This window comes from Martes martes, assembly GCF_963455335.1.
Source record: "Martes martes genome assembly, chromosome: 7".
Lineage (NCBI taxonomy): Eukaryota > Metazoa > Chordata > Mammalia > Carnivora > Mustelidae > Martes > Martes martes.
The window spans coordinates 134,838,277-134,960,829 of record NC_137894.1 but is presented as its reverse complement, the minus strand read 5'-3'; the positions used below and the strand labels follow the sequence as shown (position 1 = coordinate 134,960,829).

The 122,553-nt window shown below is 39.3% G+C and overlaps 1 protein-coding gene across 2 annotated transcripts; it reads right to left on the bottom strand.

Moving 5' to 3' along the window:
• Positions 1-14,517: 14,517 nt before the first annotated feature.
• Positions 14,518-118,164, bottom strand: PPP4R4 (protein phosphatase 4 regulatory subunit 4). 2 transcript variants are annotated; one of them, XM_080809207.1, is made up of 25 exons: positions 117,924-118,164; positions 116,452-116,525; positions 81,415-81,517; positions 62,720-62,867; positions 62,146-62,219; positions 60,606-60,712; positions 59,701-59,808; positions 52,178-52,299; positions 50,440-50,562; positions 49,207-49,376; positions 48,755-48,874; positions 46,155-46,232; positions 45,205-45,288; positions 44,426-44,608; positions 39,604-39,709; positions 37,445-37,592; positions 34,176-34,320; positions 31,584-31,625; positions 31,414-31,488; positions 25,334-25,403; positions 24,825-24,911; positions 24,436-24,529; positions 23,089-23,159; positions 18,001-18,145; positions 14,518-15,627 (listed from the first exon to the last, which is right to left on the bottom strand). In XM_080809207.1, exons 1-25 carry the CDS (start codon positions 118,041-118,043, stop codon positions 15,603-15,605), a joined length of 2,622 nt encoding a protein of 873 aa, XP_080665333.1. In that variant the 5' UTR covers positions 118,044-118,164; the 3' UTR covers positions 14,518-15,602. The 2 variants fall into 2 exon arrangements, with proteins under 2 accessions (XP_080665333.1, XP_080665334.1); XM_080809208.1 differs by lacking the exons at positions 81,415-81,517; positions 116,452-116,525; positions 117,924-118,164 and adding an exon at positions 66,260-66,311.
• Between the last annotated feature and the right edge of the window lie 4,389 nt (positions 118,165-122,553).

Here is a 122,553-nt window from a genome sequence, read left to right as displayed (position 1 = left end):
GAAGTGCTAGGGGGGAATGTGGTGACAGCTTCAAAAAAGAGAAAGGAAGAAACAAAACAATCCTTCAAAAATGAAGGCAAAATGAAGGTTCTTCTCCAGACAAACAAAAGCTGAGGAAGTTCGTCACCTTCCCTAAAGACAATTTTTAAGGCTGGAACGAGATGATTCTAAGGGGAAATTTGGACCCACACAAAAGAGTGAAGAGTCCCGGAAAGGGTATATATGCGAACAAAGAGAAGACGTTGTTTTAAAAAAATCTTTAAAATATAATTAACTGTCTAAAGCAAAACTACTGATGGGTTTGTTGCTTCAAGCTCAAGGGCTTCCTTTATCCCGGCTCTGCAAAAACTCGGTCTGGACATGAGGTTAAGCTTTGTCAGTAGAGGGCGCTAGAGAAACATTGCCAGGGGAAGAGGCTTACCTTCTTCATTTGGGGCAAAAAACATTAATTGAGATAAAGAATTGGATGGATAGGTGGATGGATAGATAGATAGATAGATAGATAGATCGATCATTGTATATGGAAGGTATAAACAGACCTGAATCCTAAAACCATCATCTTGCTTAATAAGAAAACACTAAATGCATTCCCACTAAGGTCAGGACTAAGACAGGGCTGCATTATATTCTGCACCATTTCACATTGTCCTGGGATTATTAGGCCATGGAGTTAAACAAGAGAAAGCAGAGGGGTGGAATAGGGAAAAAATGAAATACAACACTCCTTGCAGACGGCCTATAATCCACCTGCAGAACCCTAGCAAATTAATGATAAAACAAACTCATGTGACAAAAGAATTCAGCAAGACTGAATATATACAAATATATTTGTATATATGAGCCTTCATATATACAAATCACGACCAGTTCAATAATAGAGGAGAAAACCCAGTAGCACCCCCCTGCCCCCAAAAATACAACACTTAGAAATAAACAAGAAATATGCAAAATCTACATTGAGAAAATTATGACAGGACTCCTTAAAGATGCAAAATTAGACTTGAACAAATGGAAAGATACGCCTTCTTACATAAGATGCCTCAGCATCACTGGGCTATCTGTCTTCTCTGGGTTCATTTAACAATTTGATGGTATTCCAATAAAAATACTAGCAAATATTTTTTTCCTCTGTAGACAGACAAGATGATCCTGAAGTCCATATAGAAAGATAAAGATAAAGAGCCAGGAAAACACTGACAAGGAAAAGATGGGTGGGGCTGGGGAGGAGAGGGGACCAGCCTGAGTAGATATTAAAGCAAACCACACAGATCCTCTAATTAATTCTGCGGCACTGGAACATAAATCCACGGGAGGTCCAGTGACACAGGTTCAGGAGACTGGAAATAGACACCAGTACACATGGAAATTTAATATTCAAAAAAGAAAGACTTTTAAATAAATGGTATTGGGACAACTCGATAGTCTTTGGGGAGGGGGAGATACAGAAGACCCGTTCTTCATACCATACATAAGAATAAACTAAGAATCAGAGATTTATGTGAGAAAAAAAAAAAAAGAAGCTATAGGAGTACAAAAAGAGGGGCACCTGGGTGGCTCAGTCATCAAGCGTCTGCCTTTGGCTCCAGTCATGATCCCAGGGTCCTGGGATCAAACCGTGCATTAGGCTCCCTGCTCTGCGGGAAGCCTGCTTCTCCCTCTCCCACTCCCCCTGCTTGTGTTCCCACTCTCACTATCTCTCTCTCTCTGTCAAATAAATAAAATATCTTTTTTTTTTAAAAGAGGAGTACAAGTAGAAAGCACCAGTTAATTCGTCTACAATGTGGGCATAGAAGGTTTTCTGCCCCTGACTCATAGTCCAGATGAAATTAAAGATTGGCTAGTTTGACTACATAAGAAGTATTTTTTTTAATCGTCTGCTCAAAAACTCATAGGCAAAGTCAACAGAAATGAAAACGGGAGAGACTATATTTGCAAGGCCCATCACTGACAAAGAGCCGCTCTTTCTCATCTGTGCTGCTGGAATATATGAAAACACATTCAACTTCATTTCTAATTTTAAAAAATGCAAATTAAAACCTCGCAGCAGTGCCATTCCCTGCCTGTCGGATTGGGCAAGCTGTGAGAGCTTCCCAGCGCACTGTGCTGATGGTGGGGAGACCATGGGGCACGCAGCGCCCTCTGTGCTGTAGGACATTGGCGATATATAACTTACTTGCTTCCTACAACTGATGCACACACGGGGAGGCTTCAGAACAGAAATAAATTGTTTTCACAGTTTCGGAGGGCCGGAGTGGGAGCGTAAGGTGTCAGCGGGGATTTTCCCGCAGGAGGCTGTCATACAGTCCATCCTGGGCCTGTCTCCTAGCTCAGGGGGCTGCTGGGGGTCCCTGGCGTCCCAGAGCTTCCAGACACGTGTCCTTGTCCCCACCTGTCTTCACAGGTCTTCCTTCCCCAGGCCTTTCTCTTGTAAGGATAGTTTGTCACTGCCGTTAGGTCCTTGATCCAGAAGGATCTTAAGACCCTTACCTTGGGGTGCCTGGGTGGCTCAGTGGGTTGGGGCCTCTGCCTTCTGCTCGGGTCAGGATACCGGGGTCCTGGGATCGGGCCCCGCGTCGGGCTCTCTGCTCGGCGGGGAGCCTGCTTTCCCCTGTCTCTCTCTGCCTACTTGTGATCTCTGCCTGTCAAATAAATAAATAAAATATTAAAAAAAAAAAAAAGACCCTTGCCTTATTTCCATCTGCAAAGACGCTCTTGAGAAATAAGGTCACAATCCAGTCACCTAGAGTTAGGACGTGGACAGAGATTTTCAGGGACCATGATTCAACCCAACACATCTAACAAAAATACAGATACATTGACTTTGGGTCCAGAAATTCTAGGAATTTAACCTAAAGACAAGCCTCTTCAAAATGTCAACATGATGACACGCACAAGAAGAGCTGAAGAACCATCCCAGATCCAAGGAGACCAAGGCGATGTGCCACCAAATGCAACAGATAGCCCAGGGCGGGTTCCTAAAGAGCAAACAGAAACACAACAGAAAGACCTTCGTGGGGCAGTTGGCAACATTAGAGCACCATCATAGCTTCAGGCATTGTAACAATATTACATTTTTTGGATTTGATCCTTTGTTACCATTTATGTAAGAGAATGTTCCTAATTCTCCAGGATACCTAATCATTTCAAATGGTTCAGAATAAGACAAGGGGTGGCGGGGTGGGGGTGGGGGGCGCCTGCACACACAGAGAGAATTGTCAAACACGTGGAAAAGGTTTAAAAATTAGTGACTCCGGGTAAGGGGTTATAGAAGTTCTTTGTAGCTATTCCTGCAATTTTACTTCAAGTTTGAAATCACTTAAAGGTTTTAAAGGGGCACTTGGGTGACTCAGTTGGTTAAGTTCTGCCTTCAGCTCGGGGTCCTGGGATCGAGACCCACATCGGGCTGACGGGGAGTCTGCTTCTCTCTCTCCCTCTGCCCTTCTCCTCTGCTCATGCTCTCGCTCTCAAATAAATACATAAAATCTTTTTTTTTTTTTTAAAAAGGTTTTAAGTTAAAACCGGAAATTAATAAGTAACGACCAGCAGCATAAAAGGAAAAGAGGGAAAGGCTATAAACCAGACAGATTACAGTTAAGAACAGGTGTGTGCATGCAGACACGCTGTGGATGTGCGTGTGTGCACGTGTGTACGCGTGTGCGGGTGCGGGAGGGGTGGAGAGGGGCCGGATGCGTGGTGAGCACCTTAGAAGTGTTCCACTTTTCAAGCAGTCGCCCTCCCGACTGACCTAAAGGCTCTTTCCTCCTCCAGCCCAGGGTCCAGCCTACGCCCCTGTGTCCTGGGTGCTGAAGGCTGGACCGGAAACCTCGTGGAGGGATGGGGACCCTCCTGCCACCCTGGGAAGGCGGCCTGTGAGGTTGTGAGTCTGCATCTCAGCTAGGTGAGCTCCCTCAACATTTTTGGTAACCAGGCGACCATCCCTTCCCATCACCGCTCCCACCGAGACCCTTGCACATAGCCCCTGGACTCCTGGACAGGCTGTCTGTCCATGCCCCTGTCTCAGGCAGGGCCGGGAGTCCTGCTGACAGCAGCCCCCATTGGTCATGCCAGGCCCTGGGCTGAGTGCCTGGCACAGACATCCGGTTACTCTCAGGGCTGAGCAGCGTGGGCTCCCAGCGTCTGCCTGCCTTCCTGGCCCAGGAGAGGGGGCCCGGGCACAGGCGGGGGCAGCTGTTCTCCTAGGCACCGGGTGGAGGAGGAAGCCGAGGTTGGGAAGCCTTGTCTTCTCTATGTCGTGCCACCCACCCACCGAAGCTCAGCTCTTGATCCCATGCACACAGAGAAAACTCACAGCGGCCTCTCCCATTTCCTCCTCTGTAAAGTGCACATCTGGGGGCCGCATTACCTCTGATGTTCCCTCTGGCCCCAGCGTCACACAACGACAATCATTCATTCGCGCGTCTGGCCAGACCCCAGGCTTGTTATCCGCACTACACCATGCACTACAGGTAGGCAGCAGTAATAGCTCAGCCACGGGAGCCCATTTTATAGATGGGAAAACCGAGGTAGAGTGAGGTTGGGGAAGTAGTTCAGGGTTCACAGCTGGGACGAGCCCACGGGACGGTGGTCACACTGAGTGTGGCCTGCTGGGGGCAGCGCAGGACTCATGTCCTTGCCAAAGGCACAGAGCTTCTGAGCCACACTTCCTGAGGGCCAGCTCCTTGCTGGTTGTGGGTGCTGCTGGAACAGTCATAGAGCAGAGGCTCCATTCTGGCCCTTCCATGGCTGTGGGGTGGGGGTGGGGGAGAAGAGAGCACAGAGAGGCTGAGCTGCATTCCCCAGTGAATATAGTGGGGGAGCCAGGGGTGGCTGACGGAAGCCCTCACAGGCTTTCCAATACATTCTGCCGCCTTCCCTTGGAAAGAGCCATTCTGAAATCCTGGCAGGAGCCTCACAGAAGGTCAGGTGCCATACGGTGACTTCTACGGGGCTCTGAAGCCCTCCAGGAACACCATGCTCTGGTGTTCAGCCTGCTGGTTCCTCTCGAACATTTGGCAAAACTGAACAAGCCCCCTCCGCCACCCCTACCCCCCCCCCTGCCGCCCGGTCTGCAGGAAGGAACTCCTCCTCCGTGGGCTCCAGGACAACGCAGAGGGGAAGGCCATGGCTCGCTCCCGCACTGAGCCTAGAAGCCCAACTGCAGCCCTCCCCTTGACCTCATCGGGTAGCACTTTTCAACTGAGCAGGGGCTGCTCCAGAGGAACACTCTGGAAATATGTTGGGGCACTGAGGTTTTCACAGAGATTTGAGGAAATGCAGTTGGCATTCAGTGCATGAGGGTCAGACATGCCAGACATAGTGCAGCGCCCAGGACCGTCCCTCACAAAGAAGCGACCCGGTCCCATGTGACAGCTGTCCCACCGCACATCCGGATAGGGGAAGACCCCGTCCAACAGTCGTCAGAGTCCAGACCTTCACCGTCCCGCGGATGTTTGACTTCACATGAAAACACACATTTCCCCCAAGGTTTCCACTCCCACCGACACTCCTGTGAAGACAACTACGATGTACATCAGAGGAAGATTTGCATTTTGTTTCTGGGAACTTTACCAAGCATGATTCACGTTGCAGGAAACCTTATGGCTGCGATCGGCGGGGTAGATCTCTGCCCCCGCCCCCCACGGGGCTCCCAGCCCTGGGTTGGGGGGCCAGGGGGCCACCATGGCCTTCCTGCACACGAGGTACTCAGCCCCTGGAGCAAGTCTGCCCCACGAGGCGCTGGATCCTTCCAGCGCCACAACGGGGGTGGAGAGGCAGGAGCTCTCACGGTAGAATTCCAGCCCCATTCCGGGGTGGAGAAGCAGCTGGGGAACACGGGGAGCCTGTCTCTCCGTCTTTGATTCTGCAGAAACACCACCTCCAGGGGGGATGTTAATCAGCAACAGTCCCTTGGGGAGCATCCTTTGGAAGAGCAAATATTTGCTGCAAACCCTGACCTTTCCTGTCTTTTCTCTAAGTGACAGACCTTCCCAGGCACCAGGGGGCCGCTGGCTGGTAAGAGCCAGGGGATTAAAGGAGACCTTCAGAGGATCCAACCAGCGAGGTATGGGGGACAGATGTCCTTGTGGGCTCTGGGTGGTTTCCAAGGTGAGAGGGCGAGCCCTCAGCCCCAGACTGGATGGGAAAGGAGTAGCTTCAACGTGTGTTCTAGGCCCAGGGCCCTTCCTTGCAGGACGGTGGCCAGAGGAAGAGGCTTCCAAGACTTGAGACTTCATGCCCGCAACACTCACTGTGCAAACCACACTCACGTCCCTGGCTTTCTTCTCTGGGACCCTGCTGCCCAGGGGGCTAGCCTGCCCCTCCTCCAGGACAGGGGGCAGGGCTGCTACTCCACACACGGCTGGGGAGCAGCAGGGGAGCAGTTGATTTCTTCCCTCTCGGATTTTATTTAGGTTGATGCATCCTTGCCTCGCTTGAAGGTCCCCCGGGTGCCCGGAGATAGGAGGGACCCCCGCGGACGTTCTGTTCTGTTCAGCAGATGGACACAGGCTGTTGGGGTTACATGCAACTGTCCCATAAGCAGCATGCAGGGATGCCCCTGTATCCCGGGATGGCCACTCCAGGCTGGAGGAGGAGTGTCAAGGAAAGACTTAGCGATCGGATCGGGTGATGTCTGCTGGGTGTGACGGGATCGTTTCCTGATGACTGTCACCAAGAGAAGTGACTCAGAATTCAGGAGCAGCCTGCCATGGGGTGATGTATTCATTTACAAAGTAGAGTCGAATACTGTCCTATACAGAAGGCGCAAGCCTGGCGTAGGTCTGGCACACCGCCACAGGTCCTTACCCTGCGCTTACGACACAAGAGTGACCCGCCGAACACAGACTGCCATTTAGAATCGCGCAGGCTTCCCCACACACACACATTTAGGAAGCACGACAGAAGCATTTCACCCAGTAAGGGGGTGATCTTGTGGCTGCAGGAGGAGTGGGGCCCTGAGTTCTAGAGGTCTAGGTTAGCATCAGCAAAGAGCCATGTGCCGAGCCCCAGGGCTCACTGCTGTTTTCAGTCCTGCACGGACGTGGGCACAGTCCCCTGCATCAGGGAGGACAGGCCTGGGAACTTCTCTCGGGCACATTTTCTCCAGGTGGTCTGGTTCAAAATGAAGGTCTCTGCCGATGGGAGCTGCAGCCTTCCGTCTCCCTAGGGCACTGGGGGTTCCCAGAAGACAGCGAGGGTGCTGTTAGCTGTGGGGATGGCCAGGTGGAACCGCCAGGCCCACAGGTGTTTATTCGGAGAGGAACCATGTGGGTGCTCCAGGGCCCGGGGAGCATGCACGGGAGTGCAGAGAGGTGGGAGGTGGAGACAGCTAGGGATGGGGAGTATGGGGTTTGGAGACACACTTCCCTTGCTGGAAGGCCAACTCCACCCGGATGTGTGACATCCACAGGGCGTGGTGAGAGCCAGGGCCTGGTTCACAGGCGCTGTGAGGTTCAGCTGCAAGCATCCCAAGGGAGCTTGGTCCCGACCTGCTGTGGCCAAAGGGAGAGTCACCTGTTTTTGTCCTGGGCTGCCCGGGGAACAGTGGAGGCAGGGGCTGCGTGAAACTGGGCCCAGGCTGGGTGGAATGCTGGAGGAGGGGGGCGGGGCGGGGGGAGGAATTCTGATCACAACAAGGCTCGGGCAGGTTGCTCTCCAGCCCAAGGTTCAAGGGCAATGAACGAAGTGGATAAACCCAAGTTTGAACCTCCCCACTCCCTGGTTCTGCTGGAACACTCACCCCGTTGGGCTGGACCCAGACCTCACCCTCATTAATCCCCACGGCTTCTGGGAGGCAGTGGGAGAAGTGGGGAAAGCTGGAGGCCCCTGAGATGCCCCCAGCCTGGCTGGGGACCTGAACCAGAGATTTTGCTAAGGAAATAATGCCGCTCCCAGGGTGAGCAAACGCGACCCCCTGCTGGCTCCGGGCAGAACTGCACCGGCAGAACTGAACATTGGGCCTTAAATACAATCTGTGCCCTCTTTTCGCCAGAGGAGGACTTGGGGGCTGAAGGGAGGGGTGCACGGGGTCTCCCTCGCTGCCCCATGGAGGCCATGCTGAGTCTCCTGCTTCCCGGCCTCCTGGCTGAGATGCGGCTGGTGCCGGGCTCAGCCCCAGGTCCCCAGTTCCCAGAGGCCCAGGCAGTGTTGGAGGCTCCACAGACCTGCCACCCCACCCCCTGGGGCCGCCAACAAGACTGGCCAGGGAGTGGGAGCTCAGGCAGTGGTGGAGGGGGCCAAAGCCTGGCTCACGGACAGAGGGCAGCAGCTCTCCAAGGAGACCTCTAACCGGATCGGTCTGCGGCACCAGGTCTCCCCACCGCATGGCCGGGGACGGGGTCTTCTCCCTGAGGCTGGGGGCCAGAGGGCTGACTGGGGCCCAGCTGGAGCACAAACCCCTCCTGCAGGCCGGGGGAGCCGGACCCCTCAGGGGAGTCTCACCTTCCTCCCCGAGGATCATGATGTCAAACAGACCGAACTCAGGGTATCCAAGAGGCACTTCCGTACAAGTGCATGACTGAATTTTCTCAACGCCTCACAGGCCTTTATGTTGACAAAGAGACAGGGTGGGGGGGGGGTGCGGATAAAATTCCCAAACTTTTTGAGATTAATTCCAACAGCGAGTTCATTCCTGTGGCTTACATCTTGCTCCGAGATGCCTTGACGCAATGCCGTGGTGCTCTCTCTGTCTGGCTCCTCCTGTCCTCTGTCCCGCCGGCATCTGGCTAATGTCAGATGATTGTCTCTGCACAAGCTTTGTTTCATGAACAGAATGCAACATGCGTGAAACTGCACAGTGCACCGGGCACAGCGCTGGACAAGTTGTCCTTTGCCGCCTCTGCCCTGGGGACCCCACCCTTCCAGCACCTTCCCGGCACCTGCACCCCACCCTCCCCTGACATTCGGACGCGGTGCATCTATTCGTCCTTGGAAAGAAGCGGGCCTAGCCTCTGAGGTTTAGGATTGTATCTTTGCTCCTTCTCTGCTTTTGTGACTGGGCGCAAGTGACAAGGTCGCAGGTCCTCGGATTCTTAGTATAGAACAAAGGGTCACCCCCCCCACACACACACACACACACTCTGGCAATGAAAGCGAAGCTCGGAGAGATTAGCCTGACTCAGGCCAGTGATCAGCGGCAGAGCCCAAACTCAAACCCAGGGTCCCGACACTCTTCTTTCCGTCCCAACTCCCAAGGGGCCAGGGGGTGGGGGAGGGGCTGGACTCTCGTGGGCAGGGCAGCAGCAAAGCCTCGTGTGACCTTTTTAGTGTGCCGAGTCTATAGGTTTTGTCTACATTTTGCCATTCTGTGTACTTGTCCTGCAGAAACATGGAAGATTCCTTCCCAAAGTTCCAGCCAGACCAGAAGTAGGAAATGTGCGAGCTGCTTGAGGGATGGAAATCAGAAGAATCTTCTCACCCCAGGCTGACCTCCTTGAGCTCTCAGTTACTTCAAGAAACCTGAAAGTCCCCAAGGTTAAGTCAAGATCCTTCAGCAGGGCCCAATCCCTAAGTATCAAATGTGACCGAAAGCAGCAAATACTTTTGCAAACCATTTAACATCGATAAAATACCACGCTGTCGTCGAAAAGTTGTAGAAAATCAGATTTAAAATGCCAAAAAAAAATATAGGACTCAGGTTGGATGTTTTAATAATTTTGAGCTACTTTATTAAAACACTTCACTCATTTAATTCCTCGTATGTGGATTTCTCCCTCTTCCCTCCCAACGCTCAAGACTTGACCCCACAATGGAACTGGGCCACAGAGTCATTAAAATTGCATGAAATGATGCCACTTTCAAGATGAAAGGATCCCCCCCGAGGTCATGCGGCCCAATTTCCCACCCCTCATGGGAGTCCCTTCTGGAATATTCCTACAGAACAGCCCCCTCACTCTCAGTCCACAAATGGCTGAAATTCTTTCTGTTCTACACGGCCCCTCCCTGTGATTCCTCCCTAATGACCCAGACTCAGACTCTTTGGCCATAGTTCTGCATCTGGAGCTCCTAAGGGCAACGTTAGTTGTCTTCCACATGGAATCCCTCAGACAATCCATTTTCTCAGGGGAAGCGCTGCTGGTGTGGAGGGAAGCGGTGGTCTACTGTCCAGAGCCGTCCTGTGCATCCCGGGGAGCTGGTGAGCATGCCCAGCCTCTCTGTTCTCGGAGGCCAGCAACAGCCCCCCACCATTGCTACAATCAAGACGCTCCGACACTTCTAAATGGCGACGACATCTGACCGCGGTCTTGGCCTTATGGAGTCTGATTCCTGTTTTCCCCGTGCGACTGCATTTCCCAGAGCTGAGGGATGTTTAAAAAAGGCCCCCACAGAGGCAGGACCCAGTGGGGTCACCAGGGCCTGCCTCCGGGCTTTACCCGCTCAGGGAAAGTCAGGAAGAGAAACATGACCAACCCGCACAGCGGCACCTGAAAGAATTTCTGCTGTAAACACGTTTAAAAAATGAAGAAATGTGCTGTTTTACTGTCTAAATTGCAAACCATGAAATGATCTCTCCCCTCCCCCCCGTTTACTCTGGAAATTTGCACTCCACGAATTGAGAGGATTTCCAGGTGTCGGGACACAGATGTTCCCACGATCTTCACTTATAAAAAAATTATGTTGGTACATCATTTGCCTCGCATGCGGGTTCTGGACAAGAGGCTGTCCCCAGCACGACAGGCATCCGGGGACCAGGGAGACTCCAGGGACCCGAGGTACTGCCTCAGAGCAGTACGAGGGACCGAGGAACTTCTACAGAAGAGTAACCCAGCCCCTGTCCCCACTGTGCCTGCCCAAAGGAAGGTCAAAGTATTCAGGGGTCCCAAGCGGTGTGAAAACCTCATGGGGGGTGGGGGGAGCATCAGATCGTTCAAGAATCATTAGGACAAAGCCCATGCTTGCTAATTATCTGATTTGAGGCGTGTGTGCTCGAACTGGCTGGTGGAGTCCCCTGGGTCCACACCCGCAATGTGGTCTGGGGCCCTCTGGTCTGGTTTTGGGCCCCTAAGGCAGTCCCTTGTACAACCTCAGGTCGTTCCTCTCAGCACAGATGAGCCTGTACCACGAAATCTTGGGAAGGGGGGAATGGCCCCACGGGTAGGACCACAGCAAAACATGGCAAGGGACTCAGTTAATTCCCTCCTCACCACTGCCCTACAAATGGTCTTGCACCTTATTTCATTTTGATGAAAGCTGATGAAAAAAGAACTGAGGCAGTGACGGGAACCCTGAGGGAAATTATTGTTTATTCCAGGCCTCCCGTCACCCAAGTGGGCCAGACATTTCACTTCATGATCTATAAAGAAACCTCTAGAACGCTTCTATTTCTGGACAGTGTGGGGACTCCAGCTCTCCTCTGATTTAAGACATGGGGAAGTACTTAGTGCTCCAGCCGAGGCGGAGTCTGGCGGCCTGGGGTGGCAGAAGAAGAGAGTGTCCCCCTTGTCCTCTGCTGGTCTGAGCCATTCTCAGACAAACCCAACTATTAAATCCAGTTATGTTAAGGAGAGGTCTTACCATCTGTCTGGTATTCTAAGCCTGTCTCTCTGAGCCTTTGTTATTGGCTCAGGACTAGCTCAGTAGATACCTTTCCCTTTGTCTGTTACTCACGTATCTGACTTTAAAAAAAAAAAAATGGTAGACCAGAACTCTATTTCTAGACGAAGCCTTTGGGAGGAAGACACATTCTTCAAGTCATGGGCTTCGCTCTCTTTACTTTCCTCTGGAGCAAAGGAAGTGTTTTATTTTCATCTATTACAGAACCATTTCTTGCTGACTAAAATAAGAAAACAGCTGTAGGCAGTCCTGACCACGGCCCCAGCCTCGGGGCAGCCCTCGCTACCTCGTGGTGGGGCCAATCCTTTGACAGAGGCTTTAACTGAGCCTCAGATCAAGCTCAGTACCTTCCTTTCACACAGGAAAGAACCGGGGGACACAGACCAGGTCATGGGTCGTGAGGATGTGCACAGGCCCCAGGCAAAAATCTCATCTCGGAGAAAGAACACTTGCCCAAGGTCACCCCACATGGTGTAGCATGGCAGCCAGCGGACTGTCTCTCCTGACCCCAGCCCCCTGGCCCATTTCACTCTTTCTCCCTTCTATCTAAAACACTGATCTAAATACACAGGCACCATGCAGTTCTCTCTGTTACCACTCTGCTTAAACAGAACATAAGCATGGGCTTCGTCCCAAAGTTAAAAGGAAAATAGCAAATACCTCCAAAATTTTCTTAGTCATTTTCTGTTATAGAGACAAGAAAATATTTCAGGAGTTAATTCTGAGAAGCATGGACAGAGCTAGCTAATTAGGTGTGTCAAATATGTTGACTAAAGGCCTAACTGGATTTCTGTCTATTTGCTATGCAATGTTTAAATATACCTAAAATGAATTTATTAGTCATCTTGATTAAGAATATAAATCAGAGTAATGTGAAACATACTTAAGGTAGTACTATTAAGCAGCAGTCTAAAGGCTGACATTTCGTCATCCTAAAATCTGCACATTACCTCCTTCCTGAATTCCTTCCACGAGTACTGGTTGATAGCTGATAAGGACCCAGCAATGCTAGGACCTAGAACGAGGCAAACCGACCTTCTTAATTGACTTGTTAGTATTCCATCAGTCAAGTGTGTTTGTGGAAAAACAGTGGAAAGAGAAATAAAAGAGAGTTCAAATTATCCACCTTTGTAAGAGATGAAATCTAGAAAAGAAAGTCTATGAGAACATAATATCCTCTGAAATAAATATGGCCAAACCCACCTATAAAAAGTTACATAGTTATTGAAGGACTCCTAGAACGTTCAGATCGAACTTGCCCCTCCCCTCCCCTTTCCTCCCCATGTACACACAAAACAAGGACAGCACATACAATTATATCTAACCCATTGCCCTGGGAGCCAGAAAATGGCCATATTCCCTGCTTTAAAAAAAACTTTAAAAAAAAATTAATCCCCCCACATATGCTTGAAGAAGTTCCTAAAACACTAGGTTTCAGCTTTTCCAAGTATCTGTGTGGTTAAAAAAAAAAAAAAGGAGACTAATGAAAACTGTAATAGGTCTTACCCCCAAAAATTCAAAGTTTCAACCGAGGGGGGAATGTGAACATGGCAACAGTCTTCACTATATTTAAGCGTCAAGTTTAACAACTGTTTGGACACAGACACAGACACTCACCCACACTCACACACTGTCACACACGCTGTCACAACTGAGAACAGACTACAGGGTTGATGCAGTCATCTCATCTTCCCTGCAAAACTCCTACTCAGGCTGCAGAGTCTGGTCTGCTTCAGTCTGAGTGTCTCACAGACACGCCCTCTTCGCTGGGTTAATAGAGCCGTCCTTCCAGAATAAGATGTCTGAACTTAGGAAATCAAATAATGGAAATGACCTTGGAATGCGTTATGAGGTTATGTCACAAAGGCTCCGTAAGCTCCTCTCTAGTAAGTACAATCCTTTTTGGCCCAGTCTCCATTTCTACCAGTGAAACAGAGTTCTGCTGGGTCTGTTATTTCACTTGTAATGTGAACTGTGATAGTCTAGAACCTGTCCTTAAAAATGCAAGTTTCCATAATGAACAAGAAGATAAAGGAGCCAGCCAGCCCTCTGCAGTGACAGATGTCACACAACTAGTCTGAAGGATCTATTTGGGAAGTTGTTACACGGAGAACTTTTACTGAGAGTATCAGTCTTGCCGCTGGTGTAAATTGAGATAAACGCGGATATCCATAACTGCCACCAATTTGTTTTTTACTGTTTTTATAGATCTGTCCATGGAGGTATAATCTTAGCAAATAGGTCAACCGTTTTAGAAATCATGCTCTGTGGGGAAAAAAAGAAAACTCCCAAAAGCAATGTTGATTAGTCATCTTAATTGACAGTTTGGTAAGTAGGAACAAGACTGCAGCTGCTGCCTTGCGTGTAATCCTGAACTCTACGCGCCACAGTGACAAAGCACTTGACTCTTCTCCCGCGCGCGATGGAAAACGAAGCCCCTAACTCTGCTATTGTTATTATTAGTTATTACTGAACAAATAAACTGAAATTCTCCATTTTATTTAAAGCAACAGAGTCAATGCTGAGTATGAAGCAAAGTGCTGGCTGTGCCATTATACACCACACATCGTCCCTCCTCATCAGACACTCAGTTCCACGTGACTGGTGCTGACAGTTACATGAAATCCACAAAGAATACTGAATTCACTGAGCCCATATTGTCCAGTCTCTCAAATCTACCCAAGTTTTAACTACTCACAAAATGAGTAGTTCAACAATTCCATTTCTTGTCCTTAAATGAAAAATTCCAAGAATCACTAAAAATAGCCCAGAAGAGGCCATATGAAAGGAAAAGGGGAAACAAAATGTCTTGGACAAGTCTCCAGCTGAGTAGCTGTCCCCTGAATAATTTATAGTTGATATTGGTGTGCTTCTCGTTCATTACTTAAAAATGAACTGTCTTACTCTTTACCTGTAGAATAAAAGCTGCAGGAAAGTATTTAAAACTTTTTTCACAAACACTGGTATCTCATTAACCTATGTTTTATTTTGAGTAAATTCATTATTCATTATTTCACATTATAAAAAGTAACCACACACGCATATGCATTCACAAGTTAGATCATCTTTATCATACATCAATATATTTTAAAAAACAAATATTTTCTAATATCAATATAGTTATATGCTGATTGCATTTTGAAATAGAGAAGCTGACAATAGCTTCATACAGTATATCTCAAGAACCGACATTTTAAAATTAAGAATTGTATATGTTCCACAGGCAAATTTGGATGGAAATATTAGCATTAGTACAAATAAATGCTGTTGACATAGCTTAAGCATGATAGCTTGGAATAACAGCTGATTCAAACTAGATTCATCATTTTAAATTAAGTAAGGACAAATACAATCTGAAATGTAAACAAAGTATTTATAAAATAAATTCTTCTAGGAAATGAAATCATCAATCTATTATTTTTAAGGTAGTTGTAGCTAAAAGTTATCAGAAATCTTGGTAGAATTTTCATTGCCAAATTGAAATTTCAGAATGTCCAGTTACAACGTTGTCACCACAATCGTAAGACTGATAAAATTGCGGACAGCTGTTCATCTCCTTTGCAGTGTGACTTTTCAGTTGGGCTTGGAGATGTGCGAGAAGATGCAATGTCTTTCTACTCCCCAGGCCCTTTCGAGTGATTGGCGAAAGCAATTTCAGTTGATTTGGACTTTCATGTAATTTTTGAGAGCTAAAACTCTAGAACAGTTAAATCGATGGTTTCCTGCACTGGTGAATGCAGACTGGTCTCTTCTGCAGCAGGGCTAAAAGCGTTTAACTAAGTTGGTTTTTGTTGCACTTCACTATGACATTAGAATTCTGTAACCACATTATTACTCAAGAAATACATAGTATACCTCCTAGGGAATCTAATTTCAAATATGGAAAGTTTATCAACATCAGCTGCCATTATGTGTCTCTCTTTCATTCATTAACCAAAAAAAAAAAAAAAGAAAGAAGAAAAGAAAAGAAAAAAGCCCATTGCTTTAGCTTTTGTCCATCAATCACATTATCTCCGGTTGTCTTTGTTTTGCTTCCTCATCAAGCAGATGATTTAAGGATTGGATTTTCTCGATTTTCTTTGTCAAGAAAGAAAGGAGGGAGGGAGAGAAGGAGGAAAGGAGAGAGAGAGAAAAGAAAAAACAAACCATGAAAATTTTATCTGTTTAATGCTCACAAATTAAATAAGTAATAAAATCTACTTTAAATAAACGGAATATTATGAGGATTCCGATTACGTGAAAAGAAAATCACACACTAACGATGACTTGGAACTCTTTAATCACCAAACCCTACATACATCTAACATAGCATTCACTTCAGTTCATATGACTTTTCCCACTTTTTTGTGTGTAATGACAACAGAAATGAACACAGGCCAAAAATATCAAGAGGGCCGTGATTGCCTTCCTGTACCTCCTTTAAGACACCGGTACTTCCAAATACCAGAAGGCTCATCTCTAGGACACTGAGAAGCTGGAGAATGTATTGCGTGCAATTTTTTGGAGAAGCAACATTGAAGTAATACTTCCTGAGATCACTTCATATGCTTATTTTAAGGAAAACGGAGAGATTTTCGTTTGGATATGGCACGTCACCGAATCTTGCCTAATACTTTACAGAAACTAGACCAACATAGGAATCAATCAAGCTTTTCCAGGCATGCGGCTGTGTGCTTTCAGGAGCAAGCCCAGACTAGAACCACAGCATATGGAAACAGAGTTGTGAACTCGATAGCCAGCGTCCTGATAAAAAAAACAGCTGTAATACCAACATTTCTTCTCCTTCAGAATATTCAGAAAAGAAAAAAAAAAAATGATGTGATTTTTTAGAGTGTTTCTAGATTCATTTTTTTAAACTCTCAGTTATATGTAATTGATTATATAATTCTATGGATATAATTATATGTTATATAAAAGATAGATCCTGAGCCAGAGAAAATTGAGTCTATAAAAAAGAAAAATGTGCTCAGCAAAGAAAGAACAGATGAAGATAGTAATCTGAAATACAGGAGTATTTGTCTAAATACTAGGTTTCAGCCATCTCTACTTTAAAATGTTCCTATGACATTTAGAAAAATAAGAGAAAGAACTACATTATGGTGTTATTAAATATGTTCTTCGATTGAAGAATTCTGGGCAAACTTTTGAGAGGAAGAGGGCGGAGGGATGACAGGAAAGCCCCTTGAGGGAGGAACCCTCCCTCTCGCTGCCCAGATGGGCTCCATGAGGCCCAGACGCCCACCAGACTATACAGAGCACTTCACTGCCTGCCCTCGACCAGGGCACAAGGCACCAACTCCAGCTCCAAGTTTGCTATAGACCATTACCCCGCCTGCCCTCGAGCCCCAGGACTTTGAAATGGAACTTCAAAGCATGGTCATCTGAGCAACAATCGTAAGGGCAAAGAACATTCTCTGCAAATAAAAGTACCCTTTGTATTAATGCGCCTCATCTAGAGTATCCATATCACCTTTTATATTTGCTATTGCCTTGTGCTATTATAGTGTCCTTGAGCTCCATTCAGTAAACTTCTAAGTTTTAAATGAATTTGGAATACATCTATATCTATATATAACAAAGGCCAATTAAAATTTAGAAGAAATTATGATATAGTTCAGTTCCTTGAAGGGACTAAAGCTGGCAGTTTCTGCAAAAAAGATGCATTTGAGAAATTTCATGAGAAAATCCTCATGAATTCAGTGAAATATGTTTAAAGGGAACCCGAGTCCTATTTAAACTCCATTCTGATCAGAAGTTTCAGGTGTCTTGTCAGAAAGCACAAACCTGTCGCTACGGTTTGGGCTTCCTGGCCGATCAGTTCCCCCTCGATACGACCTCTCACCACGGAGGTTTGTAGACTCTACCCTGCTAAGTGTTCCAACCACAAGCACCAAAGGCTTCAACAGTTCAAACAGGATATAAATAGCGCCCGAAAAGGAACCATGAGGGAAAAGCAGAACAGCGGCCCTTTATAACCACAAGGTGAAAGCGTGAGTACGGTCTGCAGAAATCTCCAGTTTGCTGGGCCCACAGCCCTGGGCTACAGGCTTCGGGAGTGTCTCCCCAGGGGCATTAGCTGTAGCCCTGTCTCTGAGCACTGGGTAAGGACACACCTCGTACGCGAGCTGGATACAACTGTACCCAGTGTCTTCTCAGAGATAAATGCCCTGAATGCAAACGCTTCACAGGAAAACAATGGATCTCTGGTACAAACGGAAGCCATTTCAAGTTTCTTGTTGATTCCCTAGAGTTCCAGGGTCTTGGTCACATCCCTATCATCTCACATAAAGTAGCTGACATAACAGAGGCACAGGTGAAAATAATTCCTTTTAATTTATACCTTTTCCTCATTACGGACATTGTCTCTTCCTTGGAAAGTATTTAAGTGAGACGGAGAGTGCCTGAGAAAAGAGTAGGATGATCCCCCTGGCCCATCACTGCATTACTTACAAGGTAGCCTTTCGTGGTTGCGTGTCTTTACTTCCACTGCTCTTTGGATCAACAGAGTTCCCTGTCCGGGAGGTGCTCGGTAGGGAAGGACTGGGAGAAAAGGAGGTCGGGGTGCTACTGGCATTGCGAGTGCGGAATGAGTCATCTGAAAGGAATTCAACTACAGTCAGACATGCTGAAAGTGAAAGATGGTAACTTAAGAGAAGGTTAATGATAGCTTTTTTCCTTTAAAATCCATTTTAAATAATAAACAATAAACTGCACAAATCTAAAGTCTGACATATGTATACAACCATTAAGCCATCACCACCATCAAGAGTGAACACACCCACCCCTCCCTCCTGCACCCTGGCGACCCCTCCCCCACACTCCAGGCAATCTACCTCCGGTCACTAGAAATTAGTTCACATTTTCTAGAATATTACGTGAATGGAATCACACGGTACGTCTGTCTTCTTTCACTCAGCATAAGTATTTTGGGATGCATACTTGTTGTGTATATCAGTACTTCATTCCCCTTTATTGCTGACTGATATGCCATTGTACGGATATGCCAAAATTCGTTTCTATATTCTCCTGTTGATAGACACTGGGATTGTTTCCAGTTTTTGACGGTAACAAAGAAGGCTGCTATGAACAATTGTGTACAAGTCTGTGTATGAATATGTTTTAATTTATTGTAAATAAAAGCCTAGGAGTGAAATTCCTAGACCACATAGTAGGAATATATTTAACCTCATAAGAAACTGCCAAATTGTTGTTCAAAGTGGTTGTACCATTTCGCACTTCCACGAGCAATGAATAAACGTTCTGGAGACTTGCTCTGTGTCTTTACACACACGGGACAGTGTTGACTAGTTAGTTCTAAAGGTTTCTTTGATGTACCCTGAATGTAAGTCCTTTTTCAGATATACGTAATATGGTTATTTTCTTACAATCTGTTTTATTTTTTCATGCTTTATTTCAAAAAGCAGTTTTAAATTTTGATAAAGTCCAATATGTTAACTTTTTCTTTTATGGTTTAGAGAAAAATCTTTGTCTATTCCAAAATCACAAAGACATCTTTCTGTGATGTTTTCTTCATAAATGTCATAGTTTTAGCTCTTATGCTTCGGTTTATCATGCATGTTGAGATAATTTCATATGTAGTGTGTGATAAGGATTGAGGTTCAATTTGTTTTTTTTTTTAAATATAGATACCCAAAGGACACAAACTTAGTGATTTGAGGGGCACGTGCACCCCAATATTTATAGCAGCAATGCCCACAACAGCCAAAACATGGGAAGAGCCCAGATGTCCATCGACAGAAGAATGGATAAGGAAGATGTGGTATATAGATTAGATATAGATATAGATATAGATATATAGATACAGAATATTACTCAGCCATTAAAAAGAAGGAAATCTTGCCATTTGCAATGACATGTATGGAACTAGAGGGTATTATGTGATGTAAAATATGTCAGTCAGAGAAAGACAACTATCATATGATTTCACTCATATGTGGAATTTAACAAACAAAACAAATGAACATAAGGGAAGGGAAGGAAAAATAAAATTAGATGAAAATTGAGAGGGAGACAAACCCTAAGAGATACTGAAGTCCAGGAAAAAAACTGAGGGTTGCTGAAGGGGAGACTGGTAAGGAGAAGAGATCATCGGTGATGGCATTAAGGAGGGCACTTGATGTAATGAGCACTGGGTGTTATATGCAACTGAGGAATCACTAAATTCTACCTCTGAAACTAATTAAAAAAAAAACAAACAGATATCCAATTGTTCCAGCATCATTTTTGGAAAATATTAACCAATTATTATTGATTCATGTTGGAGCTTTTGTGGGAACTCAACTGCCTATGTGTGACAGTGTAGACACTCCATCTTGACTACTGGAGCTTTCTAGCAAGTGTTGAAATGAGGCAGTTCGAGCTCTCTAAATTTGGTTTTCTTTTGCAAAATGGTTTTGGCTTTCCGCAGTTCTGTGCATTTCCATTTAGATTTTGGAATCAGCTTATACATTTCTATAGAAAGACTACTGGAATTTTGATGAGGATTGCATCTCTGGATCAATTTAAAAGGAACTGACATCATAACAATGTTAAGTTTTTCCATTCACAAGCATAATATCTCTATTTATTTAGGTCTTAATTTCATTCAGCAATGTTTTGAATTTTTTAGTGTATATAGAATATACATTTTGTTAAACTTATCCCTGAAGACTCAGTTTTTTAAGTTACTAAAAATGTTATTTTTAAAAATAGTCTTTATTTTGTAAAATTTAGAGTTACAGAAAAATTGAGAAGATAATTTCCAATCACCGCCTTAACTCAGTTTCCTCTCCTAACACTTCACTCTAGTATGCTACACTTATTAAAGGGAATGAACCAGTAATGAGACATTATATTACTATTAACTAAAATCCATAGCGCATTCAGATTTCCTTAGTTTTTGCCTACTGTCTGCTTCCGTCTCAGGATCTCATTCAGCATACAACATTACCTTCACTTGTCAGCTCTCCTGAGCCTTCCCTTGTTTCTTGTGACCTTACCAGCTTTGAGAGGTACTAGCCAAATGTTTTCTGGGAGGCCTCTCAATTAGAATTTAGTGGATGCTCCTCTTAGTATTAGACTAAGGTTGTAGGTTTGAAGAAGGATGACAGAGGTAAAGTGCCATTTTCATCACATCATACCAAGGGTTCAAACTATGATATATTTTATGACATTTAATGTATTTTATCCTAGTTTCATGACAGGTCACTAGAAATAGGATTGCCTGAGTCAAAGACTACTTCTTAAAACTAGGATTCTTGAACAACTTTACCAAACTGGTTTCCCAAAAGGGTCCCATGGAGTTTCATACCCACTGACAACGGATACATTGCAGTTTGTGTCCCTGAATCCTCACTGCCATTCTCTTTCTATCTCCCCCACACAGCCTTGGATGAATGTCGGAATCAAGGACAGGCAAAAGTCGCCAAACGGTTAACGATGGGTTCATGTTGAGTAAAAAGTACTCAATTTGACCTTCCAAGTGATAACTCTGACCTTTCATTTCAGCTTTATTTACCCTGCTCTTTCACACTCAACTCCGTGCTCCAGCCAAACTGGCCTCCTGCTCCTTCCTCAAGACACTGACCCTCTTCTTTATGACCAGTACTCTGAATAGGATATTGTTCCACACCCTTCTCTGCCCATCAGAAATCCCAGCATACCTTTGGCTTCATCCCAAATGACATAAACACCTTGGAGCCTGCCTTAAGTCCCAAAGTAAGTACAATCTCTTCTCTATGTGAACATCTCATACTTTTGTTAAGAAACGTTTTGCTCCCTTTTTCTCTTTGTAGATGTGTACTTGTGTGTGACTTCTTCCTCAGTCCGTACTTCATTAAGCAATCCATAACAAACTAGAAGAGGTTCCAATCAAGCAATACTCCCTCTCCCCCAAAATAATATTGAACCCTTAAGACAGAATATTTTCTGAATATTTTAATATTTACCCTTATAAAAGATTTACCCTTATAAAATACATGATTTAAGACTCTGGATGTCAAGTTTTCGGATCCGTAGATCACATACACACTCTTGACTCTCAAGGTGACTTAAGAACCAGCAAAGTAAAAACTGAAGAAATCAGTGCACATCATTCAAACTTGTAAAAAAAAAAAAACCACTCTGAATCAATATTCTTAATGACTGAAGCAAAGAAATTCCTTGGCAAAAATTGTTACAAGTTCATGAATAAATGTGCTCCTTTGAAGTCATCTCTAAGAGGCCAGATTGGATCCATGCAAGTCTGAAGAACCACTCAGGGACAGCAACAATCACCGGCACCACTGAGCTCCAAGCTGAGCTAATTCAAACTGACTTTCCATGTATATTTATAATTCTTAAAGACACTCTGTATTATAAAGTTCATCAACCCTGAATGTTCCCTTAGTGTCTCCTAAAGAATTCACTGATTTGCTATGATAAAAGTAATCAATAGTTTTATTATGTATAGCCCTCACTTCAAGAATTATTGATAACTTTAATTCAAAAACTTCCTGTTACCAAATGTGTTCAGGTTTCTTAAGCTATTCGTAGTCTATCTTGTAGAACCACTTTATGTACAGCATGTGAATGTCGATGCTTTAATATTAGAAAGGTCTTTGTGATCTGGCAAATGAAAACATACTGCTCACAGAACAGCCCACGGGTGCGTATCTACTCTTCATGAGAGTAAGAACACAGCAAGAGGTAAGAGGAAGTCAGAATACTCAAAACATAGTCTGAAAAGGAAATGTGACCAAACTTTAACAAATTTCAGACCTTTGAGTAGATTTGCTGTTCTTTACACTAAAAACTGACCATAGATCAATACTATAATTTTTAGGCAATATTCTAAGGCAAAAATTTAAAAATAGACTTAAAGCCACTAGCAACTTTAAGCAATGTGTTTTCCCTTATTCATAGTATAATTCTGTGTTCTGTTATATAAGCCAGAGGTCAGCAAACTACTAGTCTGTGAACCAAGTCTTGCCTTGCCTGCTGCCTGCTTTTGTAAATAAAATGTTACTGGGGCATAACCACACCTATTCGTTATGTACTATCTATGGCTTTTTGCTCAACAGCAGAGTTGAATAATTGTGACAGAAACCGATTTGACCAAAAAAGCTGAAAATATTTACTACCTGGCCCTTTACAGGAAAAGCTTGCTGAACCCTGGTAAAAACATTCAAATATATAATATTGTAAATGTTTGGTTGCGTATGATCCACATGAAGCCCTACTATTTTTAACTTCCTTAAAAATTATGGCAAAACCTTTTTATCTGTGTCCCAGGAGGCCCTTGGCCTATGGAAGAACCTACCCTATCATTGTCCCTTCTCTCTTTCAAAAGCACTGAACGCTGACTCTTGGCTGTGAAAACAATATGGCATAGTCAAGTATTTTTTCAGTTGCTAGGGAAAAGTTTAATTATCTGGGCATTTGATAAAGATGTAAGGTTAGGGAAAACTCTGTATCTAGAAATAAAGAAGTAGGTCATTTAAAGAAAATAACATTTCACTATATGTAGCAATTTTTGGAAGAGCTCAGATTTCTACTTACCAGTCAGAGAAATCACAGAAGTCTTCCCTAACCCTGAGACAGAAGGCGTGTATCCTGCTGTAGAACTTTTACTAGAAAAGAACGTGATTTAGTTTAAAATACAAGTATATGCTTCTTTCACTCCAGTCATTAGGCCCTTGGTCTTTTCTAATCTTTTTTAATGCTTTCCGCTACTTCCGATGAAGCCCATTTGCTACTTAGAGTTCTCATTTATTGTTTACATCCCATGCCTCCCAACAATTCCTTTGTCTTTAAATTAAAAGCATTTTCTCAAACTTAAAGTTTTTCTCTTGATACTCAGCTAAGACAGAGAATATGGATAAGTTTCCCTGGAAATAACTTGTGTTCAGTTCTAATCTGTTTTGCCCATCTCACAATCACCCTGTTGACTAGGAACTCCAGACAGGTCTACTGAGAATGTCCACAAACATAGCTGAAAATCTAGAGTAAGCTATCTTTAACAAAAGAAAACCATATTCTTCCCATGCCATGTTATTTTTGTCAATAAATACTTTTAAAGACAATTATGTTTACTTAAAATTAGTTTTGTTGATTGGTATACAGCTATTATATGTTACATATGTACAACACTTATAACAAATTGTGGTCACTGAATTTATGCTGATTCTCTCCTAACTTTACCTGTTCATAATTCAGTCAGTGGGGCCAAAGGGGAAACCAGACATTCATCTATTGTAAGAACTGTTGTGATCACTTTACCATAGAAACATGCCAGTGGCTTCTCCATAGAAAGAAACAGTATCCACAGCATGTGGCTGGATGTCCACGTCCACCAAGGGGAGGGGACATGTCCACAACCCACTTAGCGGTTGGGTGGCACATGAAATAGAGTACCACCTCCCTCATAAAACAGTACACGGATCCCGTGATGTCACCATATAGCACCACGGTGATAATTTTTCTAGAATGCCACAATACCCATTCTTTTTTTTTTTTTTTTTTAAGATTTTATTTGTTTGTCAGAGAGAGAGAGAGAGCACAAGCAGGCAGAGTGGCAGGCAGAGTCAGGGAGAGTAGCAGGCTCCCCGCTGAGCAAGGAGCCCAATGTGGGACTTGATCCCAGAACCCTGGATCATGACCTGAGCTGAAGGCAGCTGCCACCTAACCAATTGAGCCACCCAGGCGTCCCCACAATATCTATTCTTACACAAATTGGTAGACTATAGTTTTTTTCATAGAGAATTTTACAGAAGAAAACTTCCAATTTTACTGACCTATACAAAACCTCAAATTAATCTTGATTTTATACAATGTAAATATTTCACATCAACAAAGACGTATAACTATAAAAACTGAGTAAAAACATAAAAAGCTGACAGATCATACCTAGGACACTTGTCTAAGTTGCCATACTTTGCATGAAAAGCTTGATTATTAAAAGACTGGCTTCGAATCAGTTTGGATTTCTTGACTTCTTTGCCTGGAATGATAAGCAGAAGGAAAATGCAGCTGCTCAGTGCATCTTCAGCTGCGCCAACCCCATCCCCTCGCCAGCCCCCTACCGCACTTTCATTAGGCACAAATGTGTCCAGCTTCCTTTCCTTAGTCGGAGCTAACTGGAGTATCTCTTGCCCCTACTGCCCATCAAGAACTCCCAAAATAATGAATGATAAGAGGTAAAAGGCATTTTAGAATTTCATCTCATGGAGTGACTTTCCCTGTAATTAATTTTTAGAAAAGGGAGACAGGAGACATAAAAAAAAGTTGCTTCTTACTTGTTGATGGGGTGCTTGTTCCAGAAGGTCCAGGAACAGAAATAGGGATGTTCTTGGGCAGAGTTGTTGGTGTCTTAGTGTCTCTACCTAAAACAAACTCTGTTTTAAATTCTGTCATTTCCTCTGAGCTCTGAGTTTCCATAAACATGGACAACATGAGTCACTGTCCCTAGCTAAGCAGCATGCTCTTTCCCGAACAGTCTTACTTTATATATTTACATATTTCAAACTTAGCTATCAGTGACCAATCTCACAATCTTATTGCTGTTATCAGACTTTAAGTTTTCCTTTGAAGAATCCGAAGGTCCACACTGACTCGCACAATTTATTCATGTATTCCTATGTCGGTACCAAACGAAGCAGCCAATTTTTAAAAACAACTTTTAGGAAATGAAAGAAAGAAAAGCAATTTCCCACATCAAATCTGAAAATCAGCATGAGCTTTCAGAGTGGCAGGATGCAACATTAATTGTATGACTTAGTGGTGAAGACACAAGGAAACCACTTACGTTTCTTTTCAAAGGTTTTATCACTCATGGGCCTCCCATCATTCTGTTGCTTCTCTTTCTCTAATTGTTCCTATTATGAAAACAGTATGTTAGCATTAAAGGTAAGCACAAATAGATTCAGAAAACTATTCTAATGAGAAATTATTCTAAGCTTTACAGATGCAAATACAGTTCACAAAAATGCCTTGAAAAAGAATTATTTTCTCCAAATTACTGTCAAAAGAAGTCAAGGTTCTTTCAGATTTGTGTTCTTTTATTATCTACAGACTTATAGATAGTAGGACTCTTGGGCATCTGTCAGGCTAAAACAATGAGTGTAGTGTCATTGTTGTCATGAGCTTTTATATTCTAGAAGACATCTGCTAATTCTCACCAGCAAAATATTAGTCATATTTTAGTAACATTTTTCTTTAAAAGGACTGAGAGAAAAGGAAATGGCCTTTTGGATATTTTTAAATGTTTCATTGAAGTATAACATACATAAAGTATATAAATTGTAAGTGCATAGCTCAATGAATTTTCCCAAAATGAACACACCTATATAACCAGCTTTCAGATCCAGAAACAAAATGTTACCAGAAGTCAAAGGAGTCCTTTATCCCAACGAACTGAACAAGTAGGCAAGAAAATCAATAAACATACCAAGTTCTGAGCAAACTTAGCTTAACTGACACACATAAAACACTACACTCAGGGTGCCTGCCTGGCTCAGTCAGTAGAGCATACAACTCTTGATCACGAGTTCAAGCCCCACATTTGTTGTGGAGCCTACTTAAAATTTAAAAACAAACAAAAAAAAAAACACTACATTTGACAACTGGAGAACACACATTCTTTTTAGTTGCACATATAAAGAAAAACGGAGAAAATAGGTAACACATTAAAAAAAAATTCCATTGGTCTGCATAAAAAAAGAACCAAATGGAATCTCTAACACTGAAAATAAAACATGTAAAACTGAAAAACAAAATGTCATTAAGTGGACTCACAAGTAGTTTTATCTATTTTGTCTACTTTTCCCTCTATTATCTTGATCATGTTGTCTTAAAAGTCCTTGTCTGCTAACTCTAATACCAGTATCATCTCCAGGTCTTTTTCTATCACCTGATTTTTGTCTTGGGTTTAGGTCATTAAGTCCTAAACATTTTTAGAGCCTGCTTATGCTCTATAACCTCTATCCTGAACTTCAGTCTTTGTCTCAGAAGGCTGCTAAAACCAATGTGATTGCTTTTCAAAAGATTTCCACTTAAGTGTTCAATCTCACAGTACAATCTTCACAGAGAGATAGAACATATAAAGAAGAAATAAATGGGAATTTGAGAACCGAAAAATACACAGTGGGAATAAAAACAATGAATAAGCCCAGAAGCTGAAATGGGGAGGACAGGAAAGAGTCACTGACATTGAAAACAGATCAATAGAAATTATTCACTCTGAGTTAACAAAGTTTAGGGGGAAAAAAAAACAACCTCACAGACCTATGGGCAATATCAAAAGATTTTACATGTGTAATTGAAGACCCAGAGGTAGAAGAGTGAACATATATTTATTTTTTAAATGATCTATTTATTTTAAAGAGAGAGCATGTGCACACATGCGTGCATGTGCAAGTAGGGGGAGGGGCAAAGGGAAAGACTCTTCAAGCAGACTCCCCACTGCACCTGGAGCCTGATGCAGGCCTCGGTCGCACGATGCTGAAATTATGACCTGAACTGAAATCAAGAGTTGGATGCTCAGTCAACTGAGCCACCCAAGCATCCTGAGGAGTTAACACAAATTTAAATAAATTATGGCTCAAACCTTCCCAAATTTGGGAAATAATACACATTTACAGATTCAGGAAGCTAAGCAAATCCAAAAACAGATAAATTTGAAGTCAATTATGCCTATACACATCAAAAGCTAAAAACAAGGATAAAAGAAAAAAAATCTTCAAAGTAGCCAGAGAAAAGCAACATTACACACAGAACGATAATTTGAATGAGAGCTAATATTTTATCAGATGTTCTGGAGACCAGAACACAACTACAAAGTACAGTAAGAGAAAGGTTGTCAACCCAGAATTCTCTGAAAATATCCTTCAGGGATAAAGGCAGATAACACTGTATTTCAGATTAGGGAAAACTAAGAAAATATGTCACAAAATACTATACCCCAAGAACAACTAAAGACAGTTCTTCAGGCTGAAGGAGGGGAAAAAAAACGAAACAGAGGGAAGTTTGGATCCTAAGCAATGAATAAGAGTACTAGAAATGGTAAAAATAAGAAACACAGAAGTTCACTCTCTTAAATTCTTCAAAGGTACATATCTCACAACTTAGAGCAAAGTTTTGAATCAGTTGTCATGAGACAATTGGTGGGGTTTTCAATACAGATATAATTCACATAAAACTTTTAACATAAAGAAAGGGAAGAAAAGATCTGCGTCATTTTTAAAGGAAGTGATACAACATTAATCATAGGTAGACTTTGAAAGGTTAAGTAAATTGTAACCTCTAGAGAAACCACCAAAAACAATTCTGAAACAGAGAGAGAAAGAAAAAAAGGGGAAAGAGAGAAAGAACACCAGCCACTAAGATAAGAATAAAACAGGGGTTTTATCACCATGGATCTGACATTAGAAGAATATAAGAGTATAAACAACTTTATAGTAACAAATTTGACAGCTCAGATGACATAGAGAATTTTGGGTGGGAAGCAACTTACCAAATTTATAAAAGAAAAAATAGAAAATCTGAACAGTTTTATATCTATTAAAGTAGTTGAATCAATTACCAAAATCCGTTCTAAAATGGACACTCTGGGCCTCGACTGTTTCACTAGTGAATTCTATCAAACGCTCAAGGAAAAAATAAAACCAATATTATACAAACTCCATCAGAAAATAGAGGGAGTGGTAATATTACACATTTCATTTTATAAGGCCAGAGTAACTCTAATACCAAATTTTAAAGACTCCAAAATGAAAAAAAAGGAAATTATAGACCAGTTTCATTATAAATATAGATGAATATTAAAAATTAGCCAAGAATCCAGCAAAAGAGAAAAGGATAAAATATCATCACCAGGTAGAGTTTATTCCTAAAATAGAAGATTGATTTAAGCATTGAAAAAAATCAACATAATTCAATGTTTTAACAGGATGAAGTAGAAAAAATAAACATCATTTCTAAATATGCAGAAAGAGCATTTGACAAAATTCAATAACCATTCATTAAAAACTCTCAGCAGACTAGGAATAGGAGGGAATTCTCACAATTTGATAAAGGGCACCCACATAAAACTTCTTTGTAAATATCATATTTAATGGTGAAAAATTGAGCTTTTCCCCCTAAAATCAGTAAAATGACAAGAATGATGCCTTCATCACTTTTACTGAACTGCAAGTTTTTTAAAGATTTTTATTTATTTATTTGACACAGAGAGAAAGAGAGAGAGATATCACAAGTAGGCAGAGAGGCAGGCAGAGAGAGAGGGGGAAGCAGGCTCCCTGCTGAGCAGAGAGCCCAATACAGGGCTCAATCCCAGGACCCTAGGATCATGACCTGAGCTAAAGGCAGAGGCTTAAGCCACTGAGCCACCCAGGCGCCCCTGGAAGTTTTTTATTATACTGGAAGTCCTAGACCTTGCAACTAGACATTAGAAATAAAAGGCATAGGGAACCTGGGTGGCTCAGTGGGTTAAAGCCTCTGCTTTCGGCTCAGGTCATGATCCCAGGGTCCTGGGATCGAGCCCCGCATCGGGCTCTCTGCTCGGCGGGGAGCCTGCTTCCTCCTCTCTCTCTGCCTGCCTCTCTGCCTACTTGTGATCTCTGTCTGTCAAATAAATAAATAAATAATCTTAAAAAAAAAAAAGAAATAAAAGGCATAAACACTGAATAGGAAGAAATAATCTTGCTATACTTAAAGAGGATGTAATGACTCACGTAGAAAATCTTATTAAATCTAAGAAACAACTCTAGAACAAATACAAGACTAAGATACAAAAATCAACAGTAATTGACAGCAGCAACAAAATTCTAGAAAGTAAAATTAAAAATTATAATTCCATTTATAATAATTCCAAAAACATCATATACCTAGAAATAAATATAACAAAATACTTCCTAAACTGTACACTTAACACTACCAAAAATCATGTAGAAAAAAGTAAAGAAGATTAAATAAATGGAGTGGTAGACAATGTTCATGGACTAGAAAATTCATTGTTCAGATGGCAATTACCTAAATTGATCTATGGATCAATCCTAATTAACACACAACCTAATAAAAATTCCAGCAAATTTTTATGTAAATGGACAACTGGTTCTAAACTTTATATCAAAATGAAAAAAGATCGGCCAAAGCAATTTTAAAAAGAACAAAGTTGAAAAACTTAACTGACATGATTTCAAGAATTACCATTATGTTACAGTGATAAAAGACAGTTTGGAATTGCCAAAAAGATAAACATACAAATCAGTGGAACAGAATAGGGAGTCAAAAAATAAACACATACATATATGGACAATTTTTTTTTAAGGTGCTAAAGCAATTCAATAAGAGAAGTTTTCAACAAATGATGCTAGAATAATAGAATATTTAGATAGAAAAAAATATATAAAACTATTTGAAATGGATTACAGACCCAACTGTAAAACCTAAAACTAAAATTTCTAGAAGAAAACATAGGAAAAAGTCTTTGTAATTTTGGGATAGACATAGGATTCTTGTAACAAACAAGCACAAACAGTAAGAGAAAATACTGATGAGTCAGACCTCATCAAAATTAAAAAGTGCTCTTCAAAAGGCACCATTAAGTGAAAGATAAGCCACAAACTCCAAGAAAATACTCATAAAATGGATATCTGAAAAAGTAGTAGTATTCAGAGTATATAAAAACCCTTATATACCAAAAATTGGAGAAAAACCACCCACTTTAAAATCTAAAAAGAGAGACTCCTGGGTGGTTCAGTCTGTTAAACATCCTGCCTTGGGCTCAGGTCATGATCCCAGGCTCGGGCTATCTGTTCAGTGGGAAGCCTGCTTCTCCCTCTCTCCTCTGCTCGTGTGCTCTCTCTTGCTATCTCTCTGTCTCTAATAAATAAATAAAACCATTTTCATAATAAAAAAATTAATAAAAATCTGAAAACAGACTTCATCAAATAAGAGATAAGGATGACCAATAAACAAACAAAAAGGTGTTCAATATCATTAGGCATCAGGGATATGCAATTTGAAAGTCCAATGAGACACGACTACATACCCATCCTATCAAGCTGAAAGGAGATGAGGTAACTGAAGCCCTTCACCATAGCCAATGGACATGTCAAATGGCCCAGTTTTTGTTTGTTTTTAAGTCAAGCATGCCCCACCATATCACCCAGCTCTTCCATTCCTGGGTACTCCCTCCCCCCCGCCAAAAATGAAAATATACGCCTCTCCAAAGACTTCTTCATAAATGGTCACAGCAGCTTTATTTCTAACATTCCCAAACTAGAAGTTACCTAAGTGCTTATTAAGGGGTGGGTAAGCAAACTGTGGTATGTCTGTAATAGGGGCTACTACTCAGAAATAAAAAGGAACGACTCTCGATATATACAACAGCATGGATGAATGTCAAAACAATTATGACAGTGGAAAGAAGCATGAGCAGAAAATATTATATATGAATAAATTTATACAAATTCTAGTTGCAAGCTAATTTATTGTGACAGAAACTAGATTAGCGGTCTTTGGGGACTGGGGTAGAAGATATGGGTTACAAAGGGGCATGGGGAAACTTCTGAAGGATTGGAAATGGCTGGCATTTTGATTGTGGCAATGGGTTCATAGATTATCCATAAGTTAAAATTCATCAAAATGAACACTTTAAATATACAGTTAATTGTATGCCATTTATATGCTTTTTTAGGGGCTCTCAAATGTAGTTTTCCTTCTAGTTCATAAAAGAGATTTCAAAGGGTCAGGACTCTTCTTTAGTCATTTAGGAAGAAAAACAGCAGTGTGAAATTGAAGGAAAATGCTAATAAGTAACTCATAACAAAGCCCAGCTAATACTGATCAGAAGAATGTGTGTGTGTGTACGTGAAAATAACGTACCATTTCCATAAGAAGTAGTTCTTCTCTTTCTTTCTCTTGATCCAACAAATCTTTTTCATAAAACTTTTTCTGAAACTAAGTTTAAAGTTTAAAATGAAATTATGAGACATTATGTGAGTTTCTGCCGATTTTAAAATATTCTTTCAGCATAAGAAAAGGTGTGTGCTTACCGCATCCATGGACATTTCCATTCTGTCCAGCTCTAACACGGTCTGTAAGCGAAGTGGTAAAAATTATTCAGCAGAAATTAAATTAAATCAACCAATCATTTCTCAAAAAGACTCCTCCTCCAGAGGGAGGTTCAAAGAGGAGACTTCTCTACTCTGCGGGAGGCTTAATTAGAAAATCTCTGAAGTTCTTCCCAATTTTACACTGCATTGTGCTCGCTTTGGCAGCACATATACCAATTTTACACTGCATTTTTAACCAGCCTCCGAAGGCCAGGATCCGTTTAGACTTGTAAAAGACTTTGACCTTGAGAAGAGCAAGTCTCCAAGTGAACACACAAGTCTCACTGTGAACACACTAAACACACGCAAACTAACAAACTTCTAATAACTCCCAGGGCCACTTCCCTCTGAATTTTCAGAAACACAAGATAATTTTTGAGTTTTTTTTTTTTTAAAGATTTTTTATTTATTTATTTGACAGACAGAGATCACAAGTAGGCAGAGAGGCAAGCAGAGAGGGAGGAAGGGAAGCAGGCTCCCTGCTGAGCAGAGAGCCCGATGCGGGGCTCGATCCCAGGACCCTGGGATCATGACCTGAGCTGAAGGCAGAGGCTTTAACCCACTGAGCCACCCAGGCGCCCCAATTTTTGAGTTTTTTAAAAAGTTTAACTAACTATATATGAAGCAAACTCTCATTTGGCTTTAAATCCTTAGTTCCTTCCCGCAGAAACTTTTGACCATTATGACATTGTAGCCATTAAGAAAGACTTTGCCCTAAAAGTATTTCTTGATTTAGTATTTCTCCTTCGGAACACATTAGTCTGAAACAAACTGTTCCAATCAAACAATGATCCATCTAACTGAGGATTCTGACTCTGACAGAGGGACAGTACTGCTCTCCAGGAGTAACTCTGACAGCTCAAATAAAGTACATTTATATATTCCTACGCCCAAAGCTAGCCATTGCAAATGTAATATTTATGTGAAGCATTATTTTTATGCTGTAATTTGTGAAAATATTACAATTTATGCCAGGGAATGTCCCCTTTAAATACAATTACTTCTCATCTTAAAAAATTGACTGGCATAAAGCCATACCATTTTTATTCCAAAGCTTTGTATGGCTTCCTCAGAGGTTCCCATGCTAAGATTCCAGTTTGATAAATATTATTCTATAGAATTTTCATGGGATTGATTGACTTCCTCATGTGACATATACCTAAAGAGCTCTAGTCCAGAATAACCCATTGTAGATTAATAGTCCACTAATTTTATCATTTTTGTGCCTACTTACGGGGTTAGTTTGTATTATCTTTTAATAAATTAATAAAGTTAATTGAATTAATAAAGTTAATTTTATTAAAATTTATTTTATTTTTATTAAATTTTATTTAATTTTAGTTAATAAAATTAATAAAGTTAATAAATTCTTTCAAAAAAGTAACTCACCCTCTTATGTTTATTATATTGAAAGTTAACTCTATTGCCTAAATTTTGTTATTAAAAGCAAAGTTTTGTTATTAAATGGTTATTAAATGGTATTAAATGGTATGGACAGAAATATCTGATGTAAACAAATACATGTAATGCATTTTATTTACATATATTTATAAACATTTATCAGACTCTGGGTATTTCTGGTTAGTTTAGTTGATAAAAGAGGAATTCACATTTCTGTAAAACAAAGAGTACACTAATACTAAGTCATCAAATCATTTTATTAAGAAGTTTCTCGTGTGACATCTGGCAATGATCTCTAGAAACAAAAGAAAAAAATCAAAAGATCCTTTTTTTCTCATCATCGATGCTAAGTTAAAGACATTAATAAATTAATTCCTCTCAGTACAAATCAGAAAGCTCAAGTTCATGTTCAGATTCATAAAAATAACCACTTTGATTTAATCTTATAATAATATCAGTTACACATTCAGCAAAAAGTTTTTGAAGACTATAAAATATTTTCAGGTTTGACTTCCCCAACCCAAATTTTTACTGCTTTAGCTTCTAACATCCCAAGCAATTCACTTGAGATCCCATGCTAAAACAAAGCAACAAAAACCCCATAAGACATGATGATACATTACTGGAAAAGGAATGTCCTCAGGGTAAGAGATCTCTATTCCGGCCCCAGCTCTGCCACTTGCTAATATAATCTCAAGCAGACATTTACTATCTCCAGACCTAGAGCTTTTGTAAATCAAACAGATCATGAGGGCCCTCCCAGGGCTAAATTTCTATGAAGTGTGAATTTTCCAATTTTACCAACACAATTTTCCTGGATTATAATCCCTTATAAATCAAGTCCGGTGGATGCAGCATTTGGTTGACCAGTACTTACTAAGAACCTCACGTGTTCCAAGCTCTCTTTCATGGCGCACGTATCACTAGCAACAGAAGTTGAATGTCTGAGTTCCCTTTGGAAGGAACTTGACCGGCTGTGGCACACATCAGCCCACCCAGTCACTAATACTACTCGAGCAACGATGTAAGTATTTCGACATATTGCTATCCTGCCAAGCTAAAACAGGGAAGCTAAGACGGACACTCTCTTCATGCCAGACATGCAGACATGGTGGTAAGAAGGATACTTACTCTTTTGACAATAGCCAGGACGTCCTTATCTTTTTCTTGGCAGAGGAGTTTCCGCACACACATTTCTAACTGCTGAAGTAGGTGCTTATCTGCAGGGATCTTCAGGGTAGATTTCACTTTGGGCAACAAGCAGCAAAGTTTCATTCTATAATAAATTAAATAGTACCTGCTTTTGAATGCATTTAATAACTAAGAGTAAGAGTAACATGAAATTGAAAGAAAGTTCAAACTCTGGAAAGCGTGGGAGTCTGTTTCTCACGTAGCACATGGTTATGAGTGCCTGGGATGAGCCAAGCAGGCATTATTCTGGGTGCAGAGATACAACAGTGAATAAAACCAACAAATCCTCTGCTCTCGTGGAGCTTACACTATAGTACGGGGTAGGGAAAAAAGAACAAGGAATTGAGTTAAATGTCCATCGGACAGTGCTAAGTGCTATGGAGAAAAAGAAACCAGGGAAGGATGAGGGAGGACCAGAGAAGGGGCATTACAATTCTAAAACACGTTTCAGTGACGGTTTCAATGAAAAGATATTATTCAAGCAGAGACTCAAAGAAAATGAGGAAATGAGTAACGTGAACATCTGGAGAGCTTTACAGGCAGGGGCCTGCAGTTTGTACGAAAGCCCGAGACGGGGCGCTTGCCTTGGGTGTCACCCCAAATTGGCCCAAACTGGCAAGAGGACGCCAGCTGGTTCAGGACCCTGTAGGCCACTGCATGGAGCCTGGCTTTTCCTTTGAGCACCACAAGAAGCCACAGAGAATTTCGCACAGAGGAGTGAAGTGATCTGACTTAACATGCTGGGAGTGATCTGAGAACCGGGGCTGAGTGAGAGGAGATGGTAGGTGGCCAGCGACACAGAGAAACAACAGGGAGGCTCTAGCGGTAACTCGGGCAGGGGATGGTGGCCGCCTGAACTGGAGTAGTAGCAGTCAGGTGGCGAGAAGCGGTTGGACAGTGTATCTGCAAGCAGCAGGACGTGCTGAGGGACTGCAGGTGGGGGTGGCAGAAAGGAGGTAAGCTTGGACCTGAGCCGGAGGCAAGACGCAGTGGTCGTTTGCTTGAATGGAGACCACTGCAGAAAGAGCAAGGGCGGGTGTGAGTGCGGGAGACGGGGATTTACTTTCGGACAGACTGAGTCTGAGGTGCTCGTGGAACATGCCAAGGAAATGCTCCGTGGGCAGCTAGCTCAACGTGGCTCCTGTCCAGGATGGACGTCCATGCCGGAGACGTAGCCTCAGGGATCTTCAGCACACAAATGACGGGCAAGCCATGAGACTGAATGGATCGCTGAGGCCGTATGTGCACTTTGAGAAGAAAAGGAAAAAGGACAGAGTCTAGGCACCATCCCAGTCTACACCACATGCATAAGGAAGCAACACAGAGACTGAAGAATGCCAGAGAGGGGAGAGGGGAGGGGGGGGAGGAGAATGCCAGGGAAGGACAGAAGAGGCAGTGCAGAAAATGCTCTGCTTTGCTAAGCTACTACTCTACCGCTCTGCCAGGGCTGGTCTTAGAGAGGGATGCTGGGCGGCTATCTATGTTTTGGCTGCTGTATTCATTCGTTCATCTGAGTACTCTCCAGATATTATTTTTTTACTCCTATGCCAAACCCGAGACAACCAAGTCCCATTCCTAGAGTTTCCAGGACGTGCTGTCAGCTAAGCTTACAGTGAAGGATCTTTCATACACAGTAAGATTTGCTTTTTATTCAAGCAAAAGGGTGAAAGAGGCTCTTCCTGCAGAATTTTCAGCTCCGTCCAGAACAAAAATGGTCTCAAACTCATTCAGAGCTCACCACGGATCCTGGTGATGCTTTCTCCAAATTAAGAGGCCCCAGTTGCCCCAAAGAGAATTTTTTGCATTTCTGGCCAAGAGGAAGACTCCTCTGAATGCCAGTAGTAGTCTTTCCAGCCTCCATACCATCTAAACTCAGTGAATTCAAATTTTAAACATTCACTTATGGAAAAACAAAACAAAAACAAAAGACTATGCATACTTCATTCCTCATAACTCAAGGTCTGGAAAACCTACTATATTCAACAGAAGGTACAGAAGCCACAAGGGTGGTTATCTCTGTGAGAATCCTGGGCGCATGAGACTACAAAGATTTTAAGATTAGGTATCTCATCTTTCCGGTAATCTAAATTCTTTATGTACATTATCTCGGTATTTATCCATCAGAACAGCCTATGAATTGGGTAACTAAGGAAATTAGTGCACAGAGAGATTCTGTAACTTGCCCAGAGACACACAACTAGTATGAAGCTGGAAATCAACTCAGGCGGTGTGGCTTCCAGAGGCCCTCCTCCTAACAGCATGATCCCGCCTCTCTGCCTGTGATGGCTTTCCTTCTATCTACACATCTCTATAGAGTTGGACAAACGCTTCTGTATCCAAGATCCAGTTAGGATATGGTGTTGCTGGACCCATTCGTTGGGCTGGCAGCTGCCTGGGCAGAAGAGTGGAAACAGACAAACTGCTATGCAATGATCTCTTACCCCCCAAAACCAACCAACATTCATGGAATCATGTTCAATTAATCTTCATTTGGCTTTTGAATTGGCAGGTTGCTTTCTCTTGGAGTTAATGCTATGCTTTTAAGTCATATTCACCTGAGTAGAGATGATGTCATTTCCTTTCAAGTACTTTTTGTCAACTGCTTGGTAAGTGAGAATTCATTACCCTGGGAGCTGCTTTACTAGAGTCCTAACTTTACTTTGCAAAATGTTAACAATGTAGTTGGATTCATTAGAGATTTAACACAGATAAGATGCACAAAATACTGCAGCCAATGCAGTGGCATTTTCTGTATCTTCTTACACTAAAATATAAAACAAAAACTAATCGCTTGATTGCCGCCCCTAAAAATGGACAGAACTTCACCAAGCCAACTTTGAGTTGTTTTTCCTTTAGTCTTAGATGATCCATAAATTAAGAATAGCTACTCAACCTTCTCCTGATGCCAATATGTGTATCCAAGTGGCAGGAGAAGCCTGCCAGTCTGGCTTTGACTCCTGCCCTCTCGACCCAATAAACAGAAGACCTGGGACACTGTGAAAAAAAGATTATGCTTCCAAGTCCTACTGAGGCTCATCAGTTAGGATTACTAGGAATTTCAGAGTAAGTATTATTTATTTACTTGTTTTTTTTTCAATTGACTATGAAAAAGAATTTGCATGTTTGTTATAGTACATAAGCAGATATATTATAGTAGATAAATTTAAAAGTACAATTTTTTCAAGTATTTCCTTGGACTGGTACCATACCTCACATTTGCCACAGGATCATGTGTCAGTTCAATAGCAGGTAGAAAGAAATATTTACAGAAAAATGATTTGGAGAAGATTTCTATAATAAATTCACATGTATCCAAAAATCGAAGTCTGTTCCAATAACTTTTTCCTTGGCCCAGTTCTAGAAACAACAGTAACAAAAAAGAGAAGTTTAATTTTTCCTACAGGAAATTCTATGTGACAAAATCAAACACACAAAATCCATGACAAGTTTCTTTGTATCCACAATTTGTTTCGAAAATACAAGAAGAGAAAAAAATCATATTATACACTCCAGATTAGGAGACTCCCAAAATAATGACATCTTAAAAACCAGAAAAAGGTCATTTTTAAGTATTGAATATATATACTATTTTTGATCACCCACTATGTGCTGAATACTTTACATGTATTATCACATTTAATCCTGAAAAGCAAGCCAATAGGATAAGCATAGATTTATCCAACTGAGAGGAGATTTTCAGAGGTTAAAGTCACAGAGCTTGTAGGTGCAGGATTGTAACTCAAATGCAAGTTTGTGTAATTTCAAACTTTGAAGTTATATTTGATCAATCAAATCAACTGCTTTCTTTGTCTCATTTCCATAAGAATCCTATGAAGTGGTTAAAGTCATATGTAAACACTGTATTACTGACAATAATTCAGGTTAACATGTAAAGGATTATTTTCTCTCTTATCACACAAATGTTCAAAAGCAAAATTCTTACGATTTAAAACCAAACAGAATGTCCTTACAAAATAAAACTGATTCTAATTGTGAGGTCCTACCACTGAAAAATGAAAATTAAATTAAAACAGAGTAAAAAAGAGAAAGATTAAAGTATACTGAGCATCAGGGCACCTGGGTGGCTCAGTGGGTTAAAGCCTCTGCTTTTGGCTCAGGTCATGGTCTCAGGGTCCTGGAATTGAACCCCACCTCGGGCTCTCTGCTCAGCGGGGAGCCTGCTTCCCCCTTCTCTCTCTCTGCCTGCCTCTCTGGCTACTTGTGATCGCGCTCTCTCTCTCTGTCAAATAAATAAATACAAAATCTTAAAAAAAAAAAAAAGTACACTGAACATAATTTTTCTTAAATGGAATTTTATATACTCTAATTTTTTGAAGAGTCGTGATCCATACTTAAAAAGGTAAACTCCGGGGGCACCTGGGTGGCTCAGTGAGTTAAAGCCTCTGCCTTCGGCTCAGGTCATGATCTCAGGGTCCTGGGATCGAGCCCCACATCAGGCTCTCTGCTTAGCAGGGGGCCTGCTTCCTCCTCTCTCTCTGCCTGCCTCTCTGCCTACTCGTGATCTCTGTCAAATAAATAAATAAAATCTTTCAAAAAAAAAAAAAAAGGTAAACTCCAGTAACTGGAAAATCCCATTACTCCCCTATGCTGGATAACAGAGTTTAAGAAAACCATTAAGACATTATGTCAAAGCAAGTATACAGTAATTAAAAAGGATATATATGTGTGTGCCACTATTTCTAGAATTAACAGTTCAACTAGAGGTTTATATCTTGATTTTAGCCCTTAGTAAATTAAAATAAACTTGCATTTGTTAATTGACTTAATCTTTGAAGACATTATGAACCACCTAAGCTTACCAGATACACATTTATAGATACTATCAACTCTGCTCAAGGAAACAAACCAAAACCCCCTTCATTCTGTTAATATTTTAAAATAAAAACATAAAATAAATTACTTCATTCATGGATATTCTACTCATATTTTAGTTCCAAATGCTATTTATGAGGGTAGAAACTAGACTCTCAACATAATTATTTTAATTATTTTAATAATTAATAATTATTTAATAAATTTAAATAATTTTAATTAAACTATTTAAATATTTTGATATTAATATTAATAATATTTTAAATAATTATTTAATTAATTATTTTAACTTCTCAAGTGTAGAAACTCACTAAAGTAGGCCGAGACTAGTTATTACTTCATTCATCATAGACTGATCCTGTCATGTAGATTTCTAAAACCAAAAAAAATTAACCTACAAAACTCAAACACAAACACACTCTGGATATTTATCAATATCAGCCTAACTATTCCTGGCAAAATGATAAAGCCAGACAGAGCTAACTAAGGCCAGTTTACTTTCTGTTTTTCAAAATGAGAGGCAATGATTACTTACGTTCAATTAATTTTTGAATGACCTCATGTCTCTGTTCTTGTTTACGATTATAACGTAGAAAAACGCATAGAGTCCGTGAAGCTGCCTTTTGGACAGGTAAGACATTCTTGAAGAAATAGGTAGTAAGAAAGACAATTAAATCAATCAAACAGCGTAATTTCGCTTCACAAATCAATTTTCAGTTCTGGCTAAAAGCAAGAGCAGTGATGTCTGCCTCTCAAATCACTGTGGAAAGTTTCTTCATAATTTCATGTTAATATCACTCAGGCAAATCAGCTAAAGTATCACATTACAAAGTTAATGCAGTTTGGCACGGTCATTTCCAAATCATCCACATCTGATTTATATTTGACTTTCTTTCTCTGCTACTTCAGCTTACATGACATTCTCTGCAAATGTATCTCAGGCAGCCATTCTCTTAGCCTTTCCCTGGCCTTGTCATTCATTTATTCAACAAATATTTGCAAGAACATGCCCTGTGTCAGATACATCACCAAAAATGTGCCACTTCTAAAACAGAAATCTAGAGATCCCATGACCAGCTGTACTGAAAAGTCCTTCCGGCTTGCTTCTGCCTCTTCAGCCTCAGTGTCATTCACTGAGATCCCTGGACCATCCCACAGATAAAGCTTAGAATCCAAAGGACACCATGTCAGTAACTCTTACTAGTGTTCTGTACTCCTTTGTCTTTTGAATTTCTGTCACACCACTGGGTACAACTGATTAATTTAAGTGAACTCAATCATCTATCTTTACTGGGTTTGGGTTCAAATTATGTATTAGAGAAAAATCCCTCAGGCAGATATACTATGTCCAGTATAAAATTCACGTTCACCATCTTGGCTTACATAGAAATACTGTAATATTTAATTCTTGAAGATGCAGGTATTATAATGGGGATCCTTGGAATTCGAGTAAAATAAAACTTTACGTTGCTGGGAGTGTGATGCCTGCTACCTCCTCTTGTGTTTTATACGCTGTTGTGTGGTGTTTTTAATGTGTTAAATGTAAAAGGAGAATATTCATTATGAATTAGAACAGAAAGTTTAAGAAATGTACATAAACAGAAGCATCACTAGAATTTTAAAAAATGTATTTTAGGTAAATGAATTAAATAAAAACACGTCACTCTTTTCTTCCATTCTGTGAATACTAATGGAATTTTGAATGCATAAATACTTTAGTCATAAAAAAATATGTATATTTTGTACCTCACAGTATAACATGAGTTATCTTTTGGGCCAGAAATCAAAGATAAATGTATCAAAAACATCTAAGGGGCAGCCTGAGTAAGCTGTGACAACTGGAGCACACTAAGAATGACTACAGTTGATTAAAACCATATTTAATACTAGAGAATGAGCCTGAAAGAGAGAACAAAAGCAAAAGAAAACTCAGCGGTCTCCACTGGAAGTGGCTCCTGCACCAACTCCTAGCTCTGAAAATTGATCATCGGAGGAAAAACCTAAGGATCACATGAGGAAATAGATTTCAGCATCATCAAATTACCCACGTGGACGAAGTAAAGCATCTCTTCATAGAAGAATGCATGAAAAATGTAGAAGGGATCGAATTTTTTAAAATCACTCTTCTGCAAGTTCTAATGAAAACAGATTCAGGAAGGGTCATCAGTGGATGCCAACCCTAATGGGTGTGAGGTTGATGAGAAACTGGTGTCCAGAGGGTTCCAAGGGTCAGCTCGCAATGACAGTGCCCCTTGCAAGGGAGAAGACATAATTCTGCCATGGGCTAAGAGAGTTGTCACCACCTGGACAAGCACTCCGAGCTCACTTAGAGAGGAACACGTGTCCTCTGCTCCGATGATGATACGAGATGATGTGAGATAAAATACAAAGAGCATTTATGAAGCACACTTGCCAAAAAATGTTTAAATCTAAAACTCAGCAAGCCCTTAGATCTAAATTTCTGTTTACAAGAAATACTGAGAATAGATGAACAAGCTAACACCATGAAGTAGCAATGTGACAGATACAGAACGGGAATATTCTACAGGATGACAAAGTCTCTTCCACAATTCAAGGTCGTGAAAAAGTGGGGAAAGGGAGAAAAGGGAGTCTGTCCTGAATTAAAAGACAATTAAGAGTTGTAACAGCCAAAGGCAATGTAAAGATCCTAACTGGATTCTATATGGAATATAGGAACACATAAAATATGGTTGGGAACAATGTAACCTCTATGGATGTGAACTTACCCTGAAGAATAACCATCCATTTTGTAAAATGCAATGATTCTATTGTGATTATACAGGAGGATGTCCTCTCTTAGAGATGAACATTGAAATGTTTAGGGATAAATTATAATGATATCTGTAATTTAAAATTCCTCAGCACAATGAAATAGAAAACACGAATACGGCAAAATGTTAATAATTGTTCCGTCTAGCTGGGTTCTACAGGAGGGTTCATCATAGTCTTTTCTCTGCCTATCTGTATCTTTAAATTTTTTTCACAAGAAACGCAGAAAAAAGAAGTTAATGTCATTCCTCAAAACCTTCCAAAGATTTTCCTTGTTTCAGAGACCACAAGCTAGACTCCACATCCTGGTCCTCAAAGTGTGCTGCCCAGGCACCCCACTCCCCGCCACTTGTCACCCCAGCTTCCTGGCGCCTCACACAACCACACTACTCCCTTTGCCCTTGTCCTTCAACCACATGGTAACTCCTTTACTTTGTTCAAGCCTCTGCATGAAGCGTACTTGATCAGAGAGGGCTTTTCCCTGACCCCTGTCTCCACAATAGCACCCCACTCCCCTCTGTCATGCTCCTCACTCTCTACCCAGCTTTGCTGTTCCTCACTGTACTTTTCAACCCTGACGTACTATGTACGTATGTTGCTTGACGACAGCCGGTCTCCCAATAGCATCTCAGGTTGCGTGATAAGACGTCCTTTGTCTCTTTGTTCACTGTTGTATCCTGGTACCCAGAATACACTGCTTGGCACATAGTAAGCACTCAATAAATTTTGCTGAATGAATGAATGGGTATTATGATCATTAGGTATGGAATTAAAAATATAAATCTTTTCTCCAGAGAGAACTGAAGCAGAATAATGTATCCCTTTGATCATGGAAAATGTGCTATAATAATCATGTATCTCCTTTTAACTGGGGAATTACTGCCTTGTAAAAGAAAAGAGTAAAACAAATCTCTTAGGCTTACAGGTACTTTGTTCACATTTTTGTGATAAATCATTTCTCTTTCTTGAGAAGTGAAATTAAAAATACAGAATAACTATGTGTTCTTAGCTTTGTAAACACAGCATACCTACTAAATCATCAGGCTGAGATAAATAATTAAGATCAAACGTCACAGCACCTACTGGCATCTGTGAATATATTCACTCCTCATGTGGGATTATGTATCCTGTCACCACCCTTTAGAACACAAGCTCCCTTAAGAGCAGGAGTCCGTCTGTCTTATCCGATCCTATATCCCTAACTCCTGAAACAGTGCCTGACACATAGCAGGCACTCAAACAGATTATTTCTGAATAAAATAATTCATCAATTCTGCGCAATTTTATGTGAAATTTCCTATGTGGCACACTCACAGTGTCCTCTGATAAGGAGTCATTGATGTCAAAATCATTTCTTAAGACTGTTACAGCTATAATGTGACCTTCATGCTCTAGGCTATGCTTTGATGAATGAAATTAACCTGTAGAAGTGTTAGTTCATGAAATGTATCCTTATTTTTTTACTTACAGTATAAATGATACCAATAATGTTATTTTGTTTTTCTTCTTAATCTTTGAAGCTAAGCCTGATTTTGGTTTCCTGAAATGACTATTTGATTTCATTATCTCCCTTTCATTGAGAACAATGAGAATATAAAGCACTTTTTCAACAGTTTCTAAAATACACATGTTATATGGAACTTTTTCATACCTCAGAATTGGTAGGAAGACATATTAAATGCACAGTGAACTGTGAGCTAAATAAGCCTCTGAAATTGTTGTGTAAAAGGTAGACAACTTACTCTCTAGAGGATTTGAGTACAAACCTTTTCCTTTTTCCCGCCCTGCTTTTGACTCTAATTTTAGGGATATCCACAGTAGGCTATCATGTTTTTAATATAAGCTTTAACTGTTACACAGCCACTTTTTAGAGATCCTTTAAAAGAAAAGGCAACTCCACTAAGATTTAGGGACTTACAGGATGTCTTGGCAACATGGCATAGTTGAGGTAGGTAGGCTCTGAAGCCAGGACACATAAAATGTGGATGTGAGAGCACAAGGGACTCCGCAGTCGAGATCAGACTCCTGCCAACCTGCCTTTTGAGAACTATATCAAGTTTGAAGTGAGTCGATTCACACTCTCCTTGGCAACATACGGAAAAAGCTAAGTAAAGCTACCTCCTGTTCATTCTTCAATCCAGCTATGTAGGCAATGTTCAAACACAAGCATTAGTGAAGAAGCAGAGGGAAATCTGAGTCTCTCCCTTGGGGACCTGGGAATAAAACATCCTTCCAGGACCAAATGGAATCAACAGAGTTTGTTGTACTGTTCTGAGAATGGGAAGAATCTGGTAATTCCAAAATCAGGTGTGAGTTCAAAAGAATTAGATAAAAGGGGGGCGCCTGGGCGGCTCAGTGGGTTAAGCCCCTGCCTTCCGCTCAGGTCATGATCCCAGGGTCGTGATCCCAGAGCCCCGCATCGGGCTCTCTGCTCAGCAGGGAACCTGCTTCCTCCTCTCTCTCTGCCTGCCTCTCTGTCTACTTGTGATCTCTGTCAAATAAATAAATAAAATCTTTAAAAAAAAAAAAAAGAAGAAGAAGAATTAGATAAAAGGTACTGCGCTCACATTTGTCATCATGATTGTGAACATTCTTTGTAAGAAACGATAATAAATCTGATCACTTGATATGATGTGTGGCAGACAGGCATATTTCTGTAGTAGCTTCTCATGAGTTCTCCATTTCAAGGAGGCTGCTGCTCGCTGCTCAGCAGCTGTGAGGGCTGGGATCAAGTCAGGCAGAGACGATAACTGAAAAAAAGCACATCAGAAGATTGATGATAATAAATCAATTGCAGCATTCAGTCGAACTACCCAGTCTTATAATACACTGGGGAGAGGAATATTCTCACTCACTTCAGAACCTAAGAGGATCTTAGCTGTCGCAGGGAGATAATTATCTGGCAAAATCAAATACATTTTTAAAAAATCCGTAAGTAAAATTTATGGTTACTGAAAACAAAATTTTGAAATAGAGAATGAGACTCAATCCTTCTAACCTAAGTACAATGTGTTCTATTTCACTGTTGGAAAATTTTGGCTTTCTACATTCCTACTGTTCTGTCCTCACCAGATGCTATGCTTGGAATAATAATTAATACTAATAAAAACTGAAAATATGAATGTAAACTCCAAGGACAATAAATAAGAATCATGGTAATGGAATTGTAGGGGAAATTCAAGCTGTTGAAGTTTCCACAGATATTTACTAATAAGCACCTGCCATTATGGGGCAAGCACTACTTTAAATGTTTTCCACACATTCTCTCATTGATTCCCCACAACAACTCTGTAGAGTAAGATCATATTTAAAACATTCAGCAACTTCTCTGATACATGGGATTTACCTTATTTTCTTGAACACTGCTTTCTCCACCAGTAGACATAAGTTCAAGGATTTCTGGAAGATGATCTATAAGAGCATCTAGTACCTTTTAATAGAAACATCGATTACTGTTATGGCAACTACTAGTTTTCTAATCTTGTATTAGTCTCATATGTCCATTTCTGTGTAGAAACAGTATTATTTATCAAACAAAATTTAGGGACTTTCTATTTTCCTACATTGCCATCTTCTTGCTGGAATGTTTGAGAAACATAATCAACTGCCCTGATCGAAACTACCTTTTTGAAAAGAGATTAGTGTATCTGCCCCTTGATCTAGATCTAAGGCAGCTACATCTATACAACCAATATGCTGAAAACTGCCTCTCAACTTTTACAAAGCAATTTAAGTCAGGTAACACCCACAGCAACGTGCAAATATTGGTGAGTTGAGCTTTGGCAAGCTAGTAGTCATTTGGGTGAATAGGATACACTAAATGCATCATCAAAACAAAGAATTTCAGTTTCCCCAAGTACACTCCCCAAATAATACTGACAGAAAAAAAGATACAAAATGTGATATAAAACAGGACTGCAATTATGTAAAATACAAACATTTTCATAGCAAAAAAAATAAAAAAGAAAAACTTAAAAATATAACAAAACAGAAACAGTGACTGGAACTTTTTTCTGTCCATTTTTGGTATGTCCTAAATTTTTCTTAATAAACAAATATACACTATTTTAAAACCTAGTTTTTTTTTTTAATATCTCAACTTCCAGTTTATGATACAATGGCACCTTGTCTTGACGCTTTTGGGGCTAGTCAGCTGAATGAATTCATGCAATTCTGAAGAAGTTTGGGGGGGAACAGGCATTAATAATATTCAGATTAACATAATTATGATAATTATAATAATTAACATAAAATTAACATAAATGAAGTAAAAACCAAATAGTAAGAAGATATTACCTCCAGTGATTCATCTTGTAATAATGTTATTAGTTCTTTATGAATTAAATATACTCCAGAATTTAGAAGTTTAGATACCTGAAATGGAGCAATAAAGTCTCTCAGATTTAAAACTATTAGACATCTAAAGGATATAATAATAATTTTACAAAATGCACCCCTTTTAGATACTTCTTCTAAAACAAAACTAGGTTACAATATAAATGTAAAAGTTAAATTTCTAGAAAAATTAATTGCATAGAAAACCAGCTCTTTTAGTCTGCTTTATAACACTCTGGAGTGTGGAGACAACAGGGTGGGAAAGCCAGTGCCCACCAGGGTGTAGAAAGTACGGGACGGATTCATCAGAGTCATAATTTTCGGAGGCACAAGCAATAAGTCCATGGACACCTCTAGCTCATATTTTAAAGTCTTAATAGCAACCAACAGGGTCTGACAGGACATTGTGGGCATATGAGCTTTCATCCTGGTTCAGCGTCTCCTGAAGAAGACAAGCACTGCAGAAGGTCGGTGTGACACAGGGATAGAGGGGACTCCAGAGCAAGCAAGACACTGAAGATATTTCCCATCAGAGACTTTAATTAGCACCAGAGGAGTTGGAAGGGTCTAATCTAGCTTCCCTGTGAACAAATTTGTTTTTCTTCCTCCAGGCAAACTCAGAACCCCCAATGGTAATTTACCAGTTTCTACTTCATCTTTTTTTTTTTTCCTTTTCTTTTTTGGGTTTGGTGTTTTGTTTGTTTGTTTGTGTTTATATATTGGGCTTCTGGGTAAGATTTTATTTGGTGGGGGGGAAGGGTCCTGGATAAAGAAAATGTTTTTAAAAATTTTGCTCTACAGTGTTGTTTCTGACTTGTTCAAAATACTTTCAAAATAATGTATTTCTGAAAAACAAGAATAAAGTTAGGACATGCTAAAATAACGACCAGAATTTAACAATAACACTGTGAAAAAAACTGTAAATCTACCAGTGGATTCTCACTACTCAGAAGGATAAACCTAGACTAACAAGCTTTTTATGGAGTAACAGCAATAATCTACCTACAAAGTACAACTGAGAGAACACGGCAATTAGCCATCCAGCAAAGAGCTAGATTAATGATCCAAACTTCTACCAGTGAAGTATTTTTATGGACACATTTCAAGATGTTTATTTATAGGGTGTTAACATATTACATCCACTATAAAACACAGCAAAATGAAATATTAAAGGGATGAGATAAAAATAATCATAAGTAAAACCTCTAATGTATAAATACTGCTTTCTCGGATACTAACCTCACAAAACCATCTCTAGAGACCATTCATCTAACAAGTACAAGCACACACAGTAACCAATCTAAGTGCCCACTTAACACACAGTGGGAACTGATAGTTTGAGTGAACTAGGCCAGCCAGTGCACTCTATTCTTTCCCCTCCTCCGAAAGTGTGTTTCTGTTGCTATATTTATAAAGATGACTTAATTCTGTAACACTGGAATTATTTTAATTAATTATTCCATTTAAAGGACATATTTCCCAGATTTTGCACAGGGACCAGAAAAACTGTTATTCAAAAGAAGCAAAGACTATCGGCCAGTAGCCAAGAGTCTTAAGCAACATAATAGTGAGACTATAGACGCCTCAGGTACTTGTAGCTAATTTAACAATGCTCTGCTTGCTGTGGGAACACAATACAAGGAAGGGATTGAAACCTTCTCATTGAGACTAAGAATATTTAGGTGCCTCTTATAAAGAAAGGAAATATTTTATTATGCTGCTTATAAAGAGATATTTCTGTTTTAAAGTTGCTAAGTTACAGTTTGCACATCTTTACTACAACTACAGCATTCATGTGCTTACTGGGATCATCTAAGACACGAAGCCAAATTTCAACCTCAAGCGTCGAACAGTTAATGACATTCATCATCAAAGTTTAAATTCATTTTTGCTCTTGTATTACAGAGAGTGGTTGTAATAGCTGAACCTAACAGCTATGTTCATGACACATGATCCATTTGCAGTAGAAACAATAAATTTAGGGTGCCTGGATGGCTCAGTTGGTTAAGCATTTGCCTTTGGTTCAGGTCATGATTCTAGGATCCTGGGATTGAGTCCCCTGCTCAGCGGGGAGTCTGCTTCTCCCTCTTCCTCTGCCCCTTCTCCTGCTCATGCTCTCTCACACAATCTCAAATAAATAAGATCTTTAAAAAAATTTAAATAATCTGTCTCTCTATTTTCCATTTATTCTCAAGTTCTTGAGTTTAGACGCAAAGTTAAATATAAATACTATAAAGCATATAAACACTAATTTTATTTCAAAGTTGCAATACCCATATTCACACCACAATATCTGGCTTAAAGTAAGCATTTAGTATATGAATGGGTTAATAAATGATAAATGATTATAATGTGCTTATGTAAATGAATTCTACAAACATCCTAAGAGAATTATGGGAATTTTAAAATAACATTTAGGATCACAATATGAAAGACATATGGAGTCTATATCTTGTAATAAACCTTTATAAATAGAAGTGTACACAGTATCAAAAAATCATCTAGCATACGTAAGTGGAATTAACAACAAACGTGAAGTCATATTACTTCGTCAGACTTACTTCATAAAAGCAAATAGCAATAGTGTATCTGACTGGTACTTCAGGGTCATGACAAAGGCAGAAGAATGTAGAATAGAGTTCCATGTGGAAGTTTTTAGGATCAACAAAAACAATCATGGCCTGGTGAAGGTGGAAGGGAGAAGATGAGTGGGAAGGAGAGAAAAACATGCATCAATACCTAATATTACAATCATTTATACTGAAATCACGCCCTCTGAATAATAATTTAGATAGAGATCATATTTGGAAGATCCAAATGCATGCATACAGTTCTAGTTTATATATAAAGGTAAATATAAATTACGCCAATATTACATAGAACCTACTGTATATACCAGACATAAGGCTAGGCAGTAGGTGTCCTATATGCCCATATTCTTTAATGCTATCTACTCAAATATTTTAAAGTTATAAACAAAATGTTTATTCCATACAAATGCATAGTTTATTACCGGAAAGTTGTAAGCACAGTTCTTCCGGACTGAAATATACTTCTTCTCCTGCTCTAGGACTTGGGGTGGAATCTGATTTTCATTGTGTCCATTTTCTTGTTGCAAACCCAATGTACAGAGTTTCTTATAAAACTCCAAAAATCTCAAGTGTTGATCTGGAGTAAAAATTCCTAAAACAAATGTAAAACCCCTTTGTTTAACATTTTAATTGAAAACAAAAGTAAAGAGAGAAAAGCAAAGTACAATATATACATAATTGGAACCAAATAGTCAAGTAAACGGCTAAAGATCATAAATAAAGGCATCAGTGAGGAAAGAGTACCTATGATGAAGAAACCCAACACGTTTTTTCACCTGATGTTAATTTTAACAGTATTTTAATTTTGATTTTGATAGCATAACCTTCACAATGCAGGAATTACAACTGCATTAATTTCTGCCACATATAACATACCACAGACCACTAACAAGTCACTATTATAGTAATACATCAGGGTCATTACTGCTGTTTATTGTAAATATTCTAAAACTGTCTGCAGAAAAGACATGTATACATTTCTGCAGAGAAGGTGCTTAAAAACTCAGGTCTAAAAGATGACAAAGTAAACTCAAAATATTTTTGATCAATGGACTGGTTCCATATTCATAAACTATGTTAGGGAGTCAGGAACTCATCATATACTGAAGTACTTATTTTCAACAGCCTGCTAAAAGTCTACAATATAAATTTTCAAAAATGTTTTACTATGCCAGATGGTGATAACTTAATTTATGCTTACATTATTATAGTTAGCTAAGAACTGAGTAATGTTCAAAATGCCAAGTTGTATTATGTTGAGTAATATTCAAAATGCCAAGATGTATTATGCTGATTCTAAGCTGAAACACTCACATGATATATTAATTATCCAGCAAATAGTTAATAAGGGTATACTTACTATGTACCAATAGTTAATATAAATGAACTTCTATTATCATATGCCAACTGATACATATTCAAAAATTTAAAGGGCCATGCCTACTTCATTCTGTCACTGTTCTTTCAAATAGGTTCTATTGGGGGAAAAGTCATTTTTAATGTGTTCTAAATTAAGCTATCAAAAATTTAGGTCTCTTAAGATTTAACACACTGGAAGGGGGTTTTATAGCCGGAGAGCTCAAGCTTAGTAGGCTGATATAAAAGAAAAAGGAAAAAATTATCTACAATCTTGAAATTCTTAAGATATATCATACCATACAGTCCATGGCATAGTTTTCCTAAATGGAAAGATAAGGAAATAAGAATTGCTTCATCTGCTTTGAAAGATTTTTCACAAAACGATTTCACTAAGGGAAGTATAGTTTGACTTCTGTCATCTGGAAAACAAAACAAAACATACTTTAGATCAAGTCACCCACACTACACATGTAGAAATTAATACATACACACAGATCCCAGAAAGAAAAATTACTGTTAGGCACATAGTAACAGAAGATTTCTGCCAGCAGGGGTGGTGGGTGTGGCGCATAGAAGCAGAGAGAGGAGAGTTAAGATCATCAAAAACTTCAATGCCAGGTGGAGAAGCACAGACTTTCCGTACGCCTGTTTACTGAATTTCTTCACTTTTACTTCTTAGAAGACACTTTCTTAAGAAGCTAATCGATTTTTTTTTTTAAGTAGGCTCCCCACCCAGCATGGAGCCCAGTACAGGGCTTGAACTCACAACCCTGCAACCAAGATCTGAGCTGAAATCAGGAGTTGGACACCCACCTGACTGAGCCATCCAGGCACCTCAGAAGTTAGTGAATATCTTTAAATACGTCTGCTGGCTATAAATTTCTGTTATATTAGCAATATTTACATCTTAATTCTAAATACTCTGAATTTCCCATAGTTCTTTTAAACTTTCAGAAATGCATCACTAATTAAGGGTCTGACAGGACTAGGTAAAATGCAGCAAGAGCCTTATTAGTATTATTATTCCTGTGACTATCACCACAGTTCAGTACAACTACTGTTTTAACTAAACAACATTCATCAAACACTTACTGTATGTCATATAGAATAAAAGCATTATATTAAATAAATAGAAAAATGAGTAATACATGGTCTCTGAACTTGAGAAGCTCAGACCAGCAAAGAAGCCAAGGTGATGACGAGTGGTATTGGAGCATCGCCTACCAGGAGCGGGAAGGGATGGCAGGGAAAGCCGAGAACACAGGACAGACCCAGATCTGTGACAACCAAGTGCGGGCAGTGAGGGGAAGAGAGCAGAGAGGATGCCAGGATTCCCAGACTGAATGCCCAGGGGTGCCCCATAATTAGGACAAGGAGATTCATTCATTCACCTCTTTTCATGTATTATAGTTTTTCCCCCTCTGGCCCATCAGATAGCCTAAATGATTATTCTGTAGCAATCATACATAATTATCGTCTACACTGCAAAAATCTTTAACAGGCTCTCCTAGTTCAGTAAAATGTTCTTAATCCAAGTAAATGTAATCCTATAATTACACAATAGAGTTTTGCACCAAAGTACTTGATATTTACTCTTCCAAATTTCACCATTATCAACATGGTTAATGTTTACTGACAAATTAATGTCCAGCATTAGTCAAAGGTCTAGTCATACACTCACAGAGTAGCTGTCTCTGTGATTTGACACAACACTAAGAAACACCTCCTTACACATTCCCACCCAAGTACCTCATCCCAAATTTCTCTTCCTATGGCCATGAGATTTTTAATATTAGAACATTAAGGAAGGGAAAATAATTTGGACACTGTTCTAGTCAGCATCTTTCCTAGGGTCAGTTAGTTGAGCAAGTCAGAGGCTAATTACCAAGCCAAATTCTTAGGAAGGCTTAATGTTCATCACAAAACCTAATGTAAGAGATTCTGTCCTTTATCTTCCTTTACTCCCTATCAGTGATACAAAACAAGGAAAAACACTGCTTTCAGAAGCAAACAGGTGTGCACGTGAAGACCTACCTGCATCAAATACATCAAGCAGATTAACCAAAGTTTCAAAAGCTGCAAGGCGTACGCTGCTGCTCTCATCCCTAGAGAGTTCTATCAGTTCAGGAAGCACCACGCTCTTTGTAAGTTCTGTCCTGCACAATAAGCAATGGAAGGAAATAGCTCAATTCAATAAATTATAGCAAGAACTTCTTAAGAACAAGTCATGGGGCCAGGTGCTGCAGAAAACAGGAAAAGTCACAAGGACGTGGTTCCTGCTCTACAGAAGCTTGCAATCTGCTTGGAAAGAGTGATATAAACATAAGAAACATTCATAGTAATTGTATAATTACTTAAATCAATTCTAGCTCTACCAGGATAATATTATTACCTATGGAGATCCTAATGACTAGAAGTTTATACTAGACTTTGTAAATTTTAAAGTAGTTTTCCATTTTAAGCAACAAGCCAACAATCTGGACTAATCAGAAAAATTTAACAGTAATGACTATAGAAACCTTAACAAAATCTTTTTCTCCAGATTTCGAAGGATAAATTATTTTTTCTTTCACCTAAAACATAATGTTACAGGAACTAATTTCTATATAGAAGAATGATATATGAAACTAAATGTTCCCTCTAAAAGAATGAAACACAATAAACATGCTTTCAGGACATACACAACGTTTATAATATAATCACAAATGGTTCTTAATCAAGACTTTACGTTTCTGCTTATTCACCATGAGATGTTATTACAATGACACACACTGATAAAGTGGAGGCATATAATGTGGCCAGCTTTCTTGGACACATCACAGAAGATGGTATGAATTATAATCTGATAGCATACAAGAAAGTCAACCAGAGCTGCAGAAAACCTTAAAAAATTCAGGGCAGAACACAAAGACTCCAAGACAGCACTGTCAAGCAGGTGTTGTTATGATAGAAATGTCTATAATCTGTACAGCAGCCACGTGTGGCTACTGAACAATTAAAATAAGGTCAGTATAACTGAGGAACTGAAATTTTAATTGCATTTTACTTAATTTAAATAGCCAAACATGGCTAGTGGCTACCATATTGGACAGCACAGCTCAAAGGACTTGAGTGACCAGAGGGCCAAAAAACTGTCTTTAAGGGGCACCTGGGTGGCTCAGTGGGTTAAGCCTCTGCCTTCGGCTCAGGTCATGATCCCAGAGTCCTGGGATCGAGCCCCACATCGGGCTCTCTGCTCAGCAGGGAGCCTGCTTCTCCCTTCCTATCTGCCTGCCTCTCTGCCTACTTGTGATTTCTCTCTCTGTCAAATAAAAAATTAAAAAAAAAAACTGTCTTTAAGAAATTAATCTATGAAAGAGGGGAAGGTGGTCAGAAGTTGCAAACCTCCAGTTATTAAATAAATAAGTCATGGGAATGGAATGTACAGCATAGTGACTATAGTTAACAATATTCTACTGCATATCTGAATGTTGCTAAGAGAATAAATCTTAAAAGTCCTCATCATAAGAAAAAAATATTCTGTAACTATGTAAGGTGACAAGTGGTAACTAGACTTACTATGCTAATTATTTGCAATGTATACAAATATCAAATCATTATGTTGTACACATGAAACATAATGTCATATGTCAATTATACCTCAATAAAATTTTTTTTCTAAATAGTACTTACTCTTCGTATATAAAATACTCATGTGAGATTTTGAGTAAATTACCAAGAAAATAACCAATACCCATTTCTTTAGCATAAAATTAAGAGAAAGAAAAAAAAGGAAATGAATCTAGATCACAGGTGTAGAGGTTAGCATTACCAGTAGTTCACAAACATTCATCAAACATAGGAAGTAGGGTAGGTAAAGGAGTAAAACAGGAGAGAATACGTTCTGGCCCAAAGGTCATAAAAATTTATTTCATACAAATCTTCCTCAGAACTATTTGTTTACCATTGAAAACCCTGAATTTATTAAGAATGAAAAATAAGAGTCTAAGATAAAGATTTCATCACTATTTACAGTCAAAAGTTATCTCCATTCAATCTTTCAACAGACTTCCTTTTCTTCCCCAAAGTAGTACACTGATGCAATCCCAACTTAATTATCTGGATGTTAAAAATAAAGATAATCAGAAGCAAGAGGTCTTTAATAGTTGTACAATGATTTCTTAATGTTGAAAAGGCAAAGAGAATAAATCAAATCTGTATTTCATTAGTGGTTCCTAGGGCCATTTCAATTTCAACCTACCAACACAAATGGGGACTTCTCATCTCTAACTAGGTTAAAGCCATGAAAAACTACTGCATTGTGTATTAAAATAGCACTTTTATATGTTCATTATCAAAATTTTAAAATATAAGAAGTATAAAAATAAGTTAAAATAACCTGTAACACTCTACTTAGAGAAACTTTGAAAGTTTCTGATAAGGTATGGTCTTCCAGACTTCTTTCCTGTTCATATTATATAACATCATCTTTGGGCTTCAGCTTCCCCACCATCTATAAAAATGGAACGATACTATCCCCCCAAGAGGTGTTTGTGAGGATATTAAGTTCATACATGTGAAGTGCTTAGAACATACAGTAAATATTATCTAAGTGTACACTTCGATTATTCATCAATTTTACTATAAACTAGTTCCTTAGACTCATCTCTCAAAATCCAATAATATAGGTAAAAGATAAGCAAAAATTTTCCCTATATTGTAGAACTCAAATGGACTCTAAGTTTATGCTTTCCCAGTAGGGCATGAAGATGTTCCCTGTGCCTTTGCTAATACTGAAGAATTATCATTAACTTTTCCAATTTCATTGGCAAAGTAGCATTTCACTATTGTTTTTGTAAATTTCACATACTATTCAGTAACTGTCTGCCTACTTGACTACATCTGTTATCAAATTCCAAGCACCCGGAGACAGGACTGTATCTTTTTCATTATTACATCCCCCATATGTAATCCAGTGCTTACAGTAGATGCTCAATATATATTCATTAAATGAATACATCTCTCTTCAACCAATGAGTTTGAACAATGAATCTGCTTATTAGACACTTGTACTTCTTCTTTAGGATGTATATATATGTTTTCTTTGCCCGTCTGTCACATTATAAAAGTTAAGTGGGAATAAGGCATCATGGCAGACCCACACTAAGATGCAAATACTCTCTATTAGTTCTTCTAAACAAACTGGATTATAGCTCAGTAACTTTTTCAAGAAGTAGATGTGGGTTTTACACCGCCTCTGCTAGTATATCTATGAGAATATCTTTCTTGATTTTTAAATGTAAACTCCACCCCAGCTAGGGCAGAATTCTAGGTCATTATCCTTTCTACTAAAAACCTATCTGGCATTTCAGTAATTGGAACAAAAATCTTGGGACAGCCTGATTCTATGATTTGTGTAGAAGTCCGGTTTTTTCAGCCAAGATACTAGCAATTACCATCTAGCGCTCCCATGACATCAGAGGAGAGGTGCCCAAAATATAGGGTGAAGGATAACAAGATGAATGAAACCAGCAAGCTTGCCCCGACAGCTAACCTGGAATTTGGGGTCTGGCTGCGTGATACAAATTGACCCAGGTGCTGGCCATGATTCAGCGTCGTCTGATGGCTTGCCTGCTTAAGCGAAATACTAATGAACATAATCCTGAGTTCCATGGCGGGCCAGGACAGCAATAGCAATTCAAGGAAACTTCTCATTTGTTTGTGCCCTTTCCACTGGCCTGTTTTAAGAAGCCTAGGCTTAAAGAAATACTGGGGACCAATCATCCCCATCTCTTTGTTAAGAAGATGGAAGGTGTTTCTAGTGTTCTTGCTTAGCCCTCCCCCTACGTGGCTCCCCTTCATCAATGACCTTCCAATCTGACAAAAGAGAAAAATCACGGGCAGAGGACAAAAACCAATCATCAGTCCCATTATATCTGAATTCTACAATCCACCTCTGACAAAGGCAATCATGGATCCGCTTTTTGTCACTATAGTTTGTATTTTATATTACGGTGTATACTCTTTTGCATCGGGGTTATTTCCCTTAACATACTGATTGTGAGATGTATCCATGATGTCATATTGCATGTATCAGCACTACGTTCCTTTTTCTTGCTAAACAGTATTTCACTGTATGGACATACCACATTTATCTTTCCCTTCACCTATAGGTAGACATTTGGAATGTTCCAGTTTGGGTTATTACAAATAAAGCTGCTATAAACATGTATACATAATATAATTCTTGTTTGATTATATTCTTGTTTGATAAATTCTTATTTGATTATATTCAGGAATGTGATAAATTTCAAATTAGTCTTTATGTAGTGTGTGAGGTGAGAATCAATGTTCACTGTTTTCTCTCACGAATATCATTATCCCAGTACTGTATTTTGAAAAGATTTTCTTCCTTGAACTACTTTGGCACTCTGCTAAAAGTCAACTGGCCATGTATACGTGGGTCCATTTCTGGCCTCTCTTCTGTCCCACTGATCTATTTTTTTTGTATGTATCCTGAAATACCCTTAAATCCATTTGTTAGTTCTAATAATTGTTGTATAAATTACTGAGGATTTTCTATGTAAATGGTGATGTCATCTACAAGTAGAAATCATTTCACTTCTCCCTTTCAGATCCTCAGACCTTTTAGGGTTTTGTTTTCTTGCCTTATTGCAATAGCTAGAACCTCTGGCACAGTGTGAGATTGAAGTGATGAAAACTATCCTGGACTAGTTCTTACCTTAAGGGAAAAGCATTCAATACCTACCATTAACTATGATGTTAACTGTAGGTTTTTCATATCTGCTCTGTATCAGATTAGGGAAGTGCATTGTACCCAAGCTTCCTGAAAGTTTTTAGCATGAGTGGATACTAAATTTTGTCAGATGTTCATAAGCAGCATTTCTAAGTTATCTTATTTGCCATATCACCAGAATTAAAAGTTTGAGCAACTTCTTCAAAAGTGTGTTCCTCCTTTCCGGTCTGAGAGCTGTGTATGTTCTTCCCCTCTAACACTGAAGGATATTTTTGTAGGTCCCATATTTGTTTCTTATTTTTCTTTAGTCATCCCTGTATTCCATACAGTTGTTCTCCTACAAACAAATGTGCATTACCTCTTCATTATACTATTCGTTATTCATCTGATTATTCTAAGAACTGTCCTCTTTGACCCTAAGCTGGTGCACAATCCACAGTTAGCTTTCTAGTGTTGTGCAGCCTTTATTTCATATGGATATGCTAGCTTGACAAGAATCTCTTAATTTTGCCTCCTGATTATCTTATTAATGGATATAATTTCTGGTGCTCATTTCTGATTAAACTAAAGTGGTCAGGGCACCTGGGTGGCTCAGTGGGTTAAAGCCTCTGCCTTCGGCTCAGGTCATGATCCCAGGGTCCTGGGATCGAGCCCTGTATTGGGCTCTCTGCTCAGCAGGGAGCCTGCTTCCCCCTCTCTCTCTGCCTGCCTCTCTGCCTACTTGTGCTCTCTCTGTCAAATAAATAAATACAATCTTAAAAATAAAATAAAATAAAGTGGTCAGTAATTGTTCTCTCGCCAGCCACAGCAAACAGGAGATTACAAACCCAAGTCTGCACTGCGCTTGAGCCTCTTCCCAGCACTTTTCATCCCCAAATGCCTTAGAACACAACTCCCAGTGCAGCAGTGGGCAGCCTCTCTCTTCAATCAGTAGAAATCTCTGAAATATCTGTTCCCACCTCCTTTCACTCATCTCAGAGATTCTTCCAGCCTTGAGTGTAGGAATTTCCTGTTATCAGATCCTATCAAGAGTTCTGATTTCCAATGCCAGAAGAAAAAACAGTATACCTCTCTTTAGTGTCATGTACTTATCAAAGGGAGAATAAAGAATATGAATCAGATATTAGCAGTGTTCAGCCACCATACCATGGAAGTCCTATGATTATGTTCTAATAGTATGTGAGAATTCAAATTGAAATGAATATGCATTTAATCAGGCAAGTTAGTTTATTACATGAATTCTAAGTTAACAAGCTAGGTAGAGTCTAGTTTTGCTTTTGTAAATTAATCCCTAAGCAATAATCCAGTATTAATTTTCAGAAGACTAATTGGAACATACTTGACCCGGATGGGTTTTTTTGTTTCTTTTGTGGGGGGGGGTTGTTTTTAAAGATCTTATTTATTTTAGAGAGAGAGCGAGCGAGCTGGAGGAGGGGCAGAGGGAGAGAAAGAACCCCAAGCAGTCTCTCCACTGAGCATGGAGCCCAAAGCAGGGCTCAATCTCAGCACTCTGAGATCATGACCTGAGGCAAAATCAAGACGGACACTTAGCTAAGTCACCCAGGCACCCAACTGACCAGGGAGTTTTTAACAGTGGCAAAATGTCAGATGACAAAAAATGGAATACAAAAAGACGGTGCTATATTCTCCTGATAGGTTCTGATCCTGGTTAAGGAACACAGAACTGGGCAAGACTGAATTATTCGTGGTCCACAATGATCCAGAGTCAGCCTAGCTTTGAAAGATCTATCAGAAAGAAGTTGGTTCTGAAATCAAAATTAGAGAAATGATTCCTCGGAAGCTTAACAAAGCTTCCCACACAACACTTAAATCCAACTCAGAAAGGTGGAGAGGTCAGAGGACCTGAATCTGTGTGACATTCTGAGGGCATCCTGAAGCCTTAACTACTGGTCCCCAATTGTTTTTTTTTATTAACAGTTGTGCAAATGGCAACAACCTGATTGTCCCTGCTTGTGAAACAAAGAACCAGATGAAAACAGTGCAACTTCTACTAAAAATGAGTGGTCCAATATTTTTTGTATCAATTTAGGATATTAAAAAAAAAAAAAAACTATTTCCCAAGATGATTCTTAGGTAAAACTTCCTTTAATATATATTGACATGAAATCAGTTTTTTTTTTTAAAGATTTTATTTCTTTATTTGACAGACATAGATCACAAGTAGGCAGAGAGGCAGGCAGAGAGAGAGAGAGAGGGGAGGAAGCAGGCTCCCCGCTGAGCAGAGAGCCCGATGCGGGGCTCGATCCCAGGACCCTGGGATCACGACCTGAGCCGAAGGCAGAGGCTTTAACCCACTGAGCCACCCAGGCGCCCCATGAAATCAGTTTTTATGGGGAAGAGACTCCCTGCCCTATGGGTCTCTTTCCTAAGCTTCACACTTCCAAAATGCAAAAAGAGCAACAAAGCAAACAGTGCAAGTGCAGAGTATACAGGAAACAAAGACTTCAACTGAGTAATCCCATCTGAGATGACCCAATAATACGCTGCTAGCCCAAAGAAATGCTACTGCAATAGACCAAGCATGGTTTGTATCAGGACATTTTCCCTTCCTGAATCTGGGATGCTAACAAACAACTGAAGCAACTGAAGGTAAGAGAGAAATTAGCATGAAATGAATGCTAAGCATCTTCACTTTAATCTCTCTTAATCCAAACACATCAGGAGGTACTTGCTACAATCATTTTTAAAGATCATATAAAGCTTAGCCTTTCAACACCATGTTTTCATGGAATACAGGAATAGGATACGAATATTTGACAAATCAGAGGAATATGAAATAAGTTATTAAAAGTGTACTTACCCAATGCCCTGAGCTATGTTTTCTAATTGCCGACACATACAAGACCGAACTTCATATTCTACATCTTGACAGAGTGATTTTACCAGAGGAAGTATTTCTCTTTTAATGCTTAGAAGGGAAGGAGAGGAACATGCAAGTGGGTGTTTTAGAATAATTAAAATTTTCAAACAATTATTATCAAAATCTTAGCTTAACTTAATAAAAACAAATATGCTTTAATAGAAAGCTTTATACTTTACATGGTATTTTCACATATCTTATTACATTTGGATGTTACCTTTTGTGATTTATAAATTATATATATGCCTGGTTCTTTCTAAAGTAATGCTTAATTTTGGATTGACAATTAAACATCTTAGCTAAAATGAAAGGCTACAGGGAAATGGAATGGTCTAACAACCATCGACCAAAATATTCTTCAATTTTATATTTTCCTCTTGTGTCATAATTATACAACATTTCATTCTTTCCACTTGGGATTTATCATCTGGGCAGAGAGTAACATATAAATTATTAAGATTCTCCATAAAACCTCAAATTTTTCAAATTCTAAATAATGAATTCATAACAATAATGGAAGAAACCAGAAAGTCTATCTTTAGGTCAGGTTTGACAATTTTTGAAGTCTATAGAATAATACCATTTTATGCTCAAAATTACATTAGGTGTGTGAAAGAGAAGATTAAGATGAGAAATAGAAAAAAAGTTAACCATACTGATTTTGAAATGCCATGAGATCAGAAGAAATGCATCTAAATAAGTACACTTTCAAGAATTCTATGAAATTAAAACTAAGGTTATATGAGTATGGAATGATACGTCTAATATAATTATTAATCATATGACCATCACACATTTTAAATCAATTTAATTGAATAAAGTAAAAATTATATACAAATACTCACGTATGGGCATCAAATTTGTTGGTCAATTTTCCTAAAATTTTACAACTAACTAAACGAGACTGGACTGTTTGGGAAAGTTGTGCCTTGGAAACAAGTGGGTTCAAAATCTAAAGAGAAAAAATTCAGAGAACAAATTCACAACGTTTTATATATTCTTGCCACTAATGTCAGCTATTTTCCTCAAGAAATATTTTAGGGTCTCAAGTGTTTTTAAGGAACCTGAATTATAATGTGAGGTGCTCACAACCTGAACTATCTTGTTTGCCTTCCAGCTTACTAAGGTAAAGTTGATGAAAAATTACATAATTAAAAATCAATCAGGCACATAAAAACTGAATTAAAGCTTAAGGTGAATTCTGCAGTGATCCGTATGCACATAAAGTATCATTGTGAAATGTACATTTTCAAAAGAAAAAAAAGAAAATTACCACATATTGAAATTTATTTTTATTCCATATAAAATTTTTATATTTATCCTAAAGGGATGCAAAACAATATAGCTTCAAATACATTCTATTAAGTAATTCTGTTTATTTGAAGGCAATTCTGATATTGTATTATGTACATGCTGGACACCCAACAACACAACACGATGAAAGACTGTAAAGAACTATGAAGGTCAAAACCATGATTCTGGGGTGCCTGGGTGGCTCAGTGGGTTAAGCCTCTGCCTTCGGCTCAGGTCATGATCTCAGGGTCCTGGGATCGAGCCCCACATCGGGCTTTCTGCTCTGCAGGGAGCCTGCTTCCTCCTCTCTCTCTCTGCCTGCCTCTCTGCCTACTTATGATCTCTGTCTGTCAGATTAATAAATAAAATCTTTTGAAAAAACAAAACAAAACAAAACCATGATTCTGGCCCCCACTCTTTAATTTGTCCAAGTAATCCTCTTACCCTCCCCCTTGCTCATGCTCTCACTCTCTCCCAAATGAATAAATAAAAAATCCTTGGAAATAAATAAATAAAATTGGAACACTATTGCTGAGTAAAGTCCAGGGAAACAGGCATTTCCACATATTGCTAGTAAGAGTCTTAAGAATATGAATGTCCTCTGACCTCCTAAGTCCACTTTTTTGGAAGGTAGAGTTATGAAAATTATCTGAAAAACTTAAAAAGTTCTACATAGATGCTTGTTAATACCTTATTTTAATAATAAAATGTTGAAAGCAGGTTTAAATGTTTAACAAGTAAAATATTTTGTATCTACTACCAGTGAGTTTGAAATAACATAGGAAAATAATGCTAAGTGAAAAATAACCAACCACATACAAATTCACCATGATTACTAATATGTCCAGGGAAAAAATCTGAAATGATTTTCAGATTTTGGTTAAGTCCAGAACCATGATTTTTCTTCCTACTGTTTTCTGTATTACTCATATTTTCCATAATGAACACGTGTTGCTTTCAGAGTGGGAAATAACCTTGTTTTTCTTTTTAAATGCGACTTTTTATCAAAAACAGAAACAAAAAACCTTAGAGTGGCTTACTTAATAGTATTTACCGAAAAAATAAATAAATAAAAAAGAAAGAAAGTATTACCTCATGTCTTAGGGTTTCTTTGGGCAATACTTCTATCACAGACAGAAGAGTTTCCAGCCATGCATTGCTGACACCTGATTGACACAGAAAAAACACACCCAATTAAATGTCTTATAAATTTAGTTTCAACTCAGCCATTAAGTTAAACAACACTTAATGATAAAATGGGATGATAATTTTTACTACTATTTGAAGAAGTTCCTCTATTTTTTTTTTTTTTGCCTCACCGACATCTAGAAAATATCTATATCTTTAAAAATAATATGGGGAGAATATTTCAGCTAAAATGTGTATTTTTTGCTGTACAATAATACTATTGCATAAATACTATAAAATTCAAAAATTCTAAGAAAAAAGTATAGCTCATAAGATGAATTAATGAGTCTTCAGCTTTCAAGGACACTGAATTTCATGGGCTTTGGAAGCAAAGAGCCATGGCTGTTTTTAGTCACACTAATGACCATCATGGCCTCATTCAATTATCCTCATCAGGCTAACAAGATTCGAAAACCATCATGCGCTGCATCCAAGACACGACAAACAGGTACAGAATGAAGCCTGCCAGGCTGCTGACCTGCATCCCGGTGCTCCAGGTGTAGCAGAATGACTTGGAGGAAGGCGTGGGCATACGTATGAATTGACACCGATTCTTCCTGTAGAATGGTCAGGAACGACACTGCAGCTGTTAACTGCATTTCCACTCCTGCAACATGCAGGACTTCCTGCGTAATCACAAAGAGTTTACAGAGATGAGAGATCAGAAACTCAAAGCTTTAAATCCAAGGTCAGAGAAACTAAACATAGTCACATTCCACAAAATAACTGTATATGACCTATAAGGGTATGTACTTCCTCTTACTATTTTAAGAAAACTCTATTAATCTGCTCCCTATTGTTTAACTCATTACACCACAAAAAAGTTTAAATGTCTTAGGCATTTACAAAATAAAATAAGATTCCATTGTCTCTTTAAATATAAACTATAAATATAGATAAACCTCTAAATAATAGAATAGGGATTTTTGATAGCTCTCAATTTCTAATTTTGCTATTTGTCTTGTACAGTTTGCCATCATACCTAGAACAATAATGTCAAAGGTCAATCACATGTGTCTTCATTACTTATATTTCTGCTTCAAAAAATAAACATTATGCATTTTACTATAAAAAAGGAATACACTTAAGGTTATACAAATATATTTTCCCCCTTAAAAACACTGATGAGTACATAAATGACCATGCAGTAAACTTTTTTTAAATATAAGAATGCTTCTAAAAATTAACTGTATTCATAACCACCTCCATTCAACATTTTTTAAAAATTAACATATATTCAAAGTTAAAAACCTATTAGTTTTCAACACATCAAAAAGTAAAAGAAAAAAAAATCTTTCATATAAACCTCATCAAAGATATTACTTCTCTAGAAGAGAAAGTGTATGCGTGTGTGTGTGCGAGTATGTGTAAAATGTAAAGTTAGTTAAAAGTCTTACTTTGCTTAATCAGTTATATCAATTATGGGAATTGCCCTTGAATGCCTATTTTATAACTAACATAATAAAGTTGGTAGAACAATGTAGAACTGGCAGCCATAAAACAAAGTTTCATATCTGTGACCTTAAGAAAATTAATCTCTAGGGGCGCCTGGGTGGCTCAGTGGGTTAAAGCCTCAACTCAGGTCATGATCCCAGGGTCCTGGGATCGAGCCCTGCATCGGGCTCTCTGCTCAGCGGGAGCCTGCTTCCCCTCCTCTCTCTCTGCCTGCCTCTCTGCCTACTTGTGATCTCTGTCTGTCAAATAAATGAATAAAATCTTAAAAAAAAAAAAAGAAAATTAATCTCTCTGTATTACTTCCTAATCTATAAAATGTGAATTGTAGTTGAATTGTAGTACCGTCTTCTCAGAGATTTAAGTCATATAAGCCGAGTTTTTATGACTTAGCAACTCGTGTAAACTGGACATTTAAATAATGACCACTGGCCATCCATATTTGGTTATCTAATAGGAATCTCATCTTGTCCACACCTGAACTGATCTCTCCCCAAAACCTGCTCCTCCTCCAGTCTTCACCTTGGTCAACAGTGAATGATAGCCCTGCCCTTTTGGTCGCCAACCCCAAAACTCTGAGGCTAGTCCTCAGCTCCTCTCGGTCCCTCACTCACCACATTAGTCCGACCAATCCTGATCCGGAATCTGACCCCTTGCTACCTCCACCACCACCACCCTGATCCAAGCCACCATCACCTCCAGCCTGAATTATCCCAGTAACCTATTAACTAGTCCCTGCTGCCATCATTGCCCCTCTACAGTCTAGTCTCTACACAGTAGCCAGAGAGATTCTTATAAAAAATAAGTCGGATCATGGCACTTTTCAGCTCAACACTCTCCAGGGGCTTTCCGGCACTCTCAGAAAAGTCAGTCCTTGCAATGACTTCCCAGATCTGTTCCCACTTCCCACTTTCCCAGATTTCCACATGATGGGCTCCCTGATCTCTCCCAAGCCTCTATTCAAGTATCACCTTTCCAAGAAGCTCCTCCCCAGTGACCCGATTTTATACTGAAAGCCCCTCCCCCAATCATGCTCTCACCACCTCCTTTATACCATGGCTGCATTATCTCTACTCTCCCAACATGCTCACGTGCTTATGGCCAGTCTCGCACCCCTAAACACCAGCTTCAGGACGGCAAGAGTTTCTGGCTGCTGTGCTCAGCTGCGCCCACCTCCTGGCACGCAGCAGCCATTCAGGAAGAAACTGCCAGATGACTGAGTAGCTCTTAGCCTTTGACCTAAACTTCCTGCTCTCGATGCTCTCTCCCTTCACAAACATTTTCCTCATCTCCTAATAGGTGGCTTCAAGAGATTTTGAGGTGAGTCCTAAAGATTAGGGATTGGGAGAATGAGACACAGGCAAAGCAAAAAAGGATCACACACAAATGCATTCTCCATCCTCTCTCTCTCTATCACATCAATAAGGAGACATTCTTGCCATCTCCTCCCCCAGCATCTCTGCAGCTAGGATGCACAACAAGAACTCAGACGTCTTGATTCATAGGGTGGGCGCATGGCCAGTGACTGTTCCAGGACATAACATGTCATTTCATAGCAGAAGAACCAGACTAGGGATTGTCCATGTTCTGTGAGCTAGTGACCGGCAACTCGGAAGACTTAACCCTTGTCTGCCTGATGCCAAAGCTAAGTGCTGAAATTCTTCCTCTTGGATTCTGCACTTCCGTTCGTCACTTACTAAGGCCTGCCTAAAATCGATCCCAAGCCTTCACGTGACCGTGCAGGAGATCTGGCAGCGGCTTTCCCGTGGCAAATGTTGAAGCAGCATGGTTAATTCCCAGGAAACCTACTGCACATTCAGACTTTGGTATCACACACACACAAACGTCACTTTACAAGGTTTTTCAACCAATAGCCAATTACATATCTTAAGAGTTCTTGGCTGAAAGAAAAAGAAAAGGAATGATGGGTGTGAAACAAAAAGCAGTGTAAAGCAGCGACTGGTCTCTGAAGTCAGCCCTCCCATGTCTCCCTGTTTTACTGTTTCTAAACCAAACATCTGTTCCACAGTAATCATTCTGGATTTGGGAAACACTCTTAAAAGATTTGATGTGGCCAGTATACATCACTTACAGGTTTCAGAACACACAGCTTTTATTTAGAAACACAAAGTATGGTGCAGGGAAATATTAAACTATATCATGAGGGCCAGAGTGTACATTCCGGGTCACAGGAGTCTGCGGTTTTAAGTTCCATGAGATGTAATTCTGCCCCTCTGAAAGCCATTAGAGTCTTGGGTTTTGTGCATATGCAAACTTTATGCAAAAGAAGAACAAGAGGAGCTCTCCAACTTCATATCTTCTTACTGCATTATTTAGTCTTGACTCCCGCAGGAACATTTGCCCCAACTAGTCTGCATTTAATTTTCGAAAAATCCTCAAGTCTTATCAGGATTTGGGTTTTTCTCTTGTTGTGCTGACTTCAACATCTGGGACTGTCCACTGTTAAGAAACCAGCACAGACTAAGAGATTTTATCACTGCTAAATATCAGTTCATTTCTAAACATGTTTTTCTGAAATATAATACAATAAGAGTTTGACACTTACCAGTAAGTGTTCTCCTCCACAGAGTCACACCCTCTGGACAAACATAGTGAGATCCATACTCTCTGGGTAAATAAGTGTGCATCCTCATGGACCTTGGAAGACACTGAAAAGGAAATTCCTCTATTGCTTAAGTGCATGCCTTAGTGCCAGTTAGGCTCCTCTTACAGAATACCGTCTGGCTGGCATTCCAACCTGAAGTCCTCAAAAATGAAATGAGACATTTGATAAATGAGTACATGGTACATCTCCAAATTTAAAAAACTATTCCCACTCAAGGAAGGAGAATGTCCTAGACACTTCGCTGTTTAAATTCATTCTGTAGTTAGCATGACTAGTACAAGACAGCGTTTTGTAAAACCGCAGAATACAGTCCTTGCCTAGAGGGCGACTGCTCTGTCTCCAGCAAACCCACACTGTATACATCAGGAAGATATTTCTCCTTACAAGGCACAACATCGAGAAACATTAAATAAATCACTGGCGTATTCCAAAAGAACAAATATTTTGGATTCACACATTTGGAAACTAAACTTACTGATTTAAACTGGTAAATATATTTACCATAAATGGTGCTGGCTAAAGGTAAAGGAGCCCTAACATTATAAAGTATCTTTGTATATTTTTAGAGAGAATATCATTGATTGTTTTGAAATTAAATAATAGGAATCTAAATACTAAAACATTCAAGACTTGGGACATGTAAAATACCTGGGTTTTGAGGGTCATAATTGTGAGAACTTTTATGACTAACAATAATGGTAAACAACTCTTTTCCCTATTAAATGATAATATTTATGACTTTAAAACTGAGTTAAATATGAATAATTAGAACATGCCAACTTGGGTACCTTTAACAATTCACTCTACCTTTTTTTTCCCCCATCACTGGCTGCCATGCTGTACTCTAAAATAAAGGGTGGGGAGAACTAGTTGAGAGCTCCAAAGTCAGACTCTGAGAGGGAAAATGGGAAAATAAAGTGGAGACAGGAACAGGACTAAGAGGGATATGTTTTTCCCTTCTTTAAATCTGTGTTTCAGTGATTAGCAAGGTTCATGAGGAGGTACACGTAACAATATCCCAAAGATCTCTTTCCATAAAGGAAATACCAGTGCCAATAGTAACTCTCATATCGCTACTGATATGTGACCACATATCCTTCCCCGCAAAATCATGACAACACCAAACAAAGAAAAACATTTCATGACAGTGGTTTTAAAACTGAAGTTCTAATTGGGCTACTCTGCCCAAAAAAGTCATTTTTACATATAATAATTAGAATCATGTAATCTTACAAGTTAGGCCTAGAATGTAAATAAAGAGCTATATAGGGGGCCCCAGGTGACTCAGTCAGTGAAGCATCTGCCTTCAGCTTGGGTCATGATCCCAGGGTCCTGGGACTGAGCCCCATGTCGGATCCCTGCTCAGCAAGGAGTCTACGTCTCCCACCCTCTGCCCCTCCCCACCACTTGTGTGTTCTCTCTCTCTCTCTAAAATAAATACAATCTTAAAAAAAAAAAAAAAGCTATATAACACTGCAAGAAAAGATGTGCTTATCAAAGAAATATCTATTTGCTAGGTACCGTACTGTCAGTAACCATATCAAATGATCCACTGTAGCCATATTTAATTAGTCAAATATATTTTGAAAAATTATAAGTTGTTTTCTTGGAGGCGGGAAGCAGCACTGGAAAGTGGCAAATGTCTATAAGCAAGTAGAAAAAGGGTTTTCACCCTTGCCAGTCTATCCTAATCTAGTCCCTTCTAATATTCTTCTTAAAGTAGCCCAATGAAGATCTAAATCTGATAACAATATGATTTTAATTTCATTCACAGCTACTTATTAAGCATCATACAAAGTATTCTGGGAAATTGGAGAAAAGTCAAACATTGTGCCCCTACCTTTGAAGGACTCCTCTTGCTTCTACATATTCACAAACATTCAACAAATATTTAGTGACATTCGAGGCACTGTGCCAGGTGCTGGAGACTCAGAAATGAGCACGGCTAACAGTGTGCCTGTTAACACCGTAGTTACAACTGTGACAAGAGCTGAGGATAAGGTGCACGGGTGGTATAAGAACATCTAACAGGTGACCTGATCTCTTCTGAGAGGGGATCATTGAGAAGTGACAACTGACTTGTAAGAAAAGAAAGAGATAATTAGACAAAAGTTGGGATAAAGAAAGGTAGACAAGCAAGAAGAATAAGCAAGCAAGCACGCCTGGCACTAAGAAGTAAGAAGGAGCATGGCAGATTCAGAAACTGAAAGATCGGTGTCCCTAGAGTAGAGTGAGAGGAGTTGCTGAGGAGGGTAAAGTAGAATGAGCCCCAGTCACGTGGGGCCTCAGACGCATTCAGCAAGAGAATACTCTTAGTCTTAAATGCTTCGAAATAGCATGCTGACTCTTAAGCTTGAGTCAGAAAGCAGTAAGGTACGGTGGAATGGGAGGGAAGTGGTAGGCAGGGATCACTTGGGAAGCAATCACCCTCATCCAAGGAAATCCAGATAGTTTGGACAAGGGCAGAGCTGGTGTGGTTGGAGAGGTGGGTGGATTCAACAGAATACCGAAGACCTAACATAACAGGACTGCATAAGCGAGTAGTAAAAGAAGAGATAGTATCAAGGACGACTCCCAAAATTCCGCCTTGAAAACCAGGGGGACAATAATGTTACACATTAGGACAGGGGACACTAGAGGAACCCCAGGTGGCGAGGGGAAGTGGCAGGAGCTGAGTTTTGGATTTGTTAACTCTGAGAGGCCTCTCAGGCATCCAAGTAGAGATTGGGAACAGAAAATTGCATATACAGGTCTGTTGCTCTGACAGGTTGCTGTAAATAAGAGAATTTATATAGAATAGATGCAATGTATATAGATAATATATAAAGACTTGGGCATAGATGAGATTGTAGATGAGACTAAAAGTGAAGATCTGCTACTCTTAACATAATTTCATCCCAACAAAATAAAGGGATTGAAGAACTCAAAGTTTAAAAAAAGAGATCGATCACAAATGTTTTGGCGAATATTTAAAGTGCAAGATTATTCCTAACAATCACTGGAAAACAATCAATTTTTTTTGTGCAGGGGTAAAGGTGATGCCAGGTCGTGGTGGAAGGGTATATGCAGGTATATGAACAGAAACATTTTAGTTAATATCATTTCAAGACTCAACCAAGAAGAAGAAAAGTGAAGGGAACTTCATAATGGCAGACTAGATCATTCTAATCACCTCTCTTGATGATGATAATTAGTTAAAAACTGGACAAAATACAAAATTCATCTGCATAAAGGTATATGGAAACTAACAAGGCTACCCATGCAAAACTAAAAAAATTACACATACTATATTACCCATCGCTGGAATAATTACCCACCCAAAATCTAAGAGACAATGGCATTCCAGGAAAATAAGCATGTAATTTGGAGCCTGTTTTCCTCTAGGGTCACTTGCTAATTCGAGAAAAGGCTCCTGAGAGGCTAAGAGCTGAAGTGACTTGTTTGAGTCTTGTGGAGGCCTCAATAAGAGCCCTGGGAATGGATAAGAATGATCCTGAAGCAGACTGGCATTTGTAGGATGACCAGCCCAGCTTTAAATCATCCACTATTTGTCACTGGATTAACTGAGACTGTATTGTTAGTGCGGGTAAGTAGCTCCCAGAAGAAAACATATTCCTTTCCAGAATAAGGTATCACCCTAGGGCTCAATCTATTTCTACAAACAATTTATCAAATGCAAGATCAAACACACAATCAAGAATATGCAGACACATGAAGAGATAAGATTTTATGAATGAGAACCAGCAGAAGCAGAAAACAGGAATGCACCAAAAAGCGCTCCGCGTATCAGTGTTATCTGACACATATGTGGTTCAAGGAGATGTGGCAGATTTTTTAAAGAGCTAATTGGAAATTCTAGACCTGAAAAGTATAATAATCAAAATCAGATTAGACACAAATGAATTGGTGAATTAAACCATGAGTCAGGATAAATCAATCAGACTGAGTCACAAAGAGAAAAGAATGGAAAAGAAGGTAAAAGACAAAGAAGATACCATGAAAAGGTCTAATACATGCAAAATTCAAGTCACAGAAGAAGAGCAGAGAGAGGATTAGGCAGAAGCATATTAGAAAATGTCTGAAAAGATAACGGTCAGGGTTTCTCAGTGCAAATATTCTAACAAGTGTAGAGATTTATCTGCATGTATCTAATGAGACTGAGCACCTTTTCTTATGCATACTGGCCATCCATAAATCTTCTTTAGTGAAGTATATGTTCAAATTTTTTTGCCCATTTTTTTTAAATCAGGGTTTTCCCTCATTATTATTGAATTTGGAGAGTTGTTTATGTATTCTGAACACATGTCCTTCATCAGATATGTGATCCATGAGTATTTTCTCCCATTCTAGGTTTTCTCTTTTCATTCTGTTAACAGTACCTTCTGAAGAGCAGCAGCTTAAAATTTTCATGAGGTCAAACATATCAATTTCTTCTTCTATGGATCACGCTTTTAGTGTCATATGTAAAAAACCTCTGACTGACCCAAGGTCACAAAGACTTTGTTTTCTTCTAGAAGTTTTTTTCAATTTTAGTGTTTAAGATTTAGGTTTACAGTCTATTTTGAGTTAAATTTTTGTACATGGTGCGAGGTATGGACTTTTTCCCCAATTAACCTAGTGCCGTTTGTTGAAAAGACTCTCTACACTGAACTGCCTTTGCACCTGTACTGAAATCCAGTGGCAATGTGTACATAGGATTTATTTTTCCTCTGTATGTGTCACACTGATTTATCTTTATATATTTATCACATGGTCTTAACTGCTGTATATATATCTATCTCAAAATCAGACAGCAAAAAGTCCTCCAACTTTGCTTCTCTTTTTCAAAGTTGTTTTGGCTATTTTTGGTCTTGTGTATTTTCATACGCATCTTAGTATTGGCTTGTCATTTCCTACCAAAAACAAATGAATAAAAACAAAACATAACCTGCTGGAATTTCTATTATTTTACATTAAATATATAGATTGATATGGGAAGAACTGACATCTTAACAATATGGAGTCTTCTGATCCATGAACATGGTGTTTCCATTCACTTACTCCTTATATCATTTCTCTCAGCAATATTCTACAGTTTTCTGTAAACAGGTCTTACATATCATTTATCCGATTGATCCTCAGGTATTATGTACTTTAATGCAACTGTGGTAGTTTAGAAAAACTTCAGTGTCCAGTTGTTTGCTGCTCGTGTAGAAATACAATTGATTTGTATATTGATCTGGTATCCTCTAACCTTTCTATACTTATTTAGTTCGATTGTTTTTCTTTTGTAGAGTCCATCATAGATAATGTTATTTTTTTAAAAGGCCATTATTACTTTTTTCTCTGCAATGTGAGTGTCTTTTATTAATTTTGTTGCCATTCTACATATGTCCAGTGTAACACTGAACAAGGCGGTAAGAGTGGACACTCTTGGCTTATTCTTGATCTTAGGGGAAAGAATTCAGTCTTTCACCCTTAAGTGAATTCAGTCTTTTCACCCTTGCTTGTACATTTTTCAGAGAAAGCCCCTCTCTATTCCTAGTTTGCTGGGTTTGTTTTGTTTTGTTTTTCAGGAATGACAGATTTTTATCAAATGCTTCTCTTAAATCTACTGAGATGATTGAATGGTGGTGTATTTTTTTTCTTTTTAGTTTGTTGATATAAAAACTCACATCGATTCATTTTTTAATTTTGAACCAACTCTAAATTCCTGAGATAAACTCCAACTGGTCATGATATATTATCCTTTTTTATGTTGTTGAATTTGATTTGCTGTTTTTCAGATGTTTCATGTAAGCTCATGAGGGATATGCATCTATAGCTTTTTGGTTTTGTAATGTCTATGTCTCATTTGGGTATCAGGGTAATGTCCACCTCATAGAATGACTTACTCTGACTTCCTCTACTTTCTGAAGAATTTGTGTAGCATTGTAACTTCATTTACATTTACCCAAATTTTTATCATTTCTGGTGCTCTTTATTTCTTCAGGTAAATTCAACGTCCATCTCTTATCACGTTACTTCTGCCTGAAAACCTCCCTTAGCATTTCTTGTAGAATAAGTCTGGTACAAAGAACCCTTTCAATTTCAGTTTGACTAAAGAAAATAGCATTTTAGTTTCATCCTTGAAAGATATTTTCACTGGGTGCAGATTTCTTCTTGAAATTTTTTTCTTGCTTTTAGGACTTCTAACATTCCACTGCCCTCTAATCTGCATTATTTCTGACCAGAAGTCTGCTTTATTCTCACATTTATTCCTCCGTTTGTAATGTTTCTTTCATCTCTGCCTGCTCCCACGATTGTCTCTCTTTTCTTTTTATATTCAGCAGTTTGATCATGATATACCTAGAGGTGTGTGGGGTGTGCGTGTGGGTGTGTGTGTATCTACTTCAGATCTTCTGGGCTTTTGGATCTTTGGGTCGTTCTTGTTCATTAACTTCAGAAAAGCCTTGGCCATTATTTCTTCAGATAGTTCTTCTCTGTTCTCTCTTTCCTCATTCTGAGACTCCAATTGCACATATATTAGATCACCTGACATTGTCTCAAAGCCATTTGATGCGCTTTCCTATTTTTTCCTTGTTATTAGGACAGAAGTAATGTTTTCTTGCACATTTCCACACCTTAGGTAGAAGCGGAACTGATTGCTTTGTTTTTGAGCCCCGAATAGTCCTTCCTCCCTAATAAGCTTAACTAAACATTTAAAAGAATGCTTGCTGTATTTTATCTAGAGCTTCTAGATATTCTAATTTGAGAAATTTCTAAGATATTTAGTTCACCACTGCCAAAAGTTTCGTTAATCCATAAAGTTTTAATCAAGCATTACAGATCTGTATTACAGTATTATCTGCAAATATTTTCTAGGTTTTATACTTTTGCAAGGATTGTAAATAAAAATATCTATAAATGATCCTAAATATTACTCAAATACCTTAAATAGAAACAATATTCAAGTAGTAACAGTGGTCCCACTATCATAGAAATGAAGGATTTCCTAATTAAGAATTTTAAAAGTTCTAGTTCATTTTTATGGTAAGCAAGGTAAAAATAACAAATGAATAACTAAGAAACTCATGTCTCCAACAGAATTTACTGAAAGGCAATATTTTTAGGTTTATTAGGAATATAGCTAATATAACATTTTATATATGCCCAGAAAACAATACACTCAGTAAATGTTTCCACTGAATTTAATTACTGTAAAATAATGAATGATATTAATCTATTTTATCCTTAAGCACAAATAGATAAAAAAACACAACATAAACATTATTTCCAAAATAAGTGTGAGTCAATGTACTTTTATTTTTGAATCATAAACCCCAGAAGAAAGAGTGCTTTGTCTCATCTGTTCATATTCCCTAACTCCTTTAGTTAGTACTGCCTCTCTCTTCCTTTTTCTTTCTTTTTTTTTTAAGTGAACTAGAAAAAAATGTTATATAATTTTATGCTTCCTAGCCCATAAAAACCTCCTAGTAAGGTCAATTCTAACCCTAATGGTTGTTTTCCATTAGCTTACATTAGAGGCATTATTTCATTTTCTTCCTTTACCTTAGAGTGTCACTAAATGTTTAGCCTGTCACGACATTTCTACACTGTGCACTTTTTAGGACCGGTAGGGTGTCTGGAACACCATGTTCTGTTTATTATGTATAAATGTGTTGCTTCCACAAAATCCTTTTGCTTTTCTCAGGATGCAACTTTTAACTTATCTCAGAAAACATCACCTTCCATGAGGAAGACAAGTACTTTTACTTTTAAGCTGCAAATCAAAGAAAAAATCAATTTGTATCATCTGTTTATGCTCTTTAATACTTTTAGTTAAGAGCACCTGGGTGGCTCAGTGGGTTAAGCCTCTGCCTTTGGCTCAGGTCATGGTCTCAGGGTCCTTGGATGGAGGACCGGCATCCGGCTCTCTGCTCGGCAGGGAACCTGCTTCCCCCCTCCCTCTGCCTGCCTCTCTGCCTACTTGTGATCTCTCACTCTCTCTCATATGAATAAATAAAATCTTTAAAAAAATGCTTTTATTTAAAACTATTTCTCTTTTTCTTGGTGAACTTTTCTTTTTTTCTTTTTTTTTAAATGTTTTTTTTTTAACTTCTTTTTATCCCCTTTCTTCCCCCCAACAATTTGGGGTCTCTTCTGATTTGGTTAACACACATTTTTCTGGGGTCTTTGCCACCCTTTTAGTATTTTATTCTCTCCTTCGTATATTCTTCAAGTAAGTTACGTAATTTCATGCTTCTTAGAAAACTCCCAACAAAATATTCATAGTCAAACAATGAATTTTTTAAGCCTGGATCTTATCAATTATGAAATGAGAATAAATACATCAGGTAGAGTTGTAACGAGATGTTTAAAAGGGCGTGATAAAGCAGTAAGCACAGTACCTAATCCACAGAATGCGTTCCTTATGTTATTATTGGTTATCCACACCTCTGTGCCACTTGAAATAAGACTTTAATAGTAAGTAAAGCTAAGTTTTTTATTTATATTTATCTATATTTACACAGCAAAGGTTTTCCTCAAAAATCTGAAAATGAAATCTTTAAAAAAAAAATCTACCTACATTCAGTAGATACAAAATACTCTAATAAATAATCACATTGGCAGAAACTTATGATATTTTTCTATTATTTCCATTAATGAAAATAATGCCATGTAAAATTAATAAAAGTAAAATGAACAAATGTTTTCTGAATCAGATTGGTAGACCACATCTGCTAATCTCAAATGACTAAATTTCATCTTGATTATGTCTCTGTCATTCTTTCCCTATTATGCATCTCTCTCCTACTTCCCAAAAAAGGTCTCTCTGGGACTGTAAATCACCATCATATCACTGTACTGATATCTGTTTTTACTTTTCATCCAAGAATGCCATCAGTGGATCAGGCCAATGTGTCACTGGACTTTCGGACAGATGCTTACTGTCTTAGAATATTAAGTTCAAACAACACTCATTTTTCAATCATTGTTGAGTGACTACTGTTTGCCAAGCACCGTTTTAGGTTCTGGGGAGACTGGGATAAATCAGACCATTAAGGACACAACCATTAGGGAAGAAAGAGAAGAGAATGGTAGGGGATGAGTTCAGAAAGCTCAACAAAGTCCTTTAAGGACATAATAAGGAGTTTTATTCTACCCAAAATGGGAGGTTACTTTTATTAGTTTCTTGTGGCTGCTATAATAAATTATAATAAACTGAGTGGCTCAAAACAACAGAAATGTATTTTTTTCATGGTTCTGAAGGCCACAAGTCTTAAATCAGTATTTTTTAGCCAAAATCAAAATGCAAAATGTTGGCAAAGCCATGTTCCTTCGGGAGGCCCTAGGATAGAATCCATTCCTTGTCTCTTCCAGCTTCTAGTGGTTGTGGGCATTCTTCGGCTTGCGGCCACATTACTCCACTCTCTGCCTCCTCTTCACATGGCCTTCTCCTCCCCTGTGTCACATCTACTGCCGCTTTCCTCTTGTAAGGATGCATGGGATGACATTAGGACCTACCCAGACAATCCAGGATAAGATTCCTATCTCCAGACCCTTCACTACATCTGCAAAAATTCTTTTCCTAATTAAGGGAATATTTATAGGCCCCTGATCTCTTTGGGAGGCTGTATTCTGCTTGCCACACCACTTAATTTTCATGCAAGAAGATATTATTGATGATTTTTAAAAGATCTCTCTGAAGAAAAAAAGATAACTATGTGAGATGATGGATGTATTAATTAACTTGATTGCAATAATCATTTCACAATGTAAAAATATATTAAATTGTTGTTTACACTCTATACACAATTTTATTTGTCAAAAAAATACATATTGTCCCTACATAAATAAATAAAATTTATTTATAATTTATTGTATAATAATATTATAATAATAATATTTATTATTTAAATAAATAAATTTTATTTAAATATAAATACAGGTCCTTCCTGGATCTTGCTGGACCTGTGGAAAGGACAGGTCCAGCAAGGAAGCTGCTGTGTAACCAGACGAGAGATGGCTAAGGCTTGAGAAGTAAAATTACACATTATATATCTGCTGCAGTCATGATCAGCTAATGAGGAGGTTGTGTAACAGTTAAGAGGGAAGACTTGGAAGCCAGACTTCCTGTTCAAATCTGATTATGCCACTTGCTAGCTTTGTGACCTCCGGCAAGTTATTCAACTAAGTTTCTTCTTCCTCTCTCGACTGACCCTTACAGAACTGCTGCGAGCGTTCAAAAAATAAAAATGCACAAAGTGTTCCACAGAGTATAGTTCCTGACACATAGTAAGACCTCAACAAATGTTAGCTGTATTTACTTTTATCTGTTCCTGACACGGCACATTTTCTAATATATAATTTTATACTGTAGATTTGGGGTTCCCAAAATAAGTGGAAAAACAATTAAAAGAATTCCATAACTCAACAGGCAGAGACATTTTTCACAATTCATTATAAAAGGAGTCACTGGAGCACCTGGGTGGCTCAGTCGTTTAGCATCTGCCCTCATCTCAGGTCACGATCCCAGGGTCCTGGGATGGAGCCCTGCATAGGGCTCTCCCGCTCCCCCTGCTTATATTCCCTCTCTCAATATCTGTCAAATAGATAAATGAAATCTTTAAAAAAAAAAAAAAAGAAATCACGGATGTTAATCACGGATGATTATATCACTACCACTTCAAATTTTATAAAAGACCATAGTATTTTAGAAATTTATCTTGATAGTCAAATTCTTTCACTTCTAAGTAACCAGAAGTTCAAGTCAAATATTGAAATCTAACATCTAAGATCCCAATTTATTATACCATGGAAAAGAACTCAGACTATTTTAATAAAGACCACAGGAAAAAAATTTCTTTACAAAAGCTACCCTATGATTAACTCGTAGAACATGAATACATTATAACAACTATATTTAAACGTTCTCCAATCTAGGAAATTTAAGTTGGAGGTCAAAATACTTCCTTCCTGGATTCTTATTTAAACTTAACCTTGAGTTGAGTGACCCGGTAGCATTATCATTCATTGTACAATTCAGATACAATTTACAAAGTAAATTGCAGAAATACTATGGATTAGCTCAATTCTAGTCCTGACTCTGTTTCTGCCATTTTTAATCTTAAATTCCTTTACCTCTAAAACAGTGAAAATAGCAACCCGTAGTAAAAGCCATTGTTCGGGAACACCTGGGTGGCTCAGCCAGTTAAGCGTCTGCCTTCGGCTCAGGTCATAATTGCAGGGTCCTGGGATTAAGCCCTGCATTGGGCTCCCTGCTCAGCAGAGAGCCTGCTCCTCCCTCTCCCACTCCCTGTTGCTCTGCCTACTTGGGCTCTCTATCTCTCTATCAAATACATAAATAAAATCTTTTTTAAAAAAGGTGTTCAGTTAATATATTATTTTAAGGATGAAATGCAAATGTAATTACAACATCAACAAAAAATATCACCGGTGAAATTTTATAAGAAAGAGCTTCCTCATCACTCTGTCTGATGCTCTTTTTAAGGTGAAAATAAGCTAAAGGTGAGTTCTAGAAGCTGCTTATCCTCCTCTTGTAAATGTGCCAACAATCTCAGGAATGATCAGTTTCTTACACACAGAATATCGGTTGTTTGTATCTTTAAATTTTCTAAAAGTAAATCATTCACAGATCAGTAAGTATGCAAACTACTGTTCCCATGGATTTAATAAGCAACCAGCCACGACACTCAGAACCAGAACCATACAGATGCTCAACCCAGAAATCCAGAAGGTACCTCTCACCTCCCGCAACCAATTCATAGAAAGTTGTGTTCATTTCGCCTCAGTAACCGTATCTCTAATATAGCCACTACTCCCCTCTGTCACAGCGAGCTGGCCTAATCCAAGCCACCCTCACATATCACAAGGACAAGTGCTGTATCTTCCTAATTCTCCCGCTCTAAGCCACTCGCCACACAATTATCAAAATGATCAGCATTGTAAAATGTAAACGGAAGAAGCCACCGCTCTGCTCAAAGGGTTTGCACTGTCCTAAGAAAGAACGCCTCCTGCATGCTCTGTCACTGAGGATCTCTCTAACCTCTTTTCGAGTCACACCCTGCCCATGCCCCCTGCATTCCAACCACACGTGTCTTCCGGTTCCAACCTAGGGCTCTCTGCTACCTCGTCTGCCTGGACCATTCCTTCCTGACTCTTCAAATGGCTGCTTCCTCCTATGCCTTTGGTTTTCAGCTCTGAAAGAGGCTTTCTTTGACTTCCCAATGCACAGCAGACAAGCCTGTCCCTTTATGCTGTTCTTCAAGTCACTTACGTGTTTTATGTCTGTTTCCCCCACTCTGGACTGGACGCTCTTTGAGGGCAAGTTCTCTGTTTTGTTCACCTCTATCTTCCCACTGCTTACAACAGTGCCTGGGCTCAGTCAACATTCACAAATGAATGAGAATGCCATTATTACTAAATGCTCACTTTGGGACACGGGACTGCTCTTTTTCTTTTATACAATCAACGAAGGAATCACGGCCATGGCAAAAGAGAATAAAGTGGCTAAGTGTGATTTTTGTCAGTTTTATCACTTGAATGTAACCATTCACAGAAGCAAGGCAAAACTGAAGAAAGTGCTAACTATGAGTACCAGTAAATCTGAACAATATCTGAATATGGTGATTTAAAAATGATTTACACAGGGGCACCTGTGTGGCTCAGTCGTTAAGCATCTGCCATCAGCTCAGGTCATGATCCCAGGGCCCTAGGATCGAGCCCTGCATAGGGCTCCCTGCTCAGCGGGAAGCCTGTTTCTCCCTCTCTCACTCCCCCTGCTTGTGTTTCCTCCCTCGCTCTCTGTCAAACTAGATAAATAAAATATTTTTTAAAAAATGATTTGCATGTAATATAGGTTTTACAATTTGAAATGGAGTTGCTTAAATGTTTAGCTGCCCATAATATATATTAAATCTTCTATAAGAGTCATTATTATTACTCTCATAAAGTCTTTCAAATATACTTAATTCTTCACTATTTTTACACAAAGTCAGAATCACACAATTAAATATTCTCCTATGATTGTTCTTTAATTGTTTTCCATAGTCTGTAGGCCGCCCTGACATAGACTCTAATCTGGATGTCTTCTACTCTTTTGGTATCTTTTTAGGACAAAACAGGATAAATGAGAATCCTAAATAAATGGCTGTTTGTTGATTGAAGAAAGGAATGAAAATTGTCAGCATAAATAAAGGCTTTCTTAGTACATATTCATCAATATACATTTTCTTTATATCCATTTATTTAGTTAACCTTCTTTATCATGGATTAACTTTGATTACCTTAAAAGCTTATTAAAATCTTATCTTCTATAACTCAGTTATGTAGTTTCAGCAAATACATTTGATTCTTTGTATAAATACGCTATATATATATGAGTGTACAATATTCTTTACCCATTCCCATGAAATCAAGATTTTTCAGGAGTTATAACTTGACTTTATTATGAACTCATTAACAAAAGGATTTTTTCAAAATAATCTTGAAACCTCTAAAGGCCAACCTTCGTCTTTTATTCTTGCTTTAAGAAACTATGGATGCTCAGTAGACTGTCCGTGAACCAGATTTAGCCTGCTCCGCAGACTGTATAGCAGGCTTGGTATTTTTAGCTTTAAATCGAATTTACTTACCTACAATAATTTCTTAGTCAAGGGGGCCTAACCACTTCTTCCCTTCTACTATCACTTAACTGGCACTTCCAGGAGTCATGCCAAGAAGCTTAGGTCAGTTGCTATCACTGAAATTGAATGTGAAATTAAACCTGGATGGGGGACACTTAACGCCACTGAAAATACAGCATGATTCTGGGAAAAATAGCTATGAAAAACTGATTCACTTTTGAATCACATGCAAAGCCAAAAGAAACATTTTCTCAATTTACTATTGTAACCAGTAAAAAGAAATTCGTAATGCCTGCATAGAAATGTGGGCATCTTGTAGAAATAACATGCTATATCCCTGACCTAAATCATAGCGACCAAAACCATGATGCAGTTGGTTAAAAATGAAACTCAAGACACACTAATTATAGTATTTTAAACACATAAATTAAAGAAAAATTATGAGCCTATAACCAATCAGAAAGCCAATGCAAAGCATACAAAACTCACTATCAGCAAACATAGTTCCCATGAGTCTATAACTTCCCTGACCCTAAATAGTGGGTAAGTTCCCTGAGGACAGGTAGGCTGTTATCCGTGTTGCTCATTCAGGTACAAATGAGAAAAATAGTTTGCACATAGCCACAGATAAATAACAAATACTATGTATCAAATATTTAATATTATATTTAATAATCAATAAATATTAAATATCAGGGAAAAGAATGTTCTAATAAATCAAAGATTTTTGTTTAAGGCAGGAAAACTAATTCTGAGGGCATTTAGGAAGCAATAAGTAAATACAAAACTAAAACTGTGATGGCCGCAATTCAATCTTTAGCTGGTGATTCGTCAGAAATCACCAGAGGGTGATTATTAGGAATATTAGTTAAATTTCATTATCCGTGTTGTAGAACTGCCATTAATATAAATTTAAGTCAACAGAATACCAAATAAGATAGCTATGATTTCATAAGACTAATGAAGTTTTGTTTTTGTTTTTGAGCTACTGAAAAGCTAACTATATTAAATACAATGTCTTGGGGCACCTGGGTGGTGCAGTCGATGAAGTGGCCAACTCTTGGTTTAGGATCAGGTCATGATCTCGGTCATCTGATGGAGCCCCGCATCTGGCTCCATACCTGGCAAGGAGTCTGCTTGAGACTCTCTCTCCCTCCCCCTCTCCTCCCTCCTCCCACCCCCATGTGTACATGCACTCTCTCTCTAAAATAAATAAATCTTTTTTAAAAATAAATAGAATAAATAAAATGTCTCTACCGAGAAAATGACTAAAGAAACAATTACGACTTAAGATCTGGATTTTCCCGTTTTCATTAGCTAGTTTTCCTAAATATTTTCAATATAATTCAAAATGTGTACCGTAATACTTCCTCCATGCCACAATTAGAACAAAAGATCAGCCATCCAAAACTCTGAAATCTCCTCTTAATAATGACAATGTGGGACTGGAAAAATGATAAATTCAAACCTTATTCTGCACCAACTTACTCTAACTTTCGGCAAGACTCTCCGAAGTGTCTCAGCAGGATTCTGTCGCATCAGAAATGGAAGATTTGCGATCACACTTGTTCCTTGGATATCTTGGCCAGCACTTACAAAGAAAACACAAATTCAAAATTTGCAATTATAAGCCAAGTACCTAGTTTACAACTATAAAAAGCAGGGATTAATCTGCTTTTAATGATAAATGCTCAGACATCTGACAAAGTTTTAAACTTTAAACACATCATTTACATATAAAAATAAAACCAGACCTGAAACTTCATTAAGTAAATCTTATAACAAATGCATGAAGATATTAATTATGCTTATGCTAAAACAAGACTCTACATATGTGTCTTAAGTCTAAAAGTCTCGAGGCAATTTTCAAATACTTCCTTTAAAACACTACCTTATTTTTTCCTGTGATCTGCCAGTTTACTGTACTTTATTTTAAAAAAATGGATGTTGTAAAAGTTCACAATGGTAAAATATTAATAACCATAACAACAGAAGGGACAGCAACAAAACGACTACCACAGAATCACACAACTTTCTTCTGGTACAGTGAAACCACTGTGGGACTAGCTGGACTCTAAAAGTTGCCAGAAACTTCTTAAAGATGTATTCATTATCCCCAAAGTTCAGTGAGGTATATTTACGTGGTACCTTTGGATATAACATTATTTCATTAGGTCAGTAAGACTTTCCCAAAATAATCTCAGTGACACTCTAGGGGCCTAACTACCCTGGAAAAGGTGTTCAAATTCTTCTGAAAAACTATTTCCACACAGAAAAGTCTTCGAAAGCATTAGCTAAGCGACCTATGCACATACTTGAAACATACATTAGAAAGATGCTAATCAATGTGGCACCACTTCAGATGGAAATTCTACTTTTTCTTGACTGCAATACCAATTTAAATGTTAATTCTGACACCAAGATATTGATTTTAATTAAAATTATTTTTATTTACCACTTCAAATATAACTTTTGTGATTATCTGCACATAAGACCTTAACATGTTCTCTTAAAGAATTTCGTAAGGTATTACATTTATTGGCTTCAGAGTTTAGCAACGTCTGTTAATAAGCAGCATATCCTGATGCTAAATGGAGCTGCCCCATGGTGAAGAAAGGCTTCTCCCTCTGTTGCAACATGGCAATGAAATATAGGTCAGTACAATCCTTTCACATCCTTGACACTCTCAAAGTGACAAAACCTAAAAGGAAATGAGAAAAGAGTAGAAGAAGAGACCCATGCCATGATGGGAAGAAGATCAAAAAGGGGAAATTAAAGTTGCATATACTACAGGTGACCCTTAAACAATATGGGGTTAGGGGTGCTGTCCCCCCACACAGTCAAAAATCTGCATGTAACTTTCAACTCCCCTAAAACCTAACTACTGCTGATGGGAAGCCTAACTGATAACATAGTAGATTAAAAAAATATTTTGTATAAATATCATATACTATAATCTTACAAATAAATCCGTAAGATAAAAATACACGTAGTACTGTATGTACTGAAAAAAATGCATATAAGCCAACCCGTTGTGCATAAAGCCATCAAACGCACGTTGTTCAAAGATCAACTACCCTTCTAGCAGGTCACATCGCAGCCCCTCCATAAGATATGTCTGCATCCTAATCCTGGAACCTGGGAATGTTACATTAATTTGACGAAGGATCTTAAGACCAAGAGATCATCCTGGATTATCCAAGTAGGCTATAAACCCAATAACAAGTGTCCTTAAAAAAGACACTTAGAGAAGGCGGCAGACCAAACAGAAGAAGGGAATCTGATCACAGAGCAGAGATGGGAACGCAGCTGCCAACAGTCAGGGAATGGCAACTACCACCAGAAGCTGGAAGAGGCAAAGAACAGATTCCCCCTTAGAGACCCGCTGACACCTTCATTTCCACTTGGTGATACTGATTTCAGACTTCTGGCCTCCAAAACAGTGAGAGAATAAATTTCTGTTATTTTAGGCTATCCAGGTAGTGGTGATTTCCCCCGGCAGCCAGAGGAAACGTGCCACTAAAGAACTGGGATAGAAAAGAAGTATCTGAGAAAGGAATGTTTCGTAAGACAATTCCTGCCCAGAGCAGAGGTTCAGTGTCTCTTCAAAGGATGGATGAATGGATGACTCATTAGATGAACTGATGCCAGGAATATTTAATATTGAACAGAACATTGGTGGGTTTTATCCCCTAATTTTACAATTAGGCCAAAAAACAATATTCTATTAGAAATCTAATAGATGTGAATACCAAACATTGCATTGAGGAAACATAAAAACAAACAGAAAACAAAAACTAAATGGCAGATTTAAGCCCAAGATATCAATAATTACATAAGATGTAGCAGTCTAAATTCATCAATTAAAGGACAGGAATTGGCAGAGTGGACTTAAAAACATGACTCAACTAAATGCAGCCTACAAGAAACTGATCTCCAGTAGAACGATAGCAGCACGTTGAAAATAAAGGGCAGAAACACAAATCAGAAGTAAGCAGGAGTATCTAGATTAGTACCAGATAAAGTAAACTTCAGAGGAAAGAAAATCACCAGAAACATTAACACTGTGTCATGGTAACAGAGACCATCCACCAGGAAGACATAGCAATCCTAAACATGTATACGCCAAATAGAATTACAAAATATGGGAAACAAAAGGCTACGTAACTGAAGCGTGAAATAAACACATTACACAGGTAGATGGACATTTCCACAACCCTCTTTCAACAACCATATGACAAGGAGACAGAAAATTATCAAGGACATAGGAGAACTCAACAACAGCATCAGCCAACAAGACCTAACTGATATTTATAGGACACTCTGTCCAACAACAGGTTACACATTCAAGTGCCCAAAGGTTGTATGTCTAAAAAGATCACATCCTGAGCCATAACACAATCATCAACAAATATTTAAAACTTGAAATCAGAGGCCCTTGAATGGTTCAGCTGGTTAAGCGTCTGCCTTCAGCTCAGGTCATGATCTCAGGGTCCTAGGATCCATCCCGGTGGCGTGGAGGGCTCAGTGGGGAGTCTGCTTCTCCCTCTCCCTTTGTTCCTTCCCCTGTTTATGTTCTCTCTGTCTCTCTCTCTCTCTCTCAAATAAAATCTTTTAAAAAATTGAAATCATACATAATTTTCTCCGACCACAACAGAATCAAACCAGAAATCAATAGTAGATCATTTAAAAATCTAAAACTCTTGGAAACTAACACACTTCTACAAGACGCATGGGTCAAAGAAGGAGTCCAGGAAAATAAAAAAATACATCAATCAGAATGAAAATGAAAGCACAACATATTAAAATGTGTGGGACACAGTGAAAGCAGTGCAGAGAGCAAAATTTATAATACTAAATGTATACATTAGAAAAGAGGAAAAATCTAAAATAATAATCTAACTTTCTACCATGAGAACCTAGAAGAACAAAGGACTCACAATACAAACAGAAGGAAATAGTAAATGGAAGAAAGTAATACATAAATACAGAAAATAAATAAAAACCTCATTCTTTTAAATGATCAATAAAATCGGGGCACCCAGGTGGCTCATTCAGTTAAGTCAGCATCAGACTCTTGATTTCAGCTCAGGTCACGATCTCAGGGTCATGAGATCCAGCCCTGCATCAGGCTCCGCGCTGAGCTTAAGATTCTCTCTTTCCCTTTGCCCCTTCCTCCTATTCATTCCCTCTCTCTCCCAAGGGGATAAAAGGGAGAATAAAGGGTCAATAAAATGGACTACCTTCTAGTAAGACTGGCAAGTTAAAAATGAGAGAAAACACAAATCATCACTCTCAGGATTGAAACAGCATATCACTACAAACCCTACAGACACCAAAAAGATAGTAAGAGAGTGCTACAAATAATTTGACATACATAAATTTGAGAACTTGGACCAAATGGGCCAGTTCCTCAAAAAAAAACCTCAAACCATCATAGTTAACCCAATTCAAAATAGATCATTTGAATAGTACTATAACCATTAAGGGGAAAAAAAAAACCATTAAGGACATTGAATTTTTGTCAAACTCCTTAAAGAAATCTCCAAGTCCAGATATTTTCACTGGCGAATTCCACCAAACATTTAAGGAACAACTAACACCATTCTACACAATCTCTTTCAGAAAACAGAAGAAGGGGGAACATTTCCTAAATTACTTTATGAAGCTAGTATTATAGAAATACCAAAACCAGGCAAAGACCAAAAAGAAAAATTACAGAACAATATCCTTCATAAATACAGATGCAAAAAAAATTTTTTCAGATGCAAAAAATCTTAACAAAATACTAGCAAATAAAACAGTGATTTGTAAAAGGAAAAGTTATACACCATGATCAAATGGAGTTTACTCCAGGGATGTGAGGCTAGTTCATTATTCAGAATCAGTGCAATCCATCATATTAACAGGTTAAAGAAGAAAAATATCCATGACCATATCAAGCAGTGCATAAAAAACATTTGCCCAAATTCAACACGAGAACACTGAAATTACAAACACAATGCCACTTGAAAAATGAAATACAAAAGTAGAGGTTTAACACAATTCATATCAAAAATCTAAACAAGATTTTGGGAGACACAGATATTTTTCTAAAACTTATATGGAATGGTGAAGGAAATAGAATTCTTGAAAAGACAAAAATTATACAAATGGAGAACCAGATTAGTGGTTTCCAGGGTTTGTTAAAGATGGGTGTGGGAAGGGAAATGAATGTGACTAGGCAGTGATAGAAATCCTACCTATCTTGATCACATCAATATCAATATCCTGGTTGCGACTGTACTATAGTTTTTCAAGATGGTACTATAGGAGGAAACTAGGTGAAGGGTGTATATGGGTATCTCTATGTTATTTCTTATTGCTGTATATGAATCTATATTATCTCAAAATAAAAAGTTTAATTTTTTAGAAAATTAATATGACAGAATTCTTTAAAAACACATATAAGCATCTCAATAGATATAGAAATCTGACAAATCTAGCATTGACTCATGATTTAAAACTATCAGCAAACCAAAAATTCCTAGGTAAAGAATGCTCTTTAGATAAAGGGCATCTATGAAAATTGTACAGCTTTCTTCATATTTAATGGTAAAAGAATGAATGCTTTCTCCCTAATCAGGAATAAGACAAAGATGTTCACTATTACCATTTCTATTCAACACAGTATTGGAGGCTTGGTTTGTGCCAGGGAAATAAGCAATAAAAAGAAATTAAAGGCTTATGGATTGCAAAGGAAAGAGTCAAATTGGCTTTAGTCACAGACAACATTATGGTCTACAGCAAAAATAAAACTTATATGGAAATGCAAAAGATCTAGAATAGCCAAAACAAATTTGAATACAAATAAGGTTATAGTAGGGCAAATATTATCTTATTTCACAACTTATTAAAAAGCTACAATAAAAAAGTGTGGCACCAGCATAAAGACAGTCCTATAGATCAATGAAAAAGAATCAAGTGTCTTCAATGGAATACTATGCAGCCATCAAAAGACATGAAATCTTGCCATTTGCGACGACGTGGATGGAACTAGAGGGTATCATGCTTAGCGAAATAAGTCAATCGGAGAAATATAACTATCATATGATCTCTTTGATATGAGGAAGTGGAGATGCAAGGTGGGGGGGTTTGGGGGGAGGTAGGAAAAGAAAAAATGAAAAGATGGGATTGGGAGGGAGACAAACCATAAAAGACTCAATCTCAAGAAACAGACTGAGGGTTGCGGGGGGGAAGGGGGATGGGAGAGGGTGGTGGGGAAATGGATATTGGGGAGGGTATGTGCTATGATGAGTGCTGTGAAATGTGTAAACCAGACGATTCACAGACCTGTACCCCTGGGGATAAAAATACATTATATGTTTATTAAAATAAAAAAAAAAAAAAACCCAAAAAAAAAAAAAAAAAAAAAAAAGAATCAAGTGTCTAGGAAATGGACTCGAACATAAATACATGATTGATTTTTGACAAAGGTGACAAGATAATTCAATGAGGAAGTGATCATCTTTCCAACAAATGGCGCTGGAACAAATGGATAGCCATATGCAAAACATAATGAATCTTTCCCCAACCTGAAGCAATATACAAAAAATTAACTCAGTGTAGATTACAGGCTTGAATGTAAGAGAGCTAATACTATAAAACTTCCAGAGCAAAACTTAGTAGACAATCTTAGTGACCTTGGGTTTGACAAATATTTCTTAAATAGGACACAAAAGACATAAATTATGAAAGAAAAAATATAACAAAAAGAACTTCATCAAAATTAAAAACATTTGCTGGTATTAAGAAGGGCACTTGTGATGAGCGCTGGGTGCTATATATAAATGATGAATCACTAAATTCTGCTCCTGCAACCAATATTACACTGTATGTAACTACAGTAAATAAAAATTCTTTATTTTTTAATTCTTAAAAAAAATTTTAAAAATTGAAAACATTTGCTTTCCAAAGGCATTGATTGCTACAAAAACAAAAAGGCAAGCCACAGCCTGGCATAAAATATTTGCAAGATATATATTCAACAAATAACTTGTATCCAGAATACATAAAGCCCTCAAACTAGATAAGAACAACATCCAATAAAAAAATGGACAAAAGATTTCAAAACTTCACCAAAGAAAATATACAAATGGCAAACAAACACAAGAAAAAGATGCTCAGCAAAATTAATCATTAGGTAAATTCAAATTATAACTATAATAAGATACCACTAAACATCCACTAGAATGACTAAATTTATAAAGACCGAACATACCAAATGTTGGCAATCATATTCTACTAGTGGCATCACATACTACTGGTAGAAATGGAAACTAGTACAATACTTTGAAAAAGTTTGACAATCCCTTAAAAACTTAACCTACCAAACAACCTAGACATTCCACTCTTATTTACTCAAAAGAAACAAAAGCATATGTTCACAGAAACGCGTGAACACAAATACTTATCACAGCTTTGTTTGTAATAGACAAAAACTAAAACAACCCAAATGTTCACTAATAAGTGGGTAGATGACCAAATTCTGATATATTTATACAGTAGAATACTTTTAGCAATAAAAAGGAATGAGCTATTGATACACACAACAACATGGGTGAATTTCAAAGTAATCATGCTGAATGAAAGAAGCCACAGTACTGTATGATTCCACTCATCTAAAATTACAGGGAATGCACATTAAACTATAGTGACAGAAAGCAGATCAGCCGTTGCCTGGAGAATGAGAAAAAAATGAACTTGTGATTGCAAAGGGGCATGAGAAAAGCTTCAGGGGTAATTGATAGGTTGATTATCTTGATCATGGAGAGGATTTCATGGCCATATACATATGCCAAAACTCATGAGACTGCATTTTAAATATGTGCAGCTTCTTTGTATGCCAATAATACCTCAATAAATATGAACAGAATAAAGTATATAAATACAAAAAGACTGACAGAAGGTTATCTAGGAAGGCGGCAACAGTAGACACATGACTTTTGAAATTTCCTGAATTCCCCATAAAAACAGAGCAACGAGGAGAGTAAAATTAAAAGCTCAAACACAACAACGACAACATAACCAAGTGATAAGATTTCCTACATAAAATCGTTGAACACTACATCAAAAATTTATGAGGCACTATATGTTGGCTAATTGAACATAATTAAAAAAGATTTCCCACATAAACCCAAGACCTTGTATGTATGGACAGCAGCTAAAACTATAAATGATTTTGTGCACTCCAATAATTGATAAATTCAATGTGTCCACAATAATATCTGAAGGAACTAAACCAGTCTTATCCCTATGATCTCTCAAAACATCTAGAACAAAGGCCCTCTCTGAAGAAAAATTCTAGGAAATAGAATCTGAACGGAACGGATAGAAACAAAATACCACAAAGGGAAGACAAGGTCCAAACAAACGTAGAGAAATAGAGCCCAGAAACCTCAGAAAGTAAAGCATCCTATTTTAAAATTAGGTATAAAAGGTAAAATAATAATAATAATAATAATAATAAGAGGGAGCTCTAGAATCCTGAAATTAGAAAAGCTACTCTGAACCACACTGCCTTCTAGGGTTTATGAAACTAGTTTCACATAAAAAGGGGAAACATAGACGGATCATGATATAATTCCATATACAGGTACCAAAAGAAAAAGAGCATAAAGAATGGACTAACATCCCTAAAGACAATGAAAGACAGACATGCCCACAATACAGCAAACTATAACTATTATTTCCCCCACAGCTTCTGAGGGAGCTGTCCAAAAGAAAGAAAAAGAGAGAGAGAGAGAAGGAAGGAAGGAAGGAGGGGAGGAGGGGAGGAAGGAAGGAAGGAAGAGAGAACATAAGATATTGAAAAAACCACATCATAATTATGAAAACTTAGAAATAAGGTGATAGAATTCAGGAAAGAAATGAAGAAAATATTTCAAAAAACACTAAACTAGAAAGAACACAAGGGTGAATGAATATAATAAATAATGCCTTAAGAAAAAAAAAGGTGAAAAGAAAGAAAATTTTTAAATATAAAAAAGATTTGAGAGAAAGTGATATAAAAGGCAAAAAAGACCAGCTCCTACTTTTTTTTTAATTTTATTTTTTCAGAGCTCTAAGATTCATTGTTTATGCACCACACCCAGTGCTCCATGCAAAACGTGCCCTCCTTAATACCCACCATGGGGCCCTCCCAATCCGCCACCCCCCTCCCCTCCAAAACCCTCAGTTTGTTTCTCAGAGTCCACAGCCTTTCATGGTTTGTATCCCCCTCCGATTTCCCCCAACTCACTTCTCCTCTCCTTCACCCAATGTCCTCTGTGTTATTCCTGATGCTCCACAAGTAAGAGAAACCATATAATTGACTCTCTCTTCTTGACTTATTTCACTCAGCATAATCTCCTCCAGTCCCATCCATGTTGTTACAAAAGTTGGGTATTCATCCTTTCTGATGGAGTCATAATACTCCATAGTGTATATGGACCACATCTTCCTTATCCATTCATCTGTTGAAGGGCATCTCGGCTCTTTGCACAGTTTGCCGACTGTAGCCATTGCTGCTATGAACACTGAGGTACAGATGGCCCTTCTGTTCACTACGTCTGTATCTTCGGGGTAAATACCCAGTAGTGCAATTACAGGGTCATAGGTTAGCTCTATTTCTAATTTCTTAAGGAATCTCCACACTGTTTTCCAAAGTGGCTGCACCAGCTTGCATTCCCACCAACAGTGTAGGAGGGTTCCCCTTTCTCCACATCCTCTCCAACACTTGCTGTTTACTGTCTTGTTGATTTTGGCCATTCTAACTGGTGTAAGATGGTATCTCAATGTGGTTTTGATTTGAATCTCCCTGATGGCTAATGATGATGAACATTTTTTCATGTGTCTGTTAGTCATTTGTATGTCTTCTTTGGAAAAGTGTCTGTTCATGTCTTCTGACCAGTGGAACAGACTAGAGAGCCCAGATATGGACCTGCAACTCCATGGTCAAATAATCTTCCACAAAGCAGGAAAAAATATCCATTCAATAAATGGTGCTGGAAAAATTGGATAGCTATATAAAGAAGAATGAAACTTGACCATTCTCTTACACCATACACAAAGATAAACTTGAACTGGATAAAAGACCTCAACATGAGGCAGGAATCCATCAAAATCCTAGAGGACAACATAGGCAGTAACCTCTTCAACATCGGCTACAGCAACTTCTTTCAAGACATGTCTCCAGGGTGCCTGGGTGGCTCAGTGGGTTAAAGCCTCTGCCTTCAGCTCAGGTCGTGGTCCCGGGGTCCTGGGATTGAGCCCCGCATCAGGCTCTCTGCTCAGCGGGGAGCCTGCTTCCCTTCCTCTCTCTCTGCCTGCCTCTTTGCCTACTTGTGATCTCTGTCTGTCAAATAAATAAATAAAATCTTTAAAAAAAAAAAAAAGACATGTCTCCAAAGGCAAAGGAAACAAAAGCAAAAATGAACCTTTGGGGGGCACCTGGGTGGCTCAGTGGGTTAAAGCCTCTGCCTTCGGCTCAGGTCATCATCCCAGGGTTCTGGGATCAAGCCCCGCATTGGGCTCTCTGCTCAGCAGGGAGCCTGCTTCCTCCTCTCTCTCTGCCTGCCTCTCTGCCTACTTGTGATCTCTGTCTGTCAAATAAATAAATAAAATCTTTAAAAAAAAATGAACTTTTGGGACTTCATCAAGATCAGAAGCTTTTGCACAGCAAAGGAAACAGTCAACAAAACAAAGAGGCAACACAGAATGGGAGAAGATATTTGCAAATGACACCATAGAAAAGGGGCTGATATCTAGGATCTACAAAGAACTCCTCAAACTCAACTCACACAAAACAGATAATCACGTCAAAAAATGGACAGAGGACATGAACAGAAACTTCTCCAAAGGAGACAAACAAATGGCTAAGAGACACATGAAAAAATGTTCAGCTCCTACTTTTAATAGGAGTCCTCAAAGAAAAGAAATCCAAAACAAGGGAAGTGTTTAAAAAAGAAAAAGTTATAAAATGAAAACTTCCTTTAAATTAAAAAAAGGGGGAGGCGTGCTTGGGTGGCTCTGTTGGTTTAAGCAACTCCCTTCTGCTCAGGTCATGATCCTGGAATTCCAGGATCGAATCTCACATCGGGCTCCCTGGTTGGCAAGGAGTCTGCTTCTCCCTCTGACCCTCTCCCTTCTCATGCTCTCTCTCTATCTCTGTCTCTCTCTCTCAAATAAATAAATAAAATCTTAAAAAAATATAAAATAAATTTAAAAGAAAAAGATTTAAAAGAGCACACCATATACCTGAGAAAAGCAATCTAGCATAACCAATGCTGAGATATACTAGACTTTAGAGAAGAAGACATTCCTTTGGCAAAATCAGCCAATTACTGAGAAACAAAATTGGAATGCCATTAGACTTTGACAGCAATAAGATATTAGAAAACTAAGTAACAGTGTATAGGTAATACTGCTTACCACAAACAGGACATGAAGAAACATACAAAGAAAGCGAACTTAAATTGTAATTACCATAATCTCTATCAAATATAAAATCTAAGTTTAATTTCTATAGTTAATTTATGTCCAGCTCTTCTCCCTCTCGGGGAGAAAAATGTATATATCATGTATATAATGAGCATTACTGCTTAAAAGGAAAAGCAGCCGGGTTAGCTAGTGGTTCTCAATAGGGAGTGATCCCTGACCCACCCAGCACCGGTACACATATGACAAAGTCTGGAGACATTTTTGATCATCACAATTTCACAGATGCTACCATAATCCAGTAGGAAGGATCCAGGGATGCTGCTAAACCTTCTACAATGCACAGGACCGCTGTCCACAGCTAAGAATATCAACAACTCAACAAAAAAATGTCTAAGAACGTTTTGGTTGGTTTACACAAAGTAGCTCTTAGCTGAACCCATATGAGATCACCAACATTAGATAATTGTTGACCTACGATAATAGCAATTTCATATTTTCAATTTACACACTGAGCTTAGCAGAAGTATATTAAGTCAAAAACTTCAAGGAAGAGTACCGACCTTTACAGATTGGTAACCACAAATATGCTAAAGCAATGGTTCTCAAACTCTACCATGTACCAGAATCACCCAGAAGCACCTGTTAAAACTAGTCCTTACTCTGAGAAATTCAGGTTCAGAAGATCTTGGTGAGGCCTAAAAATCTGATTTCTAACAAGTTCCCAGGTGACCCTAATGCCGTGGGTCAGGGGACGATATCATGAGAGCTACCACAATAGAGAAAGAATTAAAAAAAAAAAATAGACTGCAAAGTTCTTCACATTTTTAGGACTAATGAGTGAATGAGCCAAGTGCAAAGTAGCGGTTCACCCAAATGAAGCAGAAGGTCCCTCTGATGATGAATGCATTCGATCGCTACTGCTGTCAGTCCTGGCAACAGGGTTCCCCTTCACAATAACAATGTTCAAAGTGATGTGGCAAAGAACAGTTAGCAGAGGTGGAAAAACACATAATCTGCTCAAACACACATTAAAGAAAAGCAGGAGAAGGAACATAGGAAGGGGCTGTGCATCAGACAAAAGAGACACTGACAAGAGTAGATGTGGCCAGATGTTCAAGTGAGTTACTGAGTCTGCGTGCCTGGACATTTCCTGGGTGCCGTGGCCCTGCTGCTATCTCCTGTTTGGTAAATTAACCAAATATGCACAGATCTCCACGAGCATCACTGATTGAAATGAACCCAAAACAACCTGCATAGGTTGAAATCCATAGTATAAAACTTACTTTATTGCTATTTGATATAATAAATGTAATTTTAAAATAAATGTTGACTCAAAATTATACTTTTTTTTTTTTAAATCAAGTAAGCTTCCTAGACTTCAAACCTACAACTTTCAACTGAAAGGCACACGGAACCATCCTCCTGGCTACAAAATGCACTGATCCTTTTTGCTCCAGTTGTGCTATTCCTTGGGACGTGCTCCCTTTCTAGGATACTCACTGAGAAAGAAAAAGGACACGAGCCCACGCAGCAAACCCTTCCTCTAAAACTAAAAAGAACTGGGTTAATCATCTAATAGGTACACTAGTAGCTAAAAGGAAAGAGAAAGGGAAAAAAGGACTAGATAAATAAGTGGATTTAGGACAGCGACCTTCTAAATTCTAAATTAATGTCACTAATTATTTTATTCCCATTGGGAGATGCCCCTATTTTACGGAGCTATGTATAGTAATTTCATCAACCAATGAAAAACAAGTCAATCCACTCAAGCATTTTTCACTGTAATAAAGTTTCAGTCTTCCTTGTCACCCGAGCTCCTGCCATTGTCATGGGTCACCTCAGCATTCAGGTGAACGGTGAACAACAACTCTTGACCCCTCTAATCCAGTGATGCTTTGCCCAAATTTTACATTCCCCAATGCCTAGCACAACACCTCACATGCGAGAAAGGCTCCATAACTCTTTGTTGATTTAAACTGAATTTGTCTCCACATCAGCAACCACTATCACCACTGAATCTTACCCTCACCTGGAAATGCTCATCTCTAGAATCTCAAATTCTGGGATCTCACTTGCTGGCCGTAAACTCTTTATCTTTCTATTTCTCTATCACTAAATCTATTTTTTTTTAACTTTCATCCCATTTCTATCCTATCAATTCCTTCTTATTCTCTAGTTTCTAATATTCCTCCTTGTGCCTCTTTCTCTCCCAGCAGCCTGAATGTGCCAGGCTCTTCCTCCAACCACATTCACACTAATCAACTAATCAACTCCTTCTTCAATTCTCCTCCTCCTTGACAGCAACAACAACAAAAATGCTATCTAATACACTGCATGCCGGCCATTATGCTAAATGAGCACTTTACTTATATCATTTAATTCTCATAATCTTATGAGGTAGCGTAGATACTTTTATTAGCTCCATTTTATAGATGAGGTTAACTAGGGCTTAGAAAGATTACTGCCCAGAGTTACCCAGACTTAGTACTCCACAAATCACACACAATACTGCTGCCTCTCTTCCAACCTAGGTGCCCAGGCAATACCAAACCCATCCAGTTGTGCTTTCTATCCCACTCCTGCTCCTAAGCTATGGAGAACTATGAGAGAAAACTGTACAACTACGCTGTGTAATGCTTTTAAAAACATGATTTCAAAAAGAGTTGGTCCTCAGCGAGGCTGGGGGGAAACAAAATGATGGTCAATTAGTGGTAAGTCAAGAAAAGAACCAGGAATTCTTAGTACATCAGATTGCCAAAGCAATTTCAGAGACGTTATCTTAGGTCTCCAAAAATGAGGCTCCCTGTGCTAGTTTATGAAACCCATGCCCTTCCCACAAAGAAGAGAGCCTTATGTTAGAACAGATCTGGAGACTGGCAATACTACCTTTCTCTATCCTTGTACCTTTGTTCAACCTTCAAAGAGTTCATACTCTAATGAGGAAGACAGATACAAACACTAAGAATTCTGACTAGCATAAAGTCTCCTTTCCTAGCAGGCCATCCTCTTTGTTTATTTAATCTTAAGCCACTGGGGAAAGAGAAAGGGGAAGAAATAGATACTATCCAAAAATGATGACGTAACGTGGTCAGTCACTACCAGCGAAATCAATCTGAGGACTCTAGCTTCGCTACTGTAGGATCTCAAACGATTTGCATATACACAGTCTGTGATCCTAATCCTAGCAGCTCTCATTTCAAACTCAAAAATATAAAACTGCTGATGCTGTGTCTGAATTTATAACAATGAAGCAGATGCCATACAGGCCTTGTTTTGAGTTTGCAATGAAAAGTAAACTTCGGGTAGTTCACATTTAATTACTTCTTTACTCAAAGTAAATTAAAAAGCAGTATATTTTAATGAATGGAGCAAAATAAATTAAATGGTTAGTTCAAGGAATTAAACTTCCAAGAAAGGCAAAAACTTCTTTTAAGACAAAGATGACTCAGGAATCTTTGTCAGAAGATACAGAATACCAACCCACAATAGCAGTCATCTTTCAAATGTGGCATATTTTCTTATGTTAGTACCAGAAAATAGAATCCTGAATAATGTTAAGTCTTCCAAGTACTACCTTTTATGTCGTTGGGGAACCATTCAACCCTGCTTAATCATTATGCTTAGAATCATAAAGAAAGGTATTACATTTCTGAATAGTACCAAAGGAGGGTTAAAGAAAAATTAACATTTAAAGATTCACAATGTACCGAGCAAGATACTTCACATAATCACATTAATCTTTGCAATATATGAGCAATATCTTTCTATCCTTACTTTACAATTAAGGAAACTGAGGCCCAGAAAAATAAAATGCAACTTACCCAAAGCCAATCAACTACTAAAGATTAGAGCCAGGCAGGATTCCAACTATGATCTCTAACCATACCTAACCTGGGGCCACTATACCCGGGATAACGTCATATCATAAGAAGTGGCTAAACTGTCAGCCTAAAAATGTCTCCAAGTTGAGAATGCTGCAAGACAAAAATTCTCACATGATTTATTTAGTAACATTCATGTTACAATAAATTAGCTGACAATTTCTACTCTGTATCTTTTACTATCACAGTGTCACATCAACAGAGCATGCACAAGGTGTGTGTTCATTGTGACAAAAAGAAGAACTGCTCTCTTGACTGAACTCGAATACACAGAAAGCATTTCCTCTTGAGTAGCTCTCCAACATCATGGATGAGTGAGCTCCTTTCCCCTCCAGTCTACCAACAGAGGGACAAAGAGCCCTCTGACTCTCCAGGTATACATCTTGGAATTACTTTCACTTCCCTTTCTCCCTCATACCCCACAGCAAATCTCACAGCTGTTTACAAGATGAGCATTATTATCCTCACTTGTCCTGGGGCGGAATGAAATGATTATGGGGCAATTATTAACTATATCAAGACTCTCTTTGATGCTAAGTTTGGTATGGTTTTATTTTATCACACATAGAAGGATAACGATTATTAAAATTTAGTTGCAGTTATATACATACATACATATATATTACACATACACACACAGGCAAATGTGTGTGTACATGCCAGGTCACAATTTAAAATTATTGTAGGTCATGGTTAAAAAAAAAAAAAAGTAGAAAATCACTGCTCCACAGTATTTTGCAAAGAGTAAAAGGAAAGATTACCAACCTTTGCCCTATATAAGAAACAAGCTACAGCACTCATGTCAAAAGGTATGCAAAATCAGAGTTCAGGAATAACTGTACAAACTTGGAAGATTTCTGCAAACACTGAAATCTCTGATTATTTTTGTGATCCATCTTTCCATTTCCCCATTAACACAGTAGTAAAAACCTTTTTAAAACTATTTTTAAAGACTTTATAGACATATCAGGACACAGCGGGGGAGAAGGGATAGCTAAGAAGATTCGGTTTACATAGGTGCCAACCCAGTAAGAGAGGAACCCAGGAGGGAAAAGAGAAGTGATAAAAAGCAGGCCAAATCCCTGGTACCTACAGGAAGAGAAGATGATAAATTGCCCTCATCGGAAGGGGAAGAGACCTGATTACTTAACCTCTAGAACACAGGAGGACTGATACGTTCAGTCAGTCAGGGAGTTCTTAATCAGGACCTGCTGGTGCCAGGCACTGGTTCTGGATTCTCCACCACGATCTAATGATGCTTTATGCCTAGCCACAGAGCTTCTCAGACAGCAAGACTGACTAAGTGCCTATTACAGACCGAGCGATGAACTAAGCCCTGGGATGTGACGGTGCAGCAGACACGGCCCTTGCCTTATTAGAGCTTCACAGTCAGAGAAGACAAGTATTCAATGACAATCAATTAAATCATCTCGAGTGTGCAAAGACTTATCAAGGGAACAGTACATTTGAGAACATCACTTAATTTAGAGGCCACGGGAGGGCTTCCTTGAAGAGTTGAGACCTGAAAATGAATAGGAATAGGTGAAAAGAGAGAGTTGAAGGAACAGTGTGTTCAAAGGTTCCACGCCAGATGGGATTCAGGCAATCATCTTATAATGATGTACTGAACACTTATGATTTGCCAGTCACTGTGCTCTGGAAGTAAAAAGAAAACAATAAAAACAAAGCATTCGTGTTCTGTGTATCTGAATTAGAGTGGAAAAAGAAGAAATGGCTTCTTGCAGAAATAAAATCAATAGGACTTGATACAAAACCAATTACTGAGCAGAAAAGGAAGAGTGAAAAATCATTCCCAGATTTCCCTCCAGGATGATTTGAAAGGATGGTGAGGCTCCAATGACAAGTGAAGGCACATTTAGATAAAAAGTGATGAATTCAGTTTGGGGCACACTAAGTTTGAAAAGCCAGCTAGGCATTCTGGTAGAGATATCCCAGTGGAGACACCCAGCAGGGAGACCTGGCCCAAAGTTCACAACAAAAACCCAAAGCTATAGCCACAGATATGGAAAGTATGTCACAGAGATAATCACTGAAATCTAGGGGTGGATAATATGACCCAGAAAGAGACCCAAACAACAGACAGTGGCTCCTGTCTGCTTGACGGATATTACTGCAAATGAAGCACCACATCAGAAGAAATGTAACACAAACAAATCGATCACAAAATGTAAAGGTTAACCCAAAATCAATATGCAAAATCTGCCTGAAATGGCTCCTTTTCCTCTCATGCTAACAACAGGATAGAACGGAGTACGCTGAAGAGGGCCTAAAGCAGTGATCATCTCCGTGACATAATTTCCAAACCTGTGGAAACATAATTCACATCCTCATGTTGTGATAATGAAGGCACCAACATCTGTAAAGACTATGGAAGTTGCTCGAGTCAACCAGGTAATTACTGTCAGGATCAGGACAGGATCTCCATAAAGCAAGAATCTAATTTAAATAAAACAACAGAACTCTTGGTCCTAGAGTATTTCTTATGAGTTCCTAAATAACTACTAAATTAATTTCGGGGGGTGAGGGGCAGCTGGCTAAATCAGTGGAACATGTGACTCTTGATCCTGGGATTATAAATTCAAGTCCCACGTTGAGTATAGAGATTACTTAAAAATAAAATCCATTTTTAAAAAATTTAATTAATTGGGGTACCTGAGTAGCTCAGTTGGTTAAGTGTCTGCCTTTGGCTCAGGTCATGATCACGGAATCCTGAGACTGAGTCCCAAATCGGGCTCTCTGCTCAGCGGGAATCTGCTTCTCCCTCTTCCTCTGCCCCTCTGCCCCAGTTATGTACTCTCAATCTCTCTCTCTCTCTCTCTCCCCCTCTCTCTTAAATCAAGAAGTAAAATATGTTTTAAGTAAATAAATAAATAATTAAAAATTTAATTAACTAATTAATTTCATGCATATATTTTCTTCTTTAAGAGAACCAAAGTCAATTTTATCCTTGCTGTTCCTTAAAGAATTATTTGAGACATCCCTATCATTCCTTCTAGCAATATATGAATCACCAGTCCTCTAATTATTTTAAAAGACAAATACTGTCTGAGGAAATATAATTGCTAATTATACCACATGAAATTCAATGAGTAAATATGGATACATATGAGTAAATTTACTCATATATATGAGTAAAAAACGATATACATCTTACCTAAATTATTTTAATATGTTGGTCCATAAGACTAGGTCCATGTGCTACTGATGTGGAAATCATTGACACTAAGCAGTAAATGGACTTTTAAAATCACAATATGTAATGATTTTTACTACAAAATAAAGATTTGGGGTGCCTGGGTGGCTTAGTCAGTTAAGCAGCTGCCTTTGGCTCAGGTCATGATCCCAGGGTCCTGGGATTGAGCCCTGCATAGGGCTCTCTTCTTGGTGGAGAGCCTGCTTCTCCCTCTACTTCTGCCGGCTGCTCTGCCTACTTGTACTCTCTCTCTCTCTCTGTGTCAAATAAAACCTTTACAAAATGAGGATTTGATGAAATATCAAGTCATTCTATTCTTTTTTAGTGAGTATTTTTTTTAAGACTTTATTTGTTTGAGAAAGAGAATGAGAGAGAGAGAGAGAGAGCGCGCGCGCCTGAGAGGGGAGAGGGTCAGAGGGAGAAGCAGGCTCCCTGCTGAGCAGGGAGCCCAATGTGGGACTCAATCCTGGGGCTCCAGGATCACGACCTGAGCTGAAGGCAGTTGCTTAACCAACTGAGCCACCCAGGAACGCGAGTCATTCTATTCTTATTTAGAACTCTTCACCTGCACAAAAGGATTTAGAGAAGCACACATTTAACATGCAAAATATTGAACATGTAATTTTTTTTTAAATACAAGTCAAAAGAATCAGAGTTGATTTGTATACCCTGAGCTTTTTTTGTTTTTTAAAGATTTAAAGAGAGAGAGAGATGGCACAATATAGGGTGGGGGGTGGAGTTGTGCGGAGCAGCAGAGAGAGAAGGACAAGCAGACTCGGTGCAGAGTGCCAAGGTTGTTGCAGGGCTCGATCTGAGGACACTGAGATCCTGACTTGAGCCGAAAGCAAGAGTCCGACCCTAAGCCAGCTGAGCCACCCAGGTGCCTTTATCCTGAGCTTTTTTTAAACTACAAATAAGTAAATATTTTTGAAGGAATAGAGAAATGAAGGTAAGCTGATAACTGCACTGAGCATTGAATTAAGTATACAGTCACGATGCAAGAAAGGGTCTTAACAGCATGACTAAGGGCATCTCCCTCAATTTACTAACAGAATAGAGATGCTAAATGATGTTCCCAAGGTCACACAGCTGGTTAGAGACAGATCTCTTAGCAACGAGGATTAAAAGAAAAACACAAGTTTTATAGCTCTCACTGCTTAATAAAAAGAAACAAAATAAGGCTCAACTAATTTTATATATACATGTAAATACATATATTTAAAAACATATATATATATTTCTGTATAATAATTAAGAAACTAGAGCCAAACTAATAAAATATATGCTGTTTTAGAACATTAAGAAAATTTTTCCTGAAGAAAAAAAGAGGCCACATCTATTTACCCACTAAGGTACCAAAAGAAATGACTAAAACACTGGAATTCTGACCCTTCAGCAGGTTTCTACTAATCCAGTATTTAAAAACCATCTTGAATAAAGAAATGTGGGAGTTCTTTAAAAAACTATCAAAAAAACTATCAAAAAAACTATCAAAAAACTACAGAAACCTTGTGAACATTCCTATTTTGTAAAAGAAAGACTTAATTTGCTTAAATATCAGAAGAGGAACAGGAAAGACTGAGAATACTCACAGGTTTTTAACTTGAGACATGAAGCAGAGGATGGTGCCATTTATCTGAGATAAACAAGCAACCCACATATGCGTAAAGATGTGAAGGAAATGATAAACCTAGTAGTGCAGATATGTGAGGAAAACATATTAAAAGCAGAAGTAACAGGGGCGCCTGGGTGGCTCAGTGGGTTAAAGCCTCTGCCTTTGGCTCAGGTCATGATCCCAGGGTCCTGGGATCAAGCCCCACGTAGGGCTCTCTGCTCAGCGGGGAGCCTGCTTCCCTTCCTCTCTCTCTGCCTGCCTTTCTGCCTAATTGTGATCTCTGTCTGTCAAATAAATAAATAAAATCTTTTTAAAAAATAAATAAATAAATAAAAGCAGAAGTAACAGCAAGTGCAAAATCCGAGGTAGGTGCATACCTGGCATGTTTCATGAATAGCAAAGATGGCTGGAGGACACATCAAGCAAAGAATGGAATAGCAAGAAATTAAATAGTAAGAAATTAAATAAGAAATTATGGGAAAGGAAGAGGTAGTCACAGAAATCAGGTTAAGTATATATTTTTTTTAATTTATTTATTTGTTAGAGAGAGCAAGCGAGCACAGGCAGACAGAGTGGTAGGCAGAGGCAGAGGGAGAAGCAGGCTCCCCGCCGAGCAAGGAGCCCGATGTGGGACTCGATCCCAGGACGCTGGGATCATGACCTGAGCCGAAGGCAGCCGCTTAACCAACTGAGCCACCCACGCGTCCCAGGTTAAGTATATTCTTAAACTATAATGGAACTAAACAAGAAATCAGTAACAAAAAGATACCCCAATATTTGGAAAAAATCCCCCAATATTTGGAAATTAAGCAATGTACTTCTCAGTGACTCATGAGTCAAAGAAGTCTTGAAAGAAAGTTTGGTTGTTTTTTCCTTTTTAAAGCTTTTATTTAGAGAGAGAGAGAGAGAGAGCACATGTGCCCAGATGAACAAGGTGAGCAGCAGAGGGAAGGGGAGACAGTCAAGCAGACTCCGGGCTGGGCTTGGAACCCAAGGCAGGGCTCAATCTCAGCACCCTGAGATCATGACCTGAGCTGAAATCAAGAGTCGGACATGAAAGCTTCACCAACTGAGCCACCCGCATGCCCCTGAAAGAAAGTTTTTTTATTTCAACTAAATGACAATGAAGACACAGAACATCAAAATTTGTGGAATGCAGTTAAAGCAGTCCTTAGAGGGAAATACATAGCATTAAAATGCTATTGATCTAAAATCAAGTCTATGGCCATACCACCCTGAACGTGCCCAATCTTGTCTGATCTCAGAAGCTAAGCAGGGTTGGGCCTGGTTAGTACTTGGATGGGAGATCTAAAATCAATAAAAATGCACATACTAAAATAAAAGATCTAAAATCAATAAACTGGGATTCCACCTCAAGAAATGAAAGAAGGGAAAACTAAATGCAGAGTAAACAGAATGAAGGAAATATTGAATACAGAATAAAATCAATGAACTGTTATAGAAAACATTACAATACAGAAAAACATTACAGAAAAATGAAACCAAAAGCTGGCTCTTTTAAAAGACCAATAAAATTGATAAACTTCAAATCTAAACAAGAAAAAATCAAAAAAAAAAAAAACAAAAAAAAAGTGAGAAAACACAAATTACCAGTATCAGCTATCAAAGAAGGGACACCAGTTCAGATCCCACAAACATTAAAATACTAGCCTAATTCAATAACTTTAGATGGAATACAGTTAATTACTTGAAAGTCAAAAACTACCAAAACCCACTCAAAAAGAAATAGACAACCCACATAGCCCTTTAACTATTAAATAATTGAATTTTTAGCTAAAACCTTTCAAAAAACAAAATCCAAGGCCCAGATGGTTTCATTGGTAACTTCTACCTCATATTTAACGAAGAAATATGGGGAACCTGGCAACTCAGCCCATGGAACATGTGACTTTTGATCTCAGGGTTGTGAGTTCAAGCCCCATGTTGGGGGTAGAGATTACATTAAAAAAAAATTTTTTTTAACATTTAAGGGAGAAATAATACCAATTCTACACAACCTCTTCCAGAAAATAGGAAACTACTTCCCAAGTCATTTCATGAGCATCCTCCAAAAACCAAAACTGGGCAAAGATATAAGAAAACTGTAGATCAATATTACATTAGGTGCAAAAATCCTCAAAAATGTAATAGCAAATAGAGCCCAGAAACATTGAAAAAAGACTAATATATTATGATTAAGTAAATTTCATCCCAAGAATGCAAGGCTGGTTCATCATTTGAAAACGGATCAATGTAATTCAACATATTAACAAAATTAAGTTAGAAAAGCCATACATCATATCAATAGATTCAGAAAAATAAATTTATAAGATTCACCACCCATTCATAATAAAAACTGTCAGCAAATTAAGAATACTTACATCATATTTAACGGTGAGAGACTGAACGCCTTCCCCCTAAGATCAGAAACAAGGGAGGTCCTCTCTCACCACTCCTACAAGGGAGGAACCTGGCAGATACTACTTTAACCAAGTAATCAAGATTATCACCCCCAGTGATAATCGTGTTACTAGCACGTACCCCCCGAAATGATGGGATGAGAAAAGCATTTCACCCTCTATGGTATTCTTCCCAAAAGCCCATAACCCCAATCTAATAATGAGAAAAACATTAGGAAAATAGAACTTGGGAAACTCAATGGAATACCTGAGCAGCAGCACTCTTCAAAGCTATCAAGATCCTGAAAAGCACAGGAAGACTAGGAAAGCATCACAGCCAAGAGGAGACTAAGGAGATATGGCAAATACGTGCAATGCGGTATCCTGGAGGAAAAGACCATTAATGAAAAAAACTGGCAAAATCCAAATAGTCTATGGTTTAGCTAACAGTGATGTACCAATGTTAATTTCTTAGTTTTGACAAAAGTACCAAGGTTATGTAAGATATTAACTTTAGAGTAAACTGGCGAAAGGCATATGGGAACTCTCTGAACTATTTTTATGACTTTTCTGGAAACCTAAAATAATTCCCTCCAAAATGATCTTTTTAAAAAAAAGCAAAAGGTCAGGGGTGCCTGGGTGGCTCAGTCAGTTAAGCACCTGCCTTTGGACTGTCTGCTCAGCGGGGAGTCTGCTTCTCCCTCTCCTTCTGGGCTCTCTCTCTCTCTTTGTCTCTCTCTCAAATAAATAAAATTTAAAAATCAAGTTAAATTGTTTAAAAAGCAGGGGCGCCTGGGTGGCTCAGTGGGTTAAAGCCTCTGCTTTCGGCTCAGGTCATGATCCCAGGGTCCTGGGATCGAGCCCCACGTCGGGCTCTCTGCTCAGCGGGGAGCCTGCTTCCTCCTCTCTCTCTCTGCCTGCCTCTCTGCCTACTTGTGATCTCTGTCAAATAAATAAATAAAATCTTTAAAAAAAAAAAATTTGTTTAAAAAGCAAAGGGTCAGAAAAAGATACACTGTGTACACACTAGCCAAAAGAATGCTGGAGTGAGTATATTAATATCAGATAGAGAATATTTCAAAATGAAGACTATTTCTAGGGATAAAGACAAATATTACATAACTATAAAGGAGCTAAATCACCAAGAAAACATAGCAATCCTAACGGCGTATGTACCTAAATACAGAAATCAAAATACCCAAACTAGAACTGACAGATTTGAAAGGAGTAGGCAAATCCGCATTTATAGAGACTTTAAACTGGAGTTTACTCCAGTCTTCGTCATCAGTAGAATAAGCAAATAGAAAATAAAAGAAATATAGAACTCTTGAAAAATACCATCAGCCCATGTGATCTAATTCGTATTTATAGTACCTTATACCCAACAACAGAATGCACATGCTTTTCAAGTACACATGGAATATTCACCAAGGTCAACCATGTTCTGGGCCATAAAACAGACCTCAGAAAAGTTAAAAGAACTTAGGTCAAGCAGAGTAAAGTATGTCCTGGGACCATTACAGAATTAAACTAGAAGCCAATAACATAAAGATATCTGGGAAAACCCCCAAATAACTGGAAAATTCTGTGAGGCACACATGTACACCAACCACACGTATAAACCATCCCCCTCCCTCCCCACCATTATCAGAGCTGCAGGGAGAGATGTCCTCTCCCGCACAAGCCCAGGCTGCACTTTTGTGAATCCTTTCCCTCTTCAAAACTACCTACTTTTCAAGCAAATATTTTCTAATTTCATCACCAGAGAATTTCTAAGCAAATACAGTTTATAAACTTATTACCAAGAGAATTTATATGACAATTCTAAGCCAGTCAGACTTCTCAGTCTGATTTTTCATGCATGAACATGTAAATATTTTTACACTAGCCATATAACTCTCATTCTGCCCAAAACAGACTCAAAAGAAATCTACAATGTGCAGAAGTCTTTAAAGAAAAAATACTTTGATATCTTTTAGTTCAACAAAATGAACAGTATTGTTTCTTTAATCATAATATTATTGCATGCAATCCTTAATGAAACACAGGCACTTTCTGAATTATGACTATTTGCCTTGCAAATGACACTTTTTATTTTAAAAAGCTGTGGAACTCTTCACCTCTCCAAGGACTTTCTACCCTACAGGGATAACCATTAGCACCACCTAGTGGATGAAATAATAAACTGGGATTCAACATCTCTTTATCTTAGAATTGAGGATGCCCTGCTGAAGTAAGATGTAAGTTACCTTAAATTCTGTCAAGCCCAACCCATGGTATTCTATGGGTGGAACAGGGGGAAAACAGTGCCTGAAGAACTTAAGCGACTTGAACGTGATCACAGACACAAACGCCACGTCTGCTCACTCGCAAACTAGCCCTTTCTATTGCACGTTACAGCCATGTGCAAAAAAAGTAACCTCAAACCTTACCTTCACCAAATGCAAAATTTGCCTGGAAATGGATCAGAGACCTAAGATTAAGAGCAAACACCTTAAAACTGCTAAAAGAAAACAAAAGGAAAAAATCCTCCTGACCTAGAAGTTGACAAAAATCTCTTAAATATAACACAAAAAGTACTAATTATAAAGGGGAAAAAAATCAATAAATTAGACCTTATCAAAATTAGACCACAACAAAGCAAATACCCTTTGCTCTCTGAAAAATACTTTTATAAAAATTAAAAAGCCACAGACTGGGAGAAAATATCTGCGAAACACATACCAACCAAAGGGCAAAAGCTTTGAACAGATTCGTCCCTAAACAAGGTCTATGGCTGGCTTATAAACACATGTGAAGATGCTCAGTGGCCATTGGTCATTTGGGAAATCCAAATTACAAATACAATGAAACACCATTACACTAGACCACCAGAAACACCATTCAGTGGCTTAAAACTAAAAAGACTGATCATACCAAATGTCAACAAGTATTATGGAGCAAGCTTTCATACACTGCCTGGAAATTTTAAGTTCAAAGTTAAAAATTTTAAGTTTTTGGAAACAGTTTAGCAGTTTCTTAAAAATATAGATAGACATTTACTATGGGATTCAACCACTGCACTCCTAGCTGTATACCAGAGAAGGAAGAAAGCATGTGTCCACCAAAGATTTGTACATGAATATTTATAGCCACTTAAGTCTGTAGTAGCCAGAAACTGGAAATTACCCAAATGTCCATTAGCAGATGAATGGATAAGCAAAATATATTATATCCTTAAAATGTAATAATTATCAACACCAAACAGAAATAAACTGACACATACAACATTATACATGAACTTCACAATAATTAAGTTGAGTAAAAGGTACCACAAAATAGCAGATATTCTAATTCATTTCTATAAAATTCTAGAAATTGCAAACTAATCTATAGTGACAGAAAGTATATCAGTGGTTGCCTATGTGGGAAATCAGAGGAAAGGGAGAGGATATTAAAAAGGGACACAGGGGCGCCTGGGTGGCTCAGTGGGTTAAAGCCTCTGCCTTCGGCTCAGGTCATGATCCCAGGATCCTGGAATCGAGCCCCGCATTGGGCTCTCTGCTCCGTGGAGAGCCTGCTTTCTCCTCTCTCTCTGCCTGCCTCTCTGCCTACTTGTGATCTCTGTCAAATAAATAAATAAAATCTTTAAAAAAAAAAAAGGGGGGGGACACAAAGGGGCACCTGGGTGGCTCAGTGGGTTAAAGCCTCTGCCTTCGGCTCAGGTCATGATCTCAGGGTCCTCGGATCGAGCCCCGAATCGGGCTCTCTGCTCAGCGGGGAGCCTGCTTCCCCCCTCGCTCTCTGCCTGACTCTCTGCCTACTTGTGATCTCTCTGTCAAATAAATAAATAAAATCTTTTTTTAAAAAAGGGGGGGGGCACAAAGTTACTTTCTTTTAAAGATTTTATTTATTTATTTGACAGAGAGATCACAAGTAGGCAGAGTGGCAGGCAGAGGGATAGAGGGAAGCAGGCTCCCTGCTGAGCAAAGAGCCTGATACAGGACTCAATTCCAGGACCCTGGGATCATAACCTGAGCCGAAGGCAATGCTTAACCCACTGAGCCACCCTGGTGCCCCTACAAAGTTACTTTTGAGGGTCATGGATATGCTCATTCTCTTAGTCGTGATGATAGCTTTATGGGTGTGTGTGTGGAGATATATATATATATTATATATATATATAAAATACATATATATGTCAAAATTTATCAAATCATACAATTAAATGGAGTTCAGTGAATATCAATTATACCTCAAGAAAACTATAAAAAATGAAAAACCATATATATTTACCACATAACCCAGCATTCTATTTTTAGGCATTCACCCAAGAGATATGAAAACGTATGTCTACATTCTAGAACAGGAAAAACCAATCTATAGTGACAAAAAGCAGATCACTGGTTGCCTAGAGTCACAGTGGAAGATTAATTGCAAAGAGGCACCATCTGGAGAGAAAACTTTACAACTACAGGAAGTTTCTAGATGGGAATTTTCCCATACATTCTATACATATACCTATAAAATACATACTGAATTACAAACAGGTGATTAAAAAGACCAATAAACCCTGAAACAAATAATAAATTATATGTTAATTGAATTTAAATTTAAAAATAAATAAATAAAAATAAAATTTAAAAAGACCAATAACAACTATCCTTTCCTAAACATAACCCTGCACCAAGCACTGTGCCTTCCACATACATCTCCTCCAATCTTACTTTTCTGTAGTCTAGGTATTATTATTTCCATTTTAGAAAAGGAGGCTTGAACTCAAAGAAGCTAAGCAACTTACCCAAGGTCTCTCACTAATTAAAAGAGTGAGCCCCAGCCTCTAAGAATAAATCTGGGTTTGTCTTAATATAAAGTATTTCTTTTTTTTTTTAAAAGATTTTATTTATTTATTTGACAGACAGAGATCACAAGTAGGCAGAGAGGCAGGCAGAGAGAGACAGAGGAAGCAGGCTCCCTGCTGAGCAGAGAGCCCGATGTGGGGCTCGATCCCAGGACCCTAGGATCATGACCCGAGCCGAAGGCAGAGGCTTTAACCCACTGAGCCACCCAGGCTCCCCAATATAAAGTATTTCTGACATAATGTCCTGCCGTCTCAACATCCAACACGCTCGTTAACCAGGGATGAACTCTATTCTACTGAACTCTAAGAGAAACGCTTTTACTTCCTTCAACAGGTACTTCCTTGAACAAAAGTACCTGCTGGTACAATGTCATTCGTTCCCCAGGTGATGCCTAACACATAAAAGTACTCAATAAATATTCTGTACCTTTTAGCTTCAACTCACAAGATTTATTCTAAAGTAACTATTATTTGCATTACAAATCTTTTCCATTATTAATATCTCCAACTATACTTAACAAGATAATAACTGCCCAAATCTCTCATAATTGTGTCAGATAAGCTCAGAACTTTCCAATGACAAGATATGGGTCACTTTTACATTGATGAAAATAGTTTACTCTTTGTTAAGCTTTCCGTACAGATCCCATGAGAGCATTCTGCTTTCTACTGATGTCACAGAGAGAGCCTTCTGAGCCTTTAGTAAATAAGAAAAAAGAAGCAGATGCCATTGTTACGCTCATAACAAAAAGCAAGGAAAGGGAGGTGGAAATAATCACCAAACCCCTTATAATCAGTGACCTAGTACTTTTCCAAAACAGGGAATTAGAGGTTTGCCAAAGACTTAAGTAACTTGGCCTGAGCAATAATGTAAGATATACAACCGGAATCCGTTATATACTGCTCTTTATATGTGAAGCACTAGTCCCTCTATCTTAAAACATGAAAATGGAGGTGCTTCCTAGTTCTCTGTAGAAAGGCAAGTCATTCAAGCATCACCTTCACCGAGTAAGATAATTTGGGCATTTTTTTTTTTAATGGGACCTCTCATTGGGAACATTCTTATAGAAAAAGAAAAACGTTCAATGGTATAAGTAAATCCAGCGCCAGAAAAGAGAAACCTCTTCAAGCTATTAGTAGGCAGTTCCTTATAAATATGCTAGGAAATTTACATACTAGAAGGTTTGTCCCTTTGTTTCCTTAAAAATAAGGCCTGGACCACTCATACACTGCAGATATAAGTTTAAATTGGCACAATTTGGAATATTGTTTAGCCATATCTTTTAAGCCAGACATATGCATATACTAATGACCAATAATTCTACTTTATGAATTTAACTAAAAAAAATACACACACATATTCATCAAAAGACTTGTATATGAATGTTCCTAGCAGCATTATTCATAACAGCAAAAAACTGGAAACAAGCCAAATGTCCATCAACAGTAGAAAGAATAAATTGTGACTTATAATGGAATACTATACAGCAAAAAAAAAAAAAATGAACGATCTATTTCTCCATGCAACAATACGGACAAATCTCTTTTTGAAAAGTTTCAATAAAAGCTAAGCACAAAACAGTACATTCCATGGCTCCTACTCTACAAAGTTCAAAATCAAGCAAACTAATCTATGATGTTAAAAGTCAGGATGGTAGTTATCCTTTGCAGGGAGCAGGAGGAATTGGACAGGGGTACAAGGGAGGTACTAGGGTAATATATTAGATTGTGTTCTATTTCTTTTATTTTTTTTAAGGATTTTTATTTATTTATTTGACAGATAGAGATCACAAGTAGGCAGAGAGAGAGAGAGGAGGAAGCAGGCTCCCTGCCGAGCAGAGAGCCCAATGCGGGGCTCGATCCCAGGATCCTGAGATCATGACCTGAGCTGAAGGCAGAGGCTTTAACCCACTGAGCCACCCAGGTGCCCCTGTGTTCTATTTCTTAATTTTTGTGCTGATTACATGGGTGTGTTTACTCATGAAAATTCAACAAGCTATATATTTAGGATTTGTGCACATTTCTGCAGATGTTCAAAAAGCTTGTTTTAAAAAAATAAAACAAAAAATATGTCCCGTTAGGGCACCTAAGTGGCTCAGTCAGTTAAGCATCTGGTTTTTGATTTCGGCTGAGGTCATGATCTCAGGGTCCTGGAGACTAAGCCCCACGCTGGGCATGAACCCTGCTTAAGATTCTCTCCCTCCCCCCTCTGCTCCTCCAACTTCCCGCCAAGAAAGGAAGGAAGGAAGGAAGGAAGGAAGGAAGGAAGGAAGGAAAAGGAAGGAAGGGAAGGGGAAGGGAGGGGAGGAGGAGAGAGGGGAGGGGGAGGGAGGGGAGGGGGAGGGAAGGACTCTTCACCTGAGATTTCTGATTCATTAATTTTTTTTTAAGTATACAAAAGTAAAGGAATAACAGACCAGACCGTGGTTCAAACTCAATGCAGACACAAGAGAGAAATATCATGGGTAACCAAGGACAAAGAAAGGTCATCACAGTGCATGCTTTGAAAAAGGAGACTATCTCTCTCGACACGGTATTAAAAGACTCTTCCAACTAAACAACACTCTCCACTTTCTTGCCAAAGGCAGACTGAAAGCTCATAGCTAACAGGCTACTTTCTAGAATGCTCACAGGCTTCTGCTCTAGCGGATTTATAACGAAGAGTCGGCTGCATTTGTTCTCAGACCAGTTTATCCCAATTTCACTGGCTACTGCAATTACATATTTAATTAAATGCTGCAGAAACATATAATGCAAAAAGAGAGTTATTTCTATGAAAAGTAAATCAGGGGTTTAGAAACAATCAAGACAACTTACCAAAGAAAATTGCTATTGAAATAGGAAGAACAAGACAACTTGCAAAAGATGAGTAGAAAATCACAAAATTCTAAGACCATGTTTTCCAAAAGCTTCCTAAGCCATCTTCAAATTCTCACTCAGCTTTAAAGAAACATAAACTTGACATTATAAGTGCATTACGGGGGTAATCAGTACAAGAAAGCAGATCCTGAACTGTAATCAGCAGACCTATACTCCAAGAAAAGGCAGTGGACCTACAACAAAAGAGTGGCAAACAAATACGTTTTTTTAATACACTAAAATAAAATGTTGAATGTAGGCATCATTTTTATGATTCCCCATGCTGGCCAATTTTTTTAGGATTAACTAACCAACTATCCATTCCACTTGTGAGGGATTAAAAAGGCTCTTCTGGGGGGCACCTGGGTGGCTCAATCATTGAGCATCTGCCTTTGGCTCGGGTCATAATCTCAGGGGCCTGGGACCAAGCCCTGTGCTGGGCTCTGCCCTCAGTGAGGAGTCTGCTTGGGATTCTCTGCCTCTCCTTCTCCTTCTGCCCCTCACCCGGCTCATGCACGCTCATGTGCTCCCTCTCTTGTGAGCTCTCTGTCTCTCTAAAATAAATAAATAACTCTTTAAAAAAAAATCCTTAGTGTAAAGTGACAATAAAAATAATCGACATAAAAGTGAGATTAACATTAACCAATCCACAAAATGCATATATAATGTTAAGAGCAAATATTACTTAAGATAAGGTCATTTGGTAAGAAAATATAAATCTGTAAAACAGGCTGACCTTTTCACTCAAGCATAAAAATGCTTAATTATTATTTGTGAAGTATCTGGTTTCTGATAGATACTATTAGAAAAGGAAGTTAATAGGTATCTTTCATAAGCTTCAGGTGACATACTTTATTTCCCAGTTGCTTTACTAAATTCTTGGGAGGCAAAATTAATATTGTTATCTTCTTTTTAAAGTTTGAAATGTAGCTTGAGAACCTAAGTAACAAAGAAGTAGGGACAGGGGAAAGAGAAGGAAATTAACATTAATTAGGTACCTATTCTGGGTTAGGCCTCCAACCATAATACAACCTTGGGAAACAGGTATTGCTATTTCCATTTTACAGACGAAAAGAGAGAGCTTAACCACCATAAATAAGGTGTTCCTGGTCACATGACCTTAATCTGTCTGATTCTATAGCCTATATTACAAAAAAAAAAAAAAATCAGAAGTATCTTAATTCATCTGGCATTTTGGTCATCTTAAATTACATAATACACTTTATGAAGAGGTATATACTTACACCACAGCACAAAACAAGGAAGACCAAAACAGCAACAACATAAGGGGTGCTTGTCCTCCAGGAGCTTACAATGAAAGAAAATGTGCCTGTGAACACACAGTTAAGAAATACATTGTAGCAATTAATCACTTCTTAAGGGAGGCCATCCATAAGTGATATGGGAGCGGCTCCATGTGGCTTCAGCAGTTCAGAAAGGCTTTATGAAAGATGCAAGATCATAGCTGGATCCTGGTGATGGAGAACGTTGAACAGGTGTAATGAAAGGTCCTCCAGGACAGGGAAAAGCAGAGGTAAGGTAAGAGGTAAGGGAAAAGCAGAGGTAACACGATGAATATGAGTAACAGTGAAGAGGCCAGCGGGACGGCTTCAAAAAGTAAAGGACTAAGTAAGTGGAAACAAGCCAAGTAAGTGTCCATCAACTGATGAATGAATAAGCAAAATGGGATATACCCACACAACGCAATACTATTCAACAATAAAAAGAGAGGACTGACACCTGCTACAACATGGTTGAGCCTTGAGAACATTATGCTAAATGAAAAAAGTCAGTCACAAAAGGCCACATATTGTATAATGTCATTTACAAGAAATATCCAGAGATTAAGCAAATCCATAGAGACAGGAAGTAGACTAATGATTCCCAAAGGCTGGAAGGGGTGGAAAGAAGTAAGGAGTGACTGCTTATAAGTACAGGGTTTCTTTGGGGGATGATGAAAATGTTCTCAAATTGATTGTGGCGATGGTTGCACAACTCTGTGAACATGCTAAAATCCACTGAACTGCACACTTTAAATGGGTGAAGTGTACGGTAAATGAACTACATCTCAATCAAGCCATTAAAAAAAAAAAAAATGTTGAGGGCCTGAGGGAACATCACACTGCATGGCTAAGATAGAGTCCCTTATGCCAAGTCTGAGGGTCTGGAATTTATGTGGTAGGCAATTAGAGATATGTAAGTAAAGACTTAACCTAATGAAAGCCCAGTATACAAACTTAGGGCTCTTCTCTAACAAAATTATTCACATATTTTCAGTACATTCCTAAAATATATGCCCAAATCACAAAGATGACAGAGAACAGGAAAAAGATGATGTGATCGGATTTTGATGAAGCCACAAGCTGTAACTATTAGGAAAGCTGTTTTGCTTCAGCACTAAATGCCACAGATGGGTGTATCAGCATCGTATTTAGGCAAAACCACAAATTCATCTGTGTCGTGTCTTCAAATACCGTAATGTTCTAAGCTTAATTATGGAAACTGCATTAACAATTGATCTGCCATACTTTAGAGTGAGATAATGAACTGTGTAATTTGTTTCTCTTCGGATGACAGTACTCTACAGATAATGTTTTATATATTAGATTCAATTTAAATGCTATCAGAACCTCCACTGAGATAAAGCATGTGTGTTGCAAACACATTTGTCTGAATTCTAATTTAACCTAAGATTCCAAAAGAGTTTTACTATACAAAATAAGAAAACTAAAGAGACAAATCTGACATTCAAAGATGGGGGGGAATCTGGATATTAAATAATCAATACAAAGAAAAAGGCAAAGCACTCAAAAATCAATCTGAAAATCAAAGGAAAAAAAAAAAAAAAAAAGCAGGGGGCACCTGGGTGGTTCAGTGGGTTGACATTAGACTCTTGGTTTTGACTGAGGTCATGATCTCAGGGTCCTGGGACCTAACTCCACAGGCTCTGTGCTCCATGCTCAGTCAGTCCCTCTCTCTCTCACTGTGTTCCTCTTCCTCTTTTTCTCCCCCCCCCACCCCAACCCTGTGCTCTCTCTCTCTCTAATAAATAAATAAAATCTTAAAAAAAAAAAAAAAAAGGCGGGGGAACAGTTCTCAGTATGAGGTTCTATAGCATAGCATTGGGAAGTACAATGAAAAAAAAAAAAGGAACAGAGTACATTTAAAATAAAAGGCTCAATATAAAACAGCCGAAGAGTCTGCAATAGAGGCCAAGTTTGGAATCCATCTATAAGGCATTCCTACACTTTCCCTGGAATCCCAGGGAAGAAAGAACCTTTCAGACAGTGTGCATATGTTATCCCTGCAGAAGCTGGCCTAAAAGTGAAATCCCCCTTTCCCCCAGGAGGTGGTGAGATGGTAGGAATATAAAGAACTCCGCCAGAGAACCCATACACAACCAAACTAGTGTTCCTGAGTCACCTTGCAAACCTCCTTCAAGGTAGACGAGCCACAAGAAACTAAAGGAGATACCAGATCTCTTTGAAAACTCCCGTCTAAGAATGAGAGGACCCATCTGTCTCTGAAGGACTTTGTAAATTCCAGAAGTGGATGAAAACTGTGTTGTGTGTCTGAGAAATACAGACAACTTAGATGACCCGGTTCACTAACAAACAATAAAAGCAAAATAGAAAACAAGCAAGCTCTCCTAAAAAAGAAGTCTTGTCACTGATATCTAGAATAAGGTATCTGCTGTCACAAGTAAGTAGAGCAAGACTCATTACCTAATTGTAAGCCAAAGTTTATACGAAAAAAGAGAATTCGGTAGGAGTATCCAGTAGGAACTTATTACAAATCATTAACTGCTGTATGTTAAAATAAACTTATCCAGACTCTCATCAATTGTCAACCTACTCCAAACAAAAGAACTCAGGGAAAAGGCAGAAGTTTACAACCATTGTTCACCATATTGGACATGTTAATTACTAAGGAATAAAGTACTTCAAATATAACAAAAAAGGTTAAACATTGAATTATTCTCTATGTAAACATCAAAAACATATTACTACTATACATATGTAGATTACTACTATGTAGTAATATACATAATAAATAATAAGTAATATACATAAATAAAAGTTTTTTTTAAACAAATAGGTAGAAATAATGATAGCATGCTACCCAAGATCACCAAAGGAGGGTAAATAAACACCAACATAAGATCTAATACCTAGAAACATGTTCAAGTGATAGAATTATTAGAATGGTCTAAATTATAAGCATGCTACAATTCTGACTAAACTAAGAACAGAAACCCAAGAAGCCATGAATAAGCTAAAAAATAATTAAGAGAATGGAAGTCATGGGGAGGGGTTTTTTATTTTTTTTTTACAGGATCCTCCACTGAAGAACATGGAATCAGAAGCATGACCTATAAATTAGAAAGGAGAACAAGAAACTTGCCAGCGCCTGAAAATGGCAAAGCCGACCTAAGCTAAGGAAACGAGGAAGATAAATATCTCAGTAGGTAAATAACACCAGTTCTCAAAATCTGTTCTAAAAAACAAAAGTGAAAACTAATTGGCCAGAAGGAAAAGCATGTGGTTGTAAGTTAAAGAAAAATTTTAAAACAAATATACACAAAGTACCTTAGGAAAATTTCTGCTTCTGCAGTATTTTCACAGATAAGCTCATCAATGTTCACTGCATTAGCTTTTAAGAAGTTAAATCTAAAGTTTTTTTTAGTTGAGAGAAATTTTATAAATATTTGCAATAACCACCTGCATTAAGCAAATCTACAGAGCTGTGAAATTAAACGACAGTAGGCTCAATTACATTTGAAATCTTTCAGACAAAATTACAAAGCTTACATAGCAAAACTAATATCAACAGAATATCCTGAGCAACAAATTGAGCTACTCGATTTGTGCAGGGGTTTTTTCTATATAGTAAATAGCATATCAGTTCATATTCTATGATTAACTTAAGTCTCATCTAAACTTGCTGATCTAAGGGAGAACAACCAAAGCTGGAAAATAAAAAAAAAAGAATCAGATCCGATTCAAATCCTTTGCTGTTCTCTTCCTCCTCCCCCAAGAAATACTCTTTAAGTTGGTGGTCTTACTTGATTTCAGTTCTCAAACATGTAAGTCCATACCAAAATCTTAACTTATAACATAATTAAGTGCTATGCATGCCGAAGTACTCCGTTCAAGCCGTTCAGTAAATCTGAACATAACCGTAACATTTCACAACGCGTTCATCCATGCTGCCACAGGGAACGAGCAACAAATTCACAGAAAGACTTGGAGCAATACCTGAGCAGATAAACAGCCCTTTCGATATCACTGAGGTCTTCATCAACTGTCAATCTTTCTATTTCTTCTGGTGTCTGTCAAGTGTAAAATACAAATTATGCACACAAACGTGGATTAGTCTTGCCACCCCCCCACCACCCCGGTGACCCTCCGGGAACCCCATATGAGTAGAGACTAATGCAAAAGTTTCACAATTAAGCAGTATCATTGAAAACTAATCAAGAGGACTCCAGGTGCCGACCTCAACCACAGAGGTCTCCGTCTGGAATTGCTGGGTTGGGGTGGTAAAGTCCGGGGGTTTGGAAGGGGTTTTTTTTTTCCCCCTTTCTTTCTTTCTTTTTTAAACTGTTCTAGCTTGAGAATTACATTGTGGCTTCAGAATATTGCTGAACTCGGTTTTATATGCACATATGAAATACATACGTACTTTTAAATCTCTAATACCCCAAGGCTGTTTCTCCAGCATTTTCCACCCCAGGAAATGCTAGAAGGGGGGATGGAGGCAAACTGCAGCCGAGAGAGAATGAAAAAGACGAAATGTGGAGTGGGGGAAGGGAGGGGAATAAACTCTGGGGCTGGAAGGAAATCAAAGATTCGCGATATTGCGGCAGGTGGGAGTGAGAAGAGCTCAACGGAGCTTTTGAGAGGACGGCGGGGGGAGGGGGTGGTCCGCAAACTAGGTTTGCAGGCAGTGAGGGTTGGAGGCTGGGACGAAGATGACTCTGCGGGGTGGGGGAAGCGAACTGAAGGTTGACTCCCTCAAGGCGGGGAGTGGGGATCAGGGTCCCAGCTGGAGTCCTGGAGGGGCTGGGAAGAAAGGACGTGCGGTGACTCAGGATGGGAGTGAAGGGTCGAGAGGGCTTTGAAAACCCGTAGTGGGACGACCGTAGTCTGGGTGCTGGGTGGGAGGTGAAGGGAGGCCTGGCGGACTAGGGGGCAGAGGCACCCGAGCTTGCTCGGATGGAGGAAGGGGAAAGCGGGATCGCCGTGTGTCCGGGAGGGGGTGGGGGCGGAGCTGTGTAGACTGAGGAGTGGTACGGGGTCCGGTGGGGAGGGGGGGCACTCAGGAGGGGACAAGGCGGCGGCGGCCTCGAGGGGCAGCTCCCGCAGGGCGGAAGGAAGAGGGGCCACGGCCGTCCAGGAGGGGCGGCTCGGGGGGACGACGCTGGACCGGCCGTTCCTGGGGGCGGGTTAGGGAAGGGGCCCGTGCGGGGCTGGGCCGGGGGACTAGGGAGCCCAGGGCGTCCGAGGGGCCAGTCCCTCGGGGATGGGGGTCCGAGCTGGGAAAACCGAAGCTGCGTCGAAGCAGGGGCGGGCTTAGGGTGACACGGCGACCGCGGGAGGACTGAGGGTCCAGCCCGACTCCGAGAGGGTCCCGGGCCGCCTCGGGAAGGAGAAGGGGACGCGACGGGGTCGGGGCCCGGGCCAGTCGCCAGGCGCCCTGCGGACAGTTGCTCCTCCCCGGGGCGCACCTTGAGGCTCCGGCGGACCGGCCTCTCGATGATGGTGAGCTCCTGCAGGTCCTCCATGTAGCCGAACAGGCTGTTCTGACTGAAATCCATCGCGGCAGCGGCGGGCGGCGGCGGATGCATGGACCGCCGGGCCCCCTCGCCGCCCGGGCCGGAGCGGCCCCGGGATGCCGGACGCTCGCAGCCCCGCGGCCGCCCACCGGCAGGACTTTCTCCCGCTCTCGGCCGCGGGAGCCGGGCGGGAGGGTAGCTGGCGGCGGGAGAAGGAGCGCGGCCGCCGGTGGGGGGCGGGGCGGGCAAGGCGAGGGGGCGGGGCGAGGCGCGCGGGCGGCCTGCGGGGGCGGGGCCAGAGGCGGGGGAGGTGCCACAAGCCCGCCTCAGCCCCGCCCCCCCGGCACCGAGCGCACGCGAGCCAGACGCAACTGCCGCGCCACGCCGTGGCTGCCCCCTCCGCCCCTCTGCGCCCTCCTCTCCCCTTGCCCCGCCCCCGACCGAACGTGCCCCGCCCTGTGGCGCGTGCGCAGAACCTTCCGCCTCCTGCAGGTTCTGGAGGCGGGCTGGGGGCGGGGGCCGGGGGCGGGGGCCGGGAGCGGAGGGCTGAACCAATGGCTGGGGAAGCGAAGGAGAGGGAGGTGGGCTGCTGTCGTGTTTAACCTGCTGTAATAACCTGACGAAAATTCGTAATTGCCCACACCAGCAGGCGAGCTGTGTGCGTGAGGACTACCCTAGCTCAGCCTTAGCCCCGGGGGAGGGATGTGAACCCCCAATCAGCGATTACTGCCTGATGTGTGCTCGGGTAATAGGGGAAAGGGTGTACGGGTATACAATCCTGGAGGGGCTAGCACTTGGGTAAGGCTGCAGCCAGAAAAGGACTCCCGGACGGGAAACACTTAAACTGAATCTTAAACAATCGAACTTTCCTAGAGAAATAAAAGTAAGCCCACTTCGAATTGCAATCTGGGCTTGTTTTGATTTGATTGTGGGACGTAATGCCAGGAGTGCGAGGAAGCAAGTGCTTGGCGAGGTGAATGGAAGGGAGAGGAGGTCCCTTTTAGAGAAAGGCCCGCTCTGGGCAGCCACACTGAGTCGCTTGCATCCGATTGTGTTAAGAATAGGAAGCGTTGCGAAGGGGATTGAGGCGATTTTTTGGGACCTCAGGGACAAAAGTTATGTTGAGCATACTCTTCAGCTCCTAGAAGAGCTCTTTTTAATTTTATTTTATTTTACTCTCGTTCCCTCCCCACTGTCCGGTTTCTCTACGGGCCATGCGCACCCTCTCTTGTATGTTTCCGTCCCAGTACATGTGTATATCCTCCAGAGAGACTGCTAGTTTCTGCATCGTTTTTAAAACACATGAAAGGCATTGTGCGAAGAGCTCGTGCTGTTTCTTGTTTTTCCCTCAGCATAATGTCTTAGAGATTTATCCAGGCTGCGATCTATATATTCCAGGTATTCATTAGTCCTGACCACTAATAGCATTCAGTTTGTGCATCTAACGCATTTTACTTATCAATTCCTTAAAAAATGGAGAGTTAGGTTGCCAGCAGTTCCTGGTAACCACAGACAACACCGGAGTGATATTAGACGTGTCCCTGATGGACCATAAGAAAGAAATGCAATTGCCCGGTCATGGAGTCTGCAATGCTTGTTTTCACTCTGCCAAGCTGCCCTCTAGAGTGGCTTTCTCAGTTCGCCCTCCCACCAGTGTGGTACATGAAGATTGAAAGATTCCTATTTTCCCACTTCATATGCTAACATTTGGTATTATCTGATGTCCTAATTTAAATCAATCTGATATCACCAAAGTAGTATCACATTGTAATTTCATTTAATTTTATTGTTAATAAAGTGATGTTACCCATTTTTCTGTATACTGAAGAACCATTGAGATTTTTTTCCCTTCTCTGAATTAACTACATCCTCTGCCTATTTTTTGGCTGAATTTCCTATTATTCCTATTATTTTTCTGAATGAATTAAAGGAGTTTCCTATATATCCTAAATTCTAATCTCATGTCAGTCTTGGACAATGCAAGTATTTCTTCCAATCTTTCACATGTCCTGATAGCTTGGCCTTTGCTATCCTAAAGTATAGGGGAAACCCTTATTTTGAGGTAAACAAATGCATTTAATTTTAGCCTTGTGGAGTGGGGTTTTTGGGTCTCATTGAAGAATCTTTTCCTACTCAAAATATTGTCCTACACCTTCCCCTACTTAATAACCTCATACCTTTATTTTTCACAGTTAGGTCTTTTTTTAAGTTATTATTCATTTATTTGACAGAGATCACAACCAGGCAGAGGGGGGGGGGGGGAAGCAGGCTCCCTGCGGAGGAGAGAGCCCGATGCGGGGCCCGATCCCAGGACCCTGGGATCATGACCAGAGCGGAAGGCAGAGGCTTTAACCCACTGAGCCACTCAGGTGCCCTTCACAGTTAGGTCTTAATTCATCTGTAATTAACCTGGCATATGGTATAACCAAGAATACAATATTCTTTTCTCTGCATAGTGAGCCAATTTGCCCAGCAGTACCCACCAAACAAACCATCTTTTCTCCGTTGATGTGTAATGGCATCTCTATCCTACACCAGGTCTTAATAGACACACATCCCTGCTTCAGGGCTCTAACTACTGCTCTGTTGATCTAGATCTGTTCCTTACACCAGTGCTACACTGATTTTCTGGCTACATCTTTGTTATATGTTATATGTTTATATGTTTTTGTTACATGTTATATGCCCTAATATCTGGTAGCGTGAGTCCTTCCCCACTCCCCTCTCGTTTTATTCAGTACTGCCTCTGACGTTCAAAACAAAAACGGTCAGTGGTTACCCCATCGCTAAAATCCAGGTATTCCGATCCCTGCTCCGTATTAAGGGAAAAGGGGGAGGTTGGAGAGATCAGGATGGAGAAGAGGCAGAGACGCGGGGGAGGTGGTTTTCCTTAGCAATACCTTGCAGCCTCCCTAGCCTGTCAATTTCTGAAATTGTCCTCTTTTCCCCTTGATTTGTAACTGATAGATCATATTTGCAAACTTTATCCTGTTTCAGCTAAGAAGTATTATTTCCTGTTTAGCTTTTGTAACACCATCATTTGAGACTTGATGACATTCTTAAATGACAAACTGGTTAAATACACAGATATAGCTTGGATGTTGGCTGCTACAGGGCAGGAGACTGATGAAGTCAGTTTGGTGACTAGACTCTGTAACTGTTGTACTTACTATCCTGTGCTAGAAATAGCCTACCCCAGCCTGGCTGCCAGGAAACCTTGGTTTCAGTCCCAGCTCTGCCAGTGACATGCAATGGAAGGAGTCTTGCAGCCCTATTTTTCTTGTCTGAATTGTTTTCTTATGACTTGTCTCAGGGTGTCCAAGAAGGAACCCCATGAAGTACAGATGAGATGCACCACTATTCCAATACCATAGATAGTGAAAGTGAGGCTCAGAGAGGCTACCTATCTTTAGGCATAAGCACACAGCTAAGAGAAGCTAGATTTATTCATTTCATGTATTCATTCAACAAAAGGATGGTGGTTAAATGCACGGACTTCCGAGTCCAACTGCCTGGAGTGGCTCTGGCCAACCCCCTAGAATCCTGGCTCTGCTACTTGCTGCTGTGGGCAAGGTACTTAATCACTCCGTCCCTCACTTTACTCATCTCTGAGATCAGAATAACAGTAGTACTCAGCACAGCCTCTTAAATGACTTAAACGAGATAAGATATATACAACGCTTAGAGGAATTCCCAGCATATAGCAAGCATTATTACCATCAGTGTTCCCCTGTCCGGGGGCTCAGAAAAGATTTAATACACTTTGTGCTGAATCTGTTGATTCTTGTGCTTGAATCTGTTGAATCTATGATTCTAGAATAATATTCTGCCGGAAAAGTCCAGGTCCTTATCCCCCGAATCTGTGACTATGTTACCTTACTTGGCAAAAGAGGCTTTGAAGATGTGCCTCATTTAAGGATCTTGAGATGGGGAGATTACCTTGGATTATCCAGGTAAACCCAATATAATCATTAGGGTCCTCATGAGCAAAAGAGGGAGACAGAAAAGTCAGCACCACACCTTGAGAAAACTTGACCGGCCATTGCAAGCTTTGAAAACAGAAGCAGTCCGCAAGAAGACAACCTTCAGAAGCTGGAAAAGGAATACAAGAAATAAATAAACTCTCGGAGGGCCCTTTGATGGGAATGTAGCCCCAATGACACCTTGATTTTAGCCCACTGAAACCGAGATCCAGCTTTTAGAACAGTAACAAAATAAATTTGTGTGCTTTTAAGCCACTACATGGGTTGCAATTTGCTACAACAGCAAAACTAAAACTAAGCAATTATCTATATGAGGAAAATGTTTAAATTAAATGACTACTTCAGACCATATGTAAAAATCAATGTCCTGTGAATTAAAAACCTAAACAAGGCTCTCTGGGCTTGGACCTACAGGTCGCCACTCGGCTAAAAGCACCAAGAAGTTCAGAAACTGTCAGAAAATAAACAGGACCCATGAAGGCATCTCCTCAGGAAAATGGTGAAGAAAATAGAAATGAACTAGCACACCAAATGCATTTCTTCCTTCTGTGGAAAAACCAAGATGGAGAGATGAGCTGTGAGGCTCCGGCACTGTGGTT

What these genes read in the sequence shown, in the direction of transcription:
- PPP4R4 (XM_080809207.1), bottom strand. Translation starts at nt 118,043, where the DNA reads ATGCATCCGCCGCCGCCCGCCGCTGCCGCGATGGATTTCAGTCAGAAC. An exon ending in CATTCAAAAATTAATTGAAC is followed by an intron (nt 37,593 to 39,603) that starts GTAAGTAATCAT and finishes TGTTGTTTCTAG; the next exon opens with AACTGGGCCAAGGAAAAAGT. An exon ending in AACTACTTCTTATGGAAATG is followed by an intron (nt 25,404 to 31,413) that starts GTACGTTATTTT and finishes TTTTCATAATAG; the next exon opens with GAACAATTAGAGAAAGAGAA.